At 43.6% G+C, this 127,456-nt stretch overlaps 4 protein-coding genes and 1 non-coding gene across 6 annotated transcripts; 2 read left to right on the forward strand and 3 right to left on the reverse strand.

Moving 5' to 3' along the window:
• Positions 1-16,740: 16,740 nt before the first annotated feature.
• LOC114643669 (zinc finger protein 232-like) lies at positions 16,741-23,036 on the reverse strand. The gene is made up of 2 exons (XM_028792179.2): positions 22,523-23,036; positions 16,741-17,510 (listed from the first exon to the last, which is right to left on the reverse strand). The coding sequence occupies exons 1-2, from the start codon at positions 22,920-22,922 to the stop codon at positions 16,741-16,743; spliced, it is 1,170 nt and encodes a 389-aa protein (XP_028648012.2). The 5' UTR covers positions 22,923-23,036.
• Positions 23,037-30,252: 7,216 nt separating this feature from the next.
• LOC114643670 (zinc finger protein 260-like) lies at positions 30,253-39,256 on the forward strand. Its single transcript, XM_028792180.2, has 3 exons — positions 30,253-30,415; positions 34,763-35,289; positions 36,823-39,256. The coding sequence occupies exons 2-3, from the start codon at positions 34,923-34,925 to the stop codon at positions 38,649-38,651; spliced, it is 2,196 nt and encodes a 731-aa protein (XP_028648013.2). The 5' UTR covers positions 30,253-30,415; positions 34,763-34,922; the 3' UTR covers positions 38,652-39,256.
• Positions 39,257-51,449: 12,193 nt separating this feature from the next.
• Positions 51,450-51,522, reverse strand: trnav-uac (transfer RNA valine (anticodon UAC)). Its single transcript has one exon. It is a non-coding gene; the product is annotated as a tRNA-Val (tRNA).
• A 5,384-nt stretch (positions 51,523-56,906) lies between these two features.
• LOC114643672 (gastrula zinc finger protein XlCGF26.1-like) lies at positions 56,907-67,674 on the reverse strand. Its single transcript, XM_028792182.2, has 3 exons — positions 67,543-67,674; positions 62,279-62,812; positions 56,907-60,441 (listed from the first exon to the last, which is right to left on the reverse strand). Exons 2-3 carry the CDS (start codon positions 62,667-62,669, stop codon positions 59,147-59,149), a joined length of 1,686 nt encoding a protein of 561 aa, XP_028648015.1. The 5' UTR covers positions 62,670-62,812; positions 67,543-67,674; the 3' UTR covers positions 56,907-59,146.
• Positions 67,675-76,053: 8,379 nt separating this feature from the next.
• LOC114643684 (E3 SUMO-protein ligase ZBED1) lies at positions 76,054-113,047 on the forward strand. 2 transcript variants are annotated; one of them, XM_028792196.2, is made up of 4 exons: positions 76,054-76,225; positions 80,635-81,119; positions 92,305-92,564; positions 103,158-105,484. In XM_028792196.2, the coding sequence occupies exons 2-4, from the start codon at positions 80,765-80,767 to the stop codon at positions 105,006-105,008; spliced, it is 2,466 nt and encodes an 821-aa protein (XP_028648029.2). In that variant the 5' UTR covers positions 76,054-76,225; positions 80,635-80,764; the 3' UTR covers positions 105,009-105,484. The 2 variants fall into 2 exon arrangements, with proteins under 2 accessions (XP_028648029.2, XP_051783785.1); XM_051927825.1 differs by lacking the exon at positions 103,158-105,484 and adding an exon at positions 111,271-113,047 and having other exon boundaries at positions 76,096-76,225.
• The last annotated feature ends 14,409 nt before the right edge of the window (positions 113,048-127,456 follow it).

The raw sequence follows: 127,456 nt of genomic DNA on the forward strand, positions 1-127,456 counted from the left end.
TCACCTCTGTAGTGACACCTCCTGGCCATTTTTATTAACATTACAGAAACTTATGATACACTTCAATGACGTCTGTTAAAACTCGTATTGCTTTTATTTTTTCGCAGCTACATAGTACGGCTGCTTTGCAGTAAGGAGACAGTGGAAGATTGTGGGTTCGCTTCCTGGTTCCTCCCTGTGTGGATAGCAAATTATCCGCGACAAACAAACTGTTTTACACGCTGCAAACCAACCCGAGGCGTAGTATACGCCACTTTTTCAATGTTTTTTAAGCAGAGGGAAAAAAACGAACATTTGTAAAATCCGTAACGCTGCTTTCAGTAAGTACAATGCACACGCGTTTAGTTTGTCAGCCACTTTTTGCCAGCTGTCTTTTCTTATTTGGGCTGTTTTTGCAGTGTTACCGCTTGTGCATATTAAATCTTGAATTCTTTTGAGTAACTAATTAACTAACACACACCCACCCACTCAGCTTGTGTGAAAAAAATGCGCCCGTTCTTTCATCATTTTGTTGCAGCAACATACATTGTGTTTTCACTCAGCGCGGAGGTGCGCATTCATCTCGGATTATTACATCCAGCTAATGTGCTACACGACTGCGTTTGAAAAACCGACTTATCCCTGATGAGTTTCACCGGCATTAATGATTAGGAATCTGGTTGGAACAAAACACTGCAGCCACAGGGGTTCAGCAGGACCGAGTTTGGGAAACACCGCTGAACACTCGTGGCTCTTGCCAACTCACGGCGTATCATATGTCGCATAATTATGTATTGATGGGTGAACACTTTCTGAATGACACAGTTGTCCAAACAGAAGTGAAAGTAAAATCGAGCCTGGTGCGTTCTTTAACTGCATTCTCTGTCTTGTAGCGCAGTGGTAGTGTTACTGCTTTACAGTAAGGAGACTGTGGAAGATTTTTGGTTCGTTTGGGCTGCATTTGCAGTGTTACCAACTGTGCATATTAAATCTTGAAATCCTTCGAGTAACAAACTAACTAACACCCACCCACACACACACACACACAGCTTGTGTGAAAAAATGCGCCCGTACTTTCATCATTTTGTTGCAGCCTATCAAAGACTTGCTGCCCCCAACTCAAGGTGGCTCAGAGGTCCATGTGTAGCGTACAACAGATGAACATAAATGACGGCGTTTTTTCGGAGGCGTCGCGTCCCAGTTAGTGGGCGTGGCTCTATGAGTTGCCGTCGTATCCAATGGTCATAGAGTTGGTGGGCGAGGCTCTTTCCTACTTGTCGGCGGCTTAGTGAATCCATGCCTCTTCCTGCGTGCTTTCATGGGTGTCTTGTTTTGGTGTGCGTGCTTTCATGGGTGTCTTCCCCTTTGGCGGCGACTTTGTGAATTATATATATACAGTAGATATATATATAGAGAGAGAGAGAGCGAGAGAGTGTACTAAGTGTATTCGATCCCCACAAGAGAATGCAAAAGTGCGTTCACCAGACGAGCCCCAGTAAAGGAGAAACAGTGTCGTTTACGGCTTCTCGTAACTGAGAGGACGTGGTGGATGTTTGCAGACTGGCCGACCAACCACAACTGTTACCTGCTAGGTAACCACCTAAATAATCAGATTGGGACTCAGACCTAAGAATGTAATACTCCGATCTTCACCGTGCTAGATAAGCGGACCAGCCACCGTGGCGCAGCATCAGAGGTGTGACCTCAGGCGCTGACGTCAGAGGTTCGATCCCCGTAAGGCACGGGTGTCGAACTCCAGGCCTGGAGGGCTGCAGGTTTTCATTCTAACCATCTTCTTCATTAGTGACCAGTTTTTAATGCTAATTAACTTCTTTTGCTTTAGTTTTAATGAACTTGACTCAGGCCCCTTAGTTGTCCCTTTTTTTTAATTACCAGCCAAACCATAATGAGACCCAAGGAGCCTCCACATGACCAGTTCACCTGTGCCCGTTCACACAGTATCTGAAAATAAAGAAAAGTGAAGGTCTCTGTAAGGTTGATCTCTCAGGTCACCAAAACATTTTGACGAACTGAAAATCAGCAGTTTTGGAAATGTCTGCTGTGGCAGAATGAGAGCAGCAACAAGCTGTGGAATTAAATAACGGGCTTAATTAACAGCAAGAATCCGCTTCTCATTAAGATATTGGTTGGAGTTTGAAATCCCAGTTTAGCTGCTCACCTGTTGGCTCGTTTCACATCTCATTTCTGTTTGGCTGCCATTTCATGAAAAAACAAATCAATTCAGAGGACTGAATCCTTAAAAACAGGGCTATTAAAAAGGAATGTAAAAGGAGTTAATTAGCAATGAAAACTGATCACTGATTAGGAAAAGGGTGACAATGAAAACCTGCAGCCACTGTGGCCCACCAGGCCTGGAGTTTGACACCCCTGCCGTAAGGCGACGCAAAAGTGAGTCCACTTGACGAGCCCCAGTAAGGGTGAAACACGTGTCATGTAGTCTTTGTATTATTTAGCAGCTACTGTTTCACATGTCTATGATCGGCGTCTCGCAACTGAGAGGACATGGCGGATGTTTGCCAACTGGCCGACCAACCACAAGTGTTAACTCAGCGGTTCTCAAACTGTGGGGCGCACCCGAATGTTGCCATATGTGGCATAATTTCGCTATTCGTAGGGAAATTTTAAACTTGTAGCTGTGTATCGGCAGCAAAAAATATAGGAATAAATTTTATTAGGGTTTCAAAAAAACGTTAGGGGGGCGCAATTAAAACTGTTATGAAAACTCAGGTCGCAAATACTTAAAGGTTGAGAAACGCTGAACAATTCGATGTCAGAGACTGGCGGGCACCTCTGTAAAACGCTTGAAAGAAGTCATTGCAATGTCAGCTTTTGAGGACAAGGGTGGGATTCTTATACCGCCATCCCCCGAGCCCGAGTAAACCGTTATACTCTATCCATTGATATCATGTATTAAAAAGCCAAATTATCCTTGTGGTTTCATTCAAGTGAAATCCTCAAAGGCATTGATCAAGTAGATCCAGCAACACTCTTTCAGCTTAATGGGGAATCTCGATGACACCTAGTGGAGATTAAGGGGAAGTGCATTTAAAACTGAAGTCAGCAAGCACTTCTTTACACGAAGAGTTATGGGAATCTGAAACAAACTACCACGACATGGGGCTGAAGAAGAAATGTTGAGAAGATTTAAGAAGATCTCCAGAAGATATCAGAGCAGATGAACAAAGTGAGAAATGGACTTAATGGTCTCCTTTTATTTGTCAGATTTCTTCTGCTCTTAAATAGATTGCCTTTATCTGTCACCACTGTTTGCCAGTTCAAATAAGTGGAAGCTGTCTACAGTTTCCATGGGGTGCAGTTACTTTTTCGCACAACCCTTTCCTTTGTCTCATTGCGTAAATGATCTGAAGTCATTCATTTTGAAAAAGAAAGAAAAATAAAGAGGATATCAGGAAGGGGTTCCTAGGGGTTTAGGATTACAGAAAACATAAGAAGTCTGACAAAGGAGAGGAGGCCACTCAGTGTGTTTGTCACTCACTGTCGAGTTGTGTCAATATGTCATCCAGGGCCTCCTGAAAGGTTTCTGCCTGAATTCCCAAGTCTCAGTAGATTTTCAGATCTTTGGGTGAAGAAGTGTTTTCTGGCTTCTCTCCTAAATGCACTTTCCCTTTACCTCCACTGCTGAAGGAAAGGAGGAAGAGGGAAAGACTTTTTTTACAGCACTGTATTGTACTAGAGATTTTGGATCACAGACAACATAAAAATCTAAGAAATCTGGAAAAAGAGAAGCACCCATCCACCCCCATTGTCCTCATTTATTTAGTGGTGGTCCCAGTGTCTCATCCAGAATCTTCTTAAAGGTTATCAGTGTTTCTGCTTCAACTGCACGGTCTGTTCCTCTTTATGTAAAGAAGTGCTTCATGGCTTCAGTCCTAAAGGCGCAGCCTCCTTCATTTCCACTGGTAATCCTTGGGAAAAGGAAGAAAGTGGCAAACACTTTTCTTTTTAACAGCACTCCATCTTTCCAGGGGTTTTGGATGACAAAGAACCCAAATGATTTGTGGTTTCCTTTGTGTATGGGTTTTCAGCCTACTTTATCACACTGTCACCATCGGGGGAGTGGCCATGAAAGTTGGGTGTTGTGATGTCACCCCCTCCCCCCCATAAGCTGATGCCACATATCAGATGACTCCCAGAAAGACATCTGACTAACAACGAGCACATGCTAGTGAACGTGTCCATCAAGCGCACAATTTTTTTTTTCAGTGACAAAATGGATGGACAAGGCCCCGTATTTCGATCGGCCTGACACCCTTATCCAAAGGGACGTACAGCATTTGAGGTACAAATGGCTACAACTCTATGATTTAGACAACTGGAGCACAGGCAGGTGAAGAGACTTGACCACGTGGTGTCAGTAGTGGGATTTTGAACTCACAACCACAGCGTTTGAAATCTACAGCCTTAACCAAAAATTCCTAGTGTGTAATCACACGTGCAAAAAGTAAAAGGTGGAAAAGAAAAATACAGCTATATTTTCATGGTAGATAAATCTGTGAACAATTCACTACTTTAGTTTAGATTATTAGATAATTATAGATTAGACTAGCAAAATACCCGCGCTTCGCAGCGGAGAAGTAGTGTGTTAAAGAGGTTATGTAAACATATATATACATATACATATCTACATACATATACACATCCACATATATATACATATATATATACACATATGAACATATATATACACATACATATACACACATACATAAACACACACATACACATATATACATACATACATAGTGCGTTGTAACACGGGCTGTGATTGTTACATGGGAGGGAGACGACAAATCACAGCTTCCCGCTTTCTAATCGGGCCTGTGATTGGTGCTTTGACTGATGCCCAGATCCCACAGTATGTCCCCTTAGGAGTGGCGTTAGGCAAGTGTAATTGAATAGCGGTGCTGCAAGTTTAGCTTTTCACCTGTTTTTAAGGCTTATTGACTGAAAGGGGCTTTCATGAAAAAGTTAGGGCTTTGCTACAGGATACACCCACCACAAGTTAAGGAAGTAAAAATAAAGGTATATATTTCTGTTTTATTTAAACCTTTTAAGTTTGTATGCGGGCGGTATGGTGGTGCAGTGAAAGGTGCCAGATAGGAGACCTGGGTTCGCTTCCCTGCGTGGAGTTTGAATGTTCTCCCCGTGTCTGTCTGGGTTTCCTCCGGGTACTCCGGTTTCCTCCCACAGTCCAAAGACATGCAGGTTAGGTGCATTGGCGATTCTAAATTGTCCCTGGTGTGTGGGTGTGTGCGCCCTGCGGTGGGCTGGCACCTTGCCCGGGGTTTGTTTCCTGCCTTGTGCCCTGTGTTGGCAGGGATTGGCTCCTGTATTTAGGATATAGCGGGTTGGATAATGGATGGATGGACATTTGTATGCATAGCCCCATTTGCCCGTTTTCATTTTTTTTCTTTCTTCAGTAATATTTCAGCAAACCCGGAGCTTGTCAGTTCAAATCCTGGTACTGACACCACTGTGTGACCCTGAGGAAGTCACTTCACCTGCCTGTGCTGCAAAAAACAAAAGTAATGTAACAAATTGTACCTCAGATGTTGCAAGTTGCTGGAATAAAGGAATAAGTAAAATAGATAAATATGTATTATACACATAGGAACTATTCATTTATTTTCAGTGAAGTCATCTGCAGCAAACCTTTATAAATGAGGGTTTCTCCTTTTTAGATAGTGCAAACTGTTTCTTCTTCATTGAGGTTTTCTCTTGGAGAGCTTTTTTCATTTCATTGAAAATTAAAGCAGCAGCTGCCAAAATATGTAGCTTTCTTATTAATTTTTCAACATTGTGTAAAATAACGTTATAAAGTAACATAAAAAGTTTAAATACTGGTTATCCTTTTACACTAAAATATTACTAAAGAGATACAAAAAAAGTAAAATGCATATGTTGTTTTTCTTTAAGGAGATTAAATATTACTGAAGAAAGAAAAAAAAAAATAAAACAGCCAAATGGGGCTATGCATACGAAATTAAAAGGTTTAAATAAAACAGAAATACAGTCATCCCTCACCTATCGCGGGGGTGACGTTCCAGAGCCCCCCGCGATAAGTGAAAATCCGTGAAGTACCGACCTATATTTATTTTATTATTTATATATATTTTAAGGCTTTATAAACCCTTCCCACACTCTTATAAACACTTCCTATGCTCTTAAACACTTTCTACACTCTTAACACCGCAGAGCAACACTACACGCAGTGATCAGACGTTGATGTGTCTGCCACTCGCTTTGTGAAGAGGGGGGCAGGTGAACGCACATTAACTCTTTTAGGGCGGATGTCGACTTTTGTCGACAGGAGGGGTTGAAGGCGAATGTCGACAAAAGTCGACATCCAGGGATAGGAGGCGACAATCAGCTGTTAATGGCGACAAATCTCACTGTCACGTCACAGGCATTCCCTCTGTGCTTGGAGGAATGCTAGACTCGTTGACTCGGCAAATAAACATTGTGTGTGCGTGAGTTGCGAAATGTAAACAATGGCAAGATGGCACCGACATGTGAAAAGGCAGCGAAGCAAGTGCAGAAAAGAAAACACTTGGCAGACGTTGTTTTGCGCATTACCGCGGAGTCGGACTCTTGATTTTTCAGAATCGGACTTTATTGGCAGTGATCAGGAGATCGAGCAAGAGAGTTAGAAGCAGGCATCAGCTGATCAGACACCAGCCGATGCCGCGCGAGCGGATCTGCTGCCAGTTGAGTGCCTTCGCGCAGCCGATGCATCTACGGCAAGGTTCGCATGGGATAAATACACATACATTGATCCGTTGAGAGCCGATATGGCTACCGGAGTTTACAAGACGGCATGGCTTGCTTTTGGACACGACAGATCACCAGCTGCTGTACTTCAGGCTGCTCTCTCCTGATGCTGCTTTTCAGCTACTGTCAGACGAGACAAACAGGTAGGCAGAGATTTTTTTTGAATCGCAGGCTGCGTTTGCATCGCATTCTCGTTATTCAAAGTGGAAACCCACAACGAAAGACGAGATGAAGCGCGCTGTGGCATTACAAATAGAGATGGGACAGAACTGGTGAGATAACTTCAGGGAGCATTGGTCCAAACGTGTTTTGTCCCCTGATGGCTTAGGTACGTGCTGCTGCAAAGTTTTATTCACTTCTGTAATAAACAGAAGCAAATCCCATGGGGTGAGCCAGGCTATAATGCCATACATAAAGTTCATAAAGTTTCAGAAGATGAAAAGAGGTGACAATACGGTTTTCATGCTGGCAGAAAACTTGGTGGCAGTGGCATGGCACGATGGCAAATGGGTGACTTGTCTCTCTACAGTACACACTAACAATATATGTTAGAAAATGCAGCAACAGACAATTGAAAAATAGGCATCAAAACAACACATAGAGAATTCAGGCTCATACAACATGCAAGACAGTAACATTTGTCAAAAGTAAATATTTTTTGTTGATTTGATATGTTAAACAATTGCTTTGTGTTCTTTTTTAAAAAATGTTAGTTTTTGGAAAAATATTCAGCCCTGGGAGAAAAGAAACAAAAAAAAAATTAGCCCTAAAAGAGTTAAGCAGAGGTGGACTTTGTGCTGCTTCTGCCAAAATGCCTGCTTGTCGCTTTGCGCGTTCTGAAGGAGGAGGAGGAGTGTGTGTGTGGGTGTGTGAGGGCTGAATGCACGTTCGCTCAAACCCACCTCTCCGAGGCGCGGTACGCTCCTGCCACTTCGCGTTGTGAGGGGGGGAGGGGGTGGGGGGTTTGGGGGGGCAGCGGGCTTCCTGAATGCACGCCCTTTGTGCTGCTTGTCGCTCTGTGTGTCAATAATCCTGTACAGCAGCTGTTTTCCTATCTCACTGCCTTGTCTTGCATGAACTTAAAATGTTTTATAATAGAGAGATGTTACTTATATCCTTAGTCCGACATCCACATATCATATGTGTTTTAGTCCGACATCCACATATCATATGTGTTAACAAAGTGTGTTTTATAAGTTTACATGTGTTTAAAGCGTGTGGGATGGGTATTTTAAGGCTTAAACTATAAAAATGTTTATTTATATGGTCTTTCTATATCGCGGATTTTGACCTATCACTGATGGGTCTAGAACTAACTTCCGCGATAGGCGTTTCACGTGATTACGTAGGAGGCGTGATGACGCGATACGCGACTCCACCCCTGTCCATTACAGTATATGGACAAAAAATAGGTTCCAGTTATGACCGTTACGCTTTGAATTTCGAAATGAAACCTGCCTAACTTTTGTAAGTAAGCTGTAAGGAATGAGCCTGCCAAATTTCAGCCTTCCACCTACACGGGAAGTTGGAGAATTAGTGATGAGTCAGTCAGTCAGTGAGGGCTTTGCCTTTTATTAGTATAGATAAACTTTACTAAACCCATGGGGGAAATTCAGCATTTCTTCATAGTTGTGAGACTAAATAAACTTACAGCCATCAAAATAGAGATGGGGTCTACTGGATTAGTGTACTCTCCCAACCCCACCCGCCCCCAGCTCTGACCAGCCCCGCCCCACCCAAAAAAAAAAAAGAAAGAAAAAAACAACAATTTTAGGCCCCAGCCTGTTAAAAAATCAATTGAAGGAAAAAAGAAAAAGAGGACTGTGAGAAGGTACCGACCGACAGTGTTCTACTTTAGCCAGACCTCCTTCCCTAGTGTCTGGTTTTCTTTTGTTCAGTTTGGATCATGGGATGCACAAACCACTGTGTTTCTTCATGCCGGTCCCAAGCCCGGATAAATGGGGAGGGTTACGTCAGGAAGGGCATCTGGTGTAAAATTTTGCCAAATCAATATGCGGACAAAGATGATCCGCTATGGCAACCCCTAATGGGAACAGCCGAAAGAAGAAGTAGTAGTCTGAGGTTAACCTACTTGGTGTTAGCTCTAAGCTTCTCTTTATCTTGGAATTCTATATAACAACGGTTACGCCCGAGTGCATCTCGAGTGAAGATTAGTCATGATCCATTGCATAGTGTTAAGCCTGAATAACGCACAGGACAGTATTCTGCTGCCATCTAATGGATAAAATACCACACTGCAAAAAAAAAAAAAAAAAAAGTGAATATATCTGTGCTTTGTCACTCTTAGGTAACTCATCAATAATCAGGAGTGGGGTGGAGCCTTCAACAACAAAAAACAAAAAACGACAAGGTGTGTAAACGAGGAGCTGTAAAGCCAGTTTTAGAACAAACTGCAAGTAAAGCCTTATTTGAATTAAGAGATAGTGACGATAACGTGAGTTGGTCATCAGATGTTAACACGGATAGTGAAACCGGTGCATCTGGTGAATCTGACCGTGAAGCTGCAACGTGGCAAAATAACTGCATTCAGGCGGAAGGACATGCAAGATGTTAGTGCTCCCCCCACCCATGTGACAAATGTTCGTGTCACTGAGCTTGTGGCAAGGCTAATTCATGTCACTGAAGACATCTGGGTTTGAGATCAGAAGAGGAGCATAAGACGAGAGTCCAGAATTTCAGCTGGTATTGTTGGTGTCTTAACGTTACAGAAGATGGCACCTTCGGTAGTTTTAGAATAGGACCATGTGACCTATTGTTTGTTTAAACCATTAACAGTTACGATCTTGTGCTCACACCAAGAGTTGACCACAGATGGATTACAGGTGACAGTTTACCTAGATGGAGCTCAAATTGAGCAGGTCCAAGCATTCCAATATCTAGGAGAAGAAAGTGACATCATAGTCAGATTGGACAAGCGGCTGCGGCGTTTGCATTGCTAGAGCGGTGCCTTTGGAAGAAGTCCGATGTTTCCATTAAAACAAGACTACGTCTCTTCCGTACTCTGATCATATGCCAGTTCTCTTGCATGGAGCAGAAACCTGAACTCTGCTGCAATCTGATGTGGACAAGCTGAAGGTCTTCCAAACGCGATTCTTGAAGTGAATGCTGGGTGTATCCCTCCATGATCGCCACCACAATGCGACCATTCGGACCCAATGCAATAACCAACCAACCGATCATAAACGCAGGCCGCAGTGGTTTGGCCCTATCTGCAGGATCAACATTACTAGGATGCTGTACCACCTTTTTATGGCGAGAGCAACCCAACTTCCTGGAAAGTTCAACGAATGGCACCAAAGAAAACAAGGCTCAAACATATCGAAGACCACCTAAAGAACCGGTGACTGACTGTGGACATCAGAAGGGTATCGTGAGTGAAGCTTGGACTCCTGAGGCACTTACAAGAGTGTATTGGTTGAGAGGACATCCGGCTTCCCCAGGACCCCTAAGGCCGAACCCTTGGGTGTCACCTGTGACAACTGCATTTGTGTGGCTAAAAAGAATCAACCAGCAGGATAGAGCAGAGAGTGGTCAGCAAGAGTAAAGGTGAGAAAAGAGAGGGAGCACCACTCTGTACAAACGTTAGGCACAACCAATGAACAATCTGGAATGTTCTGGAAAAGAAAGAATGAGCAACCGACATCAAACGGGTTGGACAAGAAAAACAATGACAAGTTGGCGACAGACACATCGAAAAAACCCAACAGTCAGGGACTTCAGTCTCCACAAGGCAGGGGGTGAAGTTAAAACACATGAAGACTCTTGAGAGTAGACAATGTGAGGCCCTACCACAAGATGAAAAGCACTCATCGGTAAGAAGAAACAGAAAGTCAGACTGGAACTCCAGAGAAGTAAAGAAAGGTGACCACCGAGAGGAGACCCATGCAGTCCATTTATGCCTCGATGGTTTCGCTCATAGCTAAGATGTCCTGATACCTCGTCCGAATCCTTCTTGAAGGTTCTTAATGACATGGTTTGGTGCTTTGTTCCAGGTTCTCACCATAGAGAAGACTACACAAGTTCCCGGAACAAAGGACAGGCGCTATATAAATAAAATATTTTTATGGACCGATGGAACTAAAATTCACCTCTACCAAAGATCGGATTCTACTTATGATCCAAAACTTACAAGCTCATCTGTCAAGCGTGGCGGAGATACTGTAGGTGGAAGAAGCTCACTCGTCTTTATTGACAAACTTAGAGGTCCACAGCTGCCAAATGAATCGGGTGGACCTTCGTCATGCAGCAACAAGACGATGATCCCAAGCACAATGCCCTACTCAACCTGCAGGGGAGAGCAGTGTGAGGTTTTAGACTGGCCAAGACCCTTAATCTAACTGAGCAAGAGGGCGATATTGAAGAGAAAAAGAAAACAAAAGATGTCACGGTAAAAGAAGAATTTCCCCTCTCGATGAAAAGGTAAATGCACCTTATTTTATTCCAACACCCATATCTTCAGAGCAGTTGAGTCTGAACAATATGAAAGCCCCTGTGCAACCTGACAGCTCATCAACTGTTCCAAATTTACAATCTTTTACCGATCAGTCCGGTACATCTGCCACCGGTACAAAAATAAATCAGAGAGCTCAGAGGGTGAAATGACAAAAGACTATAAATACAATCATCAACCAGTCCAGGTGTATCTGAATCCCCTCCCATTAAGTTGATTTTGGGACGTTCACAAGTTCAATTTCCCCATTGGGCACTCCTACCGTACACCAGACCTCTAATAGAAAAAGCCAGGGCTGCTCTCTCCAAATTTGAGAACCACCAGTAATTATCAAGGATCCCACTCCTTAAGACTCTGTACCCCAACCTCCACATTGATTTATTCCATAAAGCAGCGGTTTTCATGTTTTGAGGTTATAGTTTGAGAATCTCTTGGCAGACCATTTGGGGGGTCCTAATTATCTGCCGCGGATAAGGGTGGGAGATCCCAAAGGAGTTTTGCGCAACTCGACCGGTTAACATTCAATTGAAGAAAGGGTCTCCCCCTGAGGAGTTTTGAGCAGCTTGATTAGCTAACATTAAAACTGAGGAGCGAGGTCCCCCAAGGAATTTCGAGTGACTCAATTGGTTAACATTGTGACTTCCCCTTGGGATTAATAAAGTATCTGTCTATCATATAGTGCCTTTCACATTATCTATCTATCTATCTGTCATATAGTGCCTTTTACATCTATCTATCTATCTATCTATCTATCTATCTATCTATCTATCTATCTATCTATCTATCTATCTATCTATCTATCTATCTATCTATCATTAGATCAAAGAACAGGTTCCCTAAGAGGTTTCAAGCAACTCAATTGGGTAACATTAAAATTAAAGAGAGAGTCCCTAAAGAGTTTCAAGTGACTTCATTAGGTTAACATTTAAATTGAGGATTGAGGTCCCCCAAGGGATTTCGAGTGACTCGATTGGTTAACATTGGGTCAAAGAACAGGTTCCCCAAGGAGTTTCAAGCAACTCCTTTGGGTCACATTAACATTAAGGAGAGGGTTCTTCAAGGAGGTTTGAGTGGCTTGATTAGGTTAACATTAAAATATGAGGAGTGAGGTCCCCAAGAGATTTCTAATGACTCAGTTGGTTAACATTAGATCAAAGAACGGGTTCCCTAAGGGGTTTCAAGCAGTTTTTACTTGCTAACACTAGATTCAAAGAATGGGTTCCCCCAGGAGTTTCATGCAACTCGATTGGGTAACATTAAAATTAAGGAGAGGGTTCCTCCAGAAGTTTCGAGTGGCTTAATTAGGTTAACATTAAAATTGAGGATTGAGGTCCCCCAAGGGGTTTTGAGTGACTCAATTGGTTAATATTGGATCAAAGAACGGGTTCCCCCAGGAGTTTCGAGCAACTCATTTGGCTCACATTAAAATTAAGGAGAGGGTGCCTAAGGAGTTTCAAGTGGTTTCATTAGGCTAACATTAAAATATGAGGAGTGAGGTCTCCCATGGGGTTTCAATCGGCTCGACTGGCTACAATTATATCAAAGAGTGGGTTCCCCGTGGAGTTATGAGTGTCTCAGCTGGTAACAGTAGGGTGAAGTGGACCAATGAAAATTCCCAGCCAGGTATTCACAGACCGACAGCACAGAATACCAGTGTTAACTCACTATATGTGCCAAGGAACGCCAGGGGGACACGCTGACCTGAAGCACATCTCCATCATATTACTCACCCGTCACAAAACTTCCAAGTCTCCCATTTTTTTTGTTTGTAATGTGGATATTCAGAATTGTCTTTTTTTTAACCCTGTTGTATTATATACAGTATATCTATTTTTTTTAAATAGATAGACATACACACAGGTGCCCTCCATAACATTTGACACAAAGACCCATTTTTTTCCCTGATTCCCCCCCTTCGGCTAAACCGTTTCAAAATTCCAACTCGGTTCAGACTCGTGATTAAAGTACACATTGTTGACTTTCATTCAAGGGTCCTTGTATACATTTTGGTGTCACCGCGTTCACATTGATACGCGGTCCCCCCATCCCCCCCCATTTTACACAAGTGGTACAGGTGCTAATGAATAGTTTTATTTTCCCCCCTTCAATAAATCAAACACTGCATATTTAGTATTTACTCAGCTCGTCTCCTGCGTTAAAACTAAATTGGCTTGGTGGATCAGAAAGCATAAAGTGTCACGAATAGGCAAAAAGAGTGGAACTCAGGAAGGGGGCACATACTTTTTCACAGCAGTGTCTTTTTACATTTATGTATTGACTTTTTTATTTGAATATGGGGTTAACTCAATAAGTTGAATAACCTTTCACTTCTTTAGCGTTTCATAGATCTTTTGATTGGGCTTAATGCTGGCACAGGACGGATTTTAATTCATTTTTGGGTAGACATTTGCATTGTTTACAATCAGATCCTAATTCTTTACCTAATGGGATACAGAATGAGTGCAAGAGCCTAACGTTCACTTCTACAGTTCGTTTTAGCTTCCCCTAACCCATCATTTGGTGACGTCGAGGAACCTCATGAAGAGGAGACTGAAGGGTGAAACAAACAACAGAAAGAGGGACAAGAAGAAGAGGAGAACAATGGAAGAAAGCGCCCCATCTGGTGATGCTGGGGTACCGCATGAAGAGGAGACCGAAGGGGAAACCAACAAGAACTGAAAGAGGCTGAAGGAACAGTCTGGAAAAGCAGAACAAAAGAAGAAACCAACCATTTAGTGACGTGGGGGAGCTGCAGGCTTGAGGCAGTCACTTCAGGCAAGGGATCATCTGCAACCCAATGTGAAGTGTCATTGACAAACGTGTCATCTCCTACATTGCTGAAGATACTCAGATATCGATACCAGCGGAAATTCAGAACTCTCCTCTCATACTCACCCTTTGACCTCGTGGCAGAGTAGAACAACAACTGCCCTTTCCGATACTTTCAGAAGGGACTGTAGTTGAGGTGGCACCAAAAGGTTCACTCTCCTTCTGATTTAGTTGGAGGTAGCTGAGGTGCTGGAGCTGGAAACGGGCGACTTGGCTACTGCTTCACATCAGGGGTGGGCGGCTCAAAATTTTCATTGATCCAGCTCTGGTTCATCTGGATGAAGGTCAAGCGCTCAACGTGGTCGGTGGACGGCTTGCTGTGCTGCTCTGTGACAATGCTGCCCGTTGCTCTCTCAGAAAGGACACTTGAGGGAGGACAGGAGAGGACTTCAATGGCATACTGCGCCAGTTCAGGCCACTGGTCAAGTCGGGCTACCCAAAAGTCCATGGGGTCATCACTCCGCAGGTTTTCTTGTGCCCCCACACAGCTCAGGTAATCGGTGACCATCCTGTCCAGACGCTGCCTGTGGCTGTGGACTGGGGTCTCGCTGTTGCGTGGAGGTTGAATGAAATGTTCCATCCTTTCCATGAGGCTGGCGCGGCTGCCAGCACTGCCGAAGGCAGTCGGGGTGGCGGGGTGATGAATAGGGTGCTGCCCTTCAGGCTCCGGGAAGGTCTCTGCCAGCTGCTGGCACAGCGTCGCTTCATATTGCTTCATTTGAGTGTCCCTTTGGGAAGGGGGCAAAAACTCCCTCATCCTGCTTTTGTAGCGGGGGTCCAAAAGTGTGGCCACCCAGTAGTCATGTCTGGTTTTCATGCTTACAATCTGTGGGTCAGTTTGCAAACACCTCAGCATCCAGCTGGCCATGCTGGACGAGGGTACTTGGGGCATGTTCACCGGACCCCCGCTTGCTTCGTGCTGCCACCTGTGCGTGACAGATGGAGGCCGAGGCTCACTGGCAAGTCGGCTTGCATCCGCTGGGTTCTCCTCTTCCTCCTTTAATATGTAAGCAGTATTAAGATGCCCCAGTGGCTCCTGCTCCATGTGGTGGTCAACTTCGGCCACCTCCTCCATGTTCTCCTCCTCCTCTTCCATCAGGCCAGTGAGCGTCGCCTCTAGCAAGTAAATCAGGGGGATCACGTCATTGATGCCAGCCTTGGCCCTGCTCACAAACTGGGTGGCCTGCTTGAACGGAGTCAGTACGCTGCCCACCTCCTTCATCAGCAGCCACTGTCTGAGGGTGAAGCAGCCCCCCACACCAGACCGGCCACTGTTGTCCAGCAGGTAGTCGCTGACCGCCCTCCGCTGTTCGTAGAGGCGTTCAAGCATGTGTAATGTGGAATGCCAGCGGATGGGCTGGTCACACGTCAGCCTGTGCCGGGGCAGCGCGTGGCGCCTCTGCAAATTGGCCAGAGCTCTGGTGGCTCTGGAGGACCTGCGGAAGTGGGTGCAAATGGTCCTGGCCAGCGCCAACAGCTCACTCAGCCCGGGGTACGCCCTCAGAAATTTCTGCACCACGAGACCGAGGATATGGGTGAAGCACGGCATGTGAGTCATGCTGCCCAAGCGCAAGGCGGCAACCAGGTTGGGGGCCGTTGTCACTGACCACGTGGCCAACTCGAAGCTGGCGGGGGGCAATCCACTGCTGGGATCTGGGCTTGGAAGTAGCGGCGGAGTTTCTGAGCCGTGTGGCTCTTTTTCACCCAAACGAATGAACTGGAACACAGCGTGGCAGCGCTTCACAGAACATGTGCCATAGGCACCAGGGCGCATTGGCATGGAGGAGGAGGAGGAAGGAGGGATCGATCTCCTCCTGCAGCCGAGGGGTGGCACCACCAGTTCTAAAGGTGTCCCTCTAGGGGCATCCTCACCGGCACTCAATAAATTCACCCAGTGGGCTGTAAAAGAAACGTAGTGCTGCTGGGCACAGCTGGTGGTAGTGTGCACCCGGTGGCAAACGGCATAGTCAAGGGACAGAGACACATTGTTTTCCACGTGGGCATACAGGGCTGGGACAGCCTTCTTGGCAAAGTAGTGCCGGCTGGGGACTTCCCACTGGGGGATCGCACAATCCATGAACTGCCGGAAGGGGTCGGAGTCCACCAGCCGATAGGGGAGAAGCTGCGATGCCAGCAGTTTGGCCAAGTGGGCGTTCAGCCTACGGGCATGAGGGTGATTGGGCCCAAACTTTTTCCTTCGGTCCGTACACTCACCAATTGGGAGCTTCTGAGGGAGAGAAAGAGCAGGAGACATAGTGGGTGCTGGAGTCCACGAGGGAGGGCTTGGAAGACTTTCATGGCGAGATGCAGCACTTGTGGCAGAGGAGAGGCTTTCGTGCTTCCTCTTCCAGCTTCGGGCACCGGTGGAGGACAGGCCGGTGTCATCTGTCCTGTGGGCACCAGTGACATCATCACCAACAGCAGCAGCAACTGTCAGAGAAGGAGAAGGTGATGAAGAGGAGGAGGGGGAGCGACGAGCATGAGGAATGGGACTACAGGACGGGCTCTGGCTTCTTCGGGCCAAGTATTGTTGCCACCGTAGACTGTGGTGCCGCTTCATATGTAATATCAGAGCAGTAGTGCCCAGGTGTGAGCCTTGGCAGCCGCGCCTGATTCGCTTGGTGCACAAGTTGCAAATGGCCACCGAGTCATCGCTTGCAGAGACATAAAAAAAGGCCCACACCGGAGAAGCCCGCCGGCCACCACGAACTGTTTGGGATGCTGTACTGGCAACACCCCGAGGGTGGGACGCACCGGCATGAAGTTCGGAGCTGCGACCGGGCAATTCCAAAGGGGTCCTCAGTCGGGATACTTTTGATTTTTTTGGCAAAATGTTGCTGCGCCGCCTCCTCCTCTGAAGTCTCTAAGTCATCTCCCCCTGGTGCCCACGTTTTGTCCTCCACTTCATCATCAAAATAGTCATCGTCGTCATCATCATCCTCGTCATCACAAAAAGCGGCCCCACTGATTTCTAAGGTGGGTTTCCCGCCTTTACTACCACAATAGGGCTTCTCACCAGCGTGACTTTGCGTGAGGCGCTGAAGAGAGCCACCATCGAGGAAGCGTTTGCCACATTTTGCTCCAAGGTGGATGCTCATGTGGCCCTGAAGTGGGCTGACTTGAGAGAATCGTTTGCCACATTCAGAACAGCCATGCGGCTTCTCTCCCCCGTGAATGCCTGTATGAGTATGAAGCGGTTTGCCACATTCCGAACAACAGGAAGGCTTCTCTCCGGCTTGAACTTTGACATACTTGTGTTCTCGCAGTTGATCAGGGACGATGGAGGGAAGGGAACGGCACTGGAGAGACGCCGGGCTGAAAGTGTCTAATCTTCTCGTCGACTTTACCCTCTTCTCATTGTGCTGAAGAAAGGTCGGAGCAAATGAAGATGTGGAGAAGCCGCCATTCTCCTGGAAATCTGAAATAACAAAAAAAAAAAAAAAAGGTTGAGTTAAATGTTTTGTAATACAATTTATTAATAAATAAAAAAAAAGGACGGGAGTGCAGTTGTCAGTGACGCTGATTTCTAAAAACTTGCTTACACCCACACACACACACAAAGAGGATCGGAATGGGCTTACGTAACTTTCCATGCAAAAGTCGCAATCTATGAAAGAAAACCTGCAGGGAGAACACATGAAAATTGATGGGCAACGTCTGACCAGTGCGTACGCCACGCTGCGGAGAAACTGGGAAATGATGACAGGCTGGATCAAGTAAGGAGATGCAGACAAACCAACTAAACGATTGGTCAAAAAAAAAAAATTAAAAATAAAAATAAGGCAGTAGAGAAGTAAAAAAGGTTTGGGGGATGGCCACCCCGTAGACTGAAAAGAAGATCGGAGTTCACAACGGAACGGAACTAACAGGGTGAGTCTGCTCTATAAATATGGTGGATAGAAGGAGGAAGAGGTGGAGTCGGAACAGGAAGGTGAATTCTGGGTGACGAAAGTGATGTCATCGTCAGGCATCACGAGGAAGGACAATGATGGAGATACACGGCAACGACATCTCAAGAGCTCAGACAGGAAAGGTGATCCTCGGTCACAAAGGGGTCTTCGAATGGACAACAGCAAGAAGCCTTGCAAACCCCAAATCCATGATCACTGCTCAGCTTGGAAGAAACGCAAGACATGAGAAACTAGTGAGCAATGCTTGGGCTACTCAGTCATATTGCTCTGTGCTTCTGCATTATGTGCCTTGAGCCTGGGAAAGGCGCTATATAAATAAAATGTATTATCCATCCATTTTCCAACCCGCTGAATCCGAACACAGGGTCACGGGAGTCTGCTGGAGCCAATCCCAGCCAACACAGGGCACAAGGCAGGAACCAATCCTGGGGAGGGTGCCAACCCACCGCAGAAAATGTATTATTATTATTATTATTATTATTAAGGCCCTTATTTATATTACATTGTTGTTCTTTGTTGTCTGCACCGATTTTTTTTTTTTTTTACTTATTGTATTTTGTGAACATTTCATTTGTTTGTTTTATGCTGCTTGCCTCTTTAATAAAGGCTTTTGTGTGTGTGTCTTTGTGGTTTTTTTTTGTTTTTTAAAAAAAGAAAAATTCAAAACACAAACCAATGAAGTTTCTATCTTAACGCACAAGTACAGTGTCATGGGTGGCTGGGATACCTTTGCCTTGGAAGGACCGGGGGAGCAATTGTGGACAGAGCATCACCTCCCCAAGGAACACTAAATACCTTGGACTCCCACAAGGCTTCATGGGAATTGGAGTTCGTTACAGCCCTGTTGGGATCCGGGGACGCCGCCAGGATGTGCTGCAACTACAGTAATCCCTCCTCAATCGCGGGGGTTGCGTTCCAGAACCCCCCACGAAAGGTGAAAATCCGCGAAGTAGAAACCATATGTTTATATGGTTATTTTTATATTGTCACACTTGGGTCACAGATTTGCACAGAAACTCAGGAGGTTGTAGAGACAGGAACTTTATTCAAACACTACAAACAAACATTTGTCTCTTTTTCAAAAGTTTAAACTGTGCTCCATGACAAGACAGAGATGACAGTTCTGTCTCACAATTAAAAGAATACAAACATATCTTCGTCTTCAAAGGAGTGCGCATCAGGAGCAGAGAAAGTCAGAGAGAGAGAAAAGCAAACAATCAAAAATCAATACGTGCTGTTTGATCTTTTAAGTATGCGAAGCACCGTGCAGGAAGCATATCGCTTGACAAAGCAGCCACAAGTAAGCCCAGCAAGGATGGGAGCAATGTGAAGGTAGCCTTTCAGCATTTTTTGAGGAGCAGCCGTATCCTCTAGGGGTGCGAACAGCCCACGTGCTCACAATATATTTGAGGAGTTTTATTTAATTCGTAATACGCGCTCTGGTTGGGTAGCTTCTCAGCCATCTGCCAATAGCGTCCCTTGTGTGAAATCAACTGGGCAAACAAACTGAGGAAGCATGTACCAGAAATTAAAAGACCCATTGTCCACTGAAACTCATGAACCAGCGAAAAATCCGTGATATATATTTAAATATGCTTACATATAAAATCCACGATAGAGTGAAGCCGCGAAAGTCGAAGCGCAATATAGCGAGGGATTACTTTATCCCTAAGCCCGTGTGGGCAGTTCTTTCTCCACACCCGGAAGTGGGTCGATGAGCACCTGTAGCACTTCCGGGTGACCCCTATAAGGGACCAGCAGACACTATTCTGGGAGGAGAGGCTTGCCAGGAGAGGAGTGGAGGAGAAAAAGTACTGTGGTGATTGTGCTTTGGGACCATGTTGTGCCTGTGGGAACGGGGAAGGCGTTGTCCACAAGCAAAGAAAAAAAATAAATAAAACTTGTATTTTTATTGGTGTGCCTCCCGTGTCAAGCACTGGTATAGCGCCTTTTGTTACAACAGTTATTTATGGGGAGACTGACCGCCTGCTAGAATCTTGCCTAGGGCACCATCTTGGTCAGGGCCAGCTCTGACACACACATACAGTACGTGTCTCTGTACCCGCATACATACACATCTACACAAACACCACTTTAAAAACAGCTCATAAGGTACTGCACCACCAGTTACCGAAATTAAATTACCAAGGAAACTGAAACCTGTGCTCGATGGTCCGTTTGTGTTACAGTGCCTCATGATGACAATCACCTTTTGAATCAAAACAGATTCTTGTTGGTTCCATTCCTGTTGTTCAGTCTGGCCTAAAATCTGCTAGTCCTTGCTGTGACAAAACCCGAGAGAGGCATATCAAGCAGACAATGTCCCGGGTGGGAGGCGCCTTTAAAGCCCTGTCCGAGATGAGCGTTTTTCCGTTGTTTGTAGTGTCAGGTGAGCATGGAACGAACGGCAAGCGTTTTTCTGCTCATTGCAGATTGTCCACACGGGCTTTCATCATCGGCACTTGGTCAGAAGGCATTGAAAAAACGTCACATGCAGCTTTTCCATTGCGTCAATTTCAGCCAAAATCCAGATGAATGCAAAAAAAAAAAAGTCTGGTACGGGCGTCATTCTCATTCCCTCCCACCTTAGCCGTCACTTCCTCTACCTCTTTTATATCTTAAATCATTCTTGAGGCAGATTGAAGACTTCAAGTGAAAATTTAAGGAAAATGTACTAAGTAATCGCAACACAAACATTGATGTAATCAGTTTAAATGCGAAAAGATGCCGAGCGAAGAAGAGGAGCACTAGGGTGGAGAAAAGAAGAGCTGCTCAGGAAGCAGCAAGCGCAGCCTCCTCTGAGCAAACGAATGATAAACATACAGAGAAAGAAAGAGGAGAAAAAAACTAGAAGTCAAGTGTATAACATGCAGTGCGATGTTACTGGTATATATATATATATATATATATATATATGGTATTACTGGTATAGAGCAATATCGGCTGACCAGTGTGTAATAAGGTGCTGTAAACTCGAAACTGACATCTGACAGGATGTGGAAATCGTCACACTTCTTCCAAGATTACACACACGCTGTGCAGTCAGAGGGTGGACCCCCCGTAGCCTTCCATTAATGGGGCCTTAATGAAGGGGTTACTCAGCTAAGACGCGTGGCACAGCGGTTAAGGCTTTGGGCTTCAAACCCTGAGGTCGTGGGTTCAGATCCTGCTAGTTGCACTGAGCAAATCAATTGACATTTCTGGTGCTCCAACTGGAAAAAATAAAGGAAGTGTTACCAATTGTAAGTCACCTTAGATGAACGGGTCAGCTAAATAATTAAATGTACAGTTAGGTCCATAAATATTTGGACAGAGACAACTTTTTTCTAATTTTGGTTCTGTACATTACCACAATGAATTTTAAATGAAACAACTCAGATGCAGTTGAAGTGCAGACTTTCAGCTTTAATTCAGTGGGGTGAACAACGACGATAGCATAAAAATGGGAGGCAGCTAAAGCATTTTTTGAACACAATCCTAACTGTACTGGACCTAACTGTAAATGTAATCCTCCAATGAGGGCAGAGAGGGGACAATGTTAATGACCATTTGAAGGGCTCTCCTATACAGAAATGGCACATGTTAACAGAGCAGCCATTATTCCATTGCCCATCGCTATTGTGTCAGAAGTCCAGGAGATGTCCTCGTAGACCAGTCCAGAATACCCCCCACTATCAAACAGAACTGAACGACCACTCAAATGTGGGTGGGGGGCAGATTGTGTTAAAAGTTGACAAAGAGTCCATAAACAGCAATCTTGAGTGGTGTTTTTACACTGTAAAAAAAGCAAGCACTTGCCTTGCTAATGATGGTCACTAGCAGGACCCGAGGACCCAAAGTTGCGTAAAATCTTCAAAGAAAAAAACTGCAGAAGGGGGCGACCAAAAAACATAGGTGGAGACCACCTGAACCACAAAAAGAACACTCGCTCAAAAAATCCGTTCCGTGTGCTTGGAGAAAGCTGACCAGGGGGACTGGAAAGCAAGCATCACCCAACCTCACGCCGTGACTATACTTTAATTCTGAGAAGTATGACCTGCAATTTAACAGATGGGACAAAGCCAGCAAGTGTACTACGGTACTGGTGTTATGGGGACTTGTAAACACTTTGGATTCACAGAGAGGGTACTTTCTTTTTCACATGACTGTACCTAAGGGTCTTGAAAGGGTTGAGCACAACTGTAATTGTGAAAATTGAAACCGCTGATCCTACCGGGCGGGTCGACGTTGGCGCTGCTACTGACCAGTCGTCGTGAGGAGTCGTTTCATTGGCCGAATGGACGGCGGTCGTCACTTTCCATTTATTTATTTATTCTTTTGCCACTCGGACAACCTTACTACTACTAAAAGTCAGCTACTCTAAGTCATTAAGTCCCCAAGGTCACAATTCAAATCCAATCAAACACATCTCCCCTCCCCAAGCCCCACCCCCCCCACTTCCACCTAACAAAAACATAAAAAGCAGAATCTGTGAATGTTCCCCATTTCACGTTCTTTGCGCTTTATTCACGTTACTTACTCTTCCTCACTCTCCTGGACGATGGCTGCTCGTCTCCCTCTCTCCCGTTTTCTTCTGTTATTTCCACGTCAATCTCGCATATCTCCGGTTTCATTTCCCAACAATTCTGCTGGGCCCCCATTTGTCCCGCACTAGCGAACCAGGGCTGTGAGCTGGAATGGCCGTCTTCATGGACTGCCCCCCGTTCGCTGGTTTGCAGTCCAAGCCTGACCGAGAACTCCTCGGAATCCTCCACTTTAATCTCAACGATAACCTGCTCCTCGGGGATCTTGTCCCCGAAACCGGAAATTCGCCTCGGGCCTTCCTCCAACACTATGGATGCTGGTGCCCTCCAGTCACAGTCCTCTTGTTTAATGGCTGCCACCCTGCCGTCCATGCCTTCAGCTTTGTCCGCGGCCATGCTCTGCTCTCATTCAAGTGTCTGTCCTTCACTTTGAAAGATCCTCTTCTCTCATGGAGAGCCCTGGAGGCCATTAGGCACCCTGCTGCAGGGCCATGTGAACTGCCAAGGGGGCTCCCTGTGAAAATAGAAAGTGGGAGATTTACTTCATAAAGTCACATTTCAGGGTTTTATATATATATATATATATATATATATATATATATATATATATATATATTATATATATACATATATACACACACATACACACACACATTATATATATATGATGCCATCACGGAGCTGGTAGATGTTAGAGACCTTGCGCTCCTCCACCTTCCCCACAGATGCTCAATAGGGCTTAGGTCTGGAGACACGCTTAGCTAGTCCAGCACCTTTACCCTCAATTTCTCTATCAAGGCAGTAGTGGTCTCGGACGTGTGTTTGGGGTCGTTATGTTTACGAAGGGAGGGGATCATGCTGTGCTTCAGTATGTCACAGGACATGTTGGCATTCATGGTGCCCTCAATGAACTGTAGCTCACCAGTGCACTCATGCAGCCCCAAACCACGACACTCCCACCACCATGCTTGACTGTGAGTGAGACACATTTGCCTTTGTGCTCCTCACCTGGTTGCCGCCACATACGCTTGACACCATCAGAACCAAAGAAGTTTATCTTGGTCTCATCAGACCACAGCACATGTTCCAGTAATCCATGTCCTTAGTCTGCTTGTCTTTCTTGTGCATCATATTTATAAGAGGTTTCCTTCTGGGACGACAGCCATGCAGACCAACGTGATGCCGTGTGCGGTGGGCATATGGTCTGAGCACTGACAGGCTGACCCCCCTCTGCAGCAATGCTGGCAGCACTCATACGTCTATTTTCAAAAGACCACCTCTGGATATGACGCTGAGCACGGGCACTCAACTTCTTTGGTCAACCATGGTGAGGCCTGTTCTGAGTGGAACCTGTCCTGTTAAACCTGTCGCTGTGTGGTCTTGGCCACTGTGCTGCAGCTCAGTTTCAGGGTGATGCCAATCTTCTTACCGCCTACGCCATCTTTATGTAGCGCAACAATTCTTGTTTTCAGATCCTCAGAGAGTTCTTTGCCATGAGGTGCCATGTTGAACTTCCAGTGACCAGTATGAGAGAGTGTGAGAGCGATAACACCAAATGTAACACACCTGAGACCTGGTAACACGAACGAGTCACATGACACCGGGGAGGGAAAAATGGCTAACTGGGCTCAATTTGGACATTTTTCACTTAGGGGTGCACTCACTTTTGTTGTTAGACATTAATGGCTGTGTGTTGAGTTATTTTGAGGGGACAGCAAATTTACACAAGCTGTACATGGACTACTTTACATTGGAGCAAAGTGTCAGATCTTCAGTGTTGTCCCATGAAAAGATATCATAAAATACTTTACAAAAATGTGAGGGGCGTACTCACTTGTGTGAGATACTGTGCATGCTTGACAACCTTCCAGGTGTCATCATCAGAGGACAATGATTAGACATACAGCAGTCAAAGGCAGGTTAGGGGCGGGGATGGAGGGGGAGGTTGGATTAATAATAATGCCGGTCTGCTTATGAGTTTAATGATTAATAACAGTGGGAGGTCGAGCTTTTAGTTACAGGACCCCCTGAACTGTGGAATGGTCTGCCTGCTACTATAAGAGATGCCCCTTCGGTCTCAGCTTTCAAATCACGGCTGAGGACTCACTACTTCAGTTTAGCACACCCTGACTAGAGCTGCAGATTAACTATACAGACTGCATCTCTGTTGTTAGTCATTAGCACTAAAACATAAGTCACATGATAGTTAGAAGTGGATACTAACCCTCACCTATTCTGTTTCTCTTCTTAGTACTTAAATGTGGCACTTGGTGCCACGGCCCACCTGCCAAGTTGTTTTGCCTGCCTAAGGTAAAGTCATCCCTGATGGAGGATCGCAGGAATCGTGGGAAAGAGGGGTCCTTTCATCGGATTGGCTGGCCAAATGGGGGAGGCAATTTGAAATCCAAATCATATTATGGGATATCATCTACTGTTAAATTCTGCTCTGGACTTCTAAAATTTTTATTTTTATACTGTATTGAGGATTTGTTCTGTGTGTTGTATTGTATTGACCCCCTTCTTTTTGACACCCACTGCACGCCCATCCTACTTGGAAAGGGGTCTCTTATGTGTTTCCCAAGGTTTTTCTTGTCTTCTTAGAGAGTCAAGGCTGGGGGGCTGTCAAGAGGCAGGGTCTGTTGAAGCCCATTGCGGCACTTCTTGTGTGATTTTGGGCTACACAAAAATAAATTGTATTGTATAAGGAGGGGTTCAGAAAGCGTTGCTCACCAAGTCTTTATTTTTATTGTTTGGATGTTTCAATGTACTCAGCGCTTATTCCTCCTCCGTAAACTCAAACAATTTCAAATCAGACAAGTAGACTCACACAGTCCTTTAATCGCAGTCTGCTCCCGTCTGTCATCACTTTCAGTTTCATTGCCTGGTTTAGTGGTCTGACCAACCAAAATTTCAAGAAAGCACCAGCAGATTAAACAGCATGCAGCTAAAGTTACTGGGATGCGCGTTGATGATCTGGCAAATGTGTGAGTGTCAGAAGACAACGCGAAGGAAACTGCAGATCATCTCAACTGAGGACAGACAAGCATCACATGGAGAACTGAACTTCAGTGAATCAGGGAGGAGAGTCGCTCCGAAAAGCCACACAAATCACTCCAGAAATTCCTTTCTTCTTAGTGCTACATGACTGTTTAATAAAGAATATTGGAGAAAATGACTCAGGTTTGAAATCTGCCCTGTAACTGTTCGTTTGTATAAATGTGCACAAAAATGGCCGTACCTTAACCTGTCTCGTCTTCATTTGTTTATTTCTTTCTGTCTGTTCTTACATGCAACCGAGAAAGCAAATTTCATGTTTTCTTGCGTAAATGGGACTAAAAACAGACACCTTGAAACCCCGGCAGTGTTCGGTTCTCTCTGGGCACTCTTACCAAAGAGTATTTTAGTTGCTTAATCCTGGCAATCACACATTCACGAAATGTTTGCCTTTTTTTTTTCCCTTCCCACACAATTCTAAAGCTGGGGTGTCCACCTCCAGTCCCACAGGGCTGCTGCTGCTTTTTATTCTAACCATCTGCTGAACTGGTAACTTGTTTTTGCTGCTATTTAAATTTCTTGCCTTCATTTTATCATGACTAGAAACAAAACTGACAGATGATCGCCAGCCTCTCTGCATTTTTTGCTTCCCTTTTAAAGGGCCTGTCTGATTAATCTTCATCCCAGCAACCTCTGCAACCTCCAAGTCTGCCCAATAGCATTCTACTGCCGAGGGCTGCTGGGAGATGTAGTCTACTTCAAGTAGCGCCGCTAGAAACGCAGACAGGAACAACTCTGATTGGCCAGTTGGGTGACTGCTGTGCAGATATCCTGAAACGCGGGTTTCATCTTCCAGTATTTTGAAACAAACATGAAGCAGACTGAGAAAAGACTCATCGAAGACAATATACCTGTTTATAGGAAACCTCATCACAACACTAATGTATGAAGAAGTGGAAAAGTGTGAGGTACAAAGACATTCAAACATGGAAGAAAATGTGCAGCAAGAGCAACGGTGACCCTCGGGGACGGGGCGAAAACTGAAATAAACACCGCCATCTAGTGTTCAGGCACGTGTCTGCAGTGTTTGGCGACGCCATAGGACTGATGCAGAAGGATAAATCAGCCTTAATTTACGGCCACACTTTGTGAACGGATGTTGACAACATTGTCGGGTGCTAACAACACAACAGGCCATGACAGAATGAAGGGGCCAAAGCTGGACACGTTGCTGCCACGTTGTGCTCCTGAAATTTGTGAATCTGCGCAGCATCGTCAAGGTAACGACCGTCACGTGTCGTAAATAAAGCTGACGTTTTCATATATTATGCTGCGTCCTGCTATTTTTTCCACTTAATCATTTCGCAGCACCACACTTTACTTTCTTTTACTTGTATTGTTCATTGTAAACTGGCTAATAGGCAAAAAGCATATAAAAAAATAAAATGGCTGGACGGTTACAATTGACACATGAAGGGTTGTACCATTTGAGCAGGGGGATCACCTTCTTTTCACCCTAGAAAGGGGACCCGCACGCAGAAGCAGGCTTCTACCACTGGAGGTGGGGGTCATCCTTTTACAGATTTACTAAGTATGTGTGTGGCAAAAGTAATGGGAATTTGAAAATAAAGTGTGCAAGGTAGCTCGATCACCACGAGATCGAAGTGTCCTGATGGTCAGCCAAGCCCCAACCCACACATTAAGTGAACGTTTTGCCCTCAGAGCGGGGGGGGGGGGGGGGGTGTTTCGAACGTTTCGAAGGATCGAATCTTTGTGAGATTCACTCTCTCCAGTTGATTCGACCTCTCGAACGTTCCGTTTCTTATGTCACTACATTGCATTTGTAGAACCAGCTGTGTCGCGACTGGAAGACGACTGGTTGGTCTTTACTTTGTACGGCGACATTTACCAAGCGAAGCGTGCGTCGCGGATACTCCCCGAAACTCGGCAAAGCGCGGTTAGCCCGTCCGCCGTAGACCTTCCTCGGCCCGCCTCTCCTTACCCTCCCAACACTTACCGGCTGTCCGACTCTCCGCTCCACAGCGCTTTCTACTCGCCTTCTGCTCGCCTTCCTCTCAGTGCAAACAGACACGCGCCCTCCGCAGGGAAGTCGACAACAACACGAGTCGTCGAGGCGGGGCTGCGAAGAAACACGCTGTGGCTTCGAAAGGCGCCTGTCGGGGCAACACTGCCATCTACCGCACGGCGGGGGGATCCCGTCTGGGAGTAGTTTATCGTGTGCTCCTCCTATGTAGAGATAGATATGTGAAAGGCACTATATGATAGATAGATCGATCTATCTATCTAGTATATAGTGCCTTTATCTATCTATCTATCTATCTATCTATCTATCTATCTATCTATCTATCTATCTATCTATTAATTATATAGTGCCTTTATCTATCTATCTATCTATCTATCTATCTATCTATCTATCTATCTATCTATCTATCTATCTATCTATCTATCTATCTATTAATTATATAGTGCCTTTATCTATCTATCTATCTATCTATCTATCTATCTATCTATCTATCTATTATATAGTGCCTTTCATCTATCTATCTATCTATCTATCTATCTATCTATCTATCTATCTATCTATCTATCTATCTATCTAGATAGATAGATAGATAGATAGATAGATAGATAGATAGATAGATAGATAGATAGATAGATAGATTGTCACATTTCAGTTATTTTATCTATCAATAAATAAATAAGTCTGAATTAGTGTAACCCACCCTGATTTGTGGTGTTCATCAGACATGGAATGATTTACTTCATGAGGTAGAAGTACATAATGAACAAGAATAATTGCATCAGATATTTGAAATATTAAAACAGATGTTTCCACTAAAATCCAAATATTCTCGGTTGTCATAAAAATGTGTCATTTTTTCACTCTCTGATACCCCTAAAATGGCATTATATTCATAAACACTGAACATGAAATAGTCTAAAATGATACCCCACATGCTTATGTTTGAAATGTGTTATTTGGTAACCTTCTGGGAGTGCCTCTTAGAGGGACAGGACCACTGGTAACCGCGCCACATGGCCGTAGTGCCGTAACTAATGCTCCCTCACAATGCAGGTCATGTGCCTCATTCAGGACTCTGTGAGCGACACAAACTCAAACCAGCAGGACCCAAAGGATTCTTCAAAGAGAAACACATGAAGGAGTCCAGTCTTCATCTCAGGTCACTGGATAGCGTCCATGTCTCAGAAACAGGGAGCACCAGGACTCTAAAGACTTGGACCTTCATCCTTTGCATAGATATCAGGAGCGCCACACACCCCTTTAAAGTGACCTCATGACCCCCCCATGCTCTCCCAATCCGTCTACTAACTTCAAATGAAGAGTCACCAGAGTCACATGAATGTCACTGCTGAGGTAAGTAAACCTCTCGATGAGGTCGACACTCTCTCCGCAGACAGACATGCTGCTGATGGCCGTGCCCAAGCGGTCATTAAAGGCCTGGCTCTTTGGTTTTTATCAGGACCCTCACAAGCCTAGACACTCAGATTCCTTGCTCAATCTCTCGAGACCCCCGATCAGAGCCTTCATTGACTCCATGAAGATCACAGCATCGTCAGCAAAGTCAAGATCAGTGCCCCACAGCCGCTGGACCTCACGACCCTGCCAGCTTTGAACAGAATAGGAGTAGAACAAACCGCTGACGGACCTCAGAATCAATTGGGAGAAACACAGAGGTCCTGCCTCCACTCTGCACAGCACTCACAGTACCAGTGGACAGGCTGGCCATGATATCCAGCAACCTCGAAGGGATCCCACGAACCCTCAGGGCAGTTCAATTAACTGAGTCAGACACTTAACAAAAATTGCAAAGAAACTCTCCCAATATTCGCGTTTGCGCTCCTTGAGAACCCTCAGTGTCAGGATGCGGTCGATGGTCAACTTCTTACGCATAACAAACAGACTGCTAGGTGAGCAAGTGATCACAGATCCTATTGAGGACGACCCTAGCGAGGTCCTTGCCTGGCACTGAGAGCAGTGTTATCCCCCTGTAGTCCCCCCCAATCCAGGTGATCACCCTTCCCTTTCCAGATAGGGATGACAAGACCCGCTTTATAGTCAGTTGGGCTAACGCCCATCTCAGAAATGAAAGGAAAGACGGCTTGCAATGCCAGGAAGGACAGCCTGACCACCAGTCTAGAGAAGTTCATCATTTCTTTTAAAACATTGAAAGCATCAACATATCCCAGAATTCTTAGCGTTTCACATTAAAATGCTGTAAACACGTGAACAGTGTAATTTACTGGTTAAAAATACAGCATTTATTAACAGTGGGAAAATTTGAAAGCAGCGAATACATCTAAATTCATAATTTCTAACAAACCTTTTTCTTTCTTCCTTCATTTTCTATATTTCAGCGGATATGTGATTTTAAATTTAACAATTTTAAAAATATCAATAAAAATTATATCATTTCTACTCGGACCCTGCCACTTAATGACATGCACAGTATTAAACTCTCTCGTGCTGCCAAGTCAGGACACATCCAGTAACGCTTTGTCTGCCTGCCGATTAAAACGGAATATTTTCTGAATTAATTTTAGCGGCTGTTGGCAAACACGAAGACGAGCGCCTTATGTAGCTCTGCCCCTCCGATTAAAATAAATAAATAAATGCGCCAAACGCCTCTCCCTCGACTATTGGACGGCTTCATCAGTAGGCGGGGATTCGTTCGACGCCTGTGAATTACGCGCTTCTCAGGCGCCCGGCTTGTGCGCGTGCGCGCTCTTCTTTGTTCGCTCTTGCGTGACTTCTCGACTCTTTTAGATTGAGAGCTTCAGGCTGGCGGGCGGCCGGCTGGAGTTCAGACTGCAGCGGAGGAGGAGCGGTGGTGCGCGTCGAGCTGGAGAGCCCGGTGAGTGTCGCCGTTCGAGCAGAGAGGCCGGCGGGACGAAACGGAAGTCCAGACAAGGACGCGAGCTAATTAGAATAATCAGCGTGAGGACTTTAACGGCAAGCGGTAATTCAATCCGTTATGAGGATGGGCGGGTCGCTTTGTTGCTGTGCAGACCGACGGCAGAGGCGGCCAGCATGAGGCAGTGCGGGACTGTCAAGTCGGGGTGCCGTTTGGCCGCCAAAGCGCTCTCCGATGAGAATTCACCCTCCCGTGATTTCGCTCGCTCTTTCTGTGTCTTTTTCATTAATTATTCATGAAGTGTTCTCAATACGAGTAAGCATTAATTCGTTACGTTTCATATTACATTTTTAAGCAATAAAATGTAAGCAAAAAACAAACAAAATATGGGCTGTATGGCAAAATGTTTTGGTATATATCCACGTATATAGGTGTGTGTGTGTGTGTGTGTGTGTGTGTGTGTGTGTGTGTGTGTGTGTGTGCGCGCGCGCGCACACTTTGTACACGTAGAGAGAGACATAAAGTTAGATTTTCATAAAGTGCTGCTTTTCACGTTTTGTTACCCTGCAGCCCCATGCTAATGTCATTTCAATTCACTTTTTCACTCTCAACAAGCAACACTCATGAAAAAGTGAAAACTGAAGTTTAGAAATTTTTATATTTATTAATCTAAAAGACTGAAACATCCCGCAGACACAAGTATTACTAGGACACTTGCAGTTTGCCTCAACTGCATCCCGTTCTATTGATCGTCACTGAGATGTTACTAAACCACGTCTGGAGTCCACCTGTGCTCGGGTCAATTGAGTAGACCTGATTACGACAGAAGCACGCCTGTTTATGGAAGGCCCACCAGTTGAGCACAAACCAATCCATGCAGTCGAAGGACTTGCTTGCAGCTGTTTGTGTCAACGCACAGGACTGGGGAAAGCTGAAGGTTCACAAGAGCACAGTGGTCTCAAAAACTGTCAAAAGGAAGAAGTTTGGTACAACCACAACTCTTCATAAAGCTGGCCATCTGACCAAACTGAGCAATCAGGAGAGAAGACACAACCGAGAATGGTCCGTCTGGCTGCACTCCAACGAACCTAGGAGGAGATGGGAGAAACTTCCAGAAGGACAAGCACCACTGCAGCACTCCATTAATCTGGGCTTTATGACACAGCAGCCAGACTGACGCCTCTCCTCAGTAAAACACGTGAAAGTCCACTTGGAGTTTGCAAAAAAAAAAAAAAAAAAGCACCTAAAGGACGCTGTCTATGAGATGCAGCATTCTCTGTTCTGGTGAACATTAGCGTGACGTCTGGAGGAAACCACTCCGCTCCTTCACAGTATCATTCCAATGCTGAAGCATAGTGGTGGCCGCTTGAGGGAAAGCTTTACAGTACATCACTCATGAAAAGCTGCTCGGAGCACTCTGGACCTCAAACTGGGACCGACGTTCACAAAGCAAAGACGACACAGGGGTGGCTTAGGGTCAACTCAGGGAAGGTTCTTGAGTGGCCCAGACAGGTGAAGCTGAAGTGACTTGCTCGTGCTCAGGTTGTGGTGTCAGTAGTGGGATTTGAATCTACAGCCTCAGGGTTTAAAATCGAAAGCCTTAACAGCTACATCATACTGCCTGAATATCTATCTATCTATTGTAAGAAGAATGACCATCAGACATTGCGAAGGTTTGGGGCAGCCACCCATGTAATTTTTCCCGGCTGCTAAACTGTTGCAGAAACATTTGACATGTTCACACAATCGAGTCCAAAACAGAACTGCCTTATTATCCACAAGATGGAAGCTTTAAAGGCCAGTAGGGGAAGTGACGTCGTTGGCTGCCCCAGAGCCGGGCGGGATTTCACTAGAATGGTCTGTAAAAGATTGAGAGGGAGAATTAGTGCACTTTGCCACCCCGTGGTCTGGCATGGAATTACATGTACTCAAGCCCTTTAGTTGTCTCCTAAACAATCATGTGTGACACTGTCTATCTATCATATAGCACCTTTCACATCTATCTATCCTGCCGACTACACTAAAACTAATATCTATCTATCTCTCTAACACATAGCGCCTTTCCCATCTATCTAACCTGCCGACTACACTAAAATGAAAATCTATTTATCTATCCTGTCGACTAAACTAAAAATAAAATCTATCATAAAGCACCTTTCACATGTATCTATCCTGTAGACTAAGCCAAATGTAATATCTATCATATAGCGCCTTTCACATCTATCTATCCTGCCGACTACACTAAAATTAAAATGTATCCTATAGCGCCTTTCACATCTATCTATCCTGCCGACTACACTAAAATTAAAATCTATCATATAGCGCCTTTCACATCTATCTATCCTGCCGACTACACTAAAATTAAAATCTATCGTAAAGCGCCTTTCACATTTATCTATCCTGCAGACTAAACCAAAAGTAATATCTATGATATAGCGCCTTTCACATCTATCCTGTTTTTTTGTTTTCTGTGGTGCGATTGTTAATTTAAAACAATACATTTTGTTCTTATAAACTTAGCTTTTAGTTGCCACTCAGGAACTGTATGGGAATCTTTAAAGCTTTTTTTCCCCTTTAGAAGGGTTCTTTTTTTTTTTTTTTTTTTTTTTTCACCCACACAGGAGCAAAAGTAGCTTGGTGTTTAGAGGTGCACTTGGAAAAGTTACTTGATACATGCAGAAGTAACCGATATCAACGTCTGTAAGTCATAGCAATAAATAGTTAATAAGTAACTGAAGCAGCGATTCTTTAGTTTAAAAAAATGAAAGGCCGTGGCTGACTTCAAAGCAATAAAGGGGAAGGCTCAGCAGTGCGCAGGTCAGCAGCCAGCAATAAGACCCCCGATCAGCCACAAGGGGCTGTAGGAGCAGATAAGACAATAAGAAGTTAACGAGCAGCAGATATTCACTAAGTGAGTTTTAATTGTTTGTTTATTTTAGTTTGAAAAGTTGTTCGCGGTCCGGAAGTAGAGCAGTTAAGTGGGCGGCAGCATAAGGGTTCATTAATGTGGGAGAATACAAACGGTACGAGCGGAGAGCTTCACGGTGTAGCCTGCCAAATGAAGGGTTTTTTTTTTGTTTTTTTGGTGAAGGGTACAGTTTAAGGCAGGCCCTGTGGTGTGTAACAATGCGTGCCCCCACACTTGAAGACCCCCTCCAACGTGTAGCAGAGACAGAGTGAGAGATTTCTTGGTCAGATTGCTTCACTTTGAGATGTTCTGCTTCTTGGTGCTTCCACCCCTTGAAGTGAAGGGGATCGGCATGTGGGTCAGGGACAATGGCTCCACTGCGGTTACCTGCTTTTTCAGCTTGTGCGTCTTGCAGAGGTCCACACTTCTCCCACTCGGCTGCGTGCCTCAGCCACAGATGCCGGCATCGGTCTGTTGTGCTGCCACAGACTTTACGATGGACGCTGGTTTGTTTGGCGGCAAGTTTTTAGATGTGAGCACTTCACTTGTTAACACCTTTCTTTCTACTGGGTTTGTGTGTGAAGGGGGCACAGCGGTTTTGATGGAAAGTGGTTCTGGGGTTGGGGGGGGGGGGGGGGGTGGATTGGTAGTGATGTAATCATCCCACTTTAAAGTGCATAAAGTTATTTGTATTTTTACCCATCACCCTAAACCCGGATTTGGAGTAAATTGATGAAATGCCCATTTCTGAAATGCAGTCTCAGTCTTGGCCAATCTGGAACTTTCTGGTGTGTCCCTGATGGTGCTGTGCTGTGAACCTCCATCTTGGGAGATTGAAGGCACTTGTTTGGAGCTGAGAAATTGAGATGTTTGTGTCCAGTAGTGGTGGGACCTGCCATGCATGCCCAAACCATAATGCCTCCTCCTCACCTCACAGATGATCATTTACAGCCTCCGCTCTTTCTCCACACTTTTCTTCTTGCCTTCCCATCACCATGGTAAAGGTTTCTCTTCACCTTTTCTGTCTAGAAACCCTCTTGGATCCTCTTTTTGAATTCCATTCTGGTGTTGATGAGAGGTTGGTGTCTTCTAGTGAGGCTTCTGGGCTCCCCCTCTTCAATTTTTCGGTGAATGGTGAATCATGACACGTGCACCCATGGCTTTAATTTCTTTGCATGTGACTTTTGAGTGCCACAGTGGTCGCGTAAGGAGATTGGGGTTCACATCCCGGCATGGACTTTGCAGGTTCTCCCCGTGTCGGCATTGAGTCTAAAGACAGGCAGGTTTTGGTCTGGAGACCTTAAGACTTGTGGACGTTCATTTGTCGAGGTGGTGTATAGCACATCCGACAAATGTTGGAATCGCTTGCCAATATCTGCCTGCCCTTAATGAACCCTTGATATAAATTTCTGACTATTATCTTATGTTCATTTTAACAGGAATACAAGAGGAATCTGCTTCTTGGGAGCTACGGACCCCTCATTGAGCTATGCGATGACCTTTCAGCCAGGCTACTGAATGCATGGAAAGGCACCCAAACAAAGAGAACAGAAAAGGCACCACACTGAAGACAATCGATCCCCACCCTGAGCAGAAGCCATGGAGCAAAGAGTGGCCCCCATTAAAGAGGAGGACTGTGAGTGGGGCCCCATCCACCTGGAGGATCATTGTATGGCGCTAGAAGATCATGAGGTGCAGAAGGCTTATTTTAAAGAGGAGGAGGGGGAAGAAGAGGAGACTGTTGTCATTAAAGTGGAGGATTCGGAGAGTGTCCCACTGAGCCATGAAACTGTAAATATTGCATTACAGACCGAGATGACGTATTTCAGATCGCCAGTGTGGAGACTGGGTGCAGCCGGGCAGAACGTTGCTCAGCTGAAGGAAGAGGAGGAGAACGTTGTACAGTCAGTAAGCTGTGGGAGAGCAGAAAGGGAACCGTGGCCATTGACAAGACCACCTGGATTAAGTAAGTAATATAATTACCTCTAAATAAAATCATCATAAGTTACAGGATGCTGTACCGGTGCATGGTGCTCATATGCACACTCTCTGAAAATGGCGTTTTGTTTGTTTTATTTATAGGACACCCAGAAAACGCCCTTCCTTGAATTGACCCGTACACACACACACACACACACACACACACACACACACACACACACACACACACACACACAGTCAAGACATGGTTTAAGTCCTTCAGATACTGTGGCACAAATAGAGAGAACACAATGATATCTATCTATCTATCTATCTATCTATCTATCTATCTATCTATCTATCTATCTATCTATCTATCTATCTATCTAAACGAAACACATATTCACAGAGGCTCCCAGGAGGGCCTGTTTCATCAGCCTTTGAAATGATGCCATAAAAGGTAATACTCACAACTAGAAAATGTTCTGCCATGGTTTTGCATATGTCATTCCAACGGATGGCGCAGAACAAATATTAACACTGCTTGCATGAATTGTATACCAAATGGCATATAACAGAAACATATACGTTGCACTTGACAGTCTAACAGATGGTGCATTAAAAACATTAATCCCATACCAAATGCCATGTAACGGAGGTATCCATTGCATTTGTCATCCCAACAGATGGCCCATTACAAACCTTTCCAATCCAATCCTGCTTTCTCTTTGTCATTCTGGGCAGGGGGGTGAGAGGGGGGTGAACTGAAGTGATTTTAGCAGCTGGCTGCAGTGTGACGAAAGTGACGGGGCTGAAGACTTTCTCAAGACACCCCAAGTTTCCCATTTGCACAACAAATAAAACATTTATTAGCCCAAACTAACTTTTTGTTCTCATATTCAAACCAAAGTCAGAACTACTAGAAAACACATGGACTTCTGGTCTTCCCAGGATCAAAGCTGCCGTTGCAGTATTTCACAAGTACCAGCAGGATGCGCTGCATTTGTCTGATGCTCCCTGGATTCCAGAGCTGTCCTCTTCTTCCTCCTCCTTCTCCTTCTTCCTATCATGTAATTAGCTTTTGCCATTCGCCTTACACTTAGCAGATGTTGTTGCTGTTCCCTTCCTTTAAGCCATGTCACCTTGTTGATCAGATTCCCTACGCAGTTTACCATAAGAAAGAGGTGAACCTCAATAACTTTTCTGAGTTTGCCGCTCACCCCATTTTTTCACCAGTGTGTTATCACATCATAAGCTTTCAACTGAGACCGAGATCGAGATTTAAGCCCAAGTGGTTCGAGAGTATTTGCAATGCAGACAGACACAGCCCTTAGTATGTTGTTTATTTTGGATTTCTCTGTTTAATGCAAAGGATGACGTTCCCTGTCACATTCCCTTGGCATTGAACTGGTTTAAGCAGGTTTGACAACAGGTTCCTATTTTATATTCTAGTGAAACAAAGCTCAGTACAGTAACTCATTTTCAATTCTTCAATCCACAGTGGAATCGCTTCCCTGATAGCTCTTGACTGCTTTCAATTCCTTTTTCCACTAATCCACATCTTTCTCTTTTAACACAGCCTTGCTGGACGAGCCTGCTGGACTCTCAGAATCTTCAGTAGTCGACTCTTCTCCTCAAGGCAAAGCTCTGTTGAATGATTGTCAAAGAACCTTAATGTCCAGGGCTGAGCATTTGTTGTCCACTCTTCTGCCGTCTCCTTCCCCTCCTGTTGTAAATCGGACAAAGAGAGCTACGGTCAGAAATCAGCAACCGAAGCACAAGACCCGTCAAGTGCCTTTGATTGTCTGCCAGGTGTGTGGGAAGAATTTTAAAAACAGGACCGACCATAAGAATCACCAGCGAGTGCATACTGGGGAGAAGCCCTACTGCTGTAATAAATGTGGCAAACGATTCACACTGAGTGGCAACCTTCAGACGCACCTTCGGCTGCACAGTGGTGAGAAGCCGCACACCTGCTCTGTCTGCGACAAGCGGTTCTCCATGAAGAAGTACCTTCAAAGCCACATGAGAACTCACACGGGAGAGAAGCCTCACAGCTGTGGCGAATGTGGCAAGAGATTCTCAGACGTAGGCCACCTTAAGAGACATAGAAGAATTCACACTGGAGAGAAGCCGCATGTCTGCCCAGAGTGTGGCAAGTTATTTTCAGACATTGGCAGCCTTCAGAAACACAGAAGGATCCACACGGGTGAAAAACCTCACTGCTGTCCTGAATGTGGCAAACGATTCTCCCTCATCGGCAACCTAAAGCGACATTCGTCAGTGCACACAGGAGAGAAACCACACAGCTGTGCTGAATGTGGGAAACGCTTCTCCGATGTGCAGACTCTTAAGAGACATGCAAAAGTCCACACTGGGGAAAAGCCTCATAGCTGCACTCAATGTGGCAAACGTTTCACAGACATTCATACTCTCAGGAGACATGAGAGAATTCATTCAGGAGAGAAGCCACACCAGTGTGCCGAATGTGGTAAAAAATTCACATGCCGGGGCAGTCTCATCATACATGCCAGGTACCACAGTGGAGAGAAACCGCATTGCTGTTCTGAATGTGGCAAGCGATTTTCAAACATCAGTGATCTCAAGACTCATGCAAGGATTCACACTGGGGAGAAACCTCACTGCTGCGGTGAATGTGGCAAACGCTTCTTGACAGTGGCCAGACTTCGGATGCATTCACGAATTCACACTGGCGAGAAGCCCTACTTCTGCACCCAGTGTGGCAAGCGATTCTCGCACAACATCAGCCTTCAGATCCACTTAAAAATTCATAAAGGTGAGAAACCTCATGGCTGTCCTGAATGTGGAAAACGATTCTCCATCATCAGCAATCTTAAAAGACACATCTTAATTCACACTGGACCCCGAGAGAAGCCTCACTGCTGTTCAGAATGTGGCAAACGTTTCTCAGAAATCCAAAGTCTGAAAACACACGCAAGAATTCACACGGGAGAGAAACCGCACTGCTGCTCTGAGTGCGGCAAGCGTTTCACAATCATCAGCACCCTTAAGAGACATGCGAGAATTCACACTGGAGAGAAGCCGTATTTCTGCAGTGTTTGTGGAAAGCGGTTTTCAGACAGCAGGTACCTTCAGGTGCACCTCAGGATTCACACCGGGGAGAGACCTCACTCCTGTGCAGCCTGTGGCAAACGATTCACCACCCTGAGCAATCTCAAGAGGCACACGGCCATCCATACTCGAGTGAAGCCTCACTGCTGCCATGAATGCGGCAAGCGATTCTCAAATGTCGCTGACCTGACAACCCATGAAAGAATTCACACTGGAGAGAAACCGTATTTCTGTTTTGAATGCGGCAGGAACTTTGCAGCCGTCAGCAGCCTGAAGAGGCATGCAAGAGTTCACAGAGACCCCCAACTTGTGTGAAGTTGACACCCATGGTGGCAGTGCAAGCAAAACCACCAGAAAGTGTTTACCATCAAAGGAGCAACCACATGGAAATAAAATGAAAACGCATGTGCTTGAGGCAGAGACACAGAGTATGAAGTACCGTGGCCACCCTCATACTCACAAATACTCCCAGCATATTTGGTGCATACCTTTACTTGGCAAACACTTCATAACAATTCTCTGCCACACCTCAGAATTACGCAGATTAGGAGAGGTTATTGCAGTTTCTGAGAAACAAGCTCAAAATGTCTGCTCCATGAACCAATGGAGCTTCTTCAAAGGATTCAGTTATATACTGCTATGTTATCAAGTGTGAATGGGGCCACTTGAAGGAAACAAAAGGGGGACTGTGATAATCGCAAGAGCACGACAGACATGGGATCTTTTGATGACAATCAGTACTCACCTTCTGGAAGATACCTGTTACCAGTGCTTTCCAAAATTCGATTTGAAGCAAGCGTTTTCAGAGTAGACCCCAACATGGTCTGTGCGTTTTTGTGTGGCTGGAGGGTGTGAAGGTAAACTGCAGACCCCTAATATAATGAAAGGGCTGCCAAAGTGACGAGAGGAGCACAGCACTGGAACAAAATCTTGGTTGCATCACAAATAACGATAAAATCCATGAAGCACTTCTTGTGGGGATCTGGACTCAACCGTTAAGTGGGGTGAGCAAAGCTACGAATAACCTGACTGACTGAAGGGTCTCCTCTCGCTCGCTGAACCATCATCTGAATGTTATGATGTTGCCCCTGAACCCCTCGTTGTGTACCTGTTTACTGCAGCTGTCCCACTCACTAATCAGCCATGCCTGGAGGTGTTACGGGATAAGGGAATATGGAAGAATACAGGAAAGGAGCCTGCCACTCTCTCCATATTGGATTCAGTGTTGAAACGGCAGGAGCAGTTCACTTGTTGTTGCTCCACACTGTAGACATTTGGATTTGAGATCAAAAGATGAGTATGAAATCAGAGATCCAAATTTCAGCCATTATCCATATCTCAATGTGCTCAATGATAGAGACGATGGCACCTTTGATAGAAGACCACCCTGAACAGCAAGTCTTCAGGTCAGTCACCGCTTCATTTTGCTTGCAATAACTGCAGCCGGCCTGCGACTCCTCGACATCACCCGATGGTCAGTTTCTTCTTATGTTCTGCTCTTCCTGGAAGCCTCGTTAGGTTCTTGTTTGTTCCCCTTCGGTCTCCTCTTCAAGCTCAGAGGTGTTAGGGTCTGCTGATGGACTTGGCCCGTCTACACCCTTCCACCATTAGATGTGTGAGTGGGCAGTGTGTTTGAGATCCGCGTCTTGTCACGTGATGAAGTTCCTCCCTTTTGGTTTGGATGTAATTTGGCCAACTTCTGAATTCCTTCTGCTGTTACCAGTCATGAGTTACGTCATCAATCAGGATTGGTGGTCCTGCTCCAGAAGCTGCCGTGCTAGCCCGAGCCATGACTGTACCGTCAACAATAGAAACGTGGATCAGGAGCGAATCTTAGATAGATTAGATAGATACTTTATTAATCCCAAGGGGAAATTCACATAAGGAGATCTTGTCTCCTTCCACACTTTGGTAGAGGTCCACCTTGGTCTCATCATTCCATAAACGTTTGTTCCACAACTCTGTACCTTTTTTTTTCCAATCTGGCTTTCTGGTTCTTTCTGCTAATGAGTGGCTCGACTCTTCTGGAATGTCTTCTGTGTTTCTGCTGTCAGAGTCTTCCTTGAACGGTGGCTGGTGATTCCTTCACCCCAGCCCTGTGGATGTCTTCACAACTCTTTCCTTGATTGTCCCTTTCGATGTCCATTGCTCAGTACGCCAGTAGTTTCTTTCTCTTCCAGAACATTCCAGATTGTTCTGTTGGGTTGCGCCCAATGTCTGTCCAGTTCCTCCAGTCGATGTTCCCTCAGCTTTTCTGTCCCATAGACGGCTGTCTGGTCTTTCATGCTGGCTTCGTCTTTTTCACACCCACGGTGCATGTTGAGAGCTCTTTATGGTTGAGCCACTCAATCTAACAGGATGCACCCGTCGCTCAGGTGATCCCAGATCTCCTCCAAGAGGTTCCATCTTGTAGGTCGTTGAACCCATCGAGCTGTCAGTAGCAGCTGAAGTTCTAGTCTCTCATCTCAAACTCCCCTTCTGATCTCCAACCCAAATGCCTTTGGTGTCCAACAACTGAATTAGCCTCGCCGTGCTTACGCTTTCGGTGGGGTTAGAACGTCGGTCAACACTGATCCAAGTTTATTCTTCCCGTTTTTTGTCTCCTTTGAATGCAAATTGATTTAAATGTTGCTGTTCTTCTCTTTTGATGGTGCTGTTCTTAATGTAAAGCCTACGAAGGGAATTCATACCATCGTCTTTTAGACCGAGCTCTTCCAGAAGACCACCGGGAGGACACGTGTGAAGGGTGAATTTCACACAAGCATTCAAATGTTTTTCTTCACCCTGAGAACCACAGACACATGGAATAAACGACCAAGTAGAACTTTAAGGGGGCCTTCAAAAAAAAAAACTTGATGTTATGATTTTGGTGAGGAGAACCGGGGGGCTTTTTTGGGGTGACTGGCCCCTGTTCTGTTCATAATTTTTTAAATGTTCTCTGTAGTCCCTTAAAACTCACAGAGGGGTGTCAACCCTGCAGTCCTCTTGTTTAACAATATGTCTACTCTAAGCAGGACTTTCACATTGGTGTGTTGGTGTCTTGTCGGGTTTAACCTGACTGGATGATGACAGACATGTCAGGAATGGTTGACAGAAGCTTTGAGGTCAGCCAGTCCTCCTCACACGTCATGATGGTCTAGAAGGTGGTGACCACCATAAGCAAGAGTGACACACAGCTGTGTGCTGTACACACGATAACAGTGAGTGACACTATAAACATTTAACACATCGAGAGGCATAACTGGCACATGCAACAGATCGATTTATAGTGCCTTTCATATCTACCAGTTCTAAGACTCATGAGTTAAAGAAGACAGAAGTTTTGAGTAAAGGCAGTCATGCCCATTCATCATGGGGGTAGAGAGCGGTGATTAACATGTGCAAGTAAGAATTTTACTGTGCTCTGTAGATGGGTGAAGACTGACTGTACTGTGTATTAACTTATCGTCAATAAGCACCATATACAAGATACACATAAGAGGCACTATATAAGAGGGAGGCGTGAAAGGCCCTAAAACTCTTATATTTGTCGGGCTGGGTGACAGAAATTTTAAAGTAAGATAGTTATACAGTGGTGTTTACCACATGAAAGTAAGAATTTCTCTGTACTCTAGATAGGTCAATACTGACTGTACTGTATTAACGTATCATCGATAGGAGGAGATGAAAGCACCATATACAAGACAGACATAAGAGACACTATATAAGAGGGAGGCGTGACAGGCCCTAAAACGCTTTGATTTTTCATGCTGGGTGACAGAAATTTTTAAGTAAGATAGTTATACAGTTGCCATTTAGCACATTAAAGTAAGAATTTCATTGCCGTAATAATAACCATATAACAGATAGAGAGACATAAAAGGCACTATATAGCAAGGTGAAGTATTGTGACTTTCATATCTGTTTTAGTATTTTTCACATAAAGAAGATGCATTTTGAGGCAAGCTAGTTATAACCGTAATCATGCCCCCAACCCCGGACGTTGACATTTAGCATGTGCAATTAAGCATTTCACTGTGGTCTGTAAACATGACAGCAATGACCTCATACATTTATAACAGGTACATGAACAGCACTACACTATACTGGTGAGATTTCTCAAGTAAGAAAGACATAAGTTTCAAGATGAAGTCATTCTGCTCTCTAATTATGGCGTTGGAGAGAAGAGATTAGCACTAACAAGTAAGCATTTCACTGTAGTCTGTACACATGACAGTAATGACCTCATAAAATTATAACAGGCAGATAAATAGACCATGAGCAGCACTACATTACACTAACTGGTGAGGTTTCTCAAATAAGAAAGACTGAGGTTTCGAGATGAAGTTGTTCTGCTCTCTGATTATAGTCTCAGAGAGAAGCGATTAGCACTAACAAGTAAGCATTTCACTCTGGCCTTGTACACATGACAGTAATGACCTTATAAATTTGTATTAGGTACATGAAAAGACCATAAACGGCACTACACTACACTGGTGAGATTTCTCAAGTAAGAAAGACCAAAGCTTCAAGATGAAGTAGCTCTGCTCTCTAATTATGGAGATGGAGAGAAGCAATTAGCACTAACAAGTCAGCATTTTAGTGCAGTCTGTACACATGACAATAAGGATCTCAGAAAATTGTAGCAGGCAGATAAATAGACCATGCAGGGCAGTACGCTACATTGGTGAGGTTTCTCAAATAAGAAAGACCGAGGTTTTGAGATGAAGTCTTATCTGCTCTCTGTTTATGAACACAGAGGGAAGCGATTACCACTAACAAGTAAGCATTTCACTGTGGTCTGCCATCAGGGCAATAATGACCCTGTGAACATTAGCAGCAAATAGCGGGACATGAAAGGCACCACATAACATAGATGTAAAGTGCCTTCTGCGTCTGTCTTTTCTAAAATATTTCAGGTAAAGAAGTCGGCCCTTTTGAGAGCAGGTCATTCAACTCACTTACAATGGCACTAGAGGATAGCGATTAGCACATGGCAGGTAAGCACTTCACTGCACTCTATAGATGGGAGAATAATGTCTGTGTCAATGTATAACAGATAGATGGATGTGCAAGGCACTAAATTTTCCAGGCAGAAGTTTTAAAGTGAGGTGGTAACACAGTGGTGATCAGCACATGCAAGTAGGAATTTAATTGTCATAATAATAACAATAATGACCTAATTACAGAGAGACATGAAAGGCACTATATAACAGAAAGAAGCATTATGACTTTCATATCTGTTTTTTCACTTCAAGAAGATAAATTTTGAGATAAACTAGTTATAGCCATTAATCCAGGCCCCAGACATGAGCATTTCACTGTGGTCTGTACACGTGACAATACAGTAGATAAAGAGACCGTACAGGGCACTACACTACACTGGTGAGATTTCTCAAATAAGAAAGACAGACGTTTCTTGATGAAGTCGTTCTGCTCTCTGATTATGGAGCCGGAGTGAAGCGATTAGCACAAACAAGTAAGCACTTTGACCCTATAATAATGACCCTGTAAACCCTAGCAATAGATAAAGTGTCATGAAGGGCACTATATGACATACTGTAACTGTATAGTGCCTTTCATATCTGTCTGTTTTAAAAAAATATTTCAAGTTAAGAAGACAAGATGGTTTGAGTTCAGGTTGTTCAACTCGCTTATAAAAGCACCAGGGGCTGGTGATTAGCACATGCAAGCAAAGACTTCATTGGACTCTCTAGATGGGGAAAATAAGGACTGTATAAACTTATAACAGGTAGATTGACATGAAAGGCACTATATAACTGGTAAATGTGAAAGGCACTAAAGGGCTGAGATTTTCAGGTAGGGAAGATCTGAAGTTTCAAGATGAAGCAGTTCTGCTCACTAGACATGAAGCGATTAACACAAGCAAGTAAGAATTTTGCTGACAATGTAGACATGGTAATAAGGATGGAATAAACGTCTAACAGATACTGTGTACCTGAAAGGCACTATATACACGATAGACATAGAACAGGATGACCTGAAATGCACTAAAGGTATGAGATTTTTCAGGTTAGGGAGATGGGTGATTTGAAGTAGGGTGGTGAGACCAACTGATCGGGGTATCCAAGAGTAGTGATTAGCACAGGCAAGTAAGGATTACACTGCATGCTGTACACATGACCATAATTACAGAATAAGACTTGAGTAGACATTACGGCGCTATAATGCATACATAGTGGCTTTCATTTCTATCTGTTCTAAGATTTTTCAGGTAGAAAAGACAAACGTTTTGAGTTCAAGTTTTTGTACTCGGTAGCCGTGGTGCTGAAGAGGGGCGATTTGTATGTTCAAGTGAAGACTTCACTGGACTCTTGTCACATTAATGACTTTCTAAACTTGTAATAAGTAGAGTGACATGAAAGGCACCATATAACAGAAAAGGCCCTAAATGTCTGAGATGTTTCAGGCCAGGAGGACAGAATCTTCGAGGTCAGCTACTTCTCACTCATCAGATTGGCAGAATTTCACTGTCACCCGTTCACTTGACCATCAATTTGTAACGGACAGATAAATGGACACGAGAGATGCTATACGACAGATAGGTATGGAAGGCACAAGACGTCTGAGAGGGTTCAGGTTGGCAGCAGAGACTTTCCATATATGCTGTAGACAAGAAAATAATCATCATGTAAACCCAATAACAGATAGAAAGACAGAAAAGGCAACAGCTGTGTATAGCGCCTTTCATACATCCCTGCTTTAAGGTTTTTCAGTTTTGAGGTACAGTAGTCACACTCATCAGTTATGGCACAGGAGAGAGGCGATTAGCACGTGCAAATGAGAACTTTACTTAACTCTGACCATGAGGACTCTGTCAACCAATAATCAATGGACATGAAAGGCACTATATAATTAACACGAAAGACACTCTAGTTGTGAATTTGTTTTTTGCCATGAAAGACAGAAGTTTCGAGGCCAGGCAGTTCTAACTTGTAATCATTGCACCTTCTAACTGGCAAGTAAGAATTTTACTCAGCTCATTAACATGGGACAATGAGCCACCTTAATAAAAGGATAAGTGTCTCTGTGTCTGTGTATCCTTGAGTCCGTCTGCTTGCTATGTCTCTGTCATTCTAACTGATGGCACATCACAAACATTTGTAGAATAAAATGCGTCGCATTTGTCATTCCAACAGATGGTGCCTCACAAACACTTGCACTGCTTTTACGAATCCCATCCAAATGGCATATAACAGAGTCATAACTGTTACATTTGTCATTCCAACAGATGACATGCCACAAACATTTGTAGTAATAAAATTATCCCATTTGTCATTCCAACAGATGGCGCATCACAAACCCTAGCACTGCTTATACGAATTCCATCCAAATGCAATGTAACAAAGACATAAGTGTTGCATTTGTCATTCCATCAGATGACGTGCCACAAATGTTTATAGTATTAAAATGTATTCCATTTGACATTCCAACAAATGGCGCATCACAAACACTAGCACTGTTTTTACAAATCCCATGCAAATGGCATATAACAGGGACATAAGTGTTGCATTTGTCATTCCAACAGATGGCACATCACAAACGTTTATAGCAATAAAATGTATTTTATTTTCCATTCCAACAGATGGCGCATCACAAATCCTTTCACTGTTTTTATGAATCCCATCCAAGTGGCATATAAATAGACACAAGTGTTGCATTTGTCATTCCAACAGATGGCACATCACAAACCGTAGCACTGCTTTTACGAATCCCATCCAAATGCAATGTAACAAAGACATAAGTGTTGCATTTGTCATTCCATCAGATGACGTGCCACAAATGTTTATAGTATTAAAATGTATTCCATTTGACATTCCAACAAATGGCACATCACAAACACTAGCACTGCTTTGATGAATCCCATCCAAATGGCATATAACAGAGACATAAGTGCTGCATTTGTCATTCCAACAGATGACGTGCCACAAATGTTTATAGTATTAAAATGCATTGCATTTGTCATTCCAACAGATGGAGCATCATATGTATGTTTACTCAGCTTTTACAAATCCCATACTAAATGCTGTCTAACAGAGACAAATACATTGTATGTGTCATTCAAACACATGGTGCATCACATATGTTTTTAGTAATTAAATGCATTGCATTTGTCATTCCAACAGATGGGGCATTACAAACATTAACATTGCTCTTACGAATCCCGTAACAAATTGCATATGACAGTGACACCTATGCATTGCATTTATTATTCCAACAGATGGCACATCATAAACATTTATAGTAATTAAAAATGTTGCAGATCCACAATTTGTTGGAATGGCAAATGAAATACATTTTAACACTATGCACATTTTAAAATACCTTCCAACAGATGGTGCACTGCAAATATTAATGCTGAGGTCTGTGTTGATTACTGAGATTCCAACCCATCTTAGATGGGCAGCACAGCTAGTAACCCTATAAACTTAGAAAAGTTGTGCAGACATATAACAGATGCATGCATAAATGTGACAAGAACCAGAGTTTGGTGTTTTCTCAGGCAAGAGAGACCTCAAGTTTCGAGGTCAGGTAGTTCCAAGTATGTTGGTGGAGAGAAGCGATTAGCACAGGCAAGTAAGACTTTCTGTACACATGACAATTGGAGCTCTTTGAACCTCTAATGAACAGACCTGAAACGCACTGTGCAGTTTATCAGATGAGTAGCTGGATTTGAAAGGCACTGTAGCTGTGAGGGGTTTCAGGTGTGACTCATGGTAAATTTTGTGGTGAAGTAGTTCAGCCCGGTCATCATGGTGCTGGAGAGTGGCGACTTGCTGCATTTTCATTATTCAGTAGCGTGGACAAGTAAGATTTTTTCTTTACTCCATACAGAAGGCAATACTGACCATATAACTCATGAAAAGGCACTATATGACTGAGAAACACACCTGAAAACAATATAACTATAAAAAGCAATTATCACATGCAAGTTAAGAATTTTATTCTGTACAAAGGGTAATAACAACCAAATAAGTGTATAGGGTTAGACGTGAAAGGCAATACATTATTGATACAATTGAAAGGCGCTATATATTTTTCAGGTATGAAAGAAAGCAAGTATTAAAATAAAACAGTCTGCCCCACTAATCATAATGCCAGAGGGTGGCGATTAGCACAAGAGGGTAAGAATGTCACAGCATACAGGGGTCAAAATGACCCTATAAATATATAACAGGGCGAGAGAGATGTGAAAGGCGCTATAAATCCAAAACTTTTCAAGTAAGGAAAATACAATGTTTAAGATAAAGCAGCTGTACCCACTAATTATGGTGCAACTGGGAGGTCATGGGCTGCATGTGGATTTTGCTGGACCCTCTACACCTCTACTTTGTGGGGGTCAAGTGCTGGCCCAGAGCACTAGCAGCAGTTCTGAGGGAAAAACAGAAAGGCGCAGCAGAACGGAGAGCCGCCTGAGAATGGTACCAAAGGCAGAATTCCAATGGAGGAGCTAAACACGTGAATACTATGTTGTGGCTGTGCTCAATGCGCCTGTGATCACTAATGACAAACAAGATGGCACTGGAAACACAGAACCTCCAGGGCTGGCAGGAATTTCCCAAGAGTTTCTCACACATTTACAGGCACACTTAAAGGAAAACACTTCCATCTGTGTGACTTACCTGAGCAGTCAAAGGTTTTTGTGTTCTTACCATTTTCCTACATTTCATAGTAAGAGTGAAGCCATCCAAACAATAAACTTACATCTGTGGAAACATGTGGCGGCCAAAAAAGTATTACGTGAATCCAACATCGGCCATCTTTTAGATTCTTCGGAGTTAAGACCCCCTCTGCTTTGACAGCTTCACCCACATGGAGCCTGGGGAAGTGCGAGAGAGAGAGAGCTGAGAGAAGAGGCGGAGCCTAGTACAGAAATGTTGTCGAAAGGGCGTGGCCTGCGACCGAAATGCTGTCATAAGGGGCGGGGACTAGTACAGAACTGTTGTCAAAGGGGGCGGGGCCTGGGACAGAAATGCTGTCAGAAGGGGCGGAGCCTAGAAGACAGCACTCAACAAAGACTATTTGATTTGATGGGGTCTCAGACAGACAGAGAGACCCTGTGACTCTGTTGGAAGGGGTGGGGCCTAGAAGAAAGAGAAAGACTGCCAGAATGGGCGGGGACTGGGAGAGACAGAAAGACACTGTCAAAAGGGGTGGAGTGTAAGACAGAAAAGAGACTCTGTCAGAAGGGGCGGGGCCTGTGACAATGATACCATCAGAATGGGAGGGGCCTAGGAGAAAGAGCTGGAAAGTGCAGTGGTTTTGGAGAAACAGAGAGACACTGTCATAAATGGCGGAGTGTGAGAAAGAAAGAGACTCTGTTGGAAGGGGCGGGGCCTAGAAGAAAGAGAAAGACTGTCAAAAGGGGTGGGGCCTGAGAGAGAGGGAAAAAGAGAGACACACATACTGTCAGAAGGGGAGGAGCTGTCTGGGAAACTGTGCAGAGGGGCTGTGTGTGTTTGTGTGTGTGACAGAGGGAGATGATGATGATGATGATGATGATGAAGCAAATGGAGAGCAGCACTTGCTCTACTTCAATCTACTGTTCTGGCCACTGGTGAGTCTCAAGAAGGATCCTGGCTTGGATCAGCTGAAGAGATGAAGAAAGAGACTGCAGATGGTGTTGGTTCTGAGCTCAAATGAGTTAAGTGGTGGGAGGCGGAGCCAGCAGGCAATGGTGCCAACAGTGGAATGGTCACTGAAGCCACGTGGACGGAGTCGAGGAAGATCAGAGCAGCTGCAAAGAAGCTAGGGGGCAACTGATCAAGGAGACATGAGGGGCCAACACCAGTGGTGATGAAATGTCAGCCAAACAATCACACAAAATGAGGACCTCTCAACATCTAGTCTGTAGGTAGACATCAGTGTGTCATGGTGGTCAATGCAATCAATGCGCTTTGTGTCCATCGGTCAGAGACATAAAACTGGTGTCCTGCGATCATAAAGATACCTGAGCCTCCTTCAGAAAGATCAGGGTGTTTCCAGATGTCTGGGCTAAACTGTCCACCATGTGCTGACCATTCTGGCTCACTAATCACCCCCAGTACCTTACTGGCCAGCTGCCCCTCTCACTCCTCCACCACCTAAGAACTAATGTGGGGTGAGCGAACTGGCATAGGAATGGCTGCGCCTGTGTCACCCAGGTGGGTGCTGCCCGCTGGTGGCGGCTGAAGTGGCTCTACACTCTCTATGTAAAGTGCTTAAAATAGAAATCTATCTATCTATCTATCTATCTATCTATCTATCTATCTATCTATCTATCTATCTATCTATCTATCTATCTATCTATCTATCTATCTATCTATCTATCTATCTATCTATCCTGTAGTGCCTGTTCTGTATTTCTATCTCATCATTATTACTTATTTTTTGACTGATGACTTTATCCTTATCATGTCTTCCGTTTTTCCAATTGAAGCCCAGGCAGGTGAAGTGACTTGCTCTGGGTCACACAATGGTGTCAGCAGTGGCATTTAACTCTACAGCCTTAGGGTTTGAAGTCCAATGCTTGAATTACTACTGTACACTAAATGTCACTTTAAAACTATTCTGGAATTGATTATACAGCAAACGAGTTTACCTAAACTACAAATCTTTTAAGATGAAGGGTGCAGTCCTAAGAAAGTGACAGAGAGGTTCTGCAGTGCGCCCGTGTCAGTGTGATTCGGTCCGCACACTCCTGTTGCGACGGACTCTTTGACAAAATTCTCCTGTGCTTGGCATGTCATTCCTGGCCGGCCTCGATTCTGATGTGGATCACCTCAAAGAGATTGGGAGCAGGAGGGAATGAGCAACTTGGACCCTCAAGTGCACAAATTGATATGGACGGTGGACACAGAATAGGGGAATGGGATTGCAGACCCGGAACTGCCGCCGGCACTAAAGAATGGGGCAGTGAAACTGAAATGCAGCCAAGCATAGAGATTTTGGAACTTTGTGGAGTTTTCCAGTACTGAATGAGAATGAGAACTGCAGCACTCGTCCACAACTACATTGATAAAGGACTATTTTTGATCAGCACTTACAGAACATTATAAGTTATGTTAAATTAAAAAACTACAAGGGCAATTTAAAGTCAAGCTTCAAAACTGGATTTATTTATTTATTTTTAAGAATGTTAACCTCTCTAGGAGTGCTGCAGACCTCAAATAGCAATCTGGTCGACCGCCGGTTCGAAATCCTTTACTTTTCTTGCACAATAGCGCTATCTGTTGGAAGCTCAGTGCCGGACTTGCGTACTTTGGGCTGCGCTCTGGGTGGTCACCGGCAAACTGAAATAAGACCTCCGCAGCAGATGTCTAGCATTCCGCTCCGTTGAGGAGCCAATCAAATTGCACCCAACCTTTCCAATGCCCGTCATTTTAACATTTTACTCAACACGCCCTTTTAAAGAGCACTTTGCGCCGTTCGTCCAAAATCTTCACGCACTGCTTGTTAAGATTAAGGTTGTGGGCGGGGCAATGACGACACGTGGTTAGTCATGTCGGATTAGTGGTTCTATTTTACCGTAAATGTTTAATGCGATTGGCTGTTCAGCAGAGCTCATTTTTCGGCGGTCGCTTCCCGACTTGTGGCTTCCGAGATTTAACGTCACCTAAATGGGCGGAAGCGCCCTGGGCTTCTTCTAACGACATTAACTCTGACTCAAAATTAGACAAAAGTCAAGCACAGCACCTCGAGGACTTTTTTTTTTAGATTCGAGCGCAGCCGTTTCGCAAGGCATCTTGGGAAGTGAAGTCCCATATGTTAGTGTTCGCTCTACGCAGGCGTCAAGTTTGAAGGCAGTCGCGTGTTTTTTGCTTAGCTTGAGGCCACGCGGGAACTTCGTTTCAGCGGAAGGGTCTCTGAGTGGCTGAGAGAGGGAGATCCCGGGAGTGCCGGGGGGGTTAGCACGGGTGTATCACGAAGATTAAAAATTCAGTTTTCATTTGATTGATCACCGCCGCGATGAAGGGGCCACACAGAAACTTCCGGTTTTTCATAATAGCACTGGCACGTCTTCACTTTGTAATTGAATTGCAATCCTCGTGGGTCCGTGTCGTTTATTGCGTTAATACTGTTTTTATTAACGCAGTACGACGGGCTGTCCGAAATGCAGAACACAAAACAGCGTGGTTCCACTGGGGCTCGAACCCAGGACCTTCTGCGTGTAAAGCAGACGTGATGACCACTACACTATGGAACCGGACAACGAAAGTGCTAGGCGGGGCCAAAATAGACAACCACTGCAGCCGCCTGAAGATTTTAATGCAAATGGTCTAAAGACCCTGCTCAGGATTAAACGGGTTTATATGGTATGATAGGGTGGCGCAGTGGGTAGCGCTGCTGCCTCGCAGTTGGGAGACCTAGGGACCCGGGTTCACTTCCCGGGCCCTCCCTGCGTGGAGTTTGCATGTTCTCCCCGTGTCTGCGTGGGTTTCCTCCGGGCACTCCGGTTTTCTTCAACAGTCCAAAGACATGCTGATTAGGTGGATTGGCGATTCTAAATTGGCCTTGGTGTGTGGGTGTGTTTGTGTGTGTCCTGTGGTGGGTTGGCACCCTGCCCGGGATTGGTTCCTGGCTTGTGCCCTGTGTTGGCTGGGATTGGCTCCAGCAGACCCCCGTGACCCTGTGTTCGGATTCAGCGGGTTGGAAAATGGATGGATGGATATGGTATGATAAGTTCTTTTGATGAAAAGCCACGACTTTCACTTACTTCCGTTCTTCAGATTTCGTTTGGCTTTTCTCTCAATTTGTTCTTTTAACTGCCTCGTTTAGTCTGTCGGGATCGTTTTATTGTCTGTAAATCGGTCTCAGTGAATATGGCGGACGAAAAGCCAGGGACAGCTTCCAAAGAGAGGGACAAGCTGAACTCCAAGGTCAGGCGCCAGCAGTGTCTGATCGCTTTGTGAGTCACAGGGGGCTTAATGGAAGAAGACCGTCCAGGAGGACTCCATATCAACAAAGACAGACTGGAGTTTGCTAAAAAAAAAAGCCACAATACTTTTAGGAGAAAGTCTTTTGGACGGACGAGACAAAACTGGAGCTGCTTAGCAAGTCCCAGCTGGACAATCTCCACAGATGAAACAATGAAGCTTTCAAAGAAAAGACCACCAGACATGAAGAAATCGAGGACCGACCCCGTCTGGTCCCGTGGCGCTCCCTGTGCTTAGCCCTTCTCAGTTATCTTCTCGCTTGGTTATAAGTGTGCAGAGTTGGGGATCTGCCGCTTTGCAAGGGCTCATGGGAAGTGAAGTTCTGTACTTCTGGAACATGCGGCTTACGTGAATTGGAAATGCAAAACTGTCACGTGTGTGTTGTGTGTGTGTGTGTGTGTGTGTGTGTGCGCGTGCGTGTGTTGTCGTCATGTTCAGGAGGTGTTGCTACCTTACTCTGGAAAAGCTGGTTTATGAAAATTGGTGGGTGGATCGATGGAACATTCAGACACAACAATAAAGAAAGCCATCCTCACTCAGTTTGTGTCTGAACTGCTCCTTTGTTGTAAACGTTACCAATTTGGGCAGAAGTGCTTGGTGCAGACTTACCCTCCCTCGTGTCTTTTCTATTGCTTAAGTGAAAATTTATCTCTACATCATCTCAGGTTTTTATTTTACTCTGAGTAAAACATCCACTATCATTGTTTCATGATCTTCACTTTATTCACCCTCCGTAATTGACTTCCTGTGTGATACTGGAGTAGTTTGGATGTTTTATTTTTGATTTGAGTTTTTCACTTGTGTCGACATTTCCTTCACGTTTACCTCATTTACTTTGTTCTTGAATTCATATATCTTAAGTTTTTATTATTATTATTATTATTATTATTATTATTATTATTATTATTATTATTATTTTTAGATAGACAGAGTGATGGAGTCGTTAAGGCTTTAAACTACAAACAGTTATGTTGGGAATTCAAATCCCACCTCTGACACCACTGTGTGACTATGAGCAGGTCACTTCACCTGCCTGGGCTCTAATTGGAAAAAAAAACGAAAGAAATGCAAACAGGCGTATCTCAAAAACTGCAAGTGGCCTTGGATATAAAGGCATCAGCCAAATAATAAGTAATAATAATTAGAAAGACAGGTAGGACAGGCACTTTAGATAGATAGATAGATAGATAGATAGATAGATAGATAGATAGATAGATAGATAGATAGATAGATAGATAGATAGATAGATAGATAGATAGATAGATAGATAGATATGAAAGGCACTATATGCTAGATTCATTTTAGTGTATTTGGCAGGATAGATAGATGTGAAAGACACTATGTAATAGATATATAGAAAGATAGATTTTTTTTTAGTGTAGTCCGTAGGATAGATAGATAGATAGATAGATAGATAGATAGATAGATAGATAGATAGATAGATAGATAGATAGATAGATAGATAGATAGATAGATAGATAGATAGATAGATAGATAGATAGATAGATGTACCAGGTACCCAATAAAGGGACCCAGCAACCACCACTCAGCAGCCAGAATCGGGAGGAAGAGGACAAAGTTGCCAGGGAGGAGTGGTGGAAGTAGAGAAACTGTGTTTATTTTGTGTGGGTTTTTGATTACTGTGCTTGGGACGGTATTGTGGCTGGAGGGATTACGGGGAAGACGTGCCCTCCAGCTGAAGAAAAATAGGTTATTTTATTTTACCGGTGCCTCCTGTATGAATCTATGTCAGGTCGGGCACAATACAGCGCCTATTCTTACACACTATATACTAGATTTAATTGTAGTGTAGTTGGTAGGATAGATAGATGTGAAAGGCACTATATAATAGATATATAGAAAGATAGATTTTAATTTTAGTGTAGTTCATAAGATAGATAGATGTGAACAGCACTATATAATAGATAGATTTTAATTTTAGTGTAGTCGGCAGGATACATAGATAGATAGCTAGATACTATACAGTGCATCCAGAAAGTTTTCCCAGCGCATCACTTTTTCCACATTTTGTTATGTTACAGCCTTATTCCAAAATGGATTAAATTCATTTTTTTCCTCAGAATTCTACACACAACACCCCATAATGACAACATGAAAAAGGTTTACTTGAGGTTTTTGCAAATTTATTAAAAAATAAAAAAACTGAGAAATCCCATGTCCATAAGTATTCACAGCCTTTGCTCAATACTTTGTCGATGCCCCTTTGGCAGCAATTCCAGCCTCAAGTCTTGTTGAATATGATGCCACAAGCTTGGCACACCTGTCCTTGGCCAGTTTCGTCCCATTCCTCTTTGCAGCACCTCACAAGCTCCATCAGGTTGGATGGGAAGCATCGGTGCACAGCCATTTTAAGATCTCTCCGGAGATGTTCAATCAGATTCAAGTCTGGGCTCTGGCTGGGCCACTCAAGGACATTCACAGAGTTGTCCTGAAGCCACTCCTTTGATATCTTGGCTGTGTGCTGAAGGTCGTTGTCCTGCTGAAAGATGAACTGTCGCCCCAGTCTGAGGTCAAGAGCGCTCTGGAGCAGGTTTTCATCTGGGATGTCTCTGTACATTGTTGCAGTCATCTTTCCCTTTATCCTGACCAGTCTCACATCCCCACAGCATGATGCTGCCACCACCATGCTTCACTGTAGGGATGGTATTGGCCTGGTGATGAGCGGTGCCTGGTTTCCTCCAAACGTGACGCCTGGCATTCACACCAAAGAGTTCAATGTTTGTCTCATCAGACCAGAGAATTTTCTTTCTTATGGTCTGAGAGTCCTTCAGGTGCCTTTTGGCAAATTCCAGGCGGGCTGCCATGTGCCTTTTACTAAGGAGTGGCTTCCGTCTGGCCACTCTACCATACAGGCCTGATTGGTGGATTGCTGTAGAGATGGTTGTCCTTCTGGAAGGTTCTCCTGTCTCCACAGAGGACCTCTGGAGCTCTGATAGAGTGACCATCGGGTTCTTGGTCACCTCCCTGACTAAGGCCCTTCTCCCCCGATCGCTCAGTTTAGATGGCCGACCAGCTCTAGGAAGAGTCCTGGTGGTTTCAAACTGCTTCCACTTATGGATGATGGAGGCCACTGTGCTCATTGGGACCTTCAAAGCAGCAGACCTTTTTCTGTAACCTTCCCCAGATTTGTGCCTTGAGACAATCCTGTCTCAGAGGTCTACAGACAATTCCTTTGACTTCATGCTTGGTTTGTGCTCTGACATGAACTGTCAACTGTGGGACCTTCTATAGACAGGTGTGTGCCTTTCCAAATCATGTCCAGTCAACTGAATTTACCACAGGTGGACTCCAATGAAGCTGCAGAAACATCTCAAGGATGATCAGGGGAATCAGGATGCACCTGAGCTCAATTTGGAGCTTCATGGCAAAGGCTGTGAATACTTATGGACATGTGCTTTCTCAATTTTTTTTATTTTTAATAAATTTGCAAAAACCTCAAGTAGACTTTTTTCACGTTGTCATTATGGTGTTGTGTGTAGAATTCTGAGGAAAAAAATGAATTTAATCCATTTTGGAATAAGGCTGTAACATCACAAAATGTGGAAAAAGTGATGCGCTGGGAATACTTTCTGGATGCACTGTATATTGCTTCTTCCATGAGTTTTGGTGGTTGGCCTTCTCTTGTCAGGTTTGTACTGGTTTTGTAATAATAGATTCAATGGTGCTCCACATATATATTTTTTACAACCCAATGCTGATCTTTACATCTCCAGAGCGTTGTCTCTGACCTACCTGGAGTGCTCCTTGGGTCTTCATGATGCTTGCTTAATGATGTTGCAGAGTCAGGGGCCTTTCAGATAACAGGTCGATTTATGCAGACATCATGTGACAGGTCATGTGACACTTTGATTGTACACAGGTGGATCCAAATCCACTAATGATGTGACCCGAGAAGTTCATTGGTTGGACCATATCTAATTTAGGGTTGTTATAGCAAAGGGGAAGTACTAGGGCATTGTACTGTGATGAAGATGAAGATATATGCACACACAACGTTTCTGGTTTTGCTTGTTTGTTTTATAAATATAAGGTGTTTAATTGTCACTCCATTTCAACAACTGGACTCTTATCGTTAAGTCCATTACATAAAATCCAAATGAAAATTCATGTTAACTCCAGACTGTACTGTGCCAAAACAGGACAAACAACAACGGTGGATGAAAATGTTGGACATGGCACAGTAACCTGAGCCCCAAACACTGACAGTGTTCAGAAGCCATTAAGAAGGCTAACAAATTGTCAGGTTATATAGCGCCTTGACGTGTGGAGTACAAGTCATAGGAGGTTCTGCTCAAGCTTTATAACACACTGGTGAGACCTCATCTGGAGTCCTGTGTGCAGTTTGGGTCTCCAGGCTACAAAAAGGACACAGCAACACTAGAGAAGGTCCAGAGAAGAGCGACTAGGCTGATTCAGGGGCTACAGGGGATGAGTTATGATAGAAGATTAAAAGAGCTGAGCCTTTACAGTTTAAGCAAAAGAAGATGAAGAGGAGACCTGAGTGAAATGTTTAAAATTATGAAGGGAATGAGTTCAGTGGATAAAGACGATGACTTTAAAATGAGTTCATCAAGAACACGGGGACACACTTAGACACTTGTTAATATTTGTATTAAACTTACCCTTAAGGATATTTTTCTTCACACAGAGAAGAACAGACATGTGGAATAAGCGACCAAGTAGTGTGGTAGACAATAAGACTTTAGGGGCTTTCCAAACTCGACTTGATGTTATTTCAGGAGAGTTAAGTGGATAGGACTGGTGAGCTTTATTGGCGTGAATGGCCTGTCCTTGTCTCGATTGTTCTAATGTTCAAAGACCTTAAATCCCGTGACAAACTTAGACACACTTGGTTAAAACCGCTTATCTAACAATTCATCCTCTAAACCCTGCAAGGGAGACAGTGGCGATCTCTCGATCTCCTCACAGTGGGTGCCGTGTGCTAACCCCACTACCTCAATCACTCCAGTCATAAACATAAAGTGTGCAGATTTGTCCAATGAACTGGCAGACTGGTAAGGGCTTGACAGACGGTCTGAAATTGCTCCATTTTATTGGAATGTAACAGGCGTTAGTTAAGAGGTCACAACAGCAACATCTCCATACAAAAAGTGCCTCCCAGAGTGCTTTACAAAAAAAAACCAAAAAAACAAAAACATTATAGTCACAAAAAAATAAAATAAAGAAGAAGAAACCATAAACACAATTAAGCAACAACAAAAGTCCCTCTGACTACAGGCGGTGGTTAAGGACCAGGGAGAGGAGGTCACATTTTGAACTTTAGCTTTTCCAGGCGTCCTGCTCATTGAAGCTGTTCTTATCTCCCGCTCAGACTAGTGGAACTGCCGCTTGTCTTTCAGTGTCATTTGCCCTCACATGTTCTTTTTTTTGTTATTGTCATTATTCAAGTAAAACGAAGGGGGCAAACTACATAGGGAAAAGGCACATTAATACAAAAACAGCAAAATAGAGGTGGACAGCAGAGATGTGTGAAACTGACTCTACGATTCATTGTAAAATGTGAAATACACAAATATATTTGGATAAGAAATGTTGCTCCCTACGACTGCCGTGTCCGTTCTCCGGTCCAAGTGATGTGTCGGTATGACTGATAACTGGCGAGCCACACAAGCTCACACGATTTGACCACGGAGTGCTCAAGAGTGTCAGAAATCAGCCATCCTCAGTAGAAAGTGTGGAAGTAACATCAGCATGAGACCCGATCTTCAGTAAAGCAGCCAAGCCTACGCCATGTAGAGCACACGGTCTTCGGACCCTGCAGTGGTGAAGCACACTTCACCATTCGGTAGACTGAAAGATGACTCTGGGGTCGGCCACTGGCAGGAGAGCCAGCTGTAAAGTGGGATGGAGGGTGGACCAGTAGGGATGGGGTGAGGAAGGGGAAATCTCGATGCTCGTCATTCTACAGGATTGATGACTTCCAGTTTGCCGTTTCAGCATCACCAAGGGAGGTTCCTACAAGCCTAATGTGGAAGAACCTGAGCTGACTGAACACCATTAGGCTGTTTGCCAACATCAGTGCCTGACCTCACTAATGCTGTTGTGCTTTAGCCATGTCCAAATATTGTGTGGAGGTCAATAAAGCCGCAAGGGGGTAAAGACCACCTCCAGGTTTGGGATGCGATGGTCCAACAAGCATGTGCTGGTGTGATGCGTGGGTGTCCACCTACCTTTGACCATGTGATGTATTGGCTTGTATGCGCTTGGCTTCAACAGCAGCTGGTGACCGAGTGTCCAGATTGTTATGCAGTTGATGTAACCAGAGAAGTAGAATGGGACCAGCTGAAAATCCGTACATTTTAACAATCACCGTCTAGCTCAGAAGTCAGATATAGGTGACATTACACATCATTTATAAATTTGACGAACTTTTAAAGTCTGCACACTTTCTGTGCATTTGCGACACTCCTGCTGCATGTGCACAGCAGAAAAAAAAACTTCATGTGGTCATGATAAAAATGTAGCAGCCACCTTACCTTCTATAGATCATAGAGATTAATTGAAACCAGGAGGATGACAGGATGGGCCTGAAAGCTTCCCCTAATTAGCCCTGTGAACTCTAGAGCACCACCTTGATAATGTCAGTTTAGATGTTGCACATCTCAGATTGAGTTTCCTTAATATTTTTTCTTAATACTGAAGAGTCACATGGTACTGAAATGTCTACAACGGTTTCTCTTTCTGGCATCAACTATCCCTTCTGGTGGAATACGTATGTGCCACGTGACTACCACTCCTGTTCTGTTATGTGGGCTGAAGGGTGGTCCCTCAGTCTCTCTGCTGCTGGTAGGTTATTTTTTTTTGGAAGATTTTTCCAGTGGCAACTATTGTTTTGTCGTCCATTTTGTTCTCTTAAATATGACTTGCCAGGTGTCTCTGAAGGTTAGAAACATGCGAGAAGTGCTTGTCGCATTGAGCACAATAGGGCTTCTCTCTAGCGTGCCGCCGCCTGTAGTGTATCTGAAAGGTTTTCCGCTCCGTGAAGCATTTCCCACACTCTGCACAGCAATACGGCCTCTCGCCGGTGTGGATTCTGTGGTGTACCAGAAGCGTCTTCCTCTGTGTGAACTGCTTGCCACATTCGGCACAGCAATATGGTTTCTCGCCCGTGTGGATTCTAGAGTGTCTCTGCAGATTGCCGATGTGTGAGAACTGCTTACCGCAGTCAGCACAGCAGTGTGGCTTCTCTCCCGTGTGAGTTCGGATGTGTCTCTGAAGGTTGCACGTGTGAGAAAACCTCTTGCCGCATTCAAAACAGCTATGCGGCTTCTCGCCCGTGTGAATTCTGCTGTGCGACTGAAGGTTGCTCAGGCGGGAAAATCGTTTGCCACATTCAGAGCAGCAAAACCCATTTTCTGCACTGTGAATTCTCGTGTGGATCTGAAGGCTGGTGATTAGTGAGAAGCGTTTTCCACACTCTGTACAGCCATGGGGCTTCGTTGAGGCATGGATTCTCTGGTGCAGCTTCAGATTCTGAGTATCGAGGAAGTTTTTACCACATTCCGTACAACAAATTGGCTTCTTTCTGGAGTGAATTCTCAAATGTTTCTTCAGACTACTGCTTTGCGAGAACTGTTTTCCACAGATGCTACAGAAATATGGCTTTTCACCGGTGTGAATTTTAGCATGAATCTGAAGATTGCCTCTCTGTGAGAATCGTTTTCCACACTCATTACAACAGTAGGGTTTCTCCCCACTGTGAATTCTTGTATGTCTCTCAAGATTGCCTCGTTGAGAGAAATGTTTGCCACAGTCGGAACAAGAATAAGGCTTCTCACCCGTGTGGTTCCTGGTGTGGGTGGAGAGATGACTTCGGTGCGAGAATTTCTTCCCACATTCAGCGCAGCGGTACGGCTTCTCTCCGGTGTGAACCCTCAGGTGTTGCTTATAATCAGACTTGCGAGTAAATGTTTTCCCGCACTCTTTACAGATATTTAACGTCACGGGCTTTAACGCGTTTTGCTTTCGTTGAGTCTTGATTTCTATTCTTGACAACTTAATGACCGGCAGGGGGCGCAATTTCAATTTTCCAGTCTTGGAGTTTGATTTTATGACTTCATCATCATCATCATCACCACTTGGCTTCCACTGGGTCGTGAACTGACAAGCAGGCTGAGCATCAGGGCACTTATTACACTCTTGTAAATCTGCAAGGAGACAGACAAAAAGAATTGAGACGCTTATAAGAAATAACTAAAAACACCCCATAGGAAATGTTATGACAGCAGGCAGCCAATCAGCAACAGTAAGCTGAGCAACTGGGATTTGTTTGGGTGCCTGTCCACACAGCAAGGGGCGAAGGCACATTACACTATAAAAGCAGATGTAATTCACAAAATGTTACAATGAAAAAGACAAAAAAAAGTGCCATGAAAAAGTATTTGCACCCTTCCTGAAATCCTCTATTTTTGTATATTTATCACAACAAACGTCTTCAGGTCATCAGACAAAATGTAAGGGGAACCATGGGAAACACAGAGCACCATTTCAAAGATATTTAAGTCATAAAGGCATTCAAAACTTGTGAGAAGGTCTTTACCCCCTTCAAAATTCTCAGAACAGCCGACTGAAATTCATTTGGCCGCTTGAACAGAGTGAGCCCTGTGGAATGGGAACCTCTCCAGATATTGAGCTCAACCATGAGAGTCGAGTCATCACTGCGATGCAGAAACGCGTCCCCATAGTGTGGAAGAATAACGTAGGGTAACACAGCATTCATCTTAAAGAAATAGCATAAAGGGTTAATAAATGTGGGAAACGAGATAAAGGTGAAGTGAACAACAAAATGTACACTGAAATAAATATAAGATTTGGTTTAGGAAAAATACAGAAATGGTCAAGTAAATGAAGAATGAACTAGACGAAAGGATGATGTAATATACAAAATGTACTGAAGGATGACTAAGACATCAACAGATGTACTATAAGCAACGACAATGGAGAATTGTTATCTGCACAGAAATATCAAGGGTGGTGGCACAACTCAAAAGCTATAAGTACCAGAATATAATACAATAGACTTTTATTTGATATAAATCATTTGGGTGAAAACCAACGAACCAACCAGAGTAAAATGAATTTACATACAGTGTCAATCAATGCATACAACAGTTTATAAAATAAACCTCTATTCCAGCGTTTCTCAACCTTTAAGTATTTGCGACCCGAGTTTTCATAACAGTTTTAATCGGGCCCCCCTAACGTTTTTTTGAAACCCTAATAAAATTTATTCCTATATTTTTTGCTGCCGATACACCGCTACAAGTTTAAAATTTCCATACAAATAACGAAATTATACCACATAAGGGGGGCGTGCCCCACAGTTTGAGAACCACTTACGCATTAAGTGGACAGGACTGGCGCGCTTTGTTGGGCTGAATGGCCTTTTCTCATCCAGAGTGTTCTAATGTTTAAGAAAGTTCCGATTTAAAAGCAATGTGGTGTGTTCAGCCCTTTAGAGAAGCGTTTCTCAATGTTTAAGTATTTGCGACCCAAGTTTTCATAACAGTTTTAATCGCGCACCCCTAACGTTTTTTTGAAACCCTAATAAAATTTATTCCTATATTTTTTGCTGCTGATACACCGCTACAAGTTTAAAATTTCTCTACGAATAGCGAAATTACACCACATATGGCAACACTGCCCACCTCTTCTTATTTCTCGCGCTTTCACAGAAAGTTTCAGAATGTAGTTTAAGTTAATTTGTTTTGGTTTCAATAGATGTATTTTTCATGTTTTCGATTCTTGTTTTCTTTTTTTCACATCTTCGCGCCCCCTTTTTTTGCTAGGGGGGGCACGCCCCACAGGTTGAGAACCGCTGCTTTAGACATTAGGAACCCCACTGAAGCTGTTCATTGTGTGAAAGCAGAAGAGGACAGGAAGGGGTCATTGCCCCGTAAAGCACATCCGGTTTCCGACTCTTCCTTATTCTCAATGTGCATGGAATCAAGCGGTTGATTTGTTTCACCCAATCCCATTACTCACCTGTTTCAGCCCGTCTTACCAATGGTGTCTGCTCCTCTTCCTCACCACTTTTGAGGCCGCCCTCTTTGAACGTTCCGTCCTCAGACTTGCACCGGACAGAAGGCGGCAGAGGAGAAAGTGGACCCATGTCAAGGAGCTCTTTGGGGGGCACCGGATGAGGCCTTAAGGTGGAGTTACTGTCCTCCTCTTTGACGACGCCGAACACGTTTCCCTTTTGGGTCTCCGCCTGCTCCAGAGTCTCTCCTTTGACTGCACCGTATGCCTCCTCTTTCAAACTGGGAGGCCCCCATTCAGGCTTTTCCTGCTTCACTTGCAGGCCCTTCTGGGAGGCCGGGCTGGATGACCCCCACTCACAATCCTCTTCCTTGATGTTTACTTTGAAGGAGGCCATGTTCAACGGGATGTAACCGTCTTCTCAGCGACTTGCTGGTCTCTCGTCATGGTGGTCTTTACCGTCACATCGCTGCTCTGGGAGACAAAGGACGACTTGCTGCAGAGACGTTTCCACTGATGCAGGCAGGGGGCGCCAGTTCTCTGTGAAAAAGAAGTGGGAGACATCTTTGGAACTACACAGAAATTGACATCTTAGGGCTGCCTTCCATTCAAGCACAAAAAGAACACTTAACTAGCGACCACATTTCATTTGCTGTGCTTTTTGTAACTTGCTCCTTTTTATTTATTGATGCAGCCTTCCTGTATTTACCAGCGCATATCATCTGCTCCTAATTCTGTGTGCGCACTTTCTGTAGGGATAAAGTCAAATATATCAATAAGGGACTCTCTACAATTAAACTCTTTTCTTCCTTTCAATTTCCGAGGACAGTCTTGAAGCCTCGTTTTGTCAGCACGGACCCATTCGGTTTCAAAGAATTAACTCTAGAATCAAAATGGTGGTCCGATCCCCCCCTCCACACACACACACACAGCCCACTCCTACCTCTGTTCTGAAGTCCTGTTCCTCAGGTTCTGCTGGTCCCATTTCTCACCTCATCCGTACCTCTCTGTGTTCCTATTCTGAAGAAGCCCACTCTTAACCCATCCTGCCTTGATAGCTTCAGGTCCATTCCAAAGAAAAATGTCACAAGGGGCTCTCACCAAGCAACTAAAGGAGGACCTTCAAAGTGCACGTGACAGAGCACTGTGCTTAAAAGTGGCTACTGATCTTCTCCGCCGATTATCGGGGTACGTGACATCCTCCTTTTCTTGATCTCAGCGCGGCCCTCTACACTGCAAATTGCAATCCAGCCCTACGCAGACTTATGGCTCCATTTGAGACCAGCCATTTGGCCGTATATCTGTTTTAACAAAGAGACGTCAAAGGTTTGGGGCAGCCACCCGTATTACAGGCCCAGGCTGCAAAAGGCTCACTTGTTTGGTAATTGCGTTCAGGTTCAAGTCCAAGTCCAACTGAATTTACATTGATAAGATGGCGGCTTTAAAGGCAGTGACCCAAACCGGAAGTGATGTCACCCTCATAGCACAGAAACCGGAACGGATATATTCAGAACCAGAACAGGAAGTGATGTCACCCACGCCACCGAGAACAGGAAGCGACGACTTCAGGGCCAGAAACCAGAAGTAATGCGGTCGAGACAGGAAGTGACTGTAATGATAGTTGATTATTAAGGTCTATTAAGGAATACTTACAATATGATAAGTTATTATCTCTTTCAGTCCTGTGTAATGATTAAATTACGAACCTAACAAGATCACCACAGTGACATGACCCACGATGCCGAGAACAGGAAGTGACATCTTTGGGGCCAGAAACCGGAAGTGATGCAGTCGAGACTAGAAGTGACATCACCCATAGCACTGGAAACTCATCTTCGATACTGGGACAGGAAATGATGAAGTCGCGATGGGAAGTGATGTCACCCAGGACAACGAAAACCGGAAGTGATGTCTTTGGGGCCGGAAACCGGAAGCGATGCGGCCGAGACTGGAAGTGACGTCACCCATTGCGCAAGAAACTCATCTTCGGGACTGGGACAGGAAGTGATGCTGTCACAATGGGAAGTAATGTCACCCAGGATGTTGAGAACCAGAAGTGATGTCACCCATAGCGCCGGAACCTGATGTGACAGCAGAAAAGCACAGCACTCTGATTTTTACATAATATGACATTTAGATATGTTTCTACTTTTTGCTATAGCTTTAAATGCTTGACTCCTTTTTTGTTGTTTTCCTAAGCTTTTTCCCTTAATTCTGTGTTGTTTGCAGTGGCGTGCGGTCAGCGGAGGTCATCATGAAAAGTTAAAAAAAAAACAAAAAACTAATAATGATAACATAAAATAAATGTGTCCACTGGTCTGTGCTATAAATTGTCTTTCTGTATGATTCCAATAATTTTGATCGTTTTTATAGTCAAAATCGCTCAATTGGCACATTTCCTGTTCAAATACAAGGTGAGAAATGTGATGTGTGGCAGCGACGAGCCTCACCTCCCTTGGGACTGCACTCTCCTCACACACTGACGGGGTTGATACGCATGCCTGTCGCGGTCTCTCTGTATGACGCCAATATAATGTTTGCAGACACATTTATTATACACCCTGACTGTCCACAGACTGGCTAATATCTTTAATGAATGAGTGTGACATATTTAGTCTTACTGATCAGACATAAAACCGCAGTGAACAGGCACAAGGTGAGACAGAAAGTACCGAGCCGGCCTGAAGGGGGAGCATGTGAGCCCAATGGGTTCTTGTTGCTGCTGTTCTCCACAGAGGGGCACCGATACGTGACATCAGAAAGTCAAGCGCACTGCGGTGGGCCATTTATTTTTATGTTTTTTGTTCCGACTGACTACTCAAATGGAAGATTAAGACTTTTAAAACTAAAGGAAAGTAAGGAGGACTTTTACAAGAAAGTGGAGTTTTTCGCGAAGAGATAGATAGACAGACAGATAGTCTTTATTAATCCCAAGGGGAAATTCACATGGACGTCATTTACAAATAAAAAGTACGACCATAAACCGTTTTCAATTTTATAAAAAGTGGGATCAGACTAAGAAAAAAAAAATCCAATCATTATTTTATTTAAGGTCAAAATTTACTTTTTATTCTTTTGCTTTTCTTGTTATCCTTTTGTTGAACAGTCTGTATTATAATTGATTAAAGCATCAGAATTAAAAGCTTTCAAAAACAATGAAATATTTCAATTAAGGTCACAATTGAAATCCTTTTTTTTTTGTACACCACTCTATACTTTCATTTGTATTGAATGAGTTTGAATTGTGGAATCGCAACGGCGGATTTAGAACACATGGAGAGTGAGGAACAAATGCGCTCTCTCCGCTATAAATGTAATGATCTTTCTTATCGAAATATGTGCCTTACCTGTGTGTGTAAAGAATGCCAATGAAATATAAAATATAACCTGTAGTCAAGTGTGCAGGCTGCCAATTGAATAATGAATAAGCTACTCTTTGGGGTTCATATATTTGTAAATCTCATTCTAAAGGAGTTACCAGCACTGAACCTTACCGCACGTCACTGGTTTTCTGCTCCCTTTATTGTATCCTATTAGTGACAATTAAAAAGAAGCCACCACAAAATGCTAAAAAGCTGCAACTGCTTAAGCGTCAGACCCGCTAATTAGTCAATAATGGAAAGGCCGACTGGAAATCGGGATGAACATACATACATACATAATGTTCGATTTTTATTAGAACTTAACATGCTTACTTCTCTAATTTCCTTCACAGACCCCAAAACACAGAAACTGTGACAACTCATTTAATTAGGCTAGGAGTCCACTGTGGTTGGTTGGAACTAATAATGGGAAAATGAAGCGTCGTGAAGCTTTCTTTCTATTTGTGCGGATAAAGATTCGAAGCTTTGAAGCCTCAGCCGTAGTATGAACAGTGACATCTGGTGGTTAACTGAGGTCAAGGCAAGAAATCAAGTGAAGCGGCACTCGCTGTTTCAGCCACACGTCACGAGTTAAAGGTCAGACAAGTCTGTGTTCATTTTATTTCGCTAAGGTCCTTGTCCATTGATACTATTTAACTCTTGAACGCCATTTTCCGCTGTTCGTCGTCATCTGTTACCAAAGTTCTGCGAATCTCTCACAACTTGACATTGTTTAATGAGAATGACGCATTTTATATAAATAGGCTACCTGTTCATTTAGCGCCAAAGCTATCAAACCAATAAAGCGCACTGTGAAGCACTGATGACGTTCGGAGCTTCAAACGTCACGGGTTACGTGACAGCGGTGGTTTGACTCGATGATTTGACTCACTACGCTTCAGATTGACTGACACAAGCTTCGGTATCATTTTCCCATCTCTAGTTGGAACAAAAACCTGCAGCCCCTGGGGGTCACCAGAACAGAATTTGCGAATTTTAGATAATAACTTTACACCCTTTCTATGAACGTTAGCTAAACCGGCATTTTTTTCTTCTTTTTATAGTTCTTTCATATTTTAAAAATATGCCCATATGTCCAAAGGCATGCCGGTTCGGTGGGCCGACCCCTGTTGTTCGTGTATGTACCGTTTATCATCCGGCCTTTCGTTTATTTATTTACTTTTTATCTTACTCTACGTTTTGAGAAGCTCAGCAGTACGAATTTGAAAATATTTTTGAAAACAACAAAACATTAGCAGCTCGCAGGTGCGGTGCAGTTCTGCTCAAGACACAACTGCGGACGATTGTAGGCTCACCTTTGCCATAACAAGTGCACCCGCTCCCTCCCGACGCTCGCGTCAATAAATCAGAATGCCTCCACAGTCCCGGGTCCGAAATCAGTCAGCGTTGTTTGACGATGAGTTGGGTGGTCTTCTTCGTGTCTCTTTGCTCGGCACATTCTAGTGACCCTGCTCTACGCTCACCTTCACGTATTGGTGAATGCCAAGAAATGAAAGCACATATAAAGGTTTGAATTGGAACAGCCTGACATTTTTATCACTTGGGGCATTTCAAAGTAACCACTGACTACTACAGTCAATTATTTAAAAAAAATCATAACGTGCTACAATCCATTGACTAAACGACTCGTCGTGTCACATCGCACTCTTGCCTGAGGCGACACAAAAAGAAAGCCGCCCGCCGCTAAAAAGTAACCGCTGCATGCCCCTCTTTGGCGGGCAGCCACAAAAGACGTCTCCTTAATAGACCGCAGGAGATGCGCGAGTTTGCTTTAATGTGATGGTCCCCTTCCTTTTGGCACGCTCTCCTTCCTGTCACCTCACGGGCCGAGCAGACACACGGCACTCGCCTGTGCTTCTGTCGCATGAACAAACTCTAAGCACTTACCTCATGTGTCAAACGACCCCCCTTAAAGCCATCTCCTCAATTTCCACGACTGACAACTTAAAGCAAACGACAAGACGACCGCACATCAATTAAGCGGATACTGAAATGCGTTCCTTGCGCCGAAAAACCGCCCATTGCACTATAATAAGCGCATGCGCAGATATGGTCTTTAGCCTTCACTTCCCAGAATCCCCAGGCAAACTTCATTTCCCAGAATCCCTCGCACATCCACACATTCCCATACGATGTAAATTGTAAAGACTGTAAAGAATCCCTAGCAAAAAAATGTCCGTACGATTGCAAACGCTAAAGACTTCACTTCCCAGTAGCATTTGCAAGACAAGGCGTGTGCGTTTTTTTCGTCGGTTACAGACGTCGCCAGCCCTATTTGCGATAACGATGCATTTGCGTCCGTGTTCACCGATGGAGAAAGTTTTCTACCAACAAAGAATCGCGTATTCTGAAATAAACGGCGAAGAAGAACAGCTAGTAATGTTATGGAACAAATTAGGCGAACTAACTTAAAGGATTAGAGAGGAAAGGCCACCTTAAAATGACCGTAAAGAGAGTGAACGACAAAGGGTGAATGAAATCAAATTCTAAACGGTAAAAGGTGCAGTGGTAGCGCTGCCACCTTACAAAAAAGAGACCAGGGTGAGGACTTGGCATGTTCTCCATGTGAGTTTCCTACAGTTGCCCTGGTTTTCTTACTTAGTCCAAAGACATGCAGCTTAGGTGATCTGGTCCATGATGTGTGTGTTGGTTGTCATTATCTGGCCTTTTTTAAATTTATTTTTATTTTTTATTATTATTCTTTATCCTACTCTGCATTTAGAAAAGCACAACAGTGTGTCATTTCACTCTGCAATGGACTGGCCTTTTGTCCTGGTGCTGTTCTTGCCTTGTGTCTGATAAGACAGGCTGCAGCACTCCAAGTCTCTACTTAAGAAAATGGATGAATGGATGGATGACACGTTTATAAAGTGCTTCAGATAAAATGGAACCAACGGTATCTCAAATGTCAAGTGTTCGTTACATAGGCAGATGTGCTGGCAGTATGGCATACTTGTTAACTGCACCGAGGTTGTGGGTTCAAATCCCACTACTGACACCATTGTGTGACCCTGAGTAAGTCACTTCACCTCATACTGTCAATGACAGGCCATTCCTTTATAAAATATTCTTATTTTATAGGTTTGTCTCTCCTTGACAAATCACAACAAGGACAAATGATTGTATAACATCATTTAAATGGGAAATATTACTAATTCTTGACATTGTCAATGGACAACATGGTTTTAATGATTTTCTATTTAAAATGTTGGATAAACGTATCAGACTAATAATAAATGTTACATAGATAGTTAGATAGATAGGAAAGGTGCTACATAATAATGATGATGACAGACAGATAGATAGATAGATAGATAGATAGATAGATAGATAGATAGATAGATAGATAGATAGATAGATAGATAGATAGATAGATAGATAGATAGATAGATAGATAGATAGATAGATAACTTTATTAATCCCAAGGGGAAATTCCCATAATTCAGCAGCAGCATACTGATAAAAACAATATTAAATTAAAAACTGATAACAATGCAGGTATACAAACAGACAATAACTTAATATAATGTTAACGTTTAACCCCCCGGGTGGAACTGAAGAGTCGCATAGTTTGGGGAAGGAACAATCTCCTCAGTCTGTCAGTGGAGCAGGATGGTGACAGCAGTCTGTCGCTGAAGCTGCTCCTCTGTCTGGAGATGATTCTGTTCAGTGGATGCAGTGGATTCTCCATAATTGATAGGAGCCTGCTCAGCGCCCGTCGCTCTGCCACAGATGTTAAACTGTCCAGCTCCGTGCCAACAATAGAACCTGCCTTCTTCACCAATTTGTCCAGGCATGAGGCGTCCCTCTTCTTTATGTTGCCTCCCTAGCACACCACCGCAGAGAAGAGGGCGCTCGCCACAACCGTCTGGTAGAACATCTGCAGCATCTTTTTGCAGATGTTGAAGGACGCCAGTCTTCTAAGGAAGTATTACCGGCTCTGTCCTCTCTTGCACAGAGCATCAGTATTGGCAGTCCAGTCTAATTTATCATCCAGCTGCACTCCCAGGTATTTATAGGCCTGCACCCTCTGCACACAGTTACCTCTGATGATCATGGGGTCCATGAAGGGCCTGGTCCTCCTAAAATCCACCACAAGCTCCTTGGTTTTGCTGGTGTTCAGTTGTAGGTGGTTTGAGTCGCACCATTTAACAAAGTCCTTGATTAGGTTCCTGCACTCCTCCTGCCCACTCCTGATGTAGCCCATGATAGCAATGTCGTCAGTGAACTTTTGCATGTGGCAGGACTCTGAGTTGTATTGGAAGTCCGATGTATATAGGCTGAACAGGACCAGAGAAAGTACAGTCCCCTGTGGCGCTCCTGTGTTGCTGACCACAATGTCAGACGTGCAGTTCCCAAGACACACATACTGAGGTCTGTCTGTAAGATAGTCCATGATCCATGCCACCAGGTATGAATCTACTCCCATCTCTGTCAGCTTGTCCCTAAGGAGCAGGGGTTGGATGGTGTTGAAGGTGCTAGAGAAGTCCAGAAACATAATTCTTACAGCACCACTGCCTCTGTCCAAGTGGGAGAGGGATCGGTGTAGCATATAGATGATGGCATCCTCCGCTCCCACCTTCTACTGGTATGCGAACTGCAGAGGGTCGAGGGAGTGGCGGAACTGTGGCCTCAGGTGGTGAAGCAGCAGCCACTCCATGGTCTTCATCACATGTGACGTCAGGGTGACAGGCCGGAAGTCAATCATCTCACTAGGACGTGATACCTTTCGGACTGGGGTGATACAAGATGTTTTCCAAAGCCTCAGGACTCTCCCATGTTCCAGGCTCAGGTTGAAGATGCGCTGTAGAGGACCCCCCAGCTCCGATGCACAGACCTTCAGCAGTCGTGGCGATACTCCATCTGGACCCACTGCAATGCTGGCATGAAGTCTCCTCAGCTCTCTGCTTACCTGGGCTGCTGTAATTATGGGTGGGGATGTCACTTTTTGATGTCACTACACTGGTTTTGATGTCACTACACTGGTTACCTGTGTCATTCAGAATTGACTTTAAAATTCTGCTTATGGTTTATAAAGCTTTAAATAATCTCGCCCCATCTTATATATCGGAATGTCTGACACCTTATATTCCAAATCGTAACCTCAGATCCTCAACTGAGTGTCTCCTTAGAATTCCAAGAGCAAAACTTAAAAGAAGTGGTGAGGCGGGGGGCCTTCTGCTGTTATGCACCTAAAAACTGGAATAGCCTACCAGTAGGAATTCGCCAGGCTAATACAGTGGAGCACTTTAAAAAACTGCTGAAAACACATTACTGTAACATGGCCTTCTCATAACTTCACTGTAATTTAATCCTGATACTCTGTATATCCAACTCATTATAATAACTATTCATTCAAAATCTGTACTAACCCCTACTCTCTCTTCTGTTTCCTTTTCCGGTGTCCTGTTGGTGGTGGCTTGTGCCACCACCATCTACCCAAAGCACCATGATGATCCAACGATGATGGATGGATTAAAAGCCAGAAGTCTGTATGACCATCAGCATCAAGTGACTCCGTGAGAACCCTAACTACAAAGAGGACTATTTCATTTATGTTAGGTAGAATGCCCTGAGGGGACTGGGTGGTCTCGTGGCCTGGAACCCCTGCAGATTTTATTTTTTTTCTCCAGCTTTCTGGAGTTTTTTTTTTTTTTGTTTTTTCTGTCCTCCCTGGCCATCGGACCTTACTCCTTTTCTATGTTAACTAATGTTGTCTTATTTTAATTTCTTATTTTGTCTTTTATTTTTCTTTTCTTCATTATGTAAAGCACTTTGAGCTACTTTTTGTATGAAAATGTGCTATATAAATAAATGTTGTTGTTGTTGTGGGGATGTCTCTCCTGTGCTGGTATCAGCACAAGGATGTGTGGAGGGTGCAGTACTCCGAGGTGAGAGTGGGTTAGGGTGGTCAAACCTGTTAAAGAAGTTGATCATTTGTTTTGCTCTCTTCACGTCTCTCTCGATGGTGGCACCCCGCTTCGAGCTGCAGCCAGTGATGATCTTCATCCCATCCCACACTTCCTTCATGCTGTTATTCTGCAACTTCTGCTCCAGCTTTCTCCTGTACTGCTCCTTCGCCGCCCTGAGCTGGACTCGGAGTTCCTTCTGCACACGCTTGAGCTCATGCTGATCACCGCCTTTAAAAGCCCTTTTCTTCTGGTTCAAAAGGCCCTTGATGTCACTTGTAATCCATGGCTTGTTGTTAGCATAGCAGCGTACAGTTCTTACTGGAACTACAATGTCCATACAGAAGTTGATGTAGTCAGTAGTGCAGTCAACAACCTCCTCAATGTTCTCACTATGTGACCCCTGCAGGATATCCCAGTCTGTAGTTCCAGTCTCTCAGAGCCTGCTCTACCTCAGGGGACCACTTCCTGAATGAGCGTGTGGTTGTAGGTAGCTCCCTCACTTTTGGTTTGTAGTGAGGCTGAAGCAGAACCAGGTTATGATCCGCTTTCCCAAGCGCAGGCAGAGGGGTGGCGCTGTATACGTCTTTAATTTTTGCATACAGTAAATCAATAGTCCTATTTCCCTGGATGTTACAATCCACATACTGGGAGAAGGCAGGTAATGTTTTGTCCAGCGTCACATGGTTAAAGTCTCCAGCGATTAGCACAAGCGCCTTGGGGTGCTGTGTTTGTAACTTAGCAACAGCAGAATGGATGACGTCACTCGCTGTCTCCACATCCGCTCGAGGAGGAATGTAAACGATAACAACAATGACGTGTCCAAACTCTCTGGGCAAGTAATAGGGATGCAGACTTACGAACAACAGTTCGATGTCCCTGCAGCAAGTGGAGACTTTAATGTTTACATGTCCAGATTTGCACCACCTTGTATTAACATAGAGAGCGAGTCCTCCTCCTTTGTGCTTCCCACAGGTATTTGCGTCTCTGTCCGCTCTAACGGTGCTAAACCCGGGTAGCTCCACATTAGCATCTGGGATGGTGGAAGTTAGCCACGTTTCAAAAAAATACAACAAACTGCCTTCTCAGTAGGTTCTGACATTTTTCACCAGCGCAGCCAGTTCGTTGATCTTATTTGGTAGCGAGGTCACATTTCCCAGGATTGTGAATTTTCCCTTGGGATCTATCTATCTATCTATCTATCTATCTATCTATCTATCTATCTATCTATCTATCTATCTATCTATCTATCTATCTATCTATCTATCTATCTATCTATCTATCTATCTATCTATCTATCTATCTATCTATCTATCTATCTCTCTCACACACACAGAAGGCACTGAAGGCTTGTATCGCCACTTCCTAGACAGCCGCTTAGCCTTTATCTTAGCGCCAGCTCTGCTGCCACGATACCACCTTCTTACCTCGTCAGGTAAATAGGGAACCACACCGGCGTGGGCCTTTGTTCTTAGAACTAGAAATTGACTACCTGAATAGACGAGTCTAGGCATTTAAAATTCCATATCCAAGTATCAAAAAGTAGTACAAAGTATCCAGGGAATGAGTCCACATAAAAGAAAGTAGTAATTGTGATCAGAGAGATAGAGAAAAAGGTAGAAAGATAAAGTTGTACACTGAGCTGCTGGAAAGGCTGCCATTCGCTGCGGCGCCTGAGTCATCATATATATATATATATATATATATATATATATATATATATATATATATATATGATATATTGAGTGAATATATTGAACGATTATAATAAAAGTAAAGCTGAATAAATCTGACTCTGCAGCTGCCTGAATAAACGGTAAAGTACCTCTTCCGGTGAGTGGAAATAGCCCAAACGTTGATAGAAATTAGGTTTGTACCGAGAACTTGTATGCAAAACTTCATTGATCTAAGTGAAAGCGTACTAAAGTTATCGTGTTTATACACACACACACACACGCACACACAGCCATAATTCCAAAAATGGTATTTTCAGATTTAGGGATGTCTAAAACATCAAGGAAGATTTGGAAGATTGCAATACTTTCCCTACAAGAAAGTAAATCACTCATGGAGGTCTAAAATTTCGATATTCGTGAAAATCTTTAGGTCGAATTTTTGGAAGATTGCAATACTGTCCCAATGAGAAAGTAAATTGGACTCAGGGAGATCTAAAATGTCGAGATTCGTCAAATTCTCGAGGTCAAATTTTTGGACGATTACAATACTTTCCCTATGAGAAAGTAAATTGGATGCAGGGGGTTTTAAAATTTCGATATTCGTGAAAATCTCGAAAATCGAATTTTTGGAAGATTGCAATACTTTCCCTACAAGAAAGTAAATCATTCATGGAGGTCTAAAATGTCAAGATTCGTCAAAATCTCGAGGTTGAATTTTTGGACGATTACAATACTGTCCATATGAGAAAGTAAATCGGATTCAGGGGGGTCTAAAATTTCGAGATTCGTCAAACTCTCGAGGTCGAATTTTTGGACAATTACAATACTTTCCCTATGAGAAAGTAACTTGGATGCAGGGGGTTTAAAATTTCTATATTTGTGAAAATCTTGAGATTGAATTTTTGGAAGATTGCAATACTGTCCCAATGAGATAGTAAATTGGACTCAGGGAGATCTAAAATGTCGATTTTCATCAAAATCTCATGGTCAAATTTTTGGACGATTACAATACTTTCCCTACAAGAAAGTAAATCATTCATGGAGGTCTAAAATCTCGAGGTTGAATTTTTGGATGATTCCAATACTGTCCCAATGAGATAGTAAATTGGACTCAGGGAGATCTAAAATGTCGGTTTTCATCAAAATCTCATGGTCAAATTTTTGGACGATTACAATACTTTCCCTATGAGAAAGTAAATTGGATGCAGGGGGGTTTAAAATTTCAATATTCATGAAAATCTCGAGGTCAAATTTTTGGAAGATTGCAATACTTTCCCTACAAGACAGTAAATCATTCACGGAAGTCTAAAATGTCAATATTCATCAAAATCTCAAGGTCGAATTTTTGGACGATTACAATACTGTCCCAATGAGAAAGTAAATCGGACTCAAGGGGGTTTAAAATTTCGATATTCATGAAAATCTCAAGGTCGAATTTTTGGAAGATTGCAATACTGTCCCTATGAAAAAGTAAATCAGACTCATGGAGGTCTAAAATGTTGATATTCGTCACAATCTCGCTCCAGGAGAATAACAGAGGCCAACACTTCTCTCACCTTGGATATAATTTTATACTTGGTCCAGAGCAGCGCCTCAGGTCTCCAGAAAGAAATAAAAAAGTGGAAGGTTTTGGAATGGCCAAGTCAGTCAAAACCGGCATCTGAATCTAATCAAGATGCTGTGGAGGGATTTGAAACCTCTCAAACGTCACAAAAATGAATGAATTCTGCATGGACCATTGAGGAAATCTTTTCTCCCAATCGTTGTGAAAGACTGGCAGACATTTCAAGGAAATTAGTGGGCAATACCAGTTATTAGAGCCAAGGGTGGGCAGTGGAGTGGAGGCCTTACTTTTTCCACAGACAGAAATAACTATGTTAACTTTTTAAAAATATATATTAAAATAAATAGCAGCCATACCACCTGGACTTTAGAAGAGGTCGCCCACCTGAAGCTAAGCATGTTCAGGCCAACATGGGAGACCGTCCAGGTAAAGCTTGGGTTGCTACTGGAAGAGGCGTTGGTGAGCCAGCGGGGGGCGCTTATCCTGTGGTCTGTGTGTGGATCTCAATGCCCCAGTGCCGAGACGAGCACACCATTCTGTTAATATGGTGCCGTTCTTCAGATGAGATATAAAATCCTATGGTCATTAAGGCTACCTGGGAATCTTTCAAAAAGAGTAACATTTATATTAATGTCCACGGTAAATTGCCCATTGCAGCCTTGTCCATCACCCCGTCTCTAACTGGCTCTCTCACTTCACCACCTCATAGCTAATGTGTGGTGAGTGTACCGGTGCAATAATGACTGCCGTCGCATCATCCAGGTGGGTGCTACACATAGGTGGTGGTTGGAGTGGTTCCTCTCTGTATATGCAATGCACTTTGATTAATGAGAAAAGGGCTATATAAATGTAATTATTTATTATTATTATTCTATTACAAAGACAATTTTTTATTTTTTTACACGACTTTATATGCTGCATGCTAACTACTGTATACTTTTTACAGTATTTTGTATTGTATTTTTGTCAGGTGCTCTGAGGGTGCGCACAAATATGAATTTCATTGTACTATTAAGACATGACAATAACATTGACTATTTAAAATGTTAAACATGAAAAGGTAAAATAACATTAATACTTTAAATTATGTTAAGCTGTTTATTGAAAAAATTAAATACCCCTACATTTATTACATGTGATAAGTTAATTCTCCCTTGTTCATTTTCAATTCTTTACACTTATGTGTTTCTTTTGCTTGTAAATAAAGCTTTTCAAAACATCCCTACTGTTTGTGAGGCCTGCTGGGATATGAAGTACTTACGCCGTCGAGTCCACCGCGCAGGCGCAGCACTATGACGGCTCGCTGTGTGATTGGAAGGATGTGCAAGTGGGTGGAGAACGCGTGCTCCCCGCCTAAAAGTCTTGTTTTTGTTTCGAGTGGCGCGGTTCGCGTCGTATGGGGGAAAACTCGCCTAAGTGAGGTAAGTTTGTGTTTCTTTTTCGAGCTAGCTAACCAAATAAAAGCGGTGCACGAAATGGCGTGCGTATGCCGGGGAAAGGGGCGGGTTGATCAGCGATGGCTACCATGTGCTCCTCGGCGCGAAGCAGCCTGCAAATCAAAACGAGCGCGTGGCAGGGCTTCCTTCGCCTGCCTCTTTCTAATTCAGGTCCGCTTTCAGAACGCCTTCACGCTCGAGACCGGTGACACGAGTGTAGGTGGTCATCGCGAGATATCTTTTGATTCCGATCTGGTTGCATTCCACTGCTTTCCATCGTTAATAACGCAGGCGTCCTTTTAAAGCCTCGGGGTGGGAGCGGGGGGGTTGTCTTTACGTGTACATTGAGGAAGTTCGGAGGTCTGGCAAGAGAATCCCAAACCTCGGCGACCCCCACCCTCCGTATGTGTTCGCCAAAGTCGTCGACGCCGCCATGTTCGTTTTGCGCGCACGCTTTCTTTTTGTTGTCGTGAGTAGTCAAGAAAAATTACTCCGTTTATTGGCTAACCGAAAAGATTACAATATGCAAGCTTTCGATTAAACTCGGGCCTCCTTCTTCAGGCGAGATTTAATCATGTTGTCGCAAAGTCCTGCCCATCACACGTGTACCATTAGGACGGCAAATTGTGGATTCCTGCGTTATGTTGCACAGTCGGCCACGCGTATGGGGCGCCCGTTTGAGTTGATTGGAAAGAGAGACGGCGCTCTAACCTTAACCATCCGATTGGTCAACCTGTGCAGCCGTCATTATTGCGACGTTCCTGCTGTGAACGATGTGGCAACAATCTACTTATCCATTGAAAAAATGTCTGATCGCGATCTTTATCTGAACTGCTCAGTGCTCGTGATCTACAGGCGGCGCGCTGATACCACCTGTGACGTCACGATCGCCTGCAACGCTGAAAGCAGAAAAGCCCCCCGGACCTGATTAATCCAGTTTTTTGGTTAAAACATAACTGGGCAGCATTTAGCTAGCGTGCAGACCTCCAACCCCAAGGTTCAATCAGTCAACCTAATCGGTAACCCTATGTGAATGTGGGAATAAAACCGGGGAGACAAGCAAACTCCACACGAATAACAGCCGGTGTTGAAATTTAATCCAAATTACTTGATCTCTGAGGTGGCTGTGCCCCCCATACATAAAAGTGATAATATGAGAGTATGTGCCCCCCCCCCCCTTTTGATTGAATGATTTGTACCAAGATGATGTTTAAAGCTGATACTCCGGCTACGACGTTGGATAGCTATGGGTCTGCAGTTCTTGAGGCTGATCCTTCAATTAGCTGTGAACCCTCCAGTCTCGGTGAGATTGCACAGGTGGTGATGCAGCTGAGGGGATGGAAGTCTGTGGTATGCTGGGGTGAACTCCTCCAGGCTGGTGGTCAGGCTGTCCATCTGGCATTGACTATAAAGCGGGTCCTATCTGGAAAGGGAAGGGTGATCACCCTGGATTGTGGGGACTACAGGGGGATAACACTGCTCGAGGTGCCGGGTAAGATCCTTGCTAGGGTCGTCCTCAATAGGATCCATGATTACTTGCTCACCTAGCCGTCTGGTTTTATGCCTAAGTAGGTTGACCATCGACCGCATCCTGGCACTGAGGGTTCTCATAGGGCACCAACATGAATATCGGCAGAGTTTCTTTGTAGCCTTTGTCGATTTCCGTAAAGCGTTCGACTCAGTTGATCGAGCTGCCCTGTGGGTTATCCTGAGACTTCATGAGAGGTTGCTGGATATCATGGCCGGCCTGTACACTGATATTGTGAGTGGAGGCAGAACCTCTGCATTTTTCCCAGTTCATACTGGGGTCCATCAGCACTCTGTTCAATGCTTGTATGGACTGGGTGTTGGGCAAGGTCGTGGCGGACATCTGTTGGTGAAGAAAGATTCACGGATCTTGACTTTGCTGACGATGCTGTGATCTTCCATCCATCCATTTTCCAACCCGCTGAATCCGAACACAGGGTCACGGGGGTCTGCTGGAGCCAAACCCAGCCAACACAGGGCACAAGGCAGGAACCAATCCCGGGCAGGGTGCCAACCCACCACAGGACACACACAAACACACCAAGCACACACTAGGGGCAATTTAGAATCGCCAATCCACCTAACCTGCATGTCTTTGGACTGTGGGAGGAAACCGGAATGCCCAGAGGAAACCCACGCAGACACGGGGAGAACATGCAAACTCCACGCAGGGAGGACCCGGGAAGCGAACCCAGGTCTCCCAATCTGTGAGGCAGCAGCACTACCCAATGCGCCACCGTGCCGCTCATGCTGTGATCTTCACAGTGTCAATGGAGGCTCGGATCGGGGGTCTCGAGAGACTGAGTGAGGAGTCTGAGTGTCTGGGCTTGTTACGGTCCTGATAAAAACCAAAGAACCAGGCCTTTAATGACCTCTTGGGCACATCCATCAGCAGCATGTCTGTCTGCAGAGAGAGGTTTACTTACCTCGGCAGTGACGTTCATGTGACTCTTCTTATGAAATCAGTAGACGGATTGGGAGAGCATGGGGGGGTCCTGAGGTCACTGGAAAGCGCTGTGTGGCGCTCATGATATCTCTGCAAGTCTTTAGAGTCCTGGTGCTTCCTGTTTGTGAGACATGGACGCTATCCAGTGACCTGAGACGAAGACTGGACTCCTTCAGTACTGTGACTCTTCAGAGAATCCTTGGGTGCCGCTGGTTTGACTTTGTGTTGCTCACGGAGTCCCAAATTACCTGCATTGTGAGGGAGTGTCAGTTACGGCACTACGGACAACGTGGCGCGATTACCCGAGGGTGATATAGCTCATTGTTGTGGACCCGAGTGGCTGGACCAGGCCAAGGGAGCTCCCACGTAACACCTGGCTGCGGCTGATAGATGATCATTTCCAGCGGGGGTGGGACTGGACCGCACGTCTGACTTGGGGGTTGCCAAACAGGGTCCCCAGCTGCTTTGTCGTGTGCTGGGTACGGCAAGGCGCTTGTACCAGTGCATGCTCCCCAACCTGACCTGACCTGAATGATTGTATTCGTCTTTCAGTCGTGGCAGTAGATTATTTTTCAGATGCCCTCCTTTCTTATTGTTGAAATGCCCCCACCGCCCCATTAAATTGGGTTACTCACTTCTGGTTATTGTTAGCTGTTTCCTTGTATTCTTTTCCAACTGACTTGAAGTTGAGAGAATGGCATTGCATTTTGCGTTCATGTGCTACTAGCAGACAGTCTCCTTTTTCTTCTTCTTTCGGCTGCTCCCGTTAGGGGTCGCCACAGCGGATCATCTTCTTCCATATCTTTCTGTCTTCTGCATCTTGTTCTGTTACACCCATCACCTGCATGTCTCCTAATAAGAGTTTTATTTATTTTTTTAATGGCCAACTTCATGTGCACACATTCTTCTCCATTTTTTATAGGGATCACTGCAGGAAACGAAAGGCGTAAGTAAGAAAGGTCAATAAGTTAGATGCAGAATGATTCAATTACAAACGATAGTAAACATTTTGTACAAGTTTAGTACTAACTAGGATCTGTCATGTGGGCCGCACGCGTGTTTGAAATGCCTGTTTTAGAACACTTCCGTTGTTCTTCACATTTAATCTACTGAAATGCAGTGGATGTCCTAGCAGTGGTGAAAAGGTGAGCAGTAAAGTGCCCGAGGTTTAAATTTAAAGTTTAGCTTAGCAAAAACCGAAAAAATGAAGGAAATTTTCAGAGTATTACAAATGGGCCTCTTTCAGGTTATAAACTACAGATTTGTCTGCAGCAATTCAAGTAAGTGAAGCCTTACAATTTGCGTGGGTGTCCCAGCTTCTGTTGATTCCTTACAAACCCCTCTCTGTCTGTCTTAAAGCAGAGTTGGCACACACTGTCTTAGTGCACCCTCTGAAGCACTCGCATGATATACACGGGTACAAATTTTGACTTCGGCATCAATTTGAGCATTCAGACCATGGCACCGGTGCCAAAACGGTTCCTAAGCAAATGCTAGATAACTCCAAAACCTTCTCCTTACTCCATCCTTCCTGGTGTGCTGCCCTATCGTGCCAAACGATGCACCACTTATGATCACCTCAAAAAAATAAAGGGCGGGGATGGAATGACCTGTGAAGTTCACAGCATACTTAATTAATAAGGGTTTGGGGGTGTTTGCCCCCCCCCCCCCCCAATCAAGTTCCAATTGTGCCGAAGTGTGGGGTTTTTGATTTCACAAAATAGACGCATTTCTATAAGTGAGTATCGTGGGAGAGGGGACGTGTGGGGGATTGAGAAGAAAGCTCAGGTTTACTTCCCGTAGTGAAAGTCCCGAAATGCCAGTACCGGACCATTTTAAAATTTGAGTCTGTGCACAGCATTAACACATTCGGTTCTTTTTGGTGGAGCCATAAAGTAATTCTAGCCTGTTCTCTTCACAGCCGTTCCAGTGAGGCGTATGAAGGCGTCTGCTCTGCTGCAGTGATGGCCAGAAGGGATTTTTGTACGCGATGTGCAGATGCCAGGATTAGGAATGCGTTAAACTGAACCTCTCCCGACAAGGCAGGTGTCATGGCTCAGAGACCAGAGCACATTAAGGAAGAAGACCCCGATTGGGAGCCCCCTGAAGCAGAGAATTCCTTTGTGAAGCTAGAAGACTGTGGCTTGGATTATCCCGCTTTTAAGGAAGAGATATACGTCAGCTCTGAGTTAGAAGATGCAGAGGGAACTTCGAGATACACAAAGGATAACGTCACTTCCGAGAATGCTTACAGTTTAAGGTCCGCGAAGAAGAGGCAGGTGTCTCCTCCGCAGAATTCCGCTCGGTTGAAGCCTGATTCCGTTGAGCCTGGGGGCAAAATGACTCAAGAGCTAAGCTACAAGAGGCAGGAGAGAGAGACGTCATCTGTGAGGCGCCCTTCAAACGGTAAGTGGGTCATTCAAGCCTGAAGTGCTTTAGCTTCTCTAGAGTTACCGGCTGCCCCTCTCTCCCATTGTTGACTCTCTGACATTTTGTTTGTACTCTTTACATGTGACAATACTAAACCAAGTGCGGTGGCGTGCAAAAGTGTGCTCCCCCCCACCTTGCTTTGAACAGTTAAGTGAGCAGAAGACGAACCTATCACCACAAGGCGTCAAGTTCAAGATGACACATTTCTTTCCAGCATTTTATGCAATTTTAGTGTATTGTTTTTGTTTTATATAATTGTACAGGGAATACGAAGGAAAGATATTTGCGGTCTCAGGTGACTTTTACCAAGGTGGTCTCAGCCCTTCATTAGCTCGTCACAACTATCATTAGGAAACCCCAGGTGATGCAAATGTCAAAGCTGTAGAAATTCTTAGACTCCTCAAACTTTTCCAACAATAGGCAACCATGGGCTCCTCTAAGAAGCTGCTTGGCAATGTTATTAAGAAATGGCAGTTAACAGAAATGGTCAAGTTGAGGTCTGGAAGACCAAGAAAACGTTCCGAAAGAACTGCTCATTGGATTGCTAGAAAGGCAAATAAAGACCCTCAGTAGACTGCAAAAGAGCTTCAGGAAGATTTAGCAAACTCTGGAGTGGTGGTCTGCTGTTCTACTGTGCAGCGACACCTTCAACAAATAGGACCTTCATGGTGGAGTCAGCAGAAGAACACCTTTGCTGTTTCTGAGCCACAAAATTTAGCACCTGAAGTGTGCAACTGAACATCTAAAGAAGCCTGATGCATTCTGGAAACAAGTCCTGTGGACATATGCAGTCACAATAGAAGTTTGTGGCAACAATGTGCAAAGGGAGACACATGGGGGCCGATCTCCAGGAAAAATATACGTCCGCAACTGTGAAGCCAACTACACTAAAATTTAAATCTATCCATCTATCCTGCCGACTACACTAAAATTTCAATCTCTCTATCCATCTATCCTGCCGACTACACTAAAATTTAAATCTTTCCATCTATCCTGCCGACTACACTAAAATTTAAATCTCTCTCTCTCCATCTATCCTGCCGACTACACTAATATTTAAAACTCTATCCATCTATCCTGCCGACCACTAATATTTAAATCTCTCTCTCCATCTATCCTGCTAACTACTCTAAAATTTAAATCTCTCAATTTAAATCTCTATCCATCTATCCTGCCAACTACACTAAAATTTAAATCTCTCTCTATCCATCTATCCTGCCGACTACACTAATATTTAAAACTCTCTATCCATCTATCCTGCTGACTACACTAAAATTAAAATATCTGTCTCGTAGAGCCTTTCATATCTATCTACAGTATATCTACTGTATACCGCACAGTAGTCTGTCCTGTTAGGTTATGTGACACAGTGAATGCACAGACTCTCAAAGTGTGTTTTTGATTTTTTTTTTTGCAAAGTGAATGACATACTCGGTAATTTCAGCTCGCACATCGTTAAAACAACAACAAGACTTCATCATAGATGACACATCGTACATCAAGGTCGAGGTATTAGAGTGGCCATCACAAAGCCCTGACCTCAATCCGATTGAACTGAAAAAGTGTCTGTCCACAAGGAGGCCTACCAACCTGTCCCAGTTACTCCAGTTCTGTCTGCAGGAATGGGCCAGAGCTCCAAGAACTTAGTATAAGAAGCTTGTGGAAGGCGACTCAAAATGTTGAGCTCAACTTAAACAATTTACAGGCAATGCGACCAAACATTAACCAAGCATCTGTAAACTTGTGACCCACTGGAATTTGGATACAGTCAATAAAATGTGAAATAGTTGAAGGTCAACATTGTGGAAAAAAATGTCTTAAACGATGTGCCAGATTTAGAGTTTGTTAGTCTAAAATCTGTGGAGGGTTATGAAGTAAGCTTGAAAGAGTTCACCTCAAGTGGATGGAAACGTCTCCCTTCCACTGTATGTATGTGTTTTCCACAGCAATTGTGTTCTAAACTTAGGTGGTTTCTATACATTAAAAAAAAAAAAATCTTGTCTGCACTGGTGCTTTATAATGGATGCTCATGGGGCATGGGAAATACAACAACGTATTTGGTAAATTTGTAAGCTTGTATTGATCCAGGTCTTGCGATTACATGTGTATTGTTCAATCATTTATACATGTCATTTTCAAACAAAAAAAAAAAAAGCAATATTATAAGATTCCGATATCTCGGGCTGACCATTCGTTTGCATGGTGCTGCTTTCCTTTTTTTCACTGCCCAGTTGTACAAAACTTCCAACAATACAGTAGTCTTGCATAAAAGGCTGAAAAGAAATGTCATTTTTAACTTGATGCCTTTTATCGATCAGTTCATCTTCTGGTCACCTAACTATTCACAGTAGCAGACATTTTAAGCAAGGGGGCCCAAACTTTTGCACGCCAATATAATGCCGTGGACAGAGGTATCAGCAAATGGTCATAGCGCAAAGACAGAGAGTCATTCTTGTAGATAACTGAATTATTGCTTACTCCGATTGGTTCACTAGTGTGCTTTTACTAAGACTGGTTCATTGGCCTACGCACCCTGATAAACGCGCCCAAATAAAAGTCTCCTTTCTACTACATCCTTGTCCTTCTCAATATCTGTTTAACTTCAGCTCTTATTCTTTTATGGAAAGCTGTGTACGTAACAAGTGTCAACTGGCGTGCATGAAAGAAAGTGACATTAGCCAGTTTTTTTTTAACCGTCACCTGAAACACTCCATTTGTTTACTTCATGCTATTTTCTAAGACAAATGCTATGTACAGGGTGGGCCAAAATGAAGTACCCCATTTCAGCTGAGTGGGTTGGAGTGGCTGGGGGTCCTTCAATAGGCGATCCCTTGTAGTTTTCAGTCAGCCACATGCCTTGGTCCGGTGTGCACCGTGCTTTCTTTGAAAACACAGAATCCATCATCATCACTTATGAACACGCTTCTGCATTCCTCCTAATGGTAACTTCCAAATCGGAACACAGTTCTTCAGTGGGCGGCTAAATTTAGACAGAGAGGTAACAACATTGAACAGCAAATCTCCAGGCCATCCTCGGAAAATTGTTTCATGTTGTGTTTGAGTTACTCGTTGCGTTATTCGATTTTGTTCTGTATGGATTTGAAATTAACACGCAAATACTTTTTAAACTTACACTTTTACTGTAAAACTTCAGTAAAAAATCATTTTTGGAATGAACTTTTCGTCAATATCGCATTGAATTTTGATTGTGTTTGGACTTTCATTGTGACAACGCAACGTATAACTGCCCGTTGTTTGTTTCTCTCTAATAGATCAACTTTTTTGAATGTTTGTCTCTGAGATTTGTTAATTGACATAGCAAAAACTATGTTTTATGTGTATGTATGTGTGTGTATATGTATGTATGTATATGTTGTGCACGCTAGATGTCGCTGTTACCCCGTTGAACCCACCAGACAGACGTCCAGGACACACGTTAAAAGCACCAAGAAGATTCTTTAATATTTTTCTTCAATAAAGTGCCCAAAGCACCGCACACTCCACAATTCTACAATAATTCAATAAACAAAAATTAATAACAATAATCCTCCTCTCCACCCAGCAGCTCCGTCAATCTACCGATCTGCCGGGTTTCCCACAGTCCTTTTATAGTCCATGACCCAGAAGTATTTCTTCTCCGGGTCAAACTCCACATCATCCTTTCTCAAGTGTCCCGGAAGTACTGCGGGCTTCCATCCTCGTGACCCAGAATTACTTCCGGGTTAGCATAACAGTAATCGTCCCCGGGTTCTTGGTGAGCTCCCCCTGGCGGCACCTCACGGTACCCAACAGGGCCGAAGAGACGGACTCCATGTCCCATGCTGCCCTGCGGTAATCTGGGGAACCATTTCTATCCAGGGGAGTTGCCATCTAGCATCCCGGGAATGTAGTTCCCTGAAAAGGCTGCTTTCTGTTGTTGAGGGGCGTCCCTGCCTGACCGAAACGCCGGCCGTCCATCACAATGTATATGTATGTGTGTATATATTATATTTATGTATTATATATATTATATATACAATATATATATATCTATTATAAAAAAAAAATCCTAGGAGACAATAACTAGGGAGACGACACGTGATCTTCACGTGAAGATCACGGAAGACACTTAAAAGACCTGCGAGACGAAAGAGATTGTCCACTGAGTGTCTCGCGGGGACCTGAAACATGAGACTTTGTGCCAAGAGATTGACCCAGGACTGTCTAGTGATGACTAGAACATGAGATTCTTGCAAGACATGCCTTACTTACAACCAATATCAAATAAGACAATGGGCAGCAAAACACTCAGTCGTGGAAAGGCTTTGAGCACACACAGATCCAGGGCTCTCAGCGCATATAAAACGTATAAGGACAATACATTATAGATGAAATGTCGGCGACTAAGTGAAGATGAAAGAACAGCGTGGAGAAAAGAGACTCAAAAGCGTTGGAGAGAAAAAATGCAAAAAAGAAAAAGAATAATCTAGGTGCAAATGTAGAAAATAAGGAAAGTAATAAACAGCCTGGAACAAGTGGAATCGAAAAACAGCAGGTACAATCGGGCTCAGAATTAAAAGACAAAGTAGAACTTCATAAAGACATTCACAAATGTTGGCGCTTTACACATTCAGATCAGGTTAGAGATTATGAAAGCAGTGAAATTCGAAAGGGTCAAAAAAAAAAAAACGACGGCGCAATACAAATACAGAGAAAGGTAAAGAATATGAAAGCAGGAAAATTAGAAAGTATTGTAGCGTCCCAGGCAGGTTGAAGCTTTTTTTTGAGTGACTGTTAGGTCTGATTGAGGGAGGGCATGGAAGGCTGACAGCGGGGTATTGATTGATGCAGTAAGGGGGGGGGGGGGGGGGTCGCGGGATGGGAGGAGGGGTTGAAGAGGGTGCTAGAAAGTTGTGTTTAGGGTTACGAAGTCGGCGTTCTTTTTCTTGATTGTTCAAGTAAAACTTTTGTGAGACTTTACTACGTCTGTCTGTTTTTTGTTTTTTTTGTAGTGATTTCAAGCCGGACGCGGAGGTAGTAAAGTTCGCATTAGCACAAACAAAAGGAAATTATTACTCGAAAAAGGAAAATAATCCTCACGGACCAGGTGTCATTGAAAAAATAGCAGGACAAAGCGAGGTCAGAAATAAAAGACAAAGTATAAAACAAAGTAAAATGTCATAAGGAGGTTAAAAAACAAGCGGGGGTAAACACTTGCAGAGCAAGTTGAAAACTGTGGAATTCAAAAGACATGCAGAGCAAGATACAGAATATGAAAGCAGCAAAAAAACAACAGTGTCAAAACAAAGAAAGTAAACATCACATTAATGCAAAGAAAGAGAAATTATTACTCGGAGAAATAACGTAAAGGCAAATAGAGATCGAATATATGGACATAAATGATATGTCTGAAGAATGTAAATATTGTAAGGCTTTGAAGTTTAAGTTTAAGAGTTTCAAAAACGGGGTTTATCTCACATGCATTTACTGGTTACTTTGCAAAAAAAATTATTAACTTTCGATGGTGAAGATCGGTTTGTCTGTGCTGAAATTCCAAACAGAGAAAACCTATCCTGAATTATGGTACAAAGTCATTAAACGCACGTCTCACGGACCTCATTTAAAAGATTCAGCACGTTGGGACTCAAAAGATTCCAAGTATAGTTTTTAAAGAAGTTCAGAAATAAAGTGAAACTAATGAAATAGCAATAATTCAAAGAAAAAAACAAATTTCTTAAAAGTGTGTATCCGGAAAACCAAACACAGAGGTATACACACACATATTTATATATTATATACATACACACACACATATATATGTAATGTAATATATATACAGTAATCCCTCACCTATCGCGGGGGTTACGTTCCAGAGCCCCCCGCGATAGGTGAAAATCCGCGAAGTAGCGACCTATATTTATTTTATTATTTATACATATTTTAAGGCTTTATAAACCCTTCCCACACTCTTATAAACCTTTCTCACTCTCTTGTTAACCTTTCCCACGCTCTTATAAACACTTCCTATGCTCTTAAACACTTTCTACATTCTTAAACACCGCAGACCAACACTGCACACTGCACGCAGCGATCAGACGTCAATGTGTCTGCACTCGCTTTGTGAAGGGGGGCAGCTGAACTCACGCTGAGCAGAAATGGACTTTGTGCTGCTTCTGCCAAAATGCCTGCTTGTCGCTCTGCGCGTTCGGAAGGAGGAGTGTGTGTGTGTGTGTGTGTGAGAGAGCTGAACGCACCTTCGCTCAAACCCCCCCTCCCCGGAAGCGCAGTACGCTCCTGCCACTTCGCATTGTCAAGGGGGTGGGGAGCTGAATGAACGCTAAGGAGAAGTGGACTTTGTGCTGGCTTTGTGCTGCTTGTCGCTCTGCGTGTCAATAATTTTAAGCCTGTACATCACCAATTTTCCTGTCTCACTGTCTTGTCTTGCGTGAAGTTAAAATGTTTTATAATAGTGAGATGTTACTCATATCCTTAGCCTGACATCCACATATCATATGTGTTAACAAAGTGTGTTTTATAAGTTTACATGTGTTTAAAGCATGTGGGATAGGTATTTTAAGGCTTAAACTATAAAAATGTTTATTTATATGGTCTTTCTATATCGCGGATTTTCTCCTGTTGCTGATGGGTCTGGAACATAACTTCCGCGATAGGCGGGCAATCACTTGTATTTAAAAACCCGCAAAGTCGTGAATCCGCGAAAAGTGAACCGCGAAGTAGCGAGGGATTACTGTATACAGTATATATATACACACACACACATATATATACACTCTTTGCTTTATTTGACAGTAAACAATGCAACATTTCATGATCTGCTTCTCACAACTGAAAGAGGGCACCGTGGCAGATGTTTGCCGATGGCAGACCGACCACAAGCATTACCTGGTAGGTAACCACCCACACAATTCAGGTCGTTGAGACTCGGACTATGAATGCAATGAATATATGTATGTATGTATGTATGTATGTATGTATATATATATGTATGTATATATATATATATATATATATATATATGTATATGTATGTATATATATATGTATGTGTATATATATATATATGTATATGTATGTATATATATATATATATATGTATATGTATGTATATATATATATATATATATATGTGTGTGTGTGTGTGTGTATAGTGTTAAGGAAATGTTTCGGATAGGGACATTACAGAAAAAAAAAAACTTAACAATATGACAGCCTGTAATTATGAGAAGTTTTTTAGTTTCTTTTATTCCATATACATTATGGATAAATGTACATATTTTAATAGTTAAAGTGTGTGTTGTAAGGAAATTTGATTTATTTCAGCATTTTATGGTGTTTAAACAATGTGCCTACAGGATTTCATTTTGTTAATAAAAAATGAACAGTTAATACATGCGGTCTGTAGTTTAATTATAACATCCATCCATCCATTTTCCAACCCGCTATTTCCTAACACAGGGTCACGGGGGTCTGCTGGATCAATCCCAGCCAACACAGGGCGCAAGGCAGGAACAAATCCCAGGCAGAGCGCCAGCCCACCGTAGAGCACACACACAGCCACACACACACACCAAGCACACAGTAGGGACAATTTAGAATCGCCAATGCACCTAACTTGCATGTCTTTGGACTGTGGGATGAAACCCACGCAGACACGGGGAGAACATGCAAACTCCAAGCAGGGAGGACCCGGGAAATGAACCAAGGGCTCCTTACTGTGAGGCAGCAGTGCTACCACTGCGCCACCGTGCCGCCTTAGTTATAACGATACACTTTAATATTGGACATAAGGCTTCTATGCCTCTGGTTATGCAGGAGATTAGAGTTTATAAAGTTTTTTAAAGTGATAAAGAAAAATACAAATTGGAATTGGCCAATCAGTGTGGGCCTTAAAAAAACCTAATCGGAGCATTGCTGCTTATGTTTGATTTTTGTCATTGCAAGTCCCAGACTGGTTGCAACGAGTTGCTGGGTATGTCAGGCTCCCTAAGTGAGGATCATGGGACAGCACCGCGACTGCCGGTGACTCACTACCACTGTGCAAGTCTTCTAGGTTATGGCCTTTTTTTCTTTTCTTTTTCTAGAAATATGTATAATGTAGGCGGATTTCTTTCTAGCCGGCAGTTACGCTTTGTTGTGTCTGTGCAGTATCAGTGTTGGAATGTGTTTTGCAGCCCACGTAGTAATAAAATGCATGACATTTTTCACTCCGACATGAGCATTCGCCCTGCTGTTGAGACTCCAGTAGGAAATGCCATTTAGTTGAGGCAGATGACCTGCCTCACTTTTGTGCACACTCCTCTGATTTCCAAACCCCAGAAGTATTTAATGTTGACGCGACTAATGTGGATTATGCCATACTGTACAAGTAACTTGAGAGATTTCTCTTGGATGTTTTTCAGTGTTGGCACCCTGTGTTGGGCCGTTTTCCTCTGTTAACACTGATTAAAAATTGTACCTGGCTATCATCACAAGCAACATGTGGCAAATAATAGACCAAAAAAAGTCAGCGTCTGTAGGTGGAGTGATGCTTATGTAACATTGTGTGTTGGTTTGTCTTTTCTTTAAATTTGTATTACTGTATTTATATTATTATGTGTTGAGTAAATCCGTTGGAGGCAGGACTGTGGAGTCAGTACACACCACCTTTGTCTCTTCCATTTCTTGTACCCCTGGCCTGACTCCTGTCAGTGTAATTAGACCCATATTTGCTAATTGAAAACACGCAGCACCCAAGCCAGACGGCGTCTGTCTCACCACTGCCGGTGTTGAATCAGCAGGCTCCTTTTTAGCACCCCTGACCGTTTAGAGATTGGGTTTCAAGGCTGTAGTGATGCTGCTGTGGCTTTTTATATTATTTATTAAATAAGACTTGCAAAATTAAAAAAAAAAAGAGGCTGTATATTTACCAAAAGCCTAAATGTAAAAAAATTAACTTAATTGAATAAGTATGGGTGGAGTTAGAAATTTGAATACATATTACTACAATTGGTTGGAGTCTTTGACGATATGTAGTCGGTAACTCAATAATTGCGTGTGATGCTACCAAATCAAGTGAGGTGAAACTTGTGTCGTTCTTGTTGTTTGAAAATGCACTGCCCTTCATTCATTCAATCAATTAATAGAATAGCTAAATTCATCATAAAACATTAAAAAAAACCTATTATAATTCCCCAGCATGCTAAACAAGTTTCAAAAATTGTTTGAATCAATTAGTGTATGTGCGCCCCATGATTTTATTTAGTCACATATTACCACAAAAATTGTGGTTAAAGAAAAAAATATTTTTTTGCTTTTTAGTTTATTTATAACTTTTTCTTCTTCCTGCTGCTCCCATTAGGGGTTGCCACAGCGGATCATCTTCTTCCTTATCTTCCTGTCCTCGTGATCTTGTTCTGTCACACTCATCACCTGCATGTCCTCTCTCACCACATCCATAAACCTCCTCTTAGGCCTTCCTCTTCTCCTCTTGCCTGGCAGCTCTATCCTTAGCATCCTTCACTCAATTTTCCCAGCATCTCTCCTCTGCACATGTCCAAACCAACACAATCTCGCCTCTCTGACTTTGTCTCCCAACCGTCCCACCTGAGCTGACCCTCTAATGTCCTCATTTCTAGTCCTGCCCATCCTCATCACACCCAATGCAAATCTTACCATCTTTAACTCTGCCACCTCCAGCTCTGTCTCCTGTGCCACCGTCTCCAACCCATATAACATAGCTGGTCTCACTACCATCCTGTAGACCTTCCCTTTCACTCTTGCTGATACCCGTCTGTCACAAATCACTCCTGGCACTCTTTTCCACCCATTCCACCCTGCCTGCACTCTCTTTTTCACCTCTCTTCCACAATCCCCATTACTCTGTACTGTTCATCCCAAGTATTTAAACTCATCCACCTTCGCCAACTCTACTCCCTCATCCTCACCATTCCACTGACCTCCCTCTCATTTACACGCATGTATCCTGTCTTGGTGGTCCTACTGATCTTCATTCCTCTCATATCTCAACCTCTCCAGGGTCTCGTCAACCTGCTCCTTACTCTCGTTACAGATCACAATGTCATCAGCAAACATCACAGTCCACAGGGACTCCTGTCTAATCTCGTCTGTCAACCTGTCCACCACCATTGCAAATAAGAAAGGGCTCAGAGCTGATCCCTGATGTAATCCCACCTATGAGGTTGGATAATGTGGAGATAGTGAATCAGGAAGTGCAACGGATTAGCAATGATGAGGATGAAGAATGGAAAGGCTGTTGGTCCAAATGTCATACCTGTGGAATCATGGAAGTGTTTAGGAGAGATGGCAGTGGAGTTTTTAACCAGATTGTTTAATGGAATCTTGGAAATTGAGAGGATGCCTGAGGAGTGTTGAAGAAGTGTACTGGTGCAGATATTTAAGAATAAGGGGGATGTGCAGGACTGCAGTAACTACAGGGGGATAAAACTGATGAACCACAGCATGAAGTTATGGGAAAGAGTAGTGGAAGCTCAGTTAAGAAGTGAGGAGATGATTAGTGAGCAGCAGTATGGTTTCATGCCAAGAAAGAATACCGTAAGATGTGATGTTTGCGCTGAGGATGTTGATGGAGAAGTTTAGAGAAGGCCAGAAGGAGTTGCATTGTGTCTTTGTGGACCTGGAGAAAGCAAATGATAGGGTGAGGAGAGAGGAGTTGTGGTATTGTATGAGGAAGTCGGGAGTGGCAGAGACATACGTAAGAGTTGTACAGGATATGAACGAGGGAAGTGTGACAGTGGTGAGGTCTGCAGTAGGAGTGACGGAAAGTAAATAAAATCATTTTACTTTAAAAAAAAAAAAAAAAAAAAAAATTATGTATCTCATTTTAGGATACTGTTAATGTGTTTTTTTTTAATCTATAGGATTTACTGGATCAACCGTTTTTTTGCCCACTTCTCATTTAGCCTACAGACTTTTATTAAAAGGGTAAAATGGGCTTCAGCCATGTAATTGAAGTTGTCTTCTTGTAAATGTTGTCTTCCTGCTGTGACCTTACAGAAATGTTTTTTAAATCATTTAAGTGTTTGTCAGTTTATTGAACTGCACTCACCCAGCACTTTGTTACACTAAATGTCACCTGTTGGTTGAGGTGTTATGTTGTGTTATGGCTGCGATGTTAATGATTGTGCTGCGGCTTGTTCTTTCAGTTTCCAGTTCAGTTACTGCCACTCCGCATGAGGCGGCAGAGAGGCAGGAGCGCCAGCTACTCCACCCACCAAAGAAAAGGATAAAGTCGGCCGTGTGGGAGTATTTTGGCTACCCGGAAAACCCGGATGGCGCAATCCTGGAGGATGGTATTCCAATGTGCAAGATTTGCAGAAGAAAGGTGTGCGCGAGAGGAGGAAACACGTCAAATTTCCGCGCACACCTGCGTGTGCATCACGCTGCAGAGTATTCCCAAATCAAGGTAGGTGAAACTTGTGTCATTCTTGTTGTTTGATTTTTATAGAACAAAATGCACTGCACTGTTTGGTTATGTCAGCAGCCTTCCTTTCCAAACAGCCTGTGTTACTAGAGGACTGTTCTGCTGCTGACTGTTATCAAAGTGCTGGTATTGTAGATCGCCTTCATTGTGGCCGTGTCTGCTGAAAACAGGTGAAGGGACTTGGGCTTCCACAAAGTGAGGTTTCCCAAATGTCTACATTAAGTGTTAAGTGAAGATACTATAACAATGGGACTTTTCAAGAAGTTTGAAAACAATGTCCAATTGCCTTCTAGAAGCTTGTGTCAGAGCAAGATGGAAAATGTGAGTAGAAATTACCCAGTTGCTAAAATATCTAATAGGGATACACAAGTAATAAATCATTATATACAGTAGCTATTGGCCAATGATGATGCTTTAAAAGTAAAAGAAAAAAAAATGACGTGTATCGTGTTCAATGGCTAGTTTTCTTTTCCCCAATAAGCTTCGCTTTCTTGATACATAAGGTGAAAATAACAGTGGTTTCCTGATTATTGCACTTTGCTGTGGGAAATATCAGTTGTGTGTTTGTATGTAATGTTTATTTGTGCAAACGTTTAGCACTTGCAAACTTTAGCAGTGCTGTTGAGAATCCTAAGATTCTCAAAGACTTTGGAGTCATGATGGACTTGACGCTATCAACTGCCAGACAGAGTTCAGAAGAAGGCTAACAGAATGTTAGGTTATATAGCGCCTTCATGTAAGGAGTACAAGTCACAGGAGGTTCTGCTCAAGCTTTATAACACACTGGTGAGGCCTCATCTGGAGTCCTGTGTGCAGTTTTGGTCTCCAGGCTACAAAAAGGACATAACAGCACTAGAAAGGTCCAGAGAAGAGCGACTAGCCATTGTACAGCGCCTCAGAGCAATTTTCAGCCTAATGGCCTTCCTCAAACGCCCAGTGGAGTAGAATCCTTATGGCAGTAATGGGATTTGAACTGGCAACCTCCCAGATACCAGCGCAGATCCTTGGCCCCTGAGCCACCATACCGCCTAATGTTATTATTATTATTATTGGAACAATGGTGACAGGCCATTCAGCCCAAAAAGCGTATTCATCCTATTCACACAGATTGCCCAAAATAACATTAAGGTAAGACCTGACTGTCTCTGAAGCCCCGCTCTCCACCACATTTCTTTATAATGTGTCTATAGTCCTTTGCGTGAAAAAAAAAAAAGTTCTAACATTTGTGCAAAAATCTGTCCTTGACAAGTTACCCCACCATGCCCCAGTGTTCTTCCAACAGAATTTAAATTAAAGTAACAGCTGGGATCCACTCCTTCCTTTCATAATTTTAAACACTTCAGTGAGGTCACCTCTTAATTTCCATTTGCTTAAACTAAAAAGGGTCAGCTCCTTCAGACTCTCTTCATAGCTCATACGCCACAGTCCTGAATGAGCCCAGTCGCTCTTTTCTAGCACTGCTATGTCCTTTTTGTAGCTTGGAGACGAAAACTGCACTCAGGACTCCAGATGAGGCCTCACCAGTGTGTTATAAAGCATGAGAACTGGTGAGGCCTCATCGGGAGTCCTGAAAATGGACAGAGAACATTCCAAAACTGAAGCTGTAGCAGACGATAAAGTTGAACGTGATGACACAGAAGGACTTTTGCCGAAAAAAGGAGCCGTGTCTGTTGTCTGGAGATATTTTTGTTTTAAAAGGTTGGATGTGGAGCAAACAACTATCTACTGCAAATGCTGTCGAGCTAAAGTTGTCAACACGAGCAAACATTTGGAGGTGTCCCGTTCGAACGGATTTGTCAAGTTATATTCTCCAGTGGCTTCATTAGGCACCAAGTGTCGTCATTAACTAAACCTGTTCTTTAATTCCATGGCTTGTTGCTGTTCTCGTTGTGCAATAGTAGACATTTCTGAAATTGTGGATTTCTTTTCTAAGAGCGCTGCTGAAAGGTTATGGGGACCTGAGCAGATCGACATTCCTCAGACCTTCAGCTTTCTTCATTTTCAGATATTATATGATGAACCAAGGTTATTATAGTTTTGCCTTTTTAAATTAGTTTTTATTTCTATATTTCTTCTGACCTTACTTGGAAATTCAGTTTAGTTTTAGTTTTCCATCTTTGTGTATTTTTAGTTTTAATTTAGTTTTTATTTTACAAAGACATTTCTATTTTTTTTTTTTAATATATATTAGTTTTAGTTTTAGCAATTATGGAACGGTTAAAGAGCTACTATGGAGTTTAGTTTTTGTGTCACAATGAGACGGATCTGTACACTTAACGGGTTTTAAGAGTTTAATGTTAATGGAAGTTTACTACACTACATAACTCAGTTTACTATTTGGTTTTGTTTTTGTCTGATAAAAACAAGCATAAATAAACCAGGTACCGAATATGACCAATTTTACACAATTTTATAATTTTTAAAATATTTTCTATGTCATCTGTGCTGAACAAATCTGTGCTGACTGTTGGCACTTTTTCTTCTTTTGCTTTATTGCCCAGAATGGGCCAATTTGTAATGAAATTTAGGTGAATTTTAAAGTCTCCCCTAGACTTTCTCATGTACTTAGATATGGGGATGGATATTTGAGGAATAAACCTCAAGACGACGATTATGTACATTAAAGAACCATCAACAACAAATCAAATATATTGAACAATTATTATAAAAGTAAAGTTGAATAAATTGGACTCTGCAGCTGCATGAATAAAAAAAAAAATCGAGAATGTGTTCAGGTAAAGTTCCACTTCCGGTTGATGGATTTGGCCCAAAAGTTAATACAGATCTACAATTTTGGTGTAACGACCCAATGCCGAATTTCATCCGTCTGTCTAGTTGTGTTTTTGAGTTATCGTGTTTATACACACACACACACACACACACACACATACACATACATAATTACAAAAAAAAACACTGTTTTCGGACTCTGGAGGTCTAAAACGTCAAGATTCGTCAAAATCTCGAGGTCAGATTTGTTTCATGGTTACTATACTTTCTGTATACTTCGTGTACAAAGTGGCAGGTGAATTGCTGTCATCAAAAAGTAGGCACCTGAGAAATAAACTGAAACGTTCCTCACTCGTGATTTTTCGGTCCATATAGTAAAGTTTTTGTTGACCAGCACATTCTGATTTCAGGCATTTGAGTTACATCTTGATATACAGCAAGTGCAAAGAAAGGTGGCACGTAATTTGCTTTCTATCCCACATGCTTTACGCGTGTATTCAGCTCACTCTGTCACCGCAAATGTTGTGTGAACAGCCGCCCTCCTTCACCAGCCGCCATTTGCTGGATGAATATGTGGGGGTGGCTGGTGGTGGAGGACTTTCAGTTTTATAGTTAAAAGTTACAAGAGTTAAAAACTAGCAGCAAGAATACTCATTCAAAAATGAAAACTACAATTATTTTTAGTAAATTATAATTTTATTTCAGTTAGTCTTTCTATCTTCTTTAATAGTTTCGTTTAGTGTTAGTTTTTCATTTCCATCCATCTATCCATCCATTATCTTTCGGTTTGGTTATTTTATTTCAGTTTACAAAAATGTTTTTTTAATAATTGTTTCAGTTTTGATTTTAGTTTTCATGAACTATAATAATCTTATAATGGACACAGTTAGCTGCTCACGTTTTGGCTCATTTTGTATCTCATTATTGTTTGGCTGCTAATTAAGGAGAAAGAAGCAATGAAGGGGTCTGAGTCTTCCAGAGCAGGTCAATGAAAATGAACGGAAAAGGAGTTAATTAGCAGCCAGAACAGGTCACTACTTAAGAAAAGGGTTAGAATGAAAAGCTGCAGCCACTGGGGCCCTCCAGGACCCGAGTTTGGGACCACTGCTCTAGAAGGGCCTCTTTCTCTTGCACGATTTAGATCAAAAACGAATCAGCACTTTATCATCTCATGACAGGCTCAAGTTTTGAGTTTGGTGTTTCTCCTTCCGGCTGTTTTAGCTCTAGACCAGGGGTCTGCAACCTTCACTATGAAAAGAGCCGTTTTGCCCCCCCTTCCTCCAAAGAAAAATAGTCTGGAGCCGCAAAACATAACACAGCTTATAAACTTTTAAAAGTTTTAATCTTCTTTTAGATTTTACATGTTACAACCACGGAATACAACAAACAGAAGTGCAGTGTGCATGTGTAGGCCTACTTTGAAATACATTAAACTGAACTATGCAGGCCTATTAGGGTCCTTCCTATACCTGTGTAAAATTAAAATAAAAACTAGCCCACTTTAATATAAATAAAACATTTAGCTGTAGCTTAGCAGCTTTAAAAAAGTAAACGTTAAATTCCATTTCAGTGTGCTGAATCAACTGAAGCACTTGAACATACAAAAAAACCTACATCAGCTCCGGGTCCGAAATGAATGTGTTTTTTTTTTTCTGAAAAATAATAGCATATTAAATGCTATTGTTCTCACCTGTTTAATGTGACTTCTGTTCCTGAAGTTCGCTGCTGATCATCTCTATGTCGGGGCTGTACAATGTGACTTTGACCTTCACACAGGACTGCAGGCTCTCATGTGTGAGGCGGGAGCGATATTTGGACTTTATGAAGTTCATGCTTGAGAAAACTTGCTCACTTAAGTATGTTGAGCCAAAGACGGACAGGACTCCAAATGCATATTTTTTCATGTTCATATACGTTTCGGGAATGGCACTCCATGTGTCGAAAACAAATTTGTCGGGTTTGGGGAGGTTTTCAATATCACTCCATTTGTGCTCTTTAGTGAGAGTAGCCTTCTGACGGGCGACTTCTTCAAGATCCGCTGTCAGGCATTTGAACTTGGACACCCATTAACCTTTATCTGCCATGTCGTCCGGTTCAATTTCTAGATCGGGTTTACTTACTCACTCCTGTGAATGCGGATGTGTTCAGCAGGGATGGGTCGATGTCCAGGGGTGTGACAGGGAAGGAGAGAGAGTGTGTTTTTCCTTTCTGAACTCACTGAATCTTTCTCTAAATGCAGCTTGCATTTTCTGAACAATTTCCCGTTTGTTTTTAAAGTCGGAGAATAGATGCTCTGATATTTTTATGAACGATTCTTTCATGTATTCTCCGTCTGTGAATGGCTTACCCCTCCTTACGATCTCTTGAGTTGCCACAAAACTAGCAGCTGTAGTTGACTGTGTAGAAGTGATCCACTTTTTGAAAGTATGTTTGCTCTGTTCAGCTTTCCGTTGCAGTTCCGAAATTGCTCTCTTTCGCTTATCTTCACTTGGGTATTTTGAATGCTGAGTGCTTGTTTCGAAAATGTCTTTCAACGTTACATTTTTTGTTGTTCGATAATTTATCGCCACATATTAAGCACACCGGTAAGCCAGCGTCGTTGGCGGTGAAGGCAAATGCTTCTGTCCACGCAGAATTAAACTCTCTAAATTAGATGTTAAAATGTATAACAGTAGTAGTCGTAAGTAAACATATATATAAATACAACTTAAATTAAGAAATTGCCATTATTCATTTTCATGTTTTTTTTTTTTTGTCAAGGCCAAAGGGAGCCACTACAAGGAGGCTGAAGAGCCGCATGTGGCTCCAGAGCCGCGGGTTGCCGACCCCTGCTCTAGACCGTCGTTGTGAAACTGCAACCCACAGGGAGACAGACAGACACTCATCATGGAGATATTGATATTTTTGGTATTGGGGGACCCTAAAATGTTGAGATCTGTCGAAAACCTGAGATCAAATTTTTTGACGAATCTAAAGCATTTGCTCTTCCCCCATAGATGATAGTTTATGGTGGGGGTGCAAAGCTAAGGGAAAAAAGAAAAATATAATTGAGCCAAAAGCTTTGAGCGTTATAACAGAGGACAGTGTAAAAGTAGTGGATCTTAGGGAGAAATTTTGTTTGACATTTGTATCTGGGATGCTCTAGTTGGGTTTGGGCGTGGAGTGTAAGTGAAGCCCTGATTTCTTATCATATAATAGTGAAGTGAATGAAGCCTACAGGCTTTGTTTCATATTATAGTAGTGTTTTTATCATGTATAATATGTTTTATTATTATTATTCTCTCTGGAGAGAAGAGGAATGAAGGTCAGTAGGACCACCAAGACAGAATACATGTGTGTAAATGAGAGGGAGGTCAGTGGAATGGTGAGAATGAGGGAGTAGAGTTGGCGAAGGTGGATGAGTTTAAATACTTGGGATCAACAGTACAGAGAAATAGGGATTGTGGAAGAGAGGTGAAAAAGAGAGTTCAGGCAGGGTGGAATGGGTGGAAAAGACTGCCAGGAGTGATTTGTGACAGATGGGTATCAGCAAGAGTGAAAGGGAAGGTCCACAGGACGGTAGTGAGACCAGCTATGTTATATGGGTTGGAGATGGTGGCACCGGAGACAGTGCTGGAGGTGGCAGAGTTAAAGATGCTAAGATTGGCATTGGGTGTGATGAGGATGGACAGGATTAGAAATGAGGACATTAGAGGGTCAGCTCAGGTTGGACGGTTGTGAGTCAGAGAGGCGAGATTGCGTTGGTTTGGACATGTGCAGAGGAGAGATGCTGGGTATAATGAGAGAAGGGTGCTAAGGATAGAGCTGTCAAGTAAGAGGAACAGAGGAAGGCCTAAGAGAAGGTTTATGGATGTGGTGAGAGGGGACATGCAGGTGATGGGTGTGACAGAGTAAGATACAGAGGACAGAAAAATATGGAAGAAGATGATCCGCTGTGGCAACCCCTAACGGGAGTGGCCAAAAGAAGAAGAAGATTGTGTATAAAATGTTCCAGAATACTTAAAACTCATAATAAGGTTACAAATAATTTGTGGAGTTATGTATGTACATGTATACTTACAGTTGTTGGCAAAAATAATGGCACTACTGCAGTTTTTTTCTTCTTCAGGTAATCTACCAGTTCTTTAAAATGATTGGTTGCAACGCATATATTTAAATTATTCACATTGGAAGAACACACACAGTCTGGGGAACAAAGTCAAATCTCATCGTATTTCACACACAAGGATTTTGACAAACTTGACTTCATATTTGTTGGTACACCCTTCAGAAAGGACGGCTTCAGTCAGGCGCTTACTGTAGTAATAATACTAGTAATGAGCTTTATTTATGTAGCACCTTTCATGCACTCAAGGACACTTTACAATTCAATAAACACATTAACAAGACAGTAGAAGTTACATACACGAAAACGAATAATACTCATTGAAGAGATGTGTTTTTAACAGGAGTTTGAAATGGATAATAGATTTTTCCTCACAAAGGCTGAGAGGGAGAGCATTCCAAATTTTAGGGGCCATCACGCTGAAAGCTCTGCCACCCATAGTTACTAACCTGTATTTTCTTAATGCACGGGCAGGAGTGTAAGGAAGCAGCAGCTCCGACAGATAATGAGGGGCTAAACCATGAAGGGCTTTAAAGGAGATGAGAATTTTATATTTGATTCTTGAAGAAACTGGTAACCAATGCAAATCATCGAGGACAGGAATGATGTGAGCAGATTTTTTTAGTGTGTGTAAGTAGACGAGCAGCAGAATTCTGAACATACTGTAATCTATTGATATTGTCAGGAGGCCATAAAACAAAGCATTGCAATAGTCCAGACGGGTAGTGATGAAAGCATGAACTGGTGTTTCAGTATCCTGCACACTGAGGAAAGAAAGCAGATGAGCACAGTTGCTATTTGTATAATTGAACTAATGTGTGGTTTAAAAATAAGGAGCTGATCAAAGATGACACCCAAATTATGGACTGATGCTGAGGGTTCAACCTGGATGCCATCAACGTCACGAAGGGTAGAGAGGCCAGACTTGGTACCAACCAATAGGATTTCTGTTTTATTAGGATTAAGTCATAAAAAAATTAGCTGTCATCCGATGATTGATTTCCCAAATGCCATGTCTTCAGTCATATCTTTAGTGTTGTCCCATGAAAAGATAGAATAAAATATTTAGAAAAATATCTTTTGTGAGATACTGTGTGTGTGTGTGTGTGTGTGTGTATATATATATATATATATATATATATATATATATATATATATATATATATATATTATATACACAGTAATCCCTCCTCGATCGCGGGGGTTGCGTTCCAGAACCCTCCGCGAAAGGTGAAAATCCGCGAAGTAGAAACCATATGTTTATATGGTTATTTTTATATTGCCATGCTTGGGTCACAGATTTGCACAGAAACACAGGAGGTTGTAGAGAGACAGGAACTTTATTCAGACACCACAAACAAACATTTGTCTCTTTTTCAAAAGTTTAAACTGTGCTCCATGACAAGACAGAGATGACAGTTCCGTCTCACAATTAAAAGAATGCAATCATATCTATGTGAAGGTAATCTTTCAGCGTTTTTTGAGGAGTAGCCGTATCCTCTAGGGCTGCGAACAGCCCCCCTGCTCACAATATATTTGAGGAGTTTTATTTAATACGTAATACGCGCTCTGATTGGGTAGCTTCTCAGCCATCTGCCAATAGTGTCCCTTGTATTAAATCAACTGGGCAAACCAACTGAGGAAGCATGTACCAGAAATTAAAAGAGCCATTGTTTGCAGAAATCCACGAACCAGAAAAATATCTGCGATATATATTTAAATATGCTTACATATAAAACCATCAGCGATAGAGTGAAGCCGCGAAAGTGGAAGCGCGATATAGCAAGGGATTACTGTATATATTATATATTATATAGCTGTCCGTTTTTCACGAGAGAACTTCTTAACGGATTTAGATCAGGTTTTTTTTCTATAATTTGCTTGAACCTTCTGGTTGATTTTGCGACTTCTCTCATCGTGCTAAGAATCAGAGTTCGCTTGCAGGAGCGATACATTCACGCTAATCCAAGACAGAGGCTGCGATCCGAGGGTATCGTGATGTCAGGAGTAGAGGGCTGGGTGGGGGCCCTCCTCGCCGTCCTGATTCACTAATACGCGGGCAAAGCCGTGGGGGATGGCTACTCTTATATATAAACGGGAAATGTGTGTGTCCGGAAGTGAGTCATGGTAAGGGCTCCACCTCACTTAGCTGCTAACACGAGTGATGCCAGCATATCGGCTAAACAAAACCTCCAAAAAAAGAGCCCCTTGCTTAGCCGCTAATACACAAGCGAGGCAAGCACATCGGCAAAATGGTATCCCTTTTACTTTTCCTCCCGCCACTAATACACAAGTGATGGAAGCACGTCCGCACAACAAATCCTGGGAGAGACGCCCCGATTAGTTTTCTTTCAATTACCTAACATCTAGACATTTCAATTGTTTTTCTGACAATTTCAGTAGTTTCTAGGACCCCGGGCTTTTTTACAGCTCGGGCTTAGTAGATATTCTATACATTCATTACACACTGAGTGATATATTTTTCATTTTGCTGATTATGGCTTACAGGTCATGAGAACTCAATTCAGTATCTCAGAAAATTAGAATATTACATAAGACGTTTGGCCTAAAGAAACAAATGTCCATGTAGGCACTCAAAACTCTTCTTTGGCATGAATGACTGCATCAGTGTGGCGTGACATGGAGGCGATCAGCTTGTGGCACTGGTGAGGTGTTATGGAAGCCCAGGATGCTTCTGCTCGTCTGTATTGTTGGCTCTGGTGTCTCTCATCTTCCTCTTGATAGATTCTCTCTATGGGGTTTAGCTCAGGCGAGTTTGCTGGCCAGTCAAGCCCAGTGATACACACTATCTTCATTAAACCAGCTATTGGGACTTTTGGCAGCGTGGGCAGGTGCCAAGTCCTGCATTGTCAGCAGAAGGAAACATGAAATGCTCTCAAATGTCCTCCTAGACGGCTGGCAGCGCTGACTTTGGACTTGATAAATAAAACACAGTGGACCAAAGTCCTCTTTTCAGATGAAAGTCAATTTTGCATTTCATTTGTAAGTCAAGGTCCCCCGAGTCTGGAGGAAGAGCGGAGAGGCACAGAATCCAAGTGGCTTGAGGGTCCAGTGTGAAGTTTCCAGAGTCGGTGATGATTTGGGGAGCCATGTCATCTGCTGGTGTTGTTGTTTCTCTATAACAGTCTTGATAAAACGTTTATGCCCTGGCGGTGGCCAATAGCTTTGGTTTTATATTTGATTTGATTACATTAATGTTTAAGTTGAGATTTACAAGAAATGCTGCTATGTAAAGGGAATACAGCTGTTAAAAAGCACCTTATTTGTTTAAAGTGTTTGCAAACCAGATGCGCGCAACGCACTACTTTTGAGGTCATTATTGAATTTTGCACACCGTTTGCGATTAATCGCAAATCAAAATTTGAATCGCTGCCCGGCACTAGTAATATCATATTTTGTCGTTTTGGAAAATTGTGCAAAGGAGGCACCTACTTTTTCACAAGACTGCACCACACTCGGAGCACTTCACATGCACACTAGCTATAGTGGTAAGTCAGGGGTGCTGTTTGAAATCGTCGTCTTCATGTCGTTTTATGAATATTTGAGCCGTTCTCTCGTTAGTTTTGTTTCTCTGGCGCCCACATTTCTGCAGACACATTTCAAATTGTGCTTCCCATCCCCTCATGTATTCTTCGCCCCCGTCTTATTTTATGTTTTGCTTGTTCACTCACACGTGATGATTTTTTTTTTTTCTTCTTCTTCCATTTTTAATGTCACAGGTGGTCAAACCCAAGATTTGCTGTAAAAGTAAAGTGTGGGACTATTTCACCAAAGGCAACAGTTTTGGTCCAGTGACCTGCAATGTCTGCAAAGCCAGAGTCAGCCAGGGGTCCTATAAATCCACTAAAAAGAACACCACTAATTTGTGGAAACACTTACAAAGAAGACATATCGAAGAATATCGCGAGGCACGAGGGAAAACCACCCTGAAGAAAACTGAGTATTTTCTGTCACCGTCCCCACTGGCACTGCCCACTCTAAAACGACTCGATGATCAGATAGGAAAATGGCCGCCAGATCACCCACAAGCCAAAGAAATGGACAGGCTCATCCTGGAGATGATTGCCACCGACGTCCTGCCGTTTCCAGTTGTACAAGGTGTCGGCTTCAAAAGGCTAATGGCGAAGGTAGAGCCCCGCTATGCGCTGAGGAGTGAGAAATATTTTCGTTCTGAGCTGGTATTTGATGTTCACGAGAAAATTGTTGAAAAGATTAAGAGTCTGGTCGCGGCCGAAAATGCTGGGGACCGCCTCACGTTCACCGCCGACTGCTGGTCGGGTCCAACGGGAGCCCTGATGAGTCTGACGGCTCATTTCATCGACCACAAGTGGAGACGGTTCAACGTGACCCTAAATGTCAAGGCCACCACACAGCTCCACCTCGGAGAGTACGTCAAGCAGACGCTCATGGATATCTTGGAAGAGTGGGATATCGAGGCGAAGCGCGTTTTGCTGGTTCTTCGAGACAGTGGCGCCGCCATCGTCAGTGGTGCAAAGGTTTTTGAGATGCCGGAGCTGAGCTGCAGTGCGCACCTCCTTCAACGCATCATAAGTGAGGGCCTGCACTCACATAAAGTCGTGAAGGATATCCTGACCAAAGTGAAGCAGTGCGCCACACACTTTCAGCACTCGGTGGTGGCACAGCGGCGTCTCTCTGCCATTCAAGAGGAAGTGGGGGTCCCACAGAACGACATTATTCAGATTGTGCCATCCCGGTGGAACTCGACCCTTCACATGTTCCAGAGGATGCTGGAGCAGAAGAGCGCTCTAATGGTGTACTCGAGCCAGCATGGGTTTTTCATGTGTCCGAGTGCGGAAGAGTGGGATATCCTGTCCCACCTGGTGGATACTTTGACGGTCATTGAGGAAATAACATCGGAGATGAGCCGATCGGACTCCTCTGCCTCATGCATCATACCTTCTGTGACCGTGCTGAAGTGTGTGCTAAAGGTGCACGAGCCCAGAAATATGACAATCCAGACCCTTTGGAAGAGCATGTTACATAGTGTGGAAAAAAGGTTTTTCCAGATGGTCAACTCCAAAGAGGTAGTGTTGGCATGTGTGCTTGACCCACGCTTCAAAGAACGCCCCCTATCCAGTGAGACTGTAAGTAAGGCCAAAATCTGGCTTAGGGAAAATACCAGTGAGGGCGTGTTAGCAGATGACATACCGCTAATAGACCTCACAGAGGAAGAGGAGGAGGACTTCCAAAGGCGTACACCACGCGAAGAGTCCAGCAGACTCCTGGATAGTCTTTACAAGCATATGCTGACCTCACCCACTCATGAGGAGGTGCCCGAGGGCATAGCCGAAGAGCTGGAGCGATACCTTCGAGAACCCGTGATCGACCGGAAGACGGGCAACTCTCTGGATTGGTGGAGCCAGAACTGCAGCCGCTTTGAGCAGCTGTCTTGGCAAGCCCGGCAGTACCTGGCCATTCCGCCATCCTCTGTGCCAGTGGCGAGGGCTGTGGACACCCTGGGCGACAAGACTGAGTGTCCCTCGGGGGAAAATGCGGAGGAACTCTGCTTCCTGCATTATAACCTGCCACTCTTAGACTGGCAGTATTGAGCAGGGCATTTGAACTGTGGGGGGGGGGGGGGGACTGTGGACAGAGAAGTTCATCATCTTCCTTAATCCCACCATTTTCCCAAACCTGAACTGATACAAGGACTGTGTGCCAAGTTTTTTTTTTTTTTTTTTTTTACTTTCCAAAATTTAATTCTATCATCTCCGTCACATTGCCCGCCGCTGCCCATTTCTGTCCTTTAATGACGCTCAGACTCATTGTTTAATAACGTCTCGTATTGATTTCTGTAATTTCCTCTTCATCAGCCTCCCTGCAAAAACAAAGTATTTTCTGCTCACGTTCCCCCCCCCCCCCGTTCTCTCCCAGCTTCACTGGTTACCCGTTCCATTAAGGATTACATTCAGGGTTCCGCTTCTCACCTTCAAAGCCCTACATAACCTTTGCCCGTTTCTAACTCACTCAGCTCTTAGCTACTGTCCCACGCACCAGACTCTCCGCTCCTTTAGTGTTATGGCCCCTCTTCGACAAACTTTTGTCTGTTGTGTGATTTTTTTTTTTTTTTTTTTTTCTTCTTCTTCTGTATGTTAAGTGACCTTGGGTTTTGTGAAAGGCGCTCTATAAATGCAACTTATTATTATTTCTTGTTAAAACAAGCTTGTTCACATTTTGTTCATTTTTAGACTTCAAAAATTTATATTCAGGCCAACTAACTTTGCATTCATTTTAGTTTTGTTTCGTTTTCTTGATTCTCCAAGAACCACATTTGAGGGATCTGAACACTCCATTGCACAAATATCCAAGAGAGTCCGAAGCCTCAGACCGATTCAGACATGCTGAGGCCCGTAAGATGACACCCCTATCCGCAGCATTTGACTCCGCCCACTTTTCACGAGCCCCGCCCCATGTTTCGCTGCTCTACCGACCGCCTATATTGCATGCCCGTCGTTTCGATAAATCAACTATGTTTCATCTTCTGGTCTCTTTAAGAAGAAAAAAAATAAAATCTCAAACTGCCATTACATACTGCAGTGCTGATTCATTTTTGCAGCTCATTATCTTTACAATTAACACAAAGTCAATTAAAATGAAAGGTTCATGTTCTTCACCGTTAACATTTGTAATTGTTTACTGCAGGGGTCTCAAACTCCGGACCTGGAGGGCCGCAGTGGCTGCAGCTTTTCATTCTAACCCTTTTCTTAAGTGGCGACCCGTTTTTGTTGCTAATTAACTCCTTTTCCATTCCTTTTAATTGATTTGTTTTTTAAGATTTGTTCCCCTGAATTTCTCCATCGTCCCTCTGAATTGCTTCATTTCTCTTCCTTAAATGGCACCCAAACAGAAATGAAATTTGAAGTGAGTGAGCTGACAGGAGATCGGCTAAGTCAGGGCCTCAAACTCTAACCAGTGGTTTAAGTGTTAATGTCTGGGCAGCAACCAGTCCATAGAACGGTGTGGGTGGTCCGTGAAAAACCTCATTCTGTTCTGCATGGATACTCAAAACTCCGCTCCAGTGGCGGCTGCAGGTTTTCATTCTAACCCTTTTCTTAAGTGGTGACCCGTTTTTGTTGCTAATTAACTCCTTTTCCATTCCTTTTAATTGATTTTTTTTCAGATTTGTTCCTCTGAATTTCTTCATTTATTTTCTTAAATGGCACCCAAACAGAAATGAAATGTGAAGTGTGAGTGAGCTGAGAGAAGACCAACTCAGGGCCTCAAACTCCAACCAGTGGCTTCATTAGGCACGAGTCTCGTTGTTAATTAAACCCATTCTTTAATTCCATGGCTTGTTGCTGCTGTCATTGTGCAATAGCAGAAACATCCGAAATTGTGGATTTTCTTAGAGCTCTGGTCAAATATTTTGGAGACCTGAGCAAATCAACATTCCTGAGACCTCCACCTTTTTTATTTTCAGATAATGCATGATGGGTGTAGTTTGCCAGAAGGAACATCATTGCTCACCTTCATGTCTCTGGTGACTCTTCCTATGAAGTCAGTAGACCGATTGGGAGAGAATGGGGGGTCATGAGGTCACTGGAAAGGGGTGTGTGGTGCTCCCAATATCTCTGTAAAAGAATGAAGGTCCAAGTCTTTAGAGTCCTGGTGCTCCCTGTTTGTGAGCCATGGATGCTATCTAGTGACCTGAGATGAAGACTGGACTCTCTTCAGAGAATCCTTGCTGGTTTGACTTTGTGTTGCTCATGGAGTCCCGAATGAGGCACATGACCTGCATTGTGAGGGAGCATCAGTTACGGCACTACAGCCATGTGGCGTGATTACCGGAGGGTGGTCCTGTTCACAGGATCCTCATTGTTGAGGTCAAGGGGACACCCATGTAACACAAGGCTGCAGCAGATAGATGGTCATTTCCAGGTGGGGGATTGCCAACCAGGATCCTGAGCGGTTTCATCATGTGGTGGGTGCGGCAACCCGCTGTACCAGTGCCTGGCCTGACCTGCACTCTTTGTAACCTTCTGCGCTGCTGTAGCCTTCTCCAGATCGGTGCCCCGACACAATCCGGTCTTTAAGCTCGGCAGGCAATTTCTTCATCCTCATGTCTTGGTTTCTGCTGAATTGTGGGACCTTCTACAAGTACAAGCCACTGTGAGCCTTTCCTGATCATGTTCAGTTAGTTGAATTGACCACAGGTTGGACTCCAAACAAGGTGTAGAAACATCTGAAAGATAAACAATAGAATCTGAAACGCCCGAGTCAAACTAAAGGGTGTGAGCACTTGTGTCGATATGATCGTTCAGATTTTTACTCTCTTATTGCCAAAAGTATTGGGACACCTGCCTTTACACACACATGAACTTTAGTGACATCCCATTCTTCATTTGGAGTTGGCCCACCCTTTGCAGCTCTAACAGCTTCCACTCTTCTGGGAAGGCTTTCCACAAGGTCTAGGAGTGTGTCGATGGGGATTTTGTGATCCAGGAGGTCAGGCACTGATGTTGAATGAGAAGGCCCGGCTCGCTCGCAGTCTCCCAAAGGTGGTAAGTCGGGTTGAGGTCGGGGCTCTGTGCGGCCACACCAGACTCGCTCCTCCATGTCTTTACAGACCTCGCTTTGTGCACTGGTGTGTGTGCAGTCATGTTGCCCTACAGTGAGGACTGATTGTGAGGTCATTTATGTCAGGTAGAATGCCTAGAGGGGGCTGGGTGGTCTCGTGGCCTCGGAACCCCTGCAGATTTTATTTTTTTCTCCAGCCGTCTGGAGTTTTTTTGTTTTTTCTGACCTCCCTGGCCATCAGACGTTACTTTTATTATATGTTAATTAGTGTTCCCTTATTTTAATTTTTTCTCTTTCTTCATCATGTAAAGCACTGTGAGTTCCATCATTTGTATGAAAATGTGCTCTAGAAATAAACGTTGTTGTCCAAAATGGCTTCGTATGCTGAAGCATTAAGAGTTCCTTTCACTGTACAAATTTTTTTCAAAACCTGGCAGGATTTAATCAATATTATTTTAGAATAAGAGAAATAACTATTACTGCATTTAACTCCCTTCTCCATCTCTTATTTACATATATATTTACTTCTCCCTTTCTTTTGTTTAATGTTGCCTTATTAAAAAGCCTTAAGCAATTTTCCTTTAGCTAAGCTCTCCTTCTCAGGGGTGGGGTTTGATTTGTCTTCAAATTTGTTGGGTTATAAATTGATCTGTTTGTATGGAATGATTACAATGAAAATTAATAAAATAAAAATATAAAAAAAAAAAAAAAAAAAAAAAAGAGTTCCTTTCACTTGAACTAAGGGGGCCATGCCCAACCCCACACCATAATCCAACTTTCCACTTGGCACAATGTAGTCGGGTGAGTCCCGTTCTCCTGGCCAGACTCGTCCACCGGATTGCGTGATTCGTCACTCCTCGTCTACACTGCTCTTGAGAGTCCAGTTGTGTTTGGTGGGCTTTACAGCACTGCAGCACATCCGACGCTTTGCATTGCACTTGGTGATGTCAGACTTGGCTGAAGCTGCTCGGCCAAGGAGACCCATTCCATTAAGCTCTTTCTCTCTACTATACTGTTCTTGAGCTTTTGGAGGTCAGTAGCTATTGACTCTGCCCACCTCAGTATGTGCTGTCCTCGCTCTGTGGCCTACCACTTCATGGCTGAGTCGCTGTCTCCAAATCTCGGTTACGTTTAGCTGGTATTTTTGTAAAATTACGTCTCAATTGCCTCCATTTTGTTTTAACAGCTGTGGACGCTGAATTTGAAAAACGATGGGAGACAAAAACATCAATTTAAATTAAAAGCAATTTCTTTATTCTTGGTGAGTTTAAAGAGACTGCAGAACCCCCAGCTCAGTGCCACTGCCTGGTCAGATCAAACAGCCTTCTGAAAGAAAAATTCTTTTCTTTTTATTATCTAGCCTATCCATTAGCCAAAGAGAAAACCACATGACAATTCATTTTAAGGTCATACATAAATTGCACACACACACAGCACACACAAGACCAGTTTAAAGCAATTTCTTATAGTACATTAGTTATAAAGAAATTACATTCTTATAGTTTTAATATGTTCATTAGATTTTGTTTGGTTAGATTAATAAGTTCTTATTTATTAATTGATAAGGGATATGTTTCTTATGGTTTTAAGCAAGAATTCAGAAACTATTACATTGATTTATAAAATCACAGTGTGTTCTGTAAGTATCAAAAGATCAACATTTTCTCATAAAAGAATGCAAGTGTTCTAATAATTCTGTGCACAAGCTTAATTCTTTTTCTACCTAAATGAAGAACAAATCATATAGAAGTAATAAATCATATAGCTCTCTGCAGAATGATTAATACAAAGTACAGTCATTGGTATTGTGAGGTAAATACTTATAATCATTACAGTTAATAATGTTTTTTTTTCTTTCTCACACCACTAACAGCTGAATATTTAGTAGCGAGGACATTTCACAAATGCACTTCTTGCACAAGTGGCATCCTATCACAGTACCAACTTGACTTCACTGAGCTCCTGCGAGCGACCCATTCTGTCACAAATGTCTGTAGAAGCCAGCAGTCTGCATGCCAAGGGGCTCGATGTTACAAACCTGTGGCCATGAAAGTGATTTATGGGGGGGCGTCCCAATACTTTGGGCAATATAGGGTATTTGTTTTGTAAATTTGCAAAAAATTTCTTAAATCCTGCTTTTGCTTTGTCACTCTGGGGTATTGAGTGTTGCTTGAAGAGGGGAAACGCTTACTGAAGCCACTGTACCTGTTAAGACGACAGACATTTTGAGATCGTGACGTTCTACTCACTGATCCTAGCACCGGAGAGTAGTACAGTGGAACCTCGGGTCACGAACGTCTTGGACCACATACAAATCGGGTTACGACCAAAAAAAGTTCCCTTCTGGTTCGTATGCACCGGTGATTTCCGCATGTGTTCAGTCTCTCCCTGTACAGTACATTGTTCTCGGTCAGACGTGCATCGCGCAGAGGGACTTTACTTCAAAGCTGTAATCTCCTCTCCACCCAGCTTCCTGCTCACTTCCTTCATGCCAGAACTTGACTCCTGCAAGGTTAGTTTTCTTGGTTAGTTTTTGTATAAATTACGGATTTTTCAAATTTTCATTTTTTACCCTGTGCTTAAAAGTCATTAAAAAAATGTGTTTACAGCAAGCGGTTCGGAAGGCTGTAGCGTGAACTCTTGCAATGTTATTTTTCTCTGTTCAAGTGTTATTCATCCATCCATCCATTCATTTTTTCAACCCGCTGAATCCTAACACAGGGTCACGGGGGTCTGCTGGAGCCAATCCCAGCCAACACAGGGCACACGGAAGGAACCAATCCCGGGCAGGGTGCCAACCCACCACAGGACAAAGTGTTATTCGATGTTTTTACATTTAGTTTACTATTACACTGTGCATTCTATGGTATAATTAACTATTTTTGTGCTTAAAAATCTTCAAAAAAAATATATTGACATACAGCTCGTACGGTCCGCAACGAATTAATTGTATTTACATACAATTCTAATGGGGGATTTACTTCGGGTCACGACCAAATCGGTTGCGACCAGAGTTTTGGAACGAATTACGGTCGTAACCCAAGGTTCCACTGTATTAGCGCGTGGCAAGTAAGAATTCTGAAGTTCTCCATACATGTGACAAGAATGACCATATAAAAGGTAATATTTTTGGTCTGTCTGGCCATTTTATTCCAGAATCCTTAATGGAAGTTTTTTCAGAAGCGCCATCAGCGTCTCACTTGTAATGTGCATGGCTTCTTTGTTGTAAAATGCCATCTAAACATCACACTTTTCAAATATATATATATATATGTTTTTTTTGTCTCGTTTCAGGATATTTTATGCACGCCGACTCCAAAATCAACTGCAACCCAGTCCACCCATTCGGGATCTTTGAAGTCGATGAAGCATGACGCTAACTCCAAGCATGGCAAAGGCATGAACAGCGCGGTGGCTTATTTCCTCGCCAAGGACAAGATGCCTTTCGAGATTGTCGAGAGTCCCGGCTTTCTACATCTGATGAGGGAGACGGCCCCCTTCTACACGGTACCAAATAGGCATTTCTTTGCGACCGGCGAAATTCCAAAGATGTACGAAAGACTGCGCGCCAGCATTGAAGAGAAAGTGGCTATGGGTGTGTGGTTTTCGGTGACCGCTGACCAGTGGACGACCAGCATCGCCGATCGCCGCGGCGGTGGGTGTGAGACGTTCATAAGCTTCACAGTCCACTATGTTACTTTGGACTGGCAGCTTCATTCCCATTGCCTTGAGACCCTTTTCTTCCCCGAGGAACACACGCCAGACAACATTTTGGAAGTTTTTGAAAACATGTTGCACGAGTGGAAAATCAAAAGCGAAAATCTGTCGGGAATCACCACGGGCAACACTGCAAACTTGATTAAAGCCTTTGGTAAATTCCCTTGCGTGTGGATCGGATGTTTCGGGGATAACTTAAACCTGGCCATCTCAAAAGTCCTGAAGATGCCGCAGGTTGACAGTGCAGTCAAAGCATGCCGACGTTTGGTCCATGCGTTTGCGCGGAGCTGGAAAAAGAGGCGGGAACTGAAAAAGAAACAAGAAGAGCTGAATGTCACCGAGCAGGCGCTGATCCAGGATGAGGCAACCAGATGGGGGTCAACGGCTGAGATGATTTCCCGGTTTCTGGAGCAGCAGCAAGCCGTCTGTGCTGTTCTTGCCACGGACAAGAACGCATGGCATCTCATGCTCAAGGACACAGACATTGCTGTCCTGGAGGACGTCAGCCAGATTCTGACCCTTCTCGGTGATTTCACAGATGCCATGGTCACTGAGGAGAGGGTTACCCTCTCATCCTTGAAGCCCGTCCTGCAACACATCACCACTGAAATACTTGGCGAGATAGGAGAAGACAGCACGCTGACCAAACAAATGAAACAAGTCATGAGAGATGACCTGCTACAGCTCCGATACTCAGGTGATGTGAAGAGAGTTCTGGATATCTGCTGCTTTGTGGACGCCAGGCTCAAGGGATGCTTCTCAGAGAACCTCGACGACACCATTAAGTCGTGTGTGGAGGAAGCCATGAGACTAGCACCCCATGAGGAGTCTGAATCGAAATCATCTGCTGCCTTTCAAGACGAGAAGAGCGCCTGCACTTCTCTAACCACTAAAAGGAAAAACAAAACTCTGTCCGGGTTGCTCCGACACATTATTTCATCGAAGCAGGACAAGAGCGAGAAGGACAGTGAATATATGGAAGATCGGCTGAAAGCCGAAGTCAAGCTCTACCTGTCGCTTCCCTCCATCAGCATCGAGGATGACCCACTGGCATGGTGGAAGGTCCACACTGCGGAAATGCCCCTCTTGTCTAACGTGGCCCAGAAATACCTGTCCATCCCAGCCACGAGTGTCCCTTCAGCCAGACTATTCACCTCCAGTGGGCACACGCTATCACTCCATCGATCTGGCCTCAGCCCCGAACATGTGAACATGCTCACCTTTTTACACCACAACCTCGACTAAAATCACTCATTGGAAGCAGGCATTTCCACTTTACAGTTTTTTCATCTTGTGACACCGGGAGCTTATTGGGAGTAGGTGTACACTCCAGGTTTGTACAGGCTCATAAATGGTTAGTGGCCTTAAAGAAAATTGATATAGTGTTTATGACCTGCAGGCGACAGAATCTCTCCAAAACCCGGTTACGTTTAGCCGGTATTTTTGTAAAATGACTATATTTGTATTATTTTTGTTACTTGTTTTTAATTTCTTGATGACAGAATTCCTGTTCAGATCTTTTTTTTTACGGTAGTTTGAAATTTGTAGTGGAATTTGGAGCTGCAGTACTGATGGGTGAGATTAGGGCTGTCACATGATCAGAGGTTATGGTGCATTGACATGAATGAAGGGAGGGGGCGAGGCCAACTAAAAATGTCAATGGAAGACACGGCCTTGCTGAGGGCAAGTGTGAATAAAACAAATTCTGTTGTAAGTAACGGCGAACATACGGTACATGAATTTTGTCACGTGTTGGAACCTCACTAAGTCGACTTCACACTTAGTTGTACTGATAGTTGATCGGAAACAGTCATACACTACGCAAGTTGGTCACGTGTTACAACATCAGGAGCTTATTGGAAGCAGGCGTACACAAGGCTCGATTATACATTAGGCAAAATAAGCACGTGCTTAGGGCATCATGGGAAGGGGGAGCGCTCCAGAGAAATTTACCATGAGCTATATGGTGCAAATGGTGTAGCTGAAACAGGTTCCACGAAAATGGGCTTCCACATTAAATGACAAAAGTTATACACACACACACACATATGTATATCATACATATACAGTAGATTTTCGCTTATCCGACATAAACGGGCAGGCAGAACGTCGGATAAGCAAAAATGTCGGATAATGGGAGGTGTTAAGAAAAAGCCTATTAAATGTCAAACTATGTTATAATTTTACACATTACGAACCTAATACGTAATGTTTTCGGTTCTCGATTGTCTCTGAACACGTACAAATCGGGTTATGACCAAAAAGATTGCCAAAGTTTTCCATCTGTTCACGAGCACACACTCGGTATACGAACAAGCCAGTTTCCTTTTCCATTACTGCGCTCCAATGATTTCCGTACGTGTTCAGTCTCTCCCTGTCATTCCCTGTGCAGCAAGAGAGAGAGACACAGACAGACACGCACGCACGCACGCACGCGAGAAAGAGACGCACGAATGCACGCGAGAGAAATAGAGACAGACAGACAGACAGACACGCGAGAGAGAGAGACACGCACACACCAGAGAGGGCAGGCCACATAATCCACTGTAATCATGTTTTACAACAAAACAACAGAAATATTTAACTGAAAAAATGAACTTGGCAACAAAAAATAGACTACGCTCATGCTCGCAACTTGTAATTCTTGTTGCCAATTGATATGCGTTTTGTTTTTTTTTTGTTTTTTTTGTGGTGGGACGTCGGATAATACAGAATGTTGGATAAGCGAAGGTCGAATAAGCGAGACTCTACTGTATATGCAATAAAAACAAAATAATAATAGAGGTTAATGATCTATATCAATCTTGAGAATACAACAAAACTAGAATCTGGTGACTGCCACACGGTCCACCGAGGCTCACGTCTTCATTTTTGTCTCGGTCGTGTCACCTGTCCCGTTCAGTTTATCCACTGAGAGCGAGTACCATGCAGCGTTGCTAGATGTACAATAATTTTTGAAAAATAAGATTTTATTTTACGATTTATTATTGTTTATATTTTGAATTTGGATAAACATGAGGGCACCAAAAGCTTTTTTAAGTGTTTAGGGCCTCTAAAGGTCATAATCCAGCCCTGGGTGTACACTGTGTGATATTATGTAAGCACAAATGGTTTGAGGCCTTGAGAAATAAAAACAAAAGTGTTTATGACCTGCAGGCCTGTTATGACATTGGAAGCTAAATGGACGCAGGTATACATGCTGCAGTTTTATGGGCTCATAAATGTTTTGAGATTTAAAAATTAAAAAAAAAAATGCATGGAACAGAAATGCCTCACAAACCCTAACTCCCCCCAGATCTGCCACATTCTGTAGAAGTGGAGATTGCCCCTTGGAGTTACCAGTGCGTTTATTAAAGTATATATACTTTCAAAGATGGTGTGTCTCTTGATGATTTAAGCTAGATATGATAAGTATATTCAATCAAAAAGCAGGTTTGTGCCCCTTGGAGTTTCGAATGCGCTAATAAATGACTGAGTGTGAGGTGCTTGAAAACTACTGTTACTTCCAGTACTGAAATTAACCAAGTCCTGGTACCATGCCATTCTTTTTGTTCATTTCCAGTATTGGTGTAGCACACAATCTTACCTGCAGGCAACATAAATGTCTCAGTAACTAGGTTAAGCAATCAATTTGTTGAGATCTATAATCTATATTTTTTTGTAAAATTGTTTCAGTATGTCCCAGTATTTTTTTCTGTAGTTTGAAATTTGTAATAATATTTTAGTCTGTAGTATTCATGGCAAAGGTTATTGCACAATCAGAGGTTGTGGCACCTCTGTGTTGCCTTGTCATGATGGAAGGTAGAGGCCAAATAAAAACGTCCACTGAAGAGGCAGAAGTGTGAGCAAAAATTCCACCCCCATGAAGGGCAGGTCACGTGTTATGACGTCAGAAGATCAGGGGGGTCCTCTTACACTTCGACAACTCTTCTGTACTCAGAAGCAGGCACACATGATGTCAGCTTTTTTATTTGAAATGTATTATGACATCAGGAGCTTATTGGAAGCAGGCATTCACTCAGCGATTTGTATGGGCTCATAAACTATTGGAAGTGTTTTCAGCAAGTGGCGGACTTTAAATTATTCTTTGCAATTTGACATTGTGAAGAATGGATTCAGAGAAGGAAGTATCAGTTATTGATGCCGCCATTTTGTGCAAATCAAAATAAGGGAAAGAAAAGAGCCAATCTTATGCTAATAAGAACAAGAAAAGATCCAATCTTATACTAATAAGAATAAGAAAAGAGCCACTCTTATGCTCATCTTTTAAAGTACCAGCCTGCCGTGCTACCAGGAATTTGTAGCAGCTGGTCAATGTCTTACTTTATTTCTTCTTTGAAGACCCGTTCATGATATATCGTGGAATAAAATATCATACACTTACTGGTTCTCCCTCTAGAATGCGGTAACACATTTCCTTAAGATTAGGTATGCTAATCCAATCCGTGTCAAACTAGTTGCTTAACCGGCCCATTTCTGAAATAAAAATTGGGGTGACCATTAAGCCTTCTGGATGTTTCTCTCCTTGGCGAAGCCCATGAAATGCCTGCTCACAAACTGATGCAGGAAATGATGACAGCCAATGGAATCAGTGCATTAAAAAATAAAAAAATCACGAGAGAGGCTGTAGCGTAGTCAGAATGATGTGTGTGTGTGTATACCATCATGGCCGTCTGTTCAGAAACGTGTTGCAGTTCCAAATGCTTTGGTCTTCACGAGTTTATTTCTTTTGCTTTTATTCGAACAACACAAAAGAGCAGAGAAAAAGAGAATAAACAATCTGATGTCATTCTACACGGACCTCCAGACATGGACTGGACAGAAAGATGTGGGGTCTTTTCCAAATTGTACGCTGCCACTAATGTGATGTTGCTTTTGTTTGTATTTATTTTGTTTGTAACGGGTGCTGACAATACACAGATCTCACCAGCTGAAATGGAGAAAAGAAAGGAGAGCACAGAACTCTCTGAGGATTTGAGAAACACAATCGTGGAAAAGTGTGGACAGTCTCAAGTCCATCTCCAGAGATCTTCCCAACATCACGAAAATGGCAGCCAACTGTAGCTAACCTGTGTGGACGCGGACAGATGAAAAAAATTGATGACTAATGAAGGATTGCTCAAATGGTGGATAATAAAAAATGTTTGATCACCTTGCAGACAAGTTCAAGTTGACCTACTGACATAGGGTACAACAGTGGCAGCTCGCACCATTGCCATCTTAATGAATTACACTATGGGGCTCTATTGTAGGAAAGCCAGGATGACCCCACCACTGACAGAGACATAGAAAAGCCACATGGGAGTTTGTCAGAACTTACCTAGAGAAGCCAGCACCCTTCTGGAGGAATGTCCTGTAGACAGATGAGCCCGAATTAGAGCTGTTTTGGTATGTCATGGTACCGTTTAGAGAACAGAAAATGAGGCCTTCAAAAAAAAGAACATGCTGCCCGTAGTCGAACATGGTGAAGGTTCACAAATACTGTGGGGTTGCTTTGCTGCTTCTGATACTGGATGGCTTGACTGTGTGCACAGCATCATGAAATCTGAAGAATTTTGGAGTGCAGTGTGTTAGGGCCGAGTGTCACAAAGAGGTCATGGGTCTTCTAGCAGGACAGGACAGAAATGGTTTAAAACAAAATTCTAGAAAGTTCTAAAGTGGCCATCGATAAGACCAGATCTAGCTAACTGTGGAGAGTGAAATTACCTTCTAAATCTGAGAGACCCGTAGAGAGGTGGAGGAAACTCATTCATGGTTGCAGGAAGCGAGTGAATTCAAGCCAGGGGTGTGCTACCAGGTATTAAGTTGTGTCCAGTCCATGTCTGGAGGTCTGTGTGGAATGACATCGTATTGGAGTAACCCCCAGTGTTTTTTTTTTGTGTTGTTCCAAAGCAAACAAATGAAATAAATGTGTGAACACCAAAGCATTTGGAACTGCAGCACTTTTCTGAGAGATATGTTAGGGGTGCCAGTATTTATTAACTGTGTCTGGTCAAAGGCTGGTCCAGGCCATGGCATTGCCTCCTCCATGCTTCATATATGATTGTTCGCTAACCCGTTCCTATAACTCTGGTAAAGGTTGTCTTTTTCCTTATCCAGTCCTAAACCCCCCCATGTCTCCATTTTTGACATTTCCAGCCTGGCCTTTCTGTTCTTGTTGCTCATGAGAGCTTTGTGTCTGGTGGCCTAGCTTCTGTGTTTCTTCTCTTTAGTTCTTCTTTGAATGGTGAATGCTGGTACTGTCACCCTCGCACCGTGTACACTTGTCTCTTTTTATTTCTTTGGCTGGTATTTATTTATTTATTTTTTTTGGATTTCTCTTGACAGCTCAAACGATGCTCCCCATCATCATCTGGGACTGCCTTCTCGGTGCAAATTCTGTGCACCTCCACTGATTTCTTTCTTTTTCAAAAAAATTCCATACTGTTGATTTTAGAGTGGTATTTGCTTTAGTCTCCTTTTCAAAATGGCTCACTTTCCTCTCATAGTCAATTCTCTGGTTTTCATGTTGTTTTGTACTTTGGACCCCCAAATGCAAACTCCGTGATTACAACCAGCCCTGGAGTTCTTCTATGTGTTTAGAATTAAAAGGACTCCCCGAGCCATGAGAATCACTGAGGGACGAGACCCCACAAATGGCGTTGCTGTTGTTTATATACGAGTATTGTTTGGTGACACTTTAGTTTAGGTACTCATGTACTCTTATGTCATTAGACCTTAAAAGAGGCCTCTCTCTGTGATGATAATACAGGGCGAGTCAAAATTCTGTTAACACTAATGAATTATTTTTATCTCGACCACACGCACCTTTCCAGGTCGATGGACCATTGCCATGGCCGCCACACTCCCCTGATTTGACACCCTGTGATTTCTGGTTATGGGGTATTGTGAAGGAGCGCGTGTGTACAGTATAGCAGGAAAGTGTGTGATACCGATGACCTGTAGGACAGAACACAGACTGTGGTGTCCTCTATTCACCGCAAAATGTGTCTGGGATTTAAATGGTAGTGTTGCTCGTTGGTTGTTGTGTGTTGAACATGATGGCGAGCAGGTTGAGACATTCCTGTAAATCATCTTGTACATAGTGAAGTATGTTTGGTGAATAAATTGTTTCCGCCATTCAAATGTTAACAGAATTTTGACTCACCCTGTACATTTACAAAGCATCAGTAAAGTATTCATCTGTGCAATATGGCCTATTAAAATAACTTCACATGGACCTGCACGAAGTGTCTAAAGTGAGACCGATGTCTCGAGATACGGCGTACTTCATAATTCATATTATAATCAAAAGTAATTTTACCAGGAAACCAAACCTGACACTGCACAGAGGAGAATAAGCACTTTACTGGAAGGCTAAAAGAACCCTTTGTTAAGGTCTTATTACAAAAGAGCATCACTTCAGCACCTAACCTAAATTGTTACCTGTTGTTTATATATATATATATATATATATATATATATATATATATATATATAATATATATATATATATTACACACAATAGGGGGCTTTGCCCCCTGCTCACTCCACTCACCAACCCCTGGGCCCGCGCTACTCACAAGCTACTTTGCAGTTCTGCTGCTCGCGTATGTGGATGCATTAATTAACCATACTTAAAAAATAATAAAATGTATTAATTTGAAAGTAAATTATTATTTCATGTTGCATTCGAGTTTTTCATTGCCTAATACGTTTTCATTCTGTTTGGCTTTGAAATTAACACGCAAATACTTTTTCAACTTACACTTTTACTGTACAATTTCAGTAAAAACAATTTTTTCAATTAAATTTTTGTCAAGATCACATTGAATTTTAATTCTGTGTTTGGACTTACATCATGACAACGTAACATATAATTGCCGTGAGTGAATATCGTTTCTTTCTCTCTAATAAACAAACCGACTTTTTCAAATGTTTGTCTCTGTGATTTATTAAATGTCTTTGCGAAAGCTATTCTAACAGGAAACAGTTAACATTTTAATACAAATGGCATATTAAGATCTCTTGTAGTGTAATGTTATCCACAGGAGATCCACCAGCTGAGTTAATGTAGAAAGAAGGATGTATCCAAAAAAGGTAATGTAGTGCCTTGAATCTTACTTGTACATTGTCCCAATTAAATGTATGTCCTGTAGATTTAGTATGCGTATTGATCGAAGAAAGGACTCACGATCACTGATCTACACACATACTAAATCTACAGGACATACGTTTAACTGGGACAATGAACAAGTAAGATTTAAGGCCAGTACTAAAAGTGCCAGAGAGCTGGCTATCAAATGAGAACGCCATCAACAGACATTTGGATATAAATCCAGCATATGCAAACATAAAAAGAACATGTTCATAATAAATAAAATCTTCACAGCCAACACCCCCACCCCCCCCCCCATTCACACTGACTCAGCCCCCCGTTGCAGTGTGGATACGTGAAAACGGACATGTTTAAAGAACGCACACTCTTAATTGCGCTCTCATTAGTCTGCACTTATTAGTTAGGACGCTGCCTACAAGCGCAAAAGGCAAATCGTTTATTTACCAGTCAGTGTAGTTCTGTGATAAATCGCGTGGCCAGCAACATTACCACCCAACCAACCTATCAAGAATTTTTCTGCTGATGGCCCAGTGTAGGCGAACGTCGACATCATAGGTGTTTTCTGTCATTTTACTGTGGCCAGAGATACTTTTTGTAAATAACAAGAAAACACTAGTGTGGACGGAGATCATACCATGGTGGGCATAGCCTTAGTTTCATATTGAACTTTTCACCTACTACACATTTTCTTCTTCTTCTTTCTGCTGCTGCCGTCAGATCATCTTCTTCCATAGCTTTCTGTCCTCATCATCTTGCTCTGTCACACCCATCACCTGCATGTCCTCTCTCACCACATCCATGAACCTTCTCTTAGGCCTTCCTCTTCTCCTTTTCCCTGGCAGCTCTATCCTTCTCCCATTATACTCCTCATCTCTCCTCTGCATATGTCCAAACCAACACAATCTCGCCTCTCTGACTTTGTCTCCCATCCATCCAGCCTGAGCTGACACTCTAATGTCCTCATTCCTAATCCCATCCATCCTCGTCACACCCAATGCAAATCTTAGCATCTGTAATTCTGCCACCCCTAGGTCGGTCTCCTGCTGTCCCTCTCGCACTCGCGCTTCCCCTTATGAATTAGGGATGTGGCACATGTGTGGCGATTAGCAGCTCTCGGCATCAATTATGGCCACGGGCAATTCTGCTAAGTGCAGGACCGCCCACATCATGCTACCACACCCTTGGTCCTCCTTAAAGCCGTGAGTGCACCAATTATTTATTTAAAATGGCAGTCAGCCGCGGACCTCACTTTACCATATCAGGCCTTCTTCTTTTCCTCTTCCCTGGCAGCTCTATCCTTAGCACCTTTCTCCCAGTATACCCAGCACATGTCCAAACCAACGCAATCTCGCCTCTCTGAGCTGACCCTCTAATGTCCTCATTTCTAGTCCTGTCCATCCTCATCACACCCAATGCAAATCATTCCATCTTTAACTCTGCCACCTCCAGCTCTGTCTCCTGCTTTATGGTCAGTGCCATATTTTATGCATACATAATAAACACAACCCATATTACCTCATTGTCTCAGGAATTTTATATCTCACTGTTTATAAAAGAATATTTAATAAGCAAGCTTAAGGAATACGCTCACCACAGTGACACTCTGAATATTATCGATCTTCAGTGCTACCTACGCCACACTTGATCTGAGCTTGTCTGGCTCTCTGTACCCCAAAAGTCGCCGGTTGGAGTCCACAAACCAAGTGTTCAGACCGAAAGGCACAGTAAACCCCGAAATGGTGTTTTTCAGTCATCGGGTGCCTTATGTTCTTCTGGTGGTCCTATTCAAAGCAGAGCAGTCATGGACAGTCAATGCTTTCTCCAAATGAGATCTTTCCGCACTGACTGTGCCGATGTTACCACTTTTAATTTGTCTGATTGTGTGAAAGAAAAGGTACCAGGCTGAGTTTGGAGCACCAGCTGGACACCCAGTTTAATATCTCATGTAGAAAAACAACGAAACAAAAAAATGAAGTAAGCAAGTCTGCTCATTGATCGTAGTAAAGTCCTCGTTTTAGGCTCAGGGAACTCACTGGCCCAACAAATAACGGTCACTTCCAACGTGTCAGTGCTTTAAATATGCAGTGTACTGGAAGAGGTGGGCCTTGCAGCGATTCTACCGGAAGTGATGTCACTCGTCCTCTGGGAGCTTCTGGAACATTCTAAAGAGAAAACGGAAATTACGTCAATAAAAGTGCATCACTCTTTTCCTTTACCGCCCGCCGGTCCCATACCTGTGTGACAATAATCAGTATCACTTTAGATTAGGTGTGTCTAATACGCTGTACTTTCCATGTAATTACTTATACAATTACAGAGTAACTCAGTGTTATTACCTTGTACTTTTTGGTGTAATACAGTGTAACTCTATAATTAATTACTCAATTGTAATTGTTATTTCACAATTCTTAAAAGTATTTATGCATATAAACTGTAGGGATAACAATTACCTACAGCATTGCATTGTGTGGGCGGCATGGTGGCACTGTGGTAGTGCTGCTGCCTCGTAGTAAGGGGTTTTGCTTCCCGGGTCCTCCCTGCGTGGAGTTTGCAAGTTCTCCTCATGTCTGCGTGGGTTTCCTCCCACAGTCCAAAGACATGCAGGTTCGGTGCATTGGCGATTCTAAATTGTCCCTAGTGTGTGTGCTTGGTGTGTGTGTGCCCTGCCCGGGGTTTGTTCCTGCCTTGCGCCCTGTGTTGGCTCCAAAAGACCCCCATGACCCTGTGTTAGGATATAGCGGGTTGGAGAATGGCTGACTGACTGACTGACTGATTACATTGTGTTACACAGTAATTACAAGGTAATAACAGCAAGTTATTCTGTAATTATACAGGTAATTACATGGTAAGTACAGTGTAATTAGGGACTCCTAATCTAAAGTGACCCACAATAATCCTAATTTGTGTCATAGTTTTATTTTGAGCGATGCTACCCTGTGACGCCAGTGATGAGCCTCAGGTGCTTCCGACAACCTTATGTTCCTCTTTGGCGTGTTTAGGTGTTTTTTATTTATTTTTTCTTTCTTCACCATAGACCCTGTAACTCCAGCTGTGTTAGATCATGTTAAACATTTTAAAATCCTACCCACGTGAAAAACGTGACCATAAGGGGTGCTGTTGAACAGCCATCTTTTACTGCTTGGGCATCTCATCCCATGGTGCTGCTTTGCTGTTTAAGCCTGTGGCCAAATTCTACACTTTAGGTCCATTTTATTTATTCATTTTTTGTGTTGTTATTTTAATTCACTGTAGGTTTGTTGGGGTCTCAGACTTCAGTGTAATAATGTGAAAATCTGAGCTCCTTCTCCTTTGACTTGAATGTTCAGAAGCAGGTTAACCTCCATCTCAAAACGCCCCATCCACATTATCATTAGAAAAGGCCTGACACTGTGACCTCCCAGGCACAAAAGGAAAAGCTACTAAATATAATCGTGATTGGAAATATTAGCACCTCTGCACAGATATTGGGTTAATTTTCTTCATAAAACCGCAGTAGTAGTAGGGTGTTATACCGTGTTAGCCGTTAAGGATACAAAGAGAAGTCAAGTAAAGTAACACCTTTCATTGGCTAACTACAAAGATTAAACTTTGCAAACTTTCAAAGACAACTCAGGCCGCTTCTTTAGTCAAGATGAAATCGTTAGATCTTACGTTATAAAATCAATAGCTTTGTAAGCCTGTGTTGAAAAAGTCTTAGCTCCTAGAAACCATGGATTCTGGCACTTAAATCAATCAGTCGGATTGGTTGTGCATTAGTGGCTAAGCGAGGTTCTCTTTCCTCGGCGGTTTCGTTTTGCAGATGTGCTCACCTCCATTGCCTATCAGCAGCCAAGTGAGTTTCTTTATCCTCAGATGTTTCGATTTGCCGATGTGCTCACCTTGCTTGTGCATTAGCAGTTAAGCGAGGTTCTCTTGTAAAGGCCGACCCCGTACCCAGCCGGCAGCTACACCTCCAAGACCTGTGGCCTGGATAATTTACTGAGAAAGAATCTAACTATCAAGCCGTACCTCTAACAAATTACGCTTTTCCCCCACAATCGACGGTGTAAATATAAGTACACGAAAGCAGGATGTAAAATTAAACTGATTGAATGTATCAAATGACACAAAAAGACATGCAAAAAATAGAAAACAGATATAAATATAAATATCCCTCCACCCCAGCAACAACAAGACACCATCAAATATAAATACAACAAAAACCCTCCCTTGCCCCTGTAACATATAACACACAACACGAATAACAGAAATGAATGATAAACTGAAATGCTTGTGAACTTGAGTCTGGTTATAAAAACTGTCCTGAATACAGATGACTGAACTAGCGGTAAATGCGTTGTTTGATTTTCCCGGCAAATGGAACAACCTCACCGTGATTCCTCGGCGTATGGTGGATGGCGAATCGACCCCGGGGTCTCAGCAGATGAAGGTTGAAAGACAGTCCGGCAAAATGAAAAGCAAACTGGTGAAAAGGCACGATGTGAAAAAACAGCAAGTAAGTTGATACGTGATTGAAAAACGAATGTTCTCCTTTCTCTTTTTTCTTCTCCTGCTGGCTTAAATAGTCCTGTGACGGTGATAATTGATTAATCGTGAACAGGCGTTTTCCAGGTTTGAGGCTGTGGTCTCCTTCCATCATCCGGCATTAACTGATACACATACAAACAGCAAACGGGACAATGGAAACGAGACACACTCAGAACTGACATTTAACAACACTATGTAGCCCCGCTACATTCCCCTTACCCCCCCTGCCCCCCCCCCCCCCATAAACCTTAGACAAGGGAGGGCAGAAGTACGGCTTGAGATTGGCCACATGGATGGTGTCTAGCTTGGAGTCAGTGCCAATAGCCCTTTGAAACTGGAAATTAACTGGACCTGTTTGCGAGATGATCTTGGCTGGACCTAACCATTTAGGCGCTAGCTTGGCGGAGAACCTTTTGCTGGCATCCAAGAGATGGTGAGCTCTAATCCAAACCAAATCACCCGGCTGAAAGTGCGCTTCCTTACGCCGGGCATTATACAACTTGGCATGTCTGGATGTCGAACTCACCAACCTCTGTTGGATTCTCCGCCGTAATTCCTCTAGTTTAAATAAATTGCTGTAGCTGGTGGTTTCTGGACTAGGGGCTCTGGGAAGGAGTCGGTCAAGCGGGCCCTTTAGCTGTCTGCCCAGCACAACCAAAGCAGGCGTCTCACCTGTGGCTTCATGCATAGCGGTGTTCAGGGCAAACCGGAGCTCGGGGAGCCATTTATCCCAATCCTGATGGCGTTCACCCACATAGGAGGCGATCATGTTCTTCAGGGTCCGGTTCACTCGCTCTGTCATGTTGGCCTGGGGATGGTAAGCTGTCGTCAGGTTTTTCTTCACTCCCCAGGCTGTATAAAGTTCATCTAAGAGAGAGCTCGTGAACAGCGGACCCCGGTCTGAGACGATGTTCTTCGGCACCCCCCAGCAGGTGAAGATTTCGTTCTTCAGGGTGGAGCATATCTTGTTGGTTTTCGAGTCTGTTAATGCAAACAGCTCCACCCACTTTGAAAAATAATCAATCACCACCATCAGGACGGTCTTCCTCGAGCTGGTAACTGGAAATGGCCCCATCAGGTCGACTCCCAAAGTCTCCCCCAGTCCATCCGCGATTGTCGATTGTAGAAATCCTGCCGGTTTACCAGGTGGGTTTTTGAGCTGCTGGCAGGTGATGCACTTCTTCACGTGGTGGCAAACGTCTTTCCGGACAGACGGCCACCACACAACCCCCAGGATCTTCAATAAAGTTGAATGAAGGTACATTTCTTCGTGTTCAGCGTGAGGTGTGCTTGATGAAATCGTTGGAAGATGGTGTCCAAGTCCTAGAGATGTTGTTTAATAGAAGGGGAGTAAACAATGACGTCGTCAATATAAACAAAGCAGATCTTGCCTATCAACCTCCTCAGGACTTGTTCCATGAGCCGCTGGAAGGTGGCCCCAGCATTTTTAAGCCCAAAAGGCATGACTTTGAACTGGAACAAGCCTTCAGGGGTGATGACTGCCGTCTTCCTCTTACTCCCCTCGTCCATCGGCACCTGCCAAAAGCCACTGAGGAGGTCTAGTGTGCTGAAAACTACAGCTCCATGCAGTGACTCCAGAATCTCATGAACCAGGGGCATGGGATATGCATCCAGGCTCATCGTCCCGTTAACCCCCCTGTAGTCCACGCAGAAACGATAGGTGTCATCCGTCTTCTTCACGAGGACCACAGGGGACGCCCAGGAGGAGGAAGATGGTTCGATTATTCCCTCTGCGAGCATTCGATCAAGGTGTTCTTTAATTATGCCCTTTTTTAGTGGAGAAACGCGGTAGGCTCGGTGCCTTATTGGAATTTCGTCCGAGGTGTGGATCACGTGGGTAACTCCACGGGCGACTCCTAATTTCTCAGTCCACACCTCGGCCCACTTCTTCAGCACTGGCCTCACCTCTTCGGGCTCTTCCTCCACAGGGGCTGCCGCCGAGGTGCTTGCGTCACTCCTCACTGCCACGTAGAAACCAATGAATTCTGAGCCCAGATCTTCTTTGGATTTATGTATGAAGTCGCATACCCCTTCCCCCGGCACCGTGTACCCCCTGGGACTGAGATGGATGGTCATCCTCATGGTGGTTAAAGAATCCAACCCAAGGAGTAACGGGACTGACAGGTGCCGGTCATCCAGGATATATGTATCCATTTCCCAGATGGTGGAGAGTACACTGTACCTCAAGGGGACTTTGCCCAGGGCCCTGTGTTCACTCCCATCTGCCAATACAAATCGGACAGACGGGGCAGATGTTAAGTTGTCTGTCGGTCGGCTAATCTTCTTCTACATGCTTGAGCGGATTAAGGTGTGATGGCTCCCTGTATCCACCACCGCATCCACCTGCCAACCCTGCAGCTTCACTGGGACGATCAGGAGGGACGTACTCACTTGCATGATGGCGAGATCGGCTTCCAACCGGCAAGGTTTGGCTCGCTGGGGTTTTAGGGGCTGGGTTTCTCGTGTACTGGCTTGTACTTTATTCTAGTACGTTTTTGAGTTTCCCCAGTCCCGTTCCACTTGCGAACCCACCTTTACCAGGTCTTCCACTGACCCCACAACCCCCCTGAGACCCCCAGCTACCCGCGGGTTACAGGCATTAAGCATGCGGTGGACCACCTCTTCTTCAGACATAGCCGGCCGCCACTTCAAACACAAAGCCCGATATTCATAGGCGAAGTCCCTGATGGATTGCGAAGGCAGTTGCACCATGGATCGCAGCTTGTCCTCCAGTTCGGATTCATAATCTTCCAGAAGAAAAGCCGCGAGGAAAGATCGACGAAAGGATCCCCAGTCTTTAATATTCTTCTTGGCTGTCAGCCACCAGCTCCGCACCGGCCCCAAGAGGGAGGCCCCTATCACCCCCATAAGCTCTTCTGGTTTAACAGCCAGATACGCCTCCCCATCCTCCACAAAGTGGAGGACATCATCGATGTTATAAGGAGCCCCCAACTTGGGAAAGGAAAGGTGCACCCCAGGAACAAAGAGCCGATTGATGTATTCTTCCCCCCCACGAGACCCGTACAGCGTTGAATGACAGAGTGACTGACGTAACTTCTGGAGAGTCCTTCGGACCTCCCCCTGAAGAGTTTCTTGCCAGCGTTGATCTCGCCTCTG

The sequence above is a fragment of the Erpetoichthys calabaricus genome, chromosome 5 (genome assembly GCF_900747795.2).
Source record: "Erpetoichthys calabaricus chromosome 5, fErpCal1.3, whole genome shotgun sequence".
In the NCBI taxonomy this organism is placed as follows: Eukaryota; Metazoa; Chordata; class Cladistia; order Polypteriformes; family Polypteridae; genus Erpetoichthys; species Erpetoichthys calabaricus.

Coding starts and splice junctions, on each gene's coding strand:
- LOC114643669 (XM_028792179.2), bottom strand. CDS start 22,922: ATGGCCGCGGACAAAGCTGAAGGCATGGACGGCAGGGTGGCAGCCATT. Junction 17,511..22,522: donor GTCCAGGAGAGTGAGGAAGA/GTAAGTAACGTG, acceptor TTGTTATTTCAG/ATTTCCAGGAGAATGGCGGC.
- LOC114643684 (XM_028792196.2), top strand. CDS start 80,765: ATGGCTCAGAGACCAGAGCACATTAAGGAAGAAGACCCCGATTGGGAG. Junction 81,120..92,304: donor TGTGAGGCGCCCTTCAAACG/GTAAGTGGGTCA, acceptor TTGTTCTTTCAG/TTTCCAGTTCAGTTACTGCC. Junction 92,565..103,157: donor CAGAGTATTCCCAAATCAAG/GTAGGTGAAACT, acceptor TTAATGTCACAG/GTGGTCAAACCCAAGATTTG.
- LOC114643670 (XM_028792180.2), top strand. CDS start 34,923: ATGGAGCAAAGAGTGGCCCCCATTAAAGAGGAGGACTGTGAGTGGGGC. Junction 35,290..36,822: donor GACAAGACCACCTGGATTAA/GTAAGTAATATA, acceptor CTTTTAACACAG/CCTTGCTGGACGAGCCTGCT.
- LOC114643672 (XM_028792182.2), bottom strand. CDS start 62,669: ATGGCCTCCTTCAAAGTAAACATCAAGGAAGAGGATTGTGAGTGGGGG. Junction 60,442..62,278: donor GGTAAGACGGGCTGAAACAG/GTGAGTAATGGG, acceptor GTCTCCTTGCAG/ATTTACAAGAGTGTAATAAG.